The sequence below is a fragment of the Stegostoma tigrinum genome, chromosome 21, assembly GCF_030684315.1.
Source record: "Stegostoma tigrinum isolate sSteTig4 chromosome 21, sSteTig4.hap1, whole genome shotgun sequence".
NCBI classification, from domain to species: Eukaryota; Metazoa; Chordata; class Chondrichthyes; order Orectolobiformes; family Stegostomatidae; genus Stegostoma; species Stegostoma tigrinum.
Window position 1 is genome coordinate 6,846,326 of NC_081374.1, and position 129,709 is coordinate 6,976,034.

The following is a 129,709-nucleotide window of genomic DNA, read 5'->3' on the forward strand; positions in this document are numbered from 1 at the left end:
CGCTCCCTCCGCTCCAACCCCAACCTCACCATCAAACCTGCAGACAAGGGTGGCGCAGTGGTAGTATGGCGCACTGACCTCTACATCGCCGAGGCCAGACGCCAACTCTCCGACACCACCTCCTACCGCCCCCTCGATCATGACCCCACACCCGAGCACCATACCATCATCTCCAACACCATTCACGACCTCATTACCTCAGGGGACCTCCCACCCACAGCCTCCAACCTCATTGTTCCCCAACCCCGCACGGCCCGTTTCTATCTCCTTCCCAAAATCCACAAACCTGCCTGCCCTGGTCGACACATCGTCTCAGCCTGCTCCTGCCCCACCGAACTCATCTCCACCTATCTGGACTCCATTTTCTCCCCTTTGGTCCAGGAACTCCCCACCTACGTCCGTGACACCACCCACGCCCTCCACCTCCTCCAGGACTTCCAATTCCCTGGCCCCCAACACCTCATATTCACCATGGACGTCCAGTCCCTGTACACCTGCATTCCGCATGGAGATGGCCTCAAGGCACTCCGCTTCTTCCTGTCCCGTAGGCCCGACCAGTCCCCCTCCACCGACACTCTCATCCGCCTTGCTGAACTCGTCCTCACACTCAATAACTTCTCTTTTGACTCCTCCCACTTCCTACAGACTAAGGGGGTGGCCATGGGCACCCGCATGGGCCCCAGCTATGCCTGCCTCTTTGTAGGTTACGTGGAACAGTCCCTCTTCCGCACCTACACAGGCCCCAAACCCCACCTCTTCCTCCGGTACATTGATGACTGCATCGGCGCCGCCTCTTGCTCCCCAGAGGAGCTCGAGCAGTTCATCCACTTCACCAACACCTTCCACCCCAAACTTCAGTTCACCTGGGCCATCTCCAGCACATCCCTCACCTTCCTGGACCTCTCAGTCTCCATCTCAGGCAACCAGCTTGTAACTGATGTCCATTTCAAGCCCACCGACTCCCACAGCTACCTAGAATACACCTCCTCCCACCCACCCTCCTGCAAAAATTCCATCCCCTATTCCCAATTCCTCCGCCTCCGCCGCATCTGCTCCCACGATAAGACATTCCACTCCCGCACATCCCAGATGTCCAAGTTCTTTAAGGACCGCAACTTTCCCCCCACAGTGATCGAGAACGCCCTTGACCGAGTCTCCCGTATTTCCCGCAACACATCCCTCACACCCCGCACCCGCCACAACCGCCCTAAGAGGATCCCCCTCGTTCTCACACACCACCCTACCAACCTCCGGATACAACGCATCATCCTCCAACACTTCCGCCATCTACAATCCGACCCCACCACCCAAGACATTTTTCCATCCCCACCCCTGTCTGCTTTCCGGAGAGACCACTCTCTCCGTGACTCCCTTGTTCGCTCCACACTGCCCTCCAACCCCACCACACCCGGCACCTTCCCCTGCAACCGCAGGAAATGCTACACTTGCCCCCACACCTCCTCCCTCACCCCTATCCCAGGCCCCAAGATGACATTCCACATTAAGCAGAGGTTCACCTGCACATCTGCCAATGTGGTATACTGCATCCACTGTACCCGGTGCGGCTTCCGCTACATTGGGGAAACCAAGCGGAGGCTTGGAGACCGCTTTGCAGAACACCTCCGCTCAGTTCGCAACAAACAACTGCACCTCCCAGTCGCAAACCATTTCCACTCCCCCTCCCATTCTCTAGATGACATGTCCATCATGGGCCTCCTGCACTGCCACAAAGATGCCACCCGAAGGTTGCGGGAACAGCAACTCATACTCCGCCTGGGAACCCAATGGTATCAATGTGGACTTCACCAGTTTCAAAATCTCCCCTTCCCCTACTGCATCCCTAAACCAGCCCAGTTCGTCCCCTCCCCCCACTGCACCACACAACCAGCCCAGCTCTTCCCCCCCACCCACTACATCCGAAAACCAGTCCAACCTGTCTCTGCCTCCCTAACCGGTTCTTCCTCTCACCCATCCCTACCTCCCACCCCAAGCCGCACTCCCATCTACCTACTTACCTCATCCCACCTCCTTGACCTGTCCGTCTTCCCTGGGCTGACCTATCCCCTCCCTACCTCCCCACCTACACTCTCTCCACCTATCTTCTTTACTCTCCATCTTTGGTCCGCCTCCCCCTCTCTCCCTATTTATTCCAGTTCCCTCTCCCCATCCCCCTCTCTGATGAAGGGTCTAGGCCCGAAACGTCAGCTTTTGTGCTCCCGAGATGCTGCTTGGCCTGCTGTGTTCATCCAGCCTCACATTTTATTATCTTGGAATTCTCCAGCATCTGCAGTTCCCATTATCTCGAATCTACTACCGTTGCAGGCAAAGCATTCCATTCCCTTACTACTCTCTGAGTAAAGAAACTACCTCTGACATCTGTCCCATATCTTTCACCCCTCAATTTAAAGCTGTGTCCCCTCGTGCTCGCCATCACCATCCTAGGAAAAAGGCTCTCCCTATCCACCCTATCTGACCCTCTGATTATTTTATGTGTTTCAATTAAGTCACCTCTCAACCTTCTTCTCTCTAATGAAAGCAGCCTCAAGTCCCTCAGCCTTCCCTCCATACCAGGCAACATCCTAGTAAATCTCCTCTGCACCCTTTCCAAAGCTTCCACATCCTTCTTATAATGCAGTGACCAGAACTGTACACAATACTCCAAGTGCGACCGCACCAGAGTTTTGTACAGCTTCACCATAACCTCTTGGTTCCGGAACTCGATCCCTCTATTAATAAAAGCTAAAACACTGTATGCCTTCTTAACAGCCCTGTCAACCTGGGTGGCAACTTTCAAGGATCTGTGTACATGGACACAGAGATCTCTCTGCTCATCTACACTGCTAAGAATCTTACCATTAGCCCTGTACTTTGCCTTCCGGTTACTCCTACCAAAGTGCATCACCTCACACTTGTCTGCATTAAACTCCATTTGCCACCTCTCTGCCCAGCTCTGCAGCTTATCTATGTCTCTCTGCAACCTACAGCATCCTTCGTCACTATCCACAACTCTACCAACCTTAGTGTCGTCTGCAAATTTACTAACCCATCCTTTTACGCCCTCATCCAGGTCATTTATAAAAATAACAAACAGCAGTGGACCCAACACCGACCCTTGCGGTACACCACTAGTAATTGGTCTCCAGGATGAACATTTCCTATCAACTACCACCGTCTGTCTTCTTTCAGCAAGCCAATTTCCGATCCAAACTGCTATATCTCCCACAATCCCATTCCACCGCATTTTGTACAATAGCCTATTGTGGGGAACCTTATCTAAAATGTAGAACTAATGCTGTTACACTGTTGAAGATCTTAGCTCAGGACTTACACAATTTAAAATCTTCATATGTAATAAATTACAAAGGTTACAACTAACTGAATTTCCTGTTAGATATTTTGTAATAGAATCTATTTTGCTTTCCCATAGTGCAGGCAACATTCCATTGCCATTTGAAACCACGCGTGCTGTCAGACCTCCATGCTCCACTCTGTGGAGTTGCCCCTCTGTACCATCTTTCTGAGGCATCTACCCTTGTTTGGTAGTAACATGCTGTCTTTTCTGGACCAAAAGGTTGAGAGTTCAGGCTCACTAAGAGCACCTGGTTTAAAGTGACCCTTTACTGCAGTACTCAGGGAGTGCAGCTCTGTTTAAAGTGTTTCAGATGACATGGTAAACCTTATCTCCTTAGGACTAACGAGATCTTGTCACATATTTTGTTGTTCTCTCAAGTTCAGGCCCAGGTGTCACAGATTGTATACATCATCATCATGCTGGGTTCCACTTATTCACTTCAATTATGCTATATCGTGCAGTGATAAATGTTATCTTGATTAACTGGGCCACTGGGCTAAGGTGTGGCAGATGGAGTTTAATTCAGAGAAATGTGAGGTACTGCATTTTGTAAGACAAACCAGGACAGGACTTACATAGATAATGGTAGGCTCCTGGGGAGTGTTGTTGAACAGTCAGACCAAGGGTTGTAGGTACATAGTTCCCTTGAAAGTGGTGTCACAGGTAGACAGGATGGTGAAGGAGTTTGGCACGCTTGCCTTCATTGGTCACAGCACTGAGTACATGTGTTTGGACATCACATTACGGCTGCACAAAACATCGATAAGGCCACATTTGAAGTACTGTGTACAGTCCTGGCTGCCTTGCTATAGGAAAAGAATGTTATTGAACTAGAAAAGATAGAATAAAGATTTACAAGGATCTTACGGAGACTGGAGGGTTTGAGTTATAATGCGAGGTTGAGTAGACTGGGGCTCTTTTCCCCTGTACTGTTGAAGGCTGATGGGTGGCCTCAGAGGTTTATAAGGTCACTAGGGGCATAGATAAGGTAAATAGCCAAAGTCTTCTCACCATGGTAGGAGAGTCCAAAACTAGAGAGAATAGGTTTGAGGAGAGAGAGGAACAATTTAAAAAGGACCTGAGGGGCATTTTTTTTCAGGCAGAAGGTGGTTCTTGAAGGAACAAGCTGCTAGAGGAAGTGGAGGAGGCTGGTACAATTACAATACTTAAGAGACAGTTGCATAGGCACATGGATAGGAAAGGTTTAGAGAGAAATGAGAATCGAATGGGACTAGTTCAGTTTAGGAAACCAGGTCAGCGTGGATGAGTTGAGCTGAACAGTGTCTCTGTGCTGTATGACTCTTTGACCCGTCTAGAGTTTTACCTTGATGTAAGTACAGCAACAAATTAGGAAGGCAAATGGTACATTGGCCTGTATCACAACAGGATTTGACTACAGGTTCAATTTTGTAGCACCTCAGGGAGACCATACCCAAATATTGAGAGGGGTTTAGGACCCCCAGACCAAAGGAGGAAATAGTTCCCATAGAAAGAGAGCATAAGAGCTTTCACCAGACTGATTTCTGGCAAGGCAGGACTGTTCCATGAGGAAAGTTTAAGGAAACTGGGCCTGTATTCTCTTAAGTTCAGAAGGAAAAGAGATGATCGCATTGAAACAAAGATTCTTAAAGAACTTGACAGTTTGGATATTTCCCCTGGCTTTTGTGGAAGGTGGGAGGGGAGTGGGGAGGGAGGGTGCCACATGTAGAACCAGGGAACACAGTCTCTGAAATAAAGAGGCAAGCCATTTAGGGCTGAGGCAAAGAGGAATTTCTTCATTCAGAAGGCGGACAATCCTCAACACGGTCATTGAGTGTGACCTAAACAAAGACCGTTATATTTCTAGATACTAAACCATGTGGGGATAGTACAGGAGTGTGGCATTGACAGAGGTAATCAGCCATGACCTGGAAGGTGGAGCAGGCTTGAGGGGCAGAATGGCCTACTCCTACTCCTGTTTCAAAGTATCACATTTCTAGAAATCTACACGCATCCTGGTTGCTTAGTCAGTAACACACTTGCCTCCACAACGGAACTTCCAGCGATTTGAGCATATAACTCTTAGTGACACACTTAGCACAGCACTGAGGGAGCGTTGCACTGCCACAGGCACTTCTCAGTGTGGTGTCAAGCTTCTCGGGAGAACACAAAAGATTGCCTTGCACTAATTCAGGATCGGCTACGGTCTTCTCCTCCCAATAATTAATTGTTCAACCAGCATCAGCAATTCAGGAGCAGCCCAGTCATTACTTTAGAGTGTGAGCATGCACGTGTGCATGTGCTCAAGGTGCCGGGCATGTTCGATTAGATTAGTGAATACAGTTCAAAACTGGCAGGAGTGTGCTCTGGGAAGTCACTAGGCTGTGATAGGCACTATATTTATATATTATACCATAGATAGGCACTATATTTATATATTTGAAGTACAAAGGGATCTGGGAGTGTTGGTCCAGGATTCTCTAAAGGTTAACTTGCAGGTAGAGTCTGTAATTAAGAAAGCGAATGTAATGTTGTCGTTTATCTCAAGAGGGTTGGAATATAAAAGCAGTGATGTGCTTCTGAGGCTTTCTAAAGCTCTAGTTAGGCCCCATTTAGAATACTGGGTCCAATTTTGGGCCCCACTCCTCAGGAAGGACATACTAGCCCTGGAGCGTGTCCAGCGGAGATTCACACGGATGATCCCTGGAATGGTAGGTATGATGAGCGGCTAAGGATCCTGGGATTGTACTCATTAGAGTTTAGAAGGTTGAGGGGAGATCTAATAGAAACTTACAAGATAATGTATGGTTTAGAAGGGGTATACGCTTGGAAGTTGTTTCCGTTAGGCGGGGAGACTAGGACCCGTGGGCACAGCCTTAAAATTAGAGGGGGTAAATTTAAAACTGAAATGAGATGATATTTCTTCAGCCAGAGAGTGGTGGGCTTGTGGAATTCATTGCCACGGAGTGCAGTGGAGTCCAGGACGTTAGATGCCTTCAAGGCAGAGATCGACAAATTCTTGATCTCAGAAGGAATCAAGGGCTACGGGGAGAGTGTAGGGAAGTGGAGTTGAAATGCCCGTCAGCCGTGATTTAAATGGCAGAGTGGACTCGATAGGCCAAATGGCCTTACTTCCACTCCTATGTCTTATGGTCTTATATTTATATAAATGCTTCCTTCCAGGAGGTCTTGAAAGGCAATATTTTCTTTCTTTGTTCCATGGCAGAATGGAAGTAGGGTTTGAAAAGCGGAGGGCCATTATTTAAGCAACAGCCGACCCAATTTAGTGGTTATACATCTTCTGCCATTTAGCGACCATGCTGAGCTTTGCATACAAGAGCAGAATACTGCCTCAGGCAGACACACACAAACAAACCAAGTTCCTTATTAATGGAGTCACTTTATAACCTCGTTGCCTTGCAGAATAAATAAGCAGCACATTGTGATGAGGTCTGTTTGCCTGCTCTTATGAGCAATGGTGACCCCCATAACTAAAGAGGTCACCCATGGTGAAGAGGGGCATAAACAGTATTATAGGGTTGCTCTCAAAAGGACTTGCTTTTACTACATGCATAAACATGCCTCAAAGTGGGCATAAATCTCTCACGTTCAAAGGGTCATTTGAAATAAAACGGAACTCCTTGCAGGGTTGAAACAACTCACATTTATATAGAACCTTTGGCAAAGTAAGGCATCAGGGCATCTTACGGGAGAATTATCAAATAAATTTGATAGCAAGCCAAAGCAGCTATTAGGACCAGAAACCAAAATGCTGCTCAAAACAGATATATTTTAAATGAGGGCCTGAAAGCAGAAAAATCAGACACAGAGGTGGAGGGAAGGAATTCTGGATGTTAATGCTTTGGCAATCAAAGGCTGGCTGCCAGTGATGGAATGCTTAAAATCAGGGATGAATGAACAAGAGGCCAGAAAGGTTTTTGATACAATGCCACACCAATAGAGTTATGAGGAAAGTAGGTAATGGAATATAAGGGGCAACAGCAGTAGCAGATACAAAATTGGCTGATAGGAAACAGGGTAGTGGATAATGTATATTCTTTGGGCTAGATAAAGGCTGGCAGCATAGCTGCCCAGCTGAAAGTTTTGGGACCCTTGCTTTTCCCCGATTTTACATAAAATCAAGCAAAATGTGCAAGCGACAATTTCAACATTCGGGGACAAAACAAATCTTGGTGAAATTGAAATCCAGAAAAGAACGCCTGAACTTCAAGAGGACATTCGCAAACGGTGGAGTGGGCAGACAGGCAGCAGATGAAGCTCAATGCGGAAAGGTGTGAAGTAATGCAGTCAGTTCAACTAACATGGACAGACAGTACGAAATAAAGGAACACTTCTGAAGTGTGCGCAGGAGCAAATGGACACGTGCCTAGATCACTAAAGAAGTAGGACAGATAGAGAGTGGTAAATAAAGCCCACATTATTCTTGACTTCATACATAGGAGCACAAAGTACAAAAACATGAAGGCTATGATGAATATTTGTAAGACACTGGTTAGGCGTTAGCTGGCATACTATATTGTGTAGTTCTGAACGTTACATGATTGAAAGGATGTGAATGCATTGGAGAAGTGGGGAAGAAATTTAAGAACAAAGACAAAGACAAAGACAAAGTTGCTGGAAAAGCTCAGCAGGTCTGGCAGCATCTGTGAAGGATAAAACAGAGGTATTGTTTCGGGTCCAGTGACCCAAAGTTGAGGAAGGGTCACCAGACCCGACACGTTAACTCTGTTTTCTCCTTCACTGATGCTGCCAGACCTGCTGAGCCTTTCCAGCAACTTTGTTTTTGTCTTGATTTACAAGATCTGCAGTTCTTTTGGTTTTTATTAAGAATGGTTCTCAAGATGAAATACTCAGTCATGAGAAAAGACTGGAAACATGGGAACTCTTTTCATTGGGGAGAATTGGTAAAAGTATTAAAATTCATGAGAGATCTGGAAAGGCAGATTGGGAAATGACACTCCCACTCAAGAACCAGATGGTTCAGTTTTAAAGTGTTTCACAAAAGATAAACATGAGGTGAGGAAAATCCTTTTCACACAGCGAGTAGTTTAGGTCTGGAGTGTACTGTCTGGAAATGTGGTAGAGGCAGATTCAATTGAGACATTCAAGAAGGGCATTAGATGATTATTTAAATAGGAACAATGAGTCGGGTTATGTCGAAAAGGTGAGGCGTTGGCATAAAGTTAAAACGCTTAGATAGCCAGAGTTACAGGATGGGGCAAATGACAACCTTCTGCACAATAACAATTATGTGATTCACAATGAGACAAAGAGTATTGAACAGACATCGAATCAGGATTTAACCTCAAACAAACCAGGACGAGGCCATTTGCCCCTTGAAGCCTGCTCCCCCATTTGACAACATCACAGATGATCTGATTATATCTGTAATTCCACATTTCCACTACTCCCGATGGATCTGCCATCATGGTGTCCGTTTTGCCTGCAGCACGGTATTTTTTTACCTGATGAGTCAATGCTTACATAAAACAAAGAAAAGCAAATCCTGGAGATCTGAAACAGACAGAAGCAGAAGTTTCCTGTAGACACTCATGCTGCCAAACCTGCCATGAAGATAAAGCAGATTAACTACGAACCCAGCAGGCCCAGCAGCATCTCAGGAGCACAAAAGCTGATGTTTCGGGCCTAGACCCTTCATCAGAGAGGGGGATGGGGTGAGGTTTCTGGAATAAATAGGGAGAGAGGGGGAGGTGGACCGAAGATGGAGAGAAAAGAAGATAGGTGGAGAGGAGAGTATAGGTGGGGAGGTAGGGAGGGGATAGGTCAGTCCAGGGAAGACGGACAGGTCAAGGAGGTGGGATGAGGTTACTAAGTAGGGGATGGAAGTGCGGCTTGGGGTGGGAGGAAGGGATGGGTGAGAGGAAGAACAGGTTAGGGGGGCAGAGACAGGTTGGACTGGTTTTCGGATGCAGTGGGTGGAGGGGAAGACCAGTCCCCCTCTACTGACACCCTCATCCACCTAGCCGAACCCTGGGCCACCTCCAGCACATCCCTCACCTTCCTGGACCTCTCAGTCTCCATCTCAGGCAACCAGCTTGTAACTGATGTCCATTTTAAGCCCACCAACTCCCACAGCTATCTAGAATACACCTCCTCCCATCCACCCTCCTGCAAAAATTCCATCCCCTATTCCCAATTCCTCCACCGCATCTGCTCCCACGATGAGGCATTCCACTCCCGCACATCCCAGATGTCCAAGTTCTACAAGGACCGCAACTTTCCCCCCCACAGTGGTCGAGAAAGCCCTTGACCGCGTCTCCAGCATTTCCCGCAACACATCCCACACACCCTGCACCCGCCACAACCACCCTAAGAGGATCCCCCTCGTTCTCACACACCACCACACCAACCTCCGGATACAACGCATCATCCTCTGACACTTCCGCCATCTACAATCCGACCCCACCACCCAAGACATTTTTCCATCCCCACCCTTGTCTGTTTTCCGGAGAGACCACTCTCTCCGTGACTCCCTTGTTCGCTCCACACTGCCCTCCAACCCCACCACACCCGGCACCTTCCCCTGCAACCGCAGGAAATGCTACACTTGCCCCCACACCTCCTCCCTCACCCCTATCCCAGGCCCCAAGATGGCATTCCACATTAAGCAGAGGTTCACCTGCACATCTGCCAATGTGGTATACTGCATCCACTGTACCCGGTGTGGCTTCCTCTACATTGGGGAAACCAAGCATTCGCAATAAACAATATCCCAGTCGCAAACCATTTCCACTCCCCCTCCCATTCTCTAGATGACATGTCCATCATGGGCCTCCTGCAGTGCCATAATGATGCCACCTGAGGGTTGCAGGAACAGCAACTCATATTCCGCTTGGGAACCCTGCAGCCCAATGGTATCAATGTGGACTTCACTAGTTTCAAAATCTCCCCTTCCCTCACCGCATCCCAAAACCAGCCCAGCTCTTCCCCTCCACCCACTGCATCCCAAAACCAGTCCAACCTGTCTCTGCCCCCCCCTAACCTGTTCTTTCTCTCACCCATCCCTTCATCCAGCCACACATTTTATTACCTTGGATTCTCCAGCATCTGCAGTTCCCATTATCACTAATGTTCTGGACACATGGGTTCATGGCAGATGATGAAATTTGAATGCAATGGGGGGGGGGGGGGGGGGGAGGAAAATCTGAATTAATAATGAATCCGTTGTCAATGGTCAGGAAAAAAAACGCGTCCAGTTCACGTGTAGTAGGAGCTGCCGATGCTGGGGAACCTGAGACAACAAGGTGTAGGGCTGGATGAACAGCATCAGAGGAGTAGGAAAGCTGACGTTTCGGGTCTAAACCCTTCTTCAGAAAGATGGGCATTAAATACTGACCTGGCCAGCGACGCCCTGAGCTTGTGGATAAATAGTAGATAAATGTAAACAGTTGTTAATGCACGTTGCAAATAAAGTTCACACTTTCCTATGTCCTTCTCAATCATGCAAAAAACAAAATACTTAAATTTACAACCACATACATACCAAGTATAAGAAAAGCGCTACACTTCGTCTCAATTCAACTTGTTGCAAACTTCAGAAGAGAACACGGCTTCTGTTTGCTGGATGAGGCCCCGCCCCTTCCCTGGCGTTTAACCTGCCAATCCCGTCAGGGGGCGGAGCTCGGGTGAAACAAAGGAAGCCTCCGGTGGAGGCGGAGTCACGACATAATCACATGCACAGACCTCGGCAGAAGGCGGGGCCCGCGGGCGGAACATAATGCGCATGCGTACTCCGGTGGGCGTTCGGCCGTGTCACAGCTGCGCATGTGAGATGTTTGACTGACGTGTGTTGTGGCAGAAAGCCACGCCCCTCCAGTCCGCGGCGGAAAGACGGGTCGCATAGTTACGCATGCGTAACTATTGACTGACTTTTGTGTCGGGCGAATGAGCCACGCTAGTAGAGTGGGAGGGGGTTCGGACACACCGTCACGCATGTGTAGAATCTGATTAACGGCGGTAAACGCGGAATGGGGCGGAGTAAGGGCGAGCACCGCCCATGTATCTGGAGACGGATCTCGCATGTGCGCATGCGTAGAGATTGGGACAAGGGGAAACAGTTAGCAACCAAAAGAACTGCGGATGCTTAAATCAGGAACAAAAACAGAAGTTTTCGGAAAAGCTCAGAAGGTCAGGCAGCATCTGTGAGGAAAAACAATCAGAGTTAACAATTTCGGGTCCGGCAGCCTTTCTTCAGAACCGAACCACTTCTTGGGCGGAGCTCACACTCTGCCCGCCCCCTTCCGGAAAGGGTTGTGGGGAAACCACCGCGCACGCGCAAACCTTCGCAGGCCGACGGTCGGGCGGGAACGTGCGGGGCGTGGCTCGGCCTTAACCCGCCCCCAGACCTCATATGATTGGCTCGCTAGTGCAGCAATCCGAGCCACCTATTGGACAGAACGGCTGTCAGACAACCTCGATGACGTCCCGAGGTCGAAAGAGGCGGGCGGAAAAAAAAGTGAGAGAGAAAAAAAGATCTGAGATTTTCCACCGGCTTCGGAGAGCAAAGGGGCATTAAATGTAAGTGTTTTTTTAAAAAACTGCCTTAGCTCCATAGTTCTCTTCGTGATTATGCTATGTGTTTGATGATTTTTGCTTCTGAGTCTTTTTTTCTCTCACGATTTTATTTTTTCTTTTTATCCCCTCAATTTTATTCTAATTTTTCCCACTGTTTTTGTTTCTCTTTTATTCCTTTTTCTTTTCCCAGTCACTTCAGGGCTTCTTTTCATGCAGAGCAACAAAATGGATGGATTTGCCTCAGACAGTCTTATAATGTTGTGTACCTTCCTTTCCGATTTGCACTTTGTAAATCCACTGCCTCAACAATTAGACAAAGATTAAAATGTTAATTTTATCTGCGCTGGAAAAAGATTAAAAAGCTTGAGGACCAAGTGCTTTTTCTTTAATGAAGCAAAGAAATCATAATTTCTGCTCTAGTATGTTCCTGAACATTATTTAATTTGTGTTTGGTGCAGTTACACCATTAGGGAATCAGCACTGATATTTTTTCCCACTGTTTTAAGAAGCCAAAATGACTAAAACCACAGCTGGAGTTATAAGGCTTCATTCCAGCAGTTATTTAGTAAATCTTGTTCTTGTTCCACTAGAAATAAAGCAAAGCCTGAGGACAGAATCAATCCCTGAAAGGTTTGTTTGAGCTCAGGCAGGGAAGTTCACTCCCCATCTCCCATTGTTGAGGGGAATGAGCTAACTGAGCATTTACCTCATTGCCATTTCCGGGACCTGATGGTGTGTGAATCAATGACTCTTTTTTTCACCAGTACCTAAACAATGAGACAGAGACTTAGCCTATAATTCAAGTTGAAGTTTGCAGCACTTACTTTCAGAGAAGATGTTGAACCAATGTCCCATCATCTTGGGTCAACATTGAAGACCCAATGTGTACTATTTGGGGGAAAAAAAGTGCTGAGGAGTTCTGCACAATAACCTGGATCAATATTTATGACTTAGCCAAACTGCTGAGCAACATCAGTTAGCGATTGTTGCCTGTGGGAGCTTTCTGTGTGCAAAATGGCTGTTCTGTTTTCTGCACTACATCTATACTTCAAAAGTTGACTATAATTTACATTGAGAAGTCTTGAGCCCATGAATAGTATTATGTAAAAGATAAGTTTTAACACTGTTATACTCAAAAGGTACTTAATTCCATGTGAGATAGTTTTGGATCAAGTATGAAAAATGATCTATAAATTTGAGTTCCTTGATTTGAATTTGGAAGAACAAGTTGTATTTTATATTTACCGTAGAATTTTAGAGTTCCCATTGTTTTAATAAAGCAAAACTAATTCCAAATAAATTAAAGAAAACAGCTCTGTTTTGCAGCTATGTCTCTGCTTGGGGCAAACTATTTTAATGGAAGTAACAAGTGAAATGACCAGTTTTTGTACTGCATTACAGGTATTTTAGAGGGTAGTTATCGAAAGAAAATGTATATTCTCTTGTTTTAAGAGCAAATTATTTCCATTTCTTAAATAATTCACTATTCCATTTGTGATTATATTTCAAAATTCGTTCATACTCTGAATCATTGACTCATTTCTTCTATTTTTTTCTAATTGACTAAGGTCTGTTCTCCATACAATTATTCACATGGGCTTATTTGTTGTGTTATTGCAAGTAGTGCTTTGCTGTCATTGTATAAATAGATGGCTATTATCACACTACTATTATAACAAGCCTATGAATTTGCATTTAAAGTACGATCAGTTGTTGAAAGTCTAGCCATATGTAGTAATTTTTGAAGTCAAAGTTATGATTAACAGTCTTTTTGTTCTATTCAATACACTTTAAGCTTTTTGTGGTAATAGTTCTCTCTAATCAGTGGGCACTAATTGTGTAGTTGAATCCTACTCTCCAGAAAGAGGCCACTAAGCCTGACAATGAGAGCGATTTGAATTAATTCATCCTGTCAGTCACCCTCTGTTTATAACTGTCTCACTGTTGGTAACTGCCTCTCTACTGACATTTCAGCTGTCCAGTAGCTAGTTTCGAAACCTGTTCCAGCTATATTTCTCTTCTGCAAACTCTCAAATGACACCGTGGTGACTGTGGCAAAGGTACACACTCCTTAATCTCCATGTAGTCTCTTTCTTTCGGCGTAAATATTCTGTTTTCCCAGCCACTTTAATTTCTGATGAAGGGTGAGTAGACGCAAAATGACAGTGTTTTTCACTCTACAGATCATCATTCATGCTGCCAAGTCCACTGAATTTCTCCAGCACTTTGTTTTTGTTTCAGATCTCCAGCATCTGCAGTTCTTTACTTTATCCCTCATCCTTCTCTGTCTGCGGTTTTTGGAATGGTTGGTCATGTCGCACTCCTCCAATTTGACTCCATTGTTGTACAGGTAGATGCAGCTGCACTAACTTGCCTGATTCCATTTCGATCTGTCTAATTAAATTGCTTGAATTGCTTCTCTTCTAAGCCATACTTTTACCTCTGGCGATCCTCCAAGGACCTGTCCTAGGCTGCTCCTGTTCGCTATTGGCTCCTGATCAAGCAAGATCTTGTTTTTAAAATCCTCATTCTTGTTTTAAAATTCCACCATGGTCTCGTCCCTTCCTGTGTATGCATCCTTCTCCATTTCCACAATTCTCTGGGATACCTGTGCTCATCTAATTTTGGTCCCTTGACTATCCTTAATTGCTCTACTTTTGGTGGCTGTACCTTCAGTTGCCTTGATCCTAAGCGCTAGAATTACCTCCATAAGCCTCTCTTTCAACCTTTAGACCTTTCCCCGAGCTATCTTTTTGACCAAGCTTTTGATCATTTAGCATAACATAATTATATCTGGCTCATTGACATCAATGGACATGGAGATGGTTTAGACAAATAATGTTAATGTCGGCTTTCAGGTATAGTCTAGTTGAGTGGCAGCTCAAGCTCGAGGAATTGAATGGCCTACTCCTGTAAGTACTGCTGTGAAGCCCTTTGGATGGTTTATTGTTCAGAGGGTTCTCATAAATATTGTTGTAGAGTCATAGTTATACATCACAGAGGCAGACGTTCAGTACACACTGACCATATTCTCAAACTAAACTAGTCACACCTGCCTGCATTTAGCCCATATTCCTCCAAACCTTTCCCATTCATGAACTTATCCACATATCGTTTAAACCTCAACTGTACCTGCCTCCAGTATGTTCTCTGGCAGTTCATTCCACACACGAACCATGCTGTTTTTAAAAAAAAAAATTGTCATTCCCCCATGTCCTTTTTAAAATCCTTTCAGCTTAAAAATATTCCACCTAGTTTTGAACTTCCCCACCCTAGGGAAAAGACCCTTGTCATTCATCTTATCTTTGCCTCTCATGATTTTATAAACCTTAATAAGGACACCATTGAACCTTCTAAACCCCAGTGAGAAAAATCTCAGTCTTTCCAGTCTATTTTATATCTCAAACTCTCCATTCCCAGCAACATCCTGGCAAATCTTTACTAATTCTTCTCCAGTGTAATAATATTTTTTCCTATAACAGGGCGACCAGAAATGCTCTCAGTATTCCAGAAGAGGCCTCACCAACATCCTGTATAACCCCGTAATGACATCCCAAATCCTCTGCTCCAAGTTCTTTGGTTAGACACATTAAAACAGCAAATAAATAGAGCAATAGAGTCACACAGCATGAAAACAGACTATTTGGTCCAACTCATCCATGCCGACCAGATATCTTAGATGAATCTAGTCCCATTTGCCGGCGTTTGGCCCATATCCCTCTAAATCCTTCCTATTCATGTATCCATCCGGATGACTTTTAAATGTTGTAATTATACCAGCCTCCTCCACTTCCTCTGACAGCTCATTGCATTCACACACCACCCTCTGCATGTAAAAAGTTGCCCCTGAGGTCCGCTTTAAATCTTTCTCCTTTCACCTTAAACTTTTGTCCTCTGGTTTTGGACTCTGATACCCTGGGGAAAAGACCTCGGCCATTGATCCTATTTATGCCCCTCAGGATTTTATAAACTTCTATAAAGTCACCCATCTGCCTTCGACATTCCAGGGAAAACTAGCCCCAGGCTATTCAGCCTTTCCCTATAGCTCAAACTGTCCAACCCTGGTAACACCCTTGGAAATCCCTTCTGAACCCTTTCAAGTTTTACAACACCCTTCCCATAATAGTGTGACCAGAATTGAATGCAGCATGCTAAAAGTGACCTACCCAATGTCCTATCTCACCTCAACATGACCTTCCAACCTCTACTCATATATTGACCAATAAAGGCATGTATATAGGTTATAGGTTTCTTTGTTCAGCAACACTCCCAGGACCTTACCACTAAGTGTATAAGCCCTGCCCTGATTTGCCTTTTATTGTTTTTTTTTCAAAAAAGAAATTGATTGCAATTCTTTGCAGTTTTCTGCTATGTATCTTAGTGTCATGTGATAGATTTGTTTTTAACACACTTAGAATGTCTAATTTAATCTCCATTGAAAAAGTTGGTACTTCGTTTTCTGTTATTGGCAATTATAATTGCCAATGTTGTTGTTTTCTGATCATGTGACCACACTAGCTTTGTTTACAAAATACTGGAAAATTTGCATTCTAGAATCTCACTTATACAACTTATAAAGAGTTTGGGCACCACTGTTTAAAAATTATTATGTTGTAGGGAGGTGTAGTTAAACTGAACAAAAACAATGTCTTCCACTGCATAGGTCACTCTAGAATAAGGGATTTGATGGGAGTGATGAATACAAGGTTTCGGCTGTATCATGGATTTATTGGACCTGAATTAGCTGGGAAACAATCGCAGGTCCATTTCAGATAATATAAAAATGCAGGATATTTTCGCTGGTTGGACATCTAGAACCAGTGGGCGCAGTCACAGAATGCAAAGTAGATCATTTTGGACAGAGGTGAGGAAAGCCTTCTTCACTGAAAGGGTAGTGACCCTGTGGAATTCTCTGTTGCAAGACTGTAGAGGTCACATGTCTGAATATATTCAATAAAGCGATCAGTCATTTTTTTAGATTCTAAAGGTATCAAGGATTATGGGGAGAAATGAGAATATGGCATTGACTTGGAGGATCAGCCATGATCATTGAATGATAGAACAGACTTGAAGGACCGAATGGCCAGTTTACTGTAAAACTGGTGGCAACTTGTGAAGAGGAGATGTGCCATGAGTTGCAAATTGTTACAAGTTAATGAATGATTTTTGCCATTTTGCTATTAGCCCTGTGAAAATGAAAACTCATGTTCGGCCTCCCTCTGTTAAATAATTGCTAAATTTGTTCTGATTACAGGATTGCTATTTCTTGACTCAATGATCCTATAAATGGGATGATTTTAGGGCAGCACAGTGACTCTGGTTAGCACTGCAGCCTCACAGCACCAGGGACCTGGGTTCAATTCCTGCATCAGGTGACTGTGTGGAGTTTGCACATTCTCCCTGTGTCTGCGTGGCTTTCCTCCAGGTGCTCCGGTTTCCTCCCACAGTCCAAAGATGTGCAGACTAGGTGGATTGGCCATGGTAAATTGCCCGTAGTGTTCAGGGGTGTGTGGGTTAAAGGGGGATGGGTCTGGGTGGGATGCTTCAAGGGGCAGTGTGGACTTGTTGGGCCGAAGGGCCTGTTTCCACACTGTAGGGAATCTAATCTTCAGAGGACGAGAAAGTGAACAGTTGAAACTGTAGAGTTTTACTGCAGCAGATAATAAAATGTTCTGAGAGATTTTTTTTTTAAATTTGGATTTTTTTAACTTTTCCATTCTGTCTGTCTATTGCCTCTGTCATGCTCTCCATCCATTCTTTCTCTGGCTCTGTATTTCTCTTTCTTGAATTACTGCATTCTATTTTTTTTCATTTGTTTTTCTTTTCTCCTCATGAGTTTAATTAGTTAGAGCTAGGCTTTCGCATCAAATCCTAGATGCCCCGTTGACTTTGTTCTGCCATCGTCAAATTTGTAACACACACAACTTCAGCTGAATGGTAGAGAATATCATTAAACTGTACACACAGGCACTGTAGGGTGTTCCATTTCAACAGCTTCTAGGCCACCATATCTGACTGGTTTTTGAAATCATCGACAAAAAAAAAGATTATTGACCTGATATAAATTCTCTTGTGCACCTTCTGGTTTCATTATGACCTCATGAATAACCCATTGGTGTGCAAATCTGGGGTTGGAATATCACATTGATTATTGCATGTCTCTAGCTTTGATTTGCTTATCGAGATATCTGATGCCAATGAAAGTGACTGTTCTGAAGTGTTCATACCAAGCCATTAGTAAATTAACATGCTTTTACCTGATTTGGAACCATGCTCTTTCTTGGCAGTGGCTTTCCAATGGCTCTTTCTAGCCATAATTTTTAACTTAATTTCCTGATGAAAGATTTTTCAAGATGATTGTTAAAATCTGTGGAAAGGAATTTCCACTTGTATCCACAAAAAAATTCTAGGCCCTCCGATTTGATCCAGGCTAATGTATGTTAAAACTATGTTTGAGCTTAATGCTGTCTGGCAGATTGTGAAATTTCGATGAAATCTCTGGAAATCATCTCTTAGGGGTTTTGTGAATTGCATAATCAGTCTTGGTCAAGGCACAAATAGTGTGTTGATAACTTTTTTGGGTGAGCTTTTATGTGATGAACAACACGGTGTCTTTATCCATTATTCCTTGATGCAGAGTCTCATGCATTCTAGCATTTAGAGATGTGTACACATTGTCATGTTTAGATATTTTCCAGTGTTAGATTTTCTCATTTCCTTTCCAGTGGTAAAAAAGACCTTTCATTGTGAACAATGCTGTTTTCTAAAAATCTTTCTTCATTAAATCTTGAAATTAGCTAGTGAGGAAATTTTAAGTCTGTCTGAAATCCATGGCTAATGCTTTCAGTGAATTATTACAATGTGACAACTCAGATTATTTTGTTGATATAAGTTTGATTGAGTTGTTATTTAATAGTTAATATAGAGTTTAGATTTTAATTGTAATTTTAAAATTACAAGTCCAAGATGTGGTATGCTATGTCAAGTACTGATGTGAAAAATCTTGGTATAATTCAAATCTTCTGCTGAAAGATTTTTATTACAACATTTACTTAAAATATTAGGCTATTGAGATTTTGATTGAACATACTTAATTAACTTGTCACTTTCATGAAGATTTACTCTGAACAGAAGAAATTAAATCTGGAAATTGATAAACTCCACATTTACAAAGAGCAGACAAAGAGCTGTCTGTTCAGCAGGGAACAGCTGCATCGGGGTCACAAAAGATCAAATGCGGCAGGAAAGCAGAGGAAGGAACAATGATCTAGAATGAAAGGATTAAGCATGTTGTTCCCAAACTCTGCTTCAGCTCACTAGAGCTGGAGGGTAACTTATGTACTTGCAAGCTAATCAGTTGCACTTTTTACTTTTTTTTAATGTACAGTACTACTAATTCTTAACCAGCCCATGGTCAACATTATTTGGAGTGATTGAGCAATAAGCATCTTAAGGGGAAGTATATATATTCCTTTTTCCAGTAAACATTTTGTATGGGAACAATCACCATCACTACAGTTTGAAACTGTTTTTATAACTAATACATGAAATCTAGTTTCTATTACAAGAACGCAGTCATCATATTCACCTTCCAACTGGACATCTTGATATAAATAGCCTGATGTTAAATGTCAAAGGCCAGAGTCGGTGCTGTTAGGGGACTTTTCTTGTTGCAGAATAAAAAAGGACAGCTTGTCTCTCCTGTATCTGGAGTTTATTCGACTGTTAGATTTCCACATTTGTATAATGGAGCCTGGCAGTACCTTAGTGAAAGATATCTGAAGGACTATTTGGAATAATGAACAATATAACAGATGTTGTTCTCCAGTGATGAGAGCAATTTGAAGTTTGTGAGCAAAGATGCAAAAATGCATTACGTCCATGCAAAAGCAATTGTTCATCTACACTGTACAGTTCATTCATATCATTACAAGTAAAATATTTCACAGCACTTTTCTAATTATTTTAAAGGAATTCTGTAACTCAATTTTTAGTTGTACAGTAACGAACCAACGTTGATCCTGCTTTTAATTATCATCTGCTCTTCTTGCTTCCGGTTGCAACAGAATTGTTTGTCTTTATATTTGTTTGAATCTCTACATTGAAGCCTGCAACAGCAGCTAGATTACAATGGCCAGTGTCCATACCATAGGCCATCAGCCCAACCCTGCTGTGCCATTTGTTTGGATCATGGCAGATCTGATTACCCTCGACTCCACTCGCCTGCCTTTTCTGCAGCACCCTTGATTTCCTTCTCTGCTACAAATCTGTATGTCTCAGCCTTGAATACACCTAATGGCCCTGCCTTGGCAGCCTTCTGTGCTTAAAAAAAATTCCACAGTTTCATTCCCTCTAATAGAAAAAATTCCTCATCATTGTCTTAGTATGTGACTCCTTAGATGCATTATGTCCTCTGGTCCTAGATTCTCCCTTAAGTTGGATCATTCTCTCCATATCTACCATATCAAGTAACCCACGAATCTTGTCTGTTTCAATAAAGTAACCTCTCATTCTTCTAACTTCCAATGCATACAGACCCATACTAATCGACCTCTCCTCCTAAGACAGACCCTCCATATCAATATCAATCTAGTAAACCTTCTCTGGATTGCCTCCAATACCAGTATCTGTTTCTTTAGAAAAGGGGCCCAAAATTATTCACTGTATTCCAGCTGTGGTCTTGCTGTTATCCTGTCCAACTTCAGGAAGACCACCCTAATTTTACACTCCATTCCCTTGAAAATAAAGACCAACATTCCATTTGCCTTCCTTATTATCCGTTGAACTTGGATGCAAGCTTTTTATGATTCATGGATGAGGATTCCCACATTCATCAGTTCTGTAACTTTCTGCTATCTTTCTCCATTTAAATAATATTCAGCTCCTCTTCTTCATTCCAAACTGCATAACTTCATGTTTTCCCACATTATATTCCATCTGCCAAGCTTTTGCGCACTCAATGTGTCTATATCTCACTGCTGACTGTCATCCTCACCACTTGCCTTTCTATTTACTTTTGTCTTGTCTGCAAACTTGGCTTCAGTACATTCACTTCCTTCGTTCAAGTCATGAGTATACATTATAAATAATGTAGCCCTAGCATTGAGCCCTGTGGTACTACCTGCTACTTTCTATCACCACGTTCATGCTGTTTTCAGCTTAACTAATCCATTCTAGACCCTGTTCCTCCATTCTGAATATTTCAACATGTACCACTTTTTGGTATCATAATTATATTTTCTTATACAGTTTCTTACTCTATTGCCAAATAATCCTTTCTGGTGTTCCAAAGCTCCACCCTTAGTCTTGTCTCATTGATCAGCTGCATATTAAGCTTTAACAAGAACTTTCACAAATGGTAGATCCCCGAGAGTGTAACAAATGCCCAACTTCTTTGAGTTATTCCTGCGCTTTAACAAACTGCTTTTCGAATATCAAATCCTATAGACTAAAACTACATGACTTTACCAGTACTCCGGATGTACCTAAACCCCATAGACTGCAGAGTTTCAAAGATAGCGCACCACTACCCTTTTCATGGACCTAATTAAAGATGAGCCTTAAATTCTGCCTTTTCTAGCAACGCCCAGATAATAGAAGTAATTTTAAAAAAAAGACATTCTGCGTCATTCTCATGAACTGTTATGTCCTCTTCATCATAAGTGTGACTATACGTCTCTTTTTCATAATTCTATTGCATAGTCCAAATCATTTGGGGTGGCATGGTGGCTCAGTGGTTAGCACTGCTGCCTCTCAGCATCAGGGACTCAGGTTCAGTTCTAGCTTTGGGCAACTGTCTGTGTGGAGTTTGCATGTTCTCCCTGTGTCAGCATGGATTTCCTCCCACAGTCTGAAGATGTCCAGGTTGGTTGGATTGGCCATGCTAAGTTGCCTGTTGTGTTCATGGATGTTTAAGTTAGGTGGATTAACCATGGGAAATGAAGGTTTTCAGGGATAGGGTAGGGGTGAGCCTGGTGGGATGCTCTTGAGATTTAGTATGGAGTTGTTGGGGCGAATGGCCTGTTTCCGCACCGCAGGGATTCTGATTTATTCCAGACAGGTCATTACCCCAAGTTCCATTGGCTGCGGTGTCCTGGTAATTTAATTACTTATATTGTTTACAAGCCTTTTCATGACTTTGCTGTACATTGAGAATTTTGCACACTTCCAAACTTCAAAACAGGTTAGCCTGACTCTCATCTTTCCGATTTGCCACCAACTTCTTCCCCCCCCACCCCAACCCCTCTATCCGCCATCTCAAATTTTGCACTAATATCTTAATACCCTTATGAGATTCTTTATCAAACTCTACCTTTTCTCCTGGCTTCAAAAGTTTGCCTGTCTCTTTGTAGCGCCTTATCATAATTCTTTCTCCTCTGCAATCCCTTTTTTCTGCTTAATGATCACATTTCTTTTTAAATTGTTCTGATGTGTTCATGTCGATTTAATTTCACATATGTAAATGCAACTGTTGTTTTCCCAGCTCTGAAGACGACTGTTCAGGTAGTTATAACTTATTCAGTTTGAACTAGATCAAAGCAAAATAAGGTTTGTTGAATGAATAAAAGAAAGAGGAATTTTATTATCTAGTAACCCAGAGGGGAACAAAATAAAGTGACCACAGACCCGCATAGACGGACATATGCACGCAGATGCAACCTGAGGCCACAGTTATTAATTGTTGACTGGTATCCACGGTAGTAGTGAATTTTGTAGTTATCTTTGAGCTGTCATGAATGGTTGTATGATATATAAGTTTCCTGATGCTGGTCCTTTTACCCTGGGACCTGACAAACCAAGCCACTGGCACTCCCTGCCATTACAACTGCTATCTCCTGACCATGTCAACCTACCCTAAGCATTCCATCATTTACCTGGCTTCCATCCCACCTTGCACCCCACCTACCAGGTTCCTTAATCTCACACTGGCCTTACGTACTAACTCTTTAGTAGAAGCTGTCAAAGTGGCTGTCTCTCATTTAAGTAGCAGAATATGGCAACTACAGTGACAAAAGGAACTCTGTTTGACTTCCCCGACTAACTTATGCAACATTGGACTTCCATATTGGTGAGGAGCCCTTATCAAAATCTTGTTAGAAATTAGGAGCTTATTCCTAACATAAAGAAATAGGAGAGAAGTGCCAATCTCACTGTAAATGACACTCCTGGGAAAATCCAGCCCAACATCTTTAAATGAAATGGTAATCTTAATGTAGACAGTTTTCTTTATTCCACATTGGTCTTCTGGACGTGTCTCAGTCTGCGGTGATGTGATTACAGCAGCCATTTTTGGTCCGTACTTGTCCTTTGTCTAGCTCATGAGAGATTCAAATCAGATGACAAATGTGGACTATGAAATTTTCAACATTTTACCACTACCATAACAATTTTAGCTTGACTTCTCACCACTGTCTGTCCAATTGCAGTCAAGGAAAGACACTGAAATTTTCATTTCTCTCTATCGAAAGTCATTTTTTCAAAAAAAATCATTATTGAAGTTAATCATATTCTTATATTCATTCAAAATGAAAATACCATGAACATGTACTTTGTGTCTTTAATGGCATTTTATAACAGGATTCCAAGCTACACGCATCATTCTGATCTAACCAATGTTTTGTCTGTGTGTTGTGTGTCATGCTCTAAGAAGCAAAATATATCTTTATTAAGGCTTTATGTCGCAACGTTTGCGCTTTGAAAGTTTTGTTTAAAAACTAGTGGTCACCCAGTGAAGATAAAAGAAGAGACTTTTTCCCTCAGGGTTGTTAGTATACAAAATTATTTTCTACAGAGAGCAGTGGAGCTAGGATCAATGATTTTTTTTAAAGGCTGAGTTAGATTTGACAAGGGTTAAACAGGAAGTAGAATTGAGACCACAGTCATGACCAAGTGGCAGAGCAGGCCTGGAGACCTGAATGGCTTACTCCTAATTCAAATGTTCAATTGTACGCATGTACTGAGATGCCTAAATCTCCGATTATCCACATCTTTGTTTTTATACATGTGTATAAAACTGTTCATAGATATTTTTTCCAAAAATGTCTTGCTTCACGTCTGTTAAATTGTAGCTGACACCTATCTGGGCATTCTGCTTGCCATAAATTGTTTTCAGTTTCTAGCACAACCTGCTGTTAGAGATTTCACCAGACTTTGAGTTTATATTTCGTATATCCAGGACAAAAAAATGTACCGGTATGCGGGGTATTCAATTTAAATCGTCATCTAATTCCAGTAATACTCATTTCCCTAAATCTATTTTGTCAATCACTCTACTTCCTGTTTGTGCTGCAATATTTCCTCTTGCATTCTTAAATTTTTCTGAGGAACGTCTTCAAAAATACTAAATTTCCTTTTGAAAATCCAAAAATCTTTATTGTTGTATTTTCTTTGCCTAATCAAATACTTTATAAATTCCTGTGCTGTTTGTCATACATGACTTGCCCTTAACAAACCATGCTGACTGTTGCTTTTTAAATGTACCAATTTCATTTTGAATTCTAAAAGTTTGCGCACTGACATTAGATTAACTGGTGCACCCACACCGTGTTGGTTCTGTTTCAGCTACCAACAGAAACCCAAATGTATCAGGGTCTAGTTAAAATGAAGGGGGCAATGTAGTAGGTTTATACTGCAGATGATGATGCCAATCCAAAGCTGGCAGGTGTTGTTTAAGTATGCAGATAAGGCCCCAGTGATGTCGTCATGGCTGACTGCTAATTTTTTAAAATTCATTTTTGTGGGATGTGGACATTGCTGGTTGGTCAGCATTTATTGCCCACCCCTAGTTGCCCTTGAGGTGGTGGTGGTGGTGAGCTGCTGCTTTGCACCTGCTGTGGGTTGACTCCCAATGCTATTAGGGAGAGAATTCCAGGATTTTGACCCAGCGACAGTGAAGGAATGGCGATTATATTCCCAAGTCAGGACGGTAAGTGGCTTAGAAGGTGTTGCCATATTTGCTGCCCTTGTCCTTCTAGATGAAAGTGATTGGAAGTGGGTTTGGAAGGTGCTGTCTGAGGTTCTTTGGTGAATTTCTGCAGTGCATCTTAGAGGTAATTCACACCGCTGCTACTGAGCCTAATGGTGGAGAGAGTAAATGTTTGTGGTGCCAGTCAAGGAGGCTGCTTTGTCCTGGATGGTGTCAAGCTTCTTGAGTGTTGTTGGGGTTGCACTCATCCAGGCAAGTGGAGTGTTTTCTATTGCACTCCTGACTTGTTCCTTATTGATGGTGGACAGGCTCTGGAGAGTCAAGAGGTGAGTTACTCACCATAGTATTCCTAGCTTCTGACCTGCTCTTGTAATTACTGTGTGTGTGGTGAGTCCAGTTGAGTTTCTGGTCAATGATAACCCACAAAATGTTGATAGTGAGGCTTTCAATGATGGTAACACTGTTGAATGTCAAGGGGTGGTGACTAGATTGTCTCTTATTCATGATGTCAGAGGTGGGCATTTGTGTGATGCGAATGTTACTTCCCACATGTCAGCCCAAGCCTGGATATTGTCCAGATCTTGCTGCATTTGACTGCGAACTGCTTTAGTATCTGAGGAGTCATGATGCTGAACACCATGCAACTATCGGCGAACATCCCCACTTCTGACCTTACGATGGAGGGAAAGTCACTTGAAGATGTTTGGACCTAGGACACTACCCTGAGGAATTCCTGCAGAGATGTCCCAGAACTGAGATGACTGACCACCAATGACCACAACCGCCTTAGGTGTCCGGTAGAATTCTAACCACCAGAGAGCTTTTCCCCTGATACCCTGTGATTCCAGTTTTGCTAGGGCTCCTTGATGCCACACTCAGTAGAATACAGCCTTGATATCAAGGGCTGTCACCCATCTCATCTCTTCAATCGAGTATTTTTGTCCATTTTTGGGCCAAGGCAGTGATGATCCTTTACTGATGATCGAGCGTAGACTGGTGGGGCCGTAGTTGGCTGGATTGGATGTGTCCTGCTTTTCATGGACGGGACATATTTAGGCAGTTTTCCACATTATTGGGTAAATAGCAGTGTTGTTACTGTACTGGAGCAGCTTGGCACGGGAGCAACAGGCTCTGGAGCACAAGTCTTCAGGCCTGTTGCCAGAACATTATCAGGGCCCATAGCCTTTGCAGTATCCAGTGTCTCCAACCCTTTCTTGTTATCGTGTGGATTGAATTGAGTTGGCTGAAGACTGGTATCTGTAATGCTGGAGACCCCTGGAGATGGCTGAGATGGATCATGCACTTGGTGCTTCTGGATAAAGATTGCTACAAAAGCTTCAGCCTTATCTTTTGCACTGATGTATGGGCTCTTCCGTCATTGAGGATGGGGATATTTGTGGAGCATCCTCCTCCAGTGTTTTGTTTAATTGTCCACCACTATTCACCACTGGATGTGGCAGGACTGCAGAGCTTAGATTTGATCCTTAAATTGTGCTAAGTGATCTCACAACCAATCACTTGCTGCTTGTGCAATTTGGCATGCAAGTAGTCCTGTTTGCTGTAGTACACTCATCCTGCTACCGCAGTCCCATTTTGTTGGCTGTTTCACCACTAAGTTCATTGCCTGCGTTGCTCAATAACTAGTCAAAAAGAGTGGATTTGGCATGGGATAACTTGCCTGGAGCACGTGCAGCTTTGTCCATGTGATTGTGTCCCAACTGCTTTGTAACCCTAAAACTGTACATTAAATTCTAATTAGTTTTGAACATTGGAACAGTAAGGGAATTTGCAGGTAGAAGAAGTGTTAATCAAAAAATGTGGCGGGTTGAGGATCTACAAATTTGAACCTTGGGTAGAGAAGTGTAGAGAGGAATTCTAGAGCTTGGTGACCAGGCAGCTGGAAACATGACCATGTGATGGAGCAAATAAATTTGGGAACACACAAGTGATCAGTGTTAGAGGAATATAAGTAATTTGGACTTTTTTTTTAAAATGTAGCTGTTCAGCTTTTCGTGATTCAGTGCAATCGGGGCCGATCTTTTATTTTATCTTCCTGCACCATCTCGGTATCCATAATCTCCTTTTGTATTTAAACAAAATCCCTCTCTAAAATACACCTAATGATTTGAAAATGCCCAATCTTCAAGGATGCAGAATTCTAAAGATAGCAACTTCTTCAAAGTATTGTTATTCATCTCTGGCCTAAATGAGCGATCTCTTATTCTGAGATTGTAGTCTGTAGTTTTTGATTGGCCAGTCAGGGGAAAAATCCTTCCAGAATCTGCCCCCATCAACCCCCTTTTGAAGGCGATGACCACATTCTTGTAATGTTAGGAAATGGCCTCTTGAGCTTTGCACGCCATCTGATGCTAGTAGTCCAGATGTATCAATTACTTTAAAATGTTTTTTTAAAAACTTGCAAACAGCTGTGTCTTAATGAAATTCTGCCACTGTCATATTATCATCTAATGGTCATGTGGATCTTCGCATGAATCACACTTACTTTCAGGCTGTTTACAAGCCTCTCTTGGAAGCAGTATTGCAGGCAAATCTTGTTTTCATGAATATTATTTCTTCCTAAGCAGGATTTACAGTTAACCAAGGCAGCAATCTAGGTCTCATCTTATTGAGTGCTGGGTATATGCTGCATTAATTCTAGAATGAGAGGTCATAGCTTTAGGATAAGAGGTAGCAGATTTAAAACAAATGACAAATTCTCAAAGGGTCACAAATCTGTGGAATTGGATGCTGGTACATTGAGTAAATTTAAGAAGGAGACAGACAAGTTTTTAATTAGTAATGGGTTGAAGGGTTATGGAGAGTGGACTAGAAAGTGGAGTATAGGCCAAGATGAAATCAGTCATGATAGTATCAAATGGCGGAGCAATCTTGAGGGACTGAATTGCCCACTCCTGCTCCTAGTTCTTATGTTCTAATTCACAATATTCTCATTTCAAAATCTGACTTTTCTTCACCGGACCTTCTGAGATTGGGGAAAAACATCTTTGCACATAGGAGAAGTTTGTAGGGCAGTAAGAGGTTGAGGGGACTCTGATTAATTGGGTGGTACTTTCAACTTGCATGATGTGCTGAAAGGCCTTTCTCTATGTTGTCTGATTCTAGATTCATCCAACTTAATGGCACACATCCCAAAACCAGTGATTCCTATTAAGCAGAGGTTATTTGTTAATGCACCAACCTTCGCTGTTGCTTTGCTACTGTCAGACGCACTGTTCTTGCCCTCCCCACTAACCTGGTTCCTGAACTAAGTAAGGAAATGCATCTCCAAATTAAAATATTTTCAGGTTATTCACTGGAGAATTTTAGCCTAGAATTAAGGTCAGTTTTAAACTTAATTTGTTTCAAATTTATATGCATTTAATTACAACCAGAGGTTTCATAGTTGGGCTTATTAAGTTTACCGGTGGTCTCTACGATGAATTAATCAAGTTCCTCATACCAAACTAAAAGGCTTGTATTTAGTCCTGAAAGAGCAGAGAATTTGTCATAGAGACCTCTTGTAGTGCAGTGGGTCTCCGGGCCATTAGGTCCCGGTTTAAGTCCTACTTTCTCTGGAGCTGTATGATAACATCTGTACCAATTACTTAGTTCAAACGTTTCTAGGTGTTTTAAGCAAGTGTTTCGGCAAGCACCTGGATACTTGCAAGTAAAATTTGGAGTTTTGCCAATATATATTTTTTAAAAGTTGCGGAATTCTTGGAAAAAAAACATTGTATTTATCCACAGAGCCACTGCATACTAGAAATGTTTAAGTAGTTACTGCCATAAAGGCCCAAGTTACAGTTGTGTTCGGTTCAGAGAGGTTTAGACCATCAATTTAGTTGAAGAGTTGACAAAGTCCATGTATAGAAAAGGTACAAATTGTTTTTAATAAAACTGCCAATAATAAATCTGTACTAATTTAAAAAACAAATAATGTTTAAAAAAATACACTGATAAAGTATGAAAGAAATCTATCCAGAACTATAAAAGCAAATAATAAGAGTACGATGTAGATTTACAAGAATGACACTTTACTTTAGGGGTTAAGGTATGAAGAAAGGTTATACAAATTGGGCCTGTATTTTATTGAATTTAAGTTAGGGGGCTGATCTGATTGAAGTTTTCAAGATATTAACTGGAAAAGACAGGGCAGATAAAGAAATAGTTTCCACTGATTGGACACTCTAGAGCTAGGGGACATATCGAGAAATTTGGGCCCAACCGTTCAGAAGAGATGTTAGGAAGCACTTCTACATAAAAAGCAGTATAGAGCTTCAAGTTCTCTTCCACAAATGGTAGTTGATGCTGTATCAGTTAATTTTAAATCTGAGGTAGAGCTTTACTTAACAAAAATTTATGGGATGAAGGCAGGTATATAGAGTTAGGCCACAGGTCAGCCATGATCTAATTGAAAAGCAGAACAGATGAGCTGAAAGACCTATTCTTGGTCATATGATTCATAAGGATTATTTAGAAAGAGTTTTTTTTAAATTAGTCCTACAGAAAGTGATTTCAGAGAATAAAGGAAAATAGAGGTGGCAGTAGAATTCAACAACTATTTTGCATCAGTCTTCACTATTAGAAGACACTAGTGATATCCCATAAGAGCTATATACGCTATGTGTTATATATGGAGGGAGGAACCCAGAACAATTAAAATCACCAGAGAAGTGGTACTGAGCAAATTGTCAGAAAAGATTTAGCATATGAAAACCGGGAATGGCAATTGCCTTGTGAGAGAAGGTAGGACAGGTAGGCTTCTATCTATTGGAATTTAATAGGGTAAGAAGTCACTAAATGATGAACTATTGCTGCTTGTTCATATGTAGTGCAGTTCCATGCAAGCAACAATCTATACAAAATAAGTACTAGATATTAATCTAATGAAAACCACAGAGGAAAGGGAATATAAAATAAATTTTTAAAACAGTTTAAACTGTCATAATGAAATTTCTGAAATTTAATATTAAAAACTTGCACCTTCAGCAGTTCTGATCTGTGGTGTTAGGCCAGAAAGTATTACTCGTATTTCTGGAGTGAGGTATCAGTCCAAGATGTTTGAACTCTGGCAAAAGTGTTGATAAGCCAGGATTGGCACCTGCCCATCCAAAGCCATTGCTTCAGATGCCTCACTTGTATGTAAACATGAAATTTACAGTATATTTATATAATTAATACAAACTAGAAATTGGAACATTCTCTACTGCACTCCTCACTTGTGACTTGAAAATAGAGGACCAACTCTGAGGAGTCGGGGCATGAATTACTTGCTGCACAGTACTTAATTTTTGACTTGCTGTTGGAGCCACGGTATTTATATGGCTTGTACAGTTCGATTTCTGGTCAGTGTTAACTGCTGAGATGATGACAGTCTGGTCTGAATGGTGATGATACTAAAAGTTAATGGACAACAGTTAAATTCTCTCTCATTGAAGGTGGTCATTCCCTGTCACTTGTGTAGCACCAATGCTCCTCCCCACTTTGACTAAATTTTATTGTCGTGTGTACCCGAGTACAGGAGTACAGTGAAAAGTGTACAGAGTCTAGATCACCCTCATCGCCATTGAGTCTTGAGCCAGGCTCACCAATACCATTTGCACTGGACCCATCAAAGTTGAATTTGCCACACTCCAGAGCTATCACTAACTGGGCCCACCTTGATGACGCCATTTTGGAATCCATTGAGGTACAAAGCCTCGATGTTGCCCAGGTCGTTCTTCATTTTGAAGATGGATGGCTTCAGTATCTGGCGAGTTGCAAATGGTGCCGAATATTGTGCGATCATCAGCGAATTCCCCCACTTCTGACCTTATGATGGAGGAGAGGTCATTGAAGCAACTGAAGGTAATTGATCTAGGGATTCTGCCCAAATGAATTCCTGCACTGATGCCGTAGACCAGGGATGACTGACCTCCAAAACCTCTTCTTTCGTATTAGGTATGGCTCTAACCAATGGGCGATTCTTCCCTAATTTTGCTTTGACTCCCTACTGCCACATTCTGGTCAAATGCAAGCTTGATTTTGAGAACAGTCAATCTCAACTACCGTGTGATGTGCGGCTCTTTTATGCAAATTTGAACCCGAGTTATAAAGTGCTCAGGAGCTGAGTGACCTTGGCAAAATCCAAACTGAGAGGTAGTGAGCAGTTCATTGCAAAACACATACTATTTGATAACACATGGTGATCAGTTTACTGAGCATTGAGGTCGGTCTGGGGTGGTAATTGGCCCGGCTGAGTTTGTCATGCTGTTTGCACATATGACATATATTTGGGCAATTTTCTACATTGTTGGGTACATTCCAGTTTTAGCTTGAACAACTTGAGTATTAGGATTCCTGCTCACTATCAAAGCATAACGTTATTTTGCCACAAGCGGAAATCAGCTATGCGAGCATACTTTTGCAGACCTCTGCTACACTGTCAGAGTCAGTCTCCATTACACTTTTATTTTGCCAGCTACCTTAATTCAGCACTCTGCTGTTCTTCTAGTACTCGGCTACTGAGATGGAACAATATTTGAGTGAATGAATGCATGATGTAAAAAGATCTACTGTTTTATTAAGTAGTAAACGGTTCTGTCCTTGCAGAGACAACCTCTGTGCTGGCCCAAGCAGTTGGGACTGTGAGGCTGTGAAAATAGGCCACATAGCTCTGACAAGCCTTAAGATACCATAAATGATAGCTTATATGGCACATGGTGATTGGAAGAGTGTCAGTGCCAGGGAGTACTACAGACTGGGCTGATTTGTGATGTAATTCCATACCAAACATGGATATGGTGCCTTATTTGCCATTTTGGACATTCTTAGATTAATGTCTTCTCTTAAAACGTTCACAGTTAGATGTGCATTTAGCTGTAGGAGCTGTTCCAGAACTTACTTTGTTCCTCACCTCCTTACTAGGAGCTCAAACGATATGTTTTGGCATGCAACTTTCAGTTGAGGTGCTTTTTACTTGATCTGTGGGTAAGAGGCTATTTTAGTGATTTGACGTTCAGCTCATTGCACATGAATCCAAATGACTGCAGATTGTTGATGGTGTGGTGCATTTGAGAATTTTTGTGTGATGAATAGGAGACAGCATTTGACTTCTGACTAATCTTGACCAATGTAACCTGGTCCTTCAGGCCACAATCCTTGCATTGACCCCAAATGTCCTGAGGTTCTTCAGGTTATGTAGCCATAGAATCCTTGTGGAAATAGAATTTTCTTATTTTCAGTCTTCTGAACTAAGGCCTACATTGCTTTTGTGAACCTGGGAGCCACGCTGTCTGCCTAATGCTCTACTGCTACACTACTACTTCCAAGAAACACTTCTAGAGACCATTCCACAGATTTCCTGCAGCCGCTATTAATTTCACTTTTTGAGATCTACATGCTGGCCTTTAGAGCTAGGCTCCCAGCTGAGCATGCAACAATTCAAGAGAGTTCAGTGCTCGATTTGCATACTACAATCAAGGAAATGATGAGGCTGTTCAAATTTGCATGCTACCTGCATAATATTCTGTGGTGTGGAGCAATTGCATGTAACAATCCCTGTTCCTGTATTAACTAAAACCAGAGGAAATGCAAATAGATACACCTCAATCAATTGCTTTAGTTTTAGATGGCTGGAAAGCTTACATGTGTTCTCAACTTTGTGACAGCCTGTTAAGTTTGTTTGTGTTGAGAGTTCAGACAGAATAATTTAAACTGAGTTAACAAAGTACTAAATCAATTTTTTAAAAGAAAGTACCCTTGTTTAATAAGTAACTTGCCCCATGCAGGAAGAATGAATGTATTTCGGATTTTGCATAAGATTAAACTTGTTATTCAATATTTTAATTGTGCTAATACTTGGAGAAGGGATATTGACTGTTTGCTAAGTAAATTGTCCACACGGTGTAGGAGGAGAAGTAGGTATTTTGGTCCATCAAATCTGTTCTACCATTCAATAAAATCATGGCTAATCTGGTAATCCCCAACTCCACTTTGCTGCCTTATCCCCATTACACTTGATTCCTTTATTGATTAAAAATCTCTATTTTGGCCTTGAATGTTGGTAATGGCCATGCCTTGACAGCTTTCTGAGGTAAAGGATTCCACACGTTCACCACTCTTGGGGGAAAAAAGGAAATCCTCCTCGTTTTTATTGCAAATATACATACCTTACTCTGATATTAAGTCCTCTGACCCTAGACTCTCCCACAAGGGGAAATAACTACTCATCGTCTACACTGTCAAATCCCTCAAAAATTTATGTTTCAATAAGATTGCCTCTCATTCTTCTAAACTCCAATAAGTACAAGCTCAAACTATTCAGCCTGTCCTCATACAATGGTCCCACCATTCCAAGAACCAGTCTGGTAAATGATCACTGTACTTCCATAGCAAGAGCACTGTTCACAGATAGAGACCAAAACTGTTGGCCGTTCAGAAAGAGACCTTTTTATTCCTACTTTCTGTTTCCTGACTACCAACTAGTTTTTTTTTAAAATCCATCTTTAATATACTACCCCTAATCCTACGTGCTTTAAGTTTACTTGCTTTTATATGGGATTTATTCAAAAGCCTTCTGAAAATTCACATAAACCATATCCACTGACTGCCTTGATCAGCTTCGAAGGATTCCAGTAGATTGGTCAAGCATGATTCCCCTATTGTAAATCCATGCTGAGTCTGATCCTGCCACATTTTTGAAAGTGTTCTGTGATTAGATTTTTAAAAAATGAAAGATTTATCATGTTTCATTACCATTCCTGCTGAGAAAACTATCACTATTCCTTCAGGGCTGGTGAGTCAAAATCTTGAAGCTCCCTCCCTAATAGTGTTTTGAGGGTACTTGCACCAAATTAGCTGCAGTCATTCAAGTCAGAAGACCACCAGTAACTTCTCAAGGACAACGAGGCATGGGTGAGCAATAATTACTGACTTGGCCAGCAATACCGCACGTCAAATGAATGACTAAAAAGCATGGTGCTGTTTTGCAGATGCTACTAATGTAACTGCTACCACTGGATTAGCCAAACCAGGGTCCAGTTCCAGCCTTGGACAATTGTCAGGCATTCTCCCGGTATCTGCCTGGGTTTCCCCTGGGTACTCAGGCTTCCTCCCCACAGTCCAAAGATGTATGCAGATTAGATGGATTGGCCATCCTGAATTACAGGATAGTGTCCAGAGATGTACAGACTAGGTGGCTTAGTTACAGTAAATGTAGGGTTATAGGGATAGGGTTGTGGGCTAAGTCTTGGTGGGATGCTGTTTGGAGGGTTGGTGCAGACTTGAGAGGCCAAATATCCTCTTTCCATACTGTAAGGATTCTATTATTTAAATCAAAAGTAAAAAAGGATTAATGGCAGGTACCCACTTCAAGTAACTCTTCGGTCCATGTCATAATAATGAGAGAGGTAGCAAATAGCAGAACATCCTAAGAGTATTTATCTGTGAAAATGCTACACATTATCACATATTGGGTTAAAGTCTTTAGACTGCCAATCTTGTGGCAATTCATAGGAACTGCCTCTGTTTAAGACAGAAGTTTGCCAATATCTTTTTAGAACAGTTACAAGTAGGTAATAAATGCTGGTTTTACTAGTAATGCCCACATCCCATGAATGTATTCAAATAAATGTATTGGACTGATATCAATTTTGGCTTTCACCCCAAATGTAAAGTAACCTCCCAGTTCTGACTGCCTAAGCTTGAACACAAGCCGCTTGAGAGCAGTGATACATGTGGAGCCGTACTGCCTGAGTTCACACTTTTGGGAGAACCGTGGAACTTTACAATACAGAAGGAGGCTATTCAGTACACTTGTATCTGCACTGCCTCCCAAAGAACAGCCCAGCTAGCCACATTCTTCCAGTTGATTCCTGAGTTGAGAGGCTTAGATTATGAGGAGAGACTGAGTAGACTGGAATTATACTCATTGGAATTCAGAAGAATGAGGGGAGATCTTATAGAAACATATAAGATAATGAAGGGAATAGATAAGGTGGAGGCAGGGAGGTTGTTTCCGCTAGCAGGTGAAACTAGGACCAGAGGGCATCCCCTCAAAATAAAGGGAAGTAGATTTAGGACTGAGGTCAGGAGGAACTTCTTCACCCAAAGGGTTGGGAATCTGTGGAATTCCCTGCCCAGTGAAGCAGTTGAAGCTACCTTGCTGTATGTGTTTAAGGCAAGGCTAGATAAATTTTTGAACAGTAAAGAAATTAAGGGTTATGGTGAGTGGGCAGGTAAATGGAGCTGAGTCTCAAAAAGATCAGTCATGATCTTATTAAATGGTGGGGCAGGCTCGAGAAGCCAGATGACCTCCTCCTGCTCCTAGTTCTTATGTTCTCCAGCCCTATCTATATTACTCTCTATATGCATCATGTTCAAATATATACCCCACTCTATATTTTCACTTTAAAAAATAATTTTATTTTCCACGTTTCCGTTTTGGATTTCATTAAATAACTTGTAGTAATAAACAAAATTAGCCAACCATTATTAGAACTACAGACTCATTGTTATAAAACTGAAGGTGTCCCATTTGTAATGGTTATTTAATCAGGGACTGGGTTTCAAAACTTTTGGCTCACTTTTTAGAGAACAGGGTACAATGTTAATCTAAGATAATAAAATGTGAGGCTGGATGAACACAGCAGGCCAAGCAGCATCTCAGGAGCACAAAAGCTGACGTTTCGGGCCTAGACCCTTCATCAGGGTCTAGGCCCGAAACGTCAGCTTTTGTGCTCCTGAGATGCTGCTTGGCCTGCTGTGTTCATCCAGCCTCACATTTTATTATCTTGGAATTCTCCAGCATCTGCAGTTCCCATTATCTCTGATACAATGTTAATCTGTTCCTTTTAAGCCACTTTTTTTTTCGATCAATATTGTATCTAAGAAATGCATCTCCAAAATCTCACCATGACTGTTTTTGAAGGTTGTTGGAGAACCAGAATTATCTTTGGTCCATTGCTTAAGAATGACTGCATTCCAGGCTTCTTGAAGCCTAACTGAGTGCCATTCCAAAACCCTCCTGGAGATCTTAAAGCTGCATTGTTAACAATTTTAGACTGAATCAGATCTTGCTCTTCTGGTTAAACAGAAAGATTAATCTTGAAATTGAGCTTCTGTTCTCTATGAATCTGTTCAGCTTTCCACATGCAGTGTCTGCCAATGTAGCAGTGAACAAATGTATTTTCTTTCTGTTCTTTGTGAACTGAAAATTACGATAAGTTTTGCTGTGTTCTTTGGACAACAGAAGTAAATCTCTGCCAGATTGTAACTGAAGTTAAATTTTGTAAGTCAACTTAATTGGTTAATAAACTGAATAGAGTAGATGTTTAATACAGTGGTTTCTCTCAGTTACAACTTGGAGCTATCTTCAGGTCATGCTACTTTCAATTCACTGGAACTCTGTAAATCATGCTTCAGGAAAAACTAAAGGGGAAATAAAACTAGGCTGAGGACCATAAATCACTTAAATGTTTTGTTTTCCAGAGCCAACATGAATTTGGAAAATCTCAGCAAGTCAGAATTGCTGATGTTCTTCAGTGTCCTTGAAGGAGAACTTGAAGCAAGAGATATGGTGATTGAAGCATTACAAGTAGGTGGCACAGATTTTAGTTGTCTTTTCTCACGTATGTAGGGGCCACAAATTTTATTTTACTTCTCAAAAATGTCAATGTTTCAGCCTGTTGAGGGCAAACGTATTTATCTTAGTTACCATGAATTGTAAATGTACGCCTGCAAGCTAAGTATTTCTTTCCTCGAGGTTGTGTGGAGCTGTGCTTTAGTTGATTTTGTGATGTGTTAAAATCAATCACATTTTGTCAAGCGATTTTTAACGAAAGCTATTATTTCCCTATTGCAAAATGCTGATGGCCCAACTGATGGTTGCTGCTCAGGAGTAAAGGTAGTTGATATGCAAATCACTTCTTCTGTGGACTGTGAAGAGACTGCCTCCCATTTCCCTTTTCAGATGACCCTCAACAATGTGTTCCAACAAAAGTATCTGTTCCCAGCAAATTTCTCTCTGATGAAGGGTCTAGGCCCGAAATGTCAGCCTTTGTGCTCCTGAGATGCTGCTTGGCCGGCTGTGTTCATCCAGCTCCACACTTTGTTATCTTGGATTCTCCAGCATCTGCAGTTCCCATTATCATCCAGCAAATTTCTGTTTGATTCACCATTAAAGAAATGACTGAGGCAAATAGGAAATTCCATTTACGTTGTTTATTATGCAACGATCAAGAGAAATTTTGTTCTCCTCTATTGAGGTACATACTTATGTGATCTTACTAGCTCTTCCAGAGTGAATGCGATTGCTCTAAAATATTTCTACTAGTGCAGTAGAGATCTGTTGCTGTCTTTGGGTTGCTATTTATTTTATAGCCATTTAATTATGTAGATTGGGGGTGATTTGTCATTGATCCAAGTAGTCCTCATTAAAAAGAGGCCTTCAGGTTCTTGATTTCTGGCGCAAAAAAACCTGCTGTGCTGCATTTGATGCATTAGCGTATAAAGTTGATAGCTTATTCAGGACTTCACTGCCTTACAAATTGTAAAGTTTTGGCTAATTGATCAAAATTCCTGGGGGCATGCTGTACCATTGCACTGTACTACTTAATTGGATGTCTAGATGGGTCGCGCGATGTCTTCTTTGTGCTTTAATGCAAAGACCAACATTATTGGGAGTGGAATGGTAATTTGTTGATGCTCGGGTCTTTGCGTAGACGAACGTTAAGGCTGAAAGCTTCTGCAAAACGGGATGGGATACCATGGATGATTGCATTTTGGATGAGTCGTTGGTTTGGGATTTTGATTCTTTGCATTTTTTGTCTAATTCTGCTATGCACTTAGGTTGGTGCTTTTGAAGGAGTGCTTTGCCTTTATTTGGTTGAAACCAGGTACAAAAAACCTGTGCAAGTTTCTCCCAGAACTCAGCAGTCCATATTGAAATCCTAAGTGAGACCTTCAGAATGCACTTGTCATTTTGTTTAACTGCCATAAGAACACTCCAGTTCTCCATGGAAAATTTGCATTGGTATGCAAGTGTCAGACCTGGCTACATGACCTCTGGATAATTAGGGACGGGTGATAAATGCTGCCCTTGGTGAATGACCCCTAAAAAAATAACTGCAAGACTCTGACTCATAGATATTTGCAATACAGATGGAGGTCATTTAGCCCAATGTGTCTGCATTGATCAACAAATATTTGATTATGCCAATTCCATTTTCCAGCTTTTGGCACATAACACCTGAGGAAAAGGCAATGCAACTAATTAGTTAAGTACTGCTTAAATGTGACAAGAGTTTCTGGCTCAGTGACAGTTTCAAGCAATAATTTCCAGATTGCCGCCTTCTGAGTGAAATGAACGTCTCGTCCTGAACTTCTCTTTTAGCAATCAATGTCTTGCCTTAAGTTTATGCCCCTTAGTTATTGATCCACTGTTTTAAAAAAACAAGTGCCTTTCCACCCACCCTGTTCTGCCCTTCATAATCCTTATACACCTTTATCATGTCCCCTCCCAACCTTCATTAGTCAAAGGAAAACTGGTCTATCCAATCTTTCTTCATAGCTCAGACTTTCTGGCCCAGGCGACATCCTGATAAGCCTCCCCTGCCTCCTTTCTAATGCTACAATGTGTCAACCAGAACTGCACGCAATTGTGGCCAAATCATAGTTTTATCCAGTTACAGGTTAACCTTGCTGTTACTTTCTGTGCCTCTGTTAATAAAAGCCATAAAAAGATGCTCTGTTAACCATCTTATCTGCCTATCCTACTACCTTCAGGGTCTATGGATATCATCCCACGATTTATGGCTATTTTCCTTACTATTTGCTGCCCTACTAATTTTATTTCATTCATGAACTTCTTGATCATACCCCTACTTTTAAGTCCAATGTGCACCACAAGTGGCAAGGTGCCCAGCATCAATCCCTGTCAAACCCAATTGAAAATCAACTTCTAGCCACAGACACATCCTTCTGCATTGTGCCTCTCTGCTGACTTTGGATCCAGTCTGCTGCTTTGCCCTGGTTCCCTTTTATTGTTTTTCCCCTTTTTTTTGACCTTTTGACAGACCTTAGAAAAACCTTGCTTAAAATCAAATGCTTTACCTTCATCAACACTTTTGGTTTTCTCCTTTTAACATATCAATCAAATGTGACTCTTAACTAATCCATTCTGAGTATCACTGACTCATCCATGTCTCTCACTGTACTTGTAGGTATCTTCAGCTACCTACAGATATCAAAGCCTGCTTTTCCCAGCATTGTCACAAAATCTAAAGACTTCGTAAAAGTGTACAAAATTCTCCAGTTTACCTGTCTTTTTGACCCAAGTTGACAGCATGATTTTCCCTGTACTTAACAATTATTATTTATTACAAATGATAGATTCTAGGTACGTCAAATATTGTGACCTGGCAGTTAAAACTGTAACCCCTTTTGTAAAACTCCTCTGCACACATAGACTGAAGTGGATGTCATTGCATGGATGGAAAGGCATTTCGTTGGTCCATGTTCACTTAGATGATCCTTTTGACTGGTTCATACTTGTAAAGTCACTGGCTTATTGGTTACAAACAACAGCTTATGGCAACTGATAAGGGAAATAAACTAGTTAACCTGAGGTGCATTTTTATGCAATGAAAGACAGCTGCTTCCCTCTCAGAAGTCCAGGGGTTTCTGACACAATCGTGCACACCTACCAGCTATTCACTTATTTGGAGCCGGTCAACGTTGGGGGCAGGCAGTTTGTCTTTGCCATTTAAACTGGTCATGATTCCCCAGATAATCAGTTTCCATTTTCTTTATGCTGTTTGCAAGGCCTAAGATGCCACCTGCTTTGAAGAATAAATTCATTGTGTGTCGTGTGTCTAGCTGTGAACCAGTAACTAATGCATGTTGATCAACAAATAGGAAATCCTGAAGCATGTCTTGGGAACTCAGTCTTGGCCTTCAGAAATTATGTATCAAATTCTCAGGAGATAGGTCCAATTTAAACCTTGGAGTTATGGTTGCAGAACTACCACCATAAGATAAACAGCAATCAATAAGTCATAGGTTTACTGGTAAAAGTTTATCTTAAGATCTTAATAGAAATAGAATGTATGCTAATCATAGAATATTTGACTTATCCAAAACTTTTAATGGTTAAGGATATTTTTACTCATGGGTGGTATTGTGTACGAAGTATGAATGAGAATTTTCTATTTATTCATCTTTTCTCTTCTCTTGATACATTTGTACACTGGTCCATTCTATTGAACTGGTAAACTAATGCTAATTTGAGATCTACTTTTGAGATATTTACATTTCTGTTCCCAGTAGTCATTTTATTAAAGCTTGATCAGTAGCTGTTGCGCTTAAATTTGATGCAAATATAATTGGACATTTTATGGGATAGCATGAGGAATTTATGGTTATGTGCATGGACAAGATGACAAGACGATCAAGTAGGCCATATGTCTCATTTATAAGAGATAACACAGTGTGGACCTGGAGGAACACAGCAGGCCAGACAGCATCAGAAAGTTGACGTTTTGAGTCAGGACCCTACCCAAAACGTCAACTTTCCTGCTCCTTTTGATACTGCCTGCCCTGTTGTGTTCCTCCAGCTTCACACTATGTTAACTCAGACTCCAGTGTCTGCAGTTCTTACTACCCCTTATGGCTCATTAAAACAGTTTTGTTTCTGTTCATACCTATGTACCATGATTTTTTTTTTGAAAGCTGAATATCCATGGACTGCAGTATAAAGTTGAAAACTCTGAAATTCTACTGTTCTGCTAAAGGAGCAGGAACTGACTATATTTTATTTCTGCGAGTGTTACGTTGAGAACAGTATATAAAAATCCAGCGTAAGAAGCATCCTATAGATTTCAACAGAGTGGAACGTTTTTTATTGAAATATGCTTACTTGTTTCAGCCAGTTGTCTTTCTTTAGCTCTTGCTGATCTTGGCATAGTAGAGACTGGGATTAATGTAGTCACAGTGCAAAAGTTACTGATTATTGCTGTTGTGCTCCAGTTGTTGCAGCCACTTGGATTTATAGCCCAAAATATATATACTAATTTACTATTCATTTTACTGCATATGTATTTATAATATTTATTTATTCAAGGTCTAAAGCATGCCCCAGTTCACAGCCAAACTTGCTAGAATATAGAAATTACCAAAATGTTGGTGCAGATACGATGGACCAAATGGCTTCCGACTGTGCCATAAACTTTTCAGTTCTTTTACGTACAGTGTTGTTATACTATGAAAAGTCATTGATGTAAAAAGCTTTGGTTGGGTAGGAGTTTTCAGTCAGGAATTTTCATTGTGTGTGTGTGTGTGTGTCTTGCTCTCGTGCTCTCACTTGTGCTTAGAAAGGTAGACATTCTGACTAGCAACATTTAAAATGCCCAAGAGCAAAAGTGTTGTTGAAGTGGTTATATTGTCATTGTATGCTCTACCCAGCAGTTCCGCAAGTTAATACTGTAATTTTTATCAACAACAACCTGCCTTCATATAACACCTCACGGAATGACTAAACAAATAAGGGAAAGAGGAAACGGAAAAGGTTTGAGGAAGGGTCACTGGACCCAAAACGTCAACACTGATCCTTCAAGGCAAAAGCAGAAGTTGCTGGAAAAGCTTAGCAGGACTGGCAGCATCTGTGAAGAAGATAATCAGTTAACATTTTGGGTCCACTGACCTGAAACATCAACTCTGTTTTCTTCACAGATGCTGCCAAACTTGCTGAGCTTTTCCAGCAACTTCTGCTTTTGTCTCGAAGGATGTGTGTTGGATCCCTTTTTAACATTTTGATAATAAGGATGGATTGTTTACAATTTACATAGATGATCTGGAGTTGGATACTAAGTGTGGTGTGTCAAAATTTGCAGATGACATTAGGGTGAGTGGGAGAGCAAAGTGTGCAAAAAACACAAAGTCTGCAGATGGATATAGTCTAAGTGAATGGGCAAAGGTCTGGCAGATGGAGTACCATGTTGATAAGTGTGAGGTTATCCGTTTTGGTAGGAATAACGGGAAAATAGCCAATGTTTTAAATGGTAAAAAATTGCAGCACGCTGCTGTGCAGAGGGACTTGGGTGTCCTTGTGCATGAATCGCTAAAAGTAGAATTGCAGGTGCAGCAGGTAATTAAAAAGGCAAATGGAATTTTGTCTGCCATTGCTGGAGGGACGGAATAAAAACAGGGAGGCTATGCTGCAGCTGTATAGAGTCCTGGTGAGGCCATACCTGGAGTACTGTGTGCCATTTTGGTCTCTTTACTTGAGAAGAGATACATTAGTACTGGAGGAGGTGCAGAGGAGATTCACTCGGTTGATTCCAGAGTTGAAAGAGTTGGATTATGAGGAAAGACTGAGTAGACTGGAATTATACTCATTCGAATTCAGAAGAATGAGGGGAGATCTTATAGAAACATATAAGATAATGAAGGGAATAGATAAGGTGGAGGCATGGCGGCGGTTTCTGCTAGCAGGTGAAACTAGGACCAGAGGACATCGCCTCAAAATAAAGGGAAGTAGATGTAGGACTGAGGTTAGGAGGAACTTCTTCACCCAAGAGGTTGTGAATCTGTGGAATTCCCTGCCCAGTGAAGCAGTTGAAGATTCCTCGCTGAATGTGTTTAAGGCAAGGCTAGATAAATTTTTGAACAGTAAAGGAATTAAGGGTTATGGTGAGTGGGCAGGTAAGTGGAGCTGAGTCTCAAAAAGATCAGCCATGATCTTATTAAATGGTGGGGCAGGCACAAGGGGCCATATGGCCTACTCCTGCTCCTAGATCTTATGTTCTTATGTAATAGTATCAGATTTTCTGAAGATAACATAAATGGTATGCTAAACAGTGTCGCAGAGTATCGAAGAGATAAAAATGTTAGCATCAATAAATGTGAAATGATGTATTTTACTGACAAAGAACAGGATTGTACACCAAAATAAAATTCTTAGAAGTGAGCAACAAATGAAAAATTTTAATACCTTTCATATTGCCTATGAAAACTTCACAGACTTGTTCACAGAAACATTACAAATAAGGTGGTGATTAATATGCAGTAGGCCTTAATAAGTTTGGTTTCTCATTCGTTGCTCTGTGTATACAGTGGGTTAAATGGCTTCTTTTTGTGCAGTGACAGTTCTGAAGTAGAATTGTGCAACATGTATATTTTTAAAAAAAGGAATTCAAGCTTTGAAAAAGATTGAACAGATCTATCATTGTGACAGCAAAGACGAGAAAGAGAAGTTGCTATATTACAGAAACTTTGAAGTAACAAATATTAAGGGAGGGGTTAATCAGAGTGCTCTATATTTTAAGGGGCAATAATAAGCATGATTGATTCAGTAAGAAAAAGGACATTATTAAAGTAAAATTGAGGCCTGATGGTAGTTTGGTTGTTTTAATGAAAAAATAGTCTCCACTAAATGTAATTAAGCAACGTCAAATTAAGAACAGACAGCAGCACTAGAATTATCGTTTTAAGGCATGTAGAGGTTTTTTTTAGATAAAAGCTTCATAGAGTAAGAAATGCTTCAGAACTGGATATTAAAGTTAAGTCGATCACAGTCTTCAAAATAGCACTAAGTGAGCACCTAAAGGGCAACATATGAAAGCAAAGAACCAAGAAGCTGCAATCTGACTATGAAGTTTCTCTGTGGATCCGGTAAATTAAGACACATTCATACATGGAATTCCTGTGAATTTTACATGATCTGCACCACTGGTTGCCTTTCCCTATGCACATTAGAATATTCATTCATCTTGACAATGTTGTCTCTGTGGTGATGAGTTTTAAACTACAAGTGACAGCAGACCAGTAGCTAGATGACATTAATGAAAACCACTCTTCTTCACATTCATATGTACTGTGTAGTCTTAAGCAGCGTTCCTGTGTTTTAGTTCAAAGTTTTCTGTGTTTTAGTTCAAAGTGCAAAAAATACATATGAATATCAAAATGCATCCTTTATCTATCAGTTGTCAGATCTATGTTTAATACTTTTGTTTTGCTTGGTGTACTAATTTTGATCAAACTAATGAATTATAATGTTGAACACACCATTGGAGCAAAATATTCCTAAGTATGAAAACTTAACTGCAATTTAGCAGAGCTAGTAGGAACTGCCGATGCTGGAGAATCTGAGATAACATGGTGCGAGGCTGGATGAACAAAGCAGGCCAAGCAGTATCAGAGGAGCAGAAAAGCTTGACATTTCAGGTTGGGACCCTTCTTCAGAAATGGGGGAGGGGAAGGGGATTCTGAAATAAATAGGGAGACGGGGCAGGCGGATAGAAGATGGATAAAGGAGAAGATCGGGTGAGAGGAGACAGACAGACCAAAGAAGCGGGGTTAGAGCCAGTGAAGGTGAATGTTGGGGGGAATAGGTCAGTCCAGGGATAACAGACAGGTTGAAGGGGCAGGGGGAAATGATGTTAGTGGGTAGGGGATGGGGGTGGGGCTTGATGTGGGAGGAATGGTTAGGGAGGCAGGGACTAGCTGGGCTGGTTTTGGGATGTGGTCGGGGGAGGGGATATTTTGAAGCTTGTGAAGTCCACATGTGATACCCTTGGGCTGCAGGGTTCCCGAGTGAAATATGAGATGCTGTTCCTGCATCTTTCGGGTGGCATCATTGTGGCAGTGCAGGAGGCCCAGGATGGACATGCCGTCCAAGCAGTGGGAGGGGGTAATTGAAATGGCTCACGACTGGGAGGTGTAGTTGTTTGTTGCGAAATTGTTCCCAGCCGTGAACCATTTCAATTTCCCCACACCCACCCCCACTCCTTGGACGACATGTCCATCCTGGGCCTCCTGCATTGCCCAAGGGTATCAATGTGGACTTCACAAGCTTCAAAATATCCCTTCCCCCGACCACATGCCAAAACCGGCCCAGCTAGTCCCCACCTCTCTAACCATTCCTCCCACGTCAAGCCCCACCACCATTTCCTAGCCACTAACCTCATCCCGCACCCCCCCCCCTCCCCCCCGCCGACTTGTCCATCCTTAGCGAGTTTTGAGAAAATCTACAGGAAAACAACACATACGGACCAAATACTGAACTACAGGAGCAACCATCCCAACACCCACAAACGAAGCTGCATTAGAACATTATTCCAACGAGCCACCACACACTGCAGCACAAAGGAACTACGCAGAGCAGAGGAAAATCACCTATACAGCGTATTCAAAAAGAATGGGTACCCCATGAACATAGTCCGCCGATTCCTCAGCAACAAACCCAAACAAACAGACAAAACAGGCCCAGAAACCATAACCACTCTCCCCTACATCAAAGACATTTCCGAAATGACTGCCAGACTACTCGGACCCCTTGGCATCAGCGTAGCCCACAAACCCACCAACACACTAAAACAGCAGCTAATGAACTTAAAAGACCCTATACAGACAACAAATAAAACAAACGTCATCTACAAAATACCTTGCAAGAACTGTGACAAACACTACATTGGACAATCTGGCAGGAAGCTAGCCACCAGGATACGTGAACATCAACTAGCCACAAAACGACATGACCCACTATCACTCCTATCCTTACATACAGATAAGGAAGGACGCCACTTTGATTGGGACAACACGTCCATCCTAGGACAAGCCAAACAGAGACATGCACGAGAATTCCTAGAAGCATGGCATTCCAACCGGAATTCCATCACAAACACATTGACTTGGAGCCAATCTACCATCCCCTGAGAAAAAGAACAGGAGATGACGTCACCAACCCAAGGAAACCTAACCAGATAAATAGAAAGCGGGACATAACACCAGTGCTTCGTCAGAGGCTCACTGATGATGTTACCTAGAATGGTGACGAAACGTCTGAAAACTAACCTTGCAGCTCAGCGAGCAAACTCACATCCATTGTCCATCCTTCCTGGACTGACCTATTCACCCACCCCAACTTCCCACCTGCAGTCACCTTCACTGGCTCTAACCCCACCTCTTTGACCTGTCTGTCTCCTCTCACCCTATCTTCTCTTTTATCCATCTTCTATTCATCTCCCCTGTCTCCCTACTTATTTCAGAACCCCCTTCCCCTCCCCCACTTCTGAAGAAGGATCCTGACCCGAAACGTCAAGCAGTTTAGCATCTTGTTTAACATGTATGCAAATCATATGTTTAGCCTCCGAGCGGAGGTGTTCTGCAAAGCGGTCCCCAAGCCTCCGTTTGGTTTCCCCAATGTAGACGAAGCCACACCGGGTACAATGGATACAGTATACCACGTTGGCAGATGTGCAGGTGTACCTCTGCTTAATATGGAAAGTCATCTTGGGGCATGGGATGGGGGTGAGGGAGGTGGTGTGGGGGCAAGTGTAGCACTTCCTGCGGTTACAGGGGAAGGTGCTGGGTGTGGTGGGGTTGGAGGGGAGTGTGGAGCAGACAAGGGAGTCACGGACAGAGTGGTCTCACCGGAAAGCAGACAAGGGTGGGGATGGAAAAATATCTTGGGTGGTGGGGTCGGATTGTAGATGGCGGAAGTGTCGGAGGATGATGCGTTGTATCCGGAGGTTGGTGGGGTGGTGTGTGAGAACGAGGGGGATCCTCTTTGGGCGGTTGTGGCGGGGGCGCCTTCCCGCACCGCATCCCACAACCAGCCCAGTTTGTCCCCTCCCCCCACTGCATCCCAAAACCAGTCCAACCTGTCTCTGCCTCCCTAACCTGTTCTTCCTCTCACCCATCCCTTCCTCCCACCTCAAGCCGCACCTCCATTTCCTACCTACTAACCTCATCCCACCTCCTTGACCTGTCCGTCTTCCCTGGACTGACCTATACCCTCCCTACCTCCCCACCTGTCTTTTCTCTCCATCTTCAGTCTGCCTCCCCCTCTCTACCCATCCCCCTCTCTGAAGAAGGGTCTAGGCCCGAAACGTCAGCTTTTGTGCTCCTGAGATGCTGCTCGACCTGCTGTGTTCATCCAGCCCCACACTTTATTATCTTGGATTTTCCAGCATCTGCAGTTCCCATTATCTCTCATTCGAACAGTGTTAGTTGCTCACCTTGGTGTGTAATCATGTGATGTGATACTTTTTTTTCTTTTCCTCATTGTTTCAGGTAAAAGTAAAAATGTTACTCCATGACTACTATACCATTTTTAGTTCGTGACTAGACATGTTTGGCTAAAAGTGATGGTTAACTTACTAATATTCATAGTTGTGTCAAAGTGAAAATACCGTGGCTTATTATTATAATGAACTTTAAATTTGGTTATGGTAAAATTGTGGCAGAACCCTAATAATTTGGCCTCTGAACTGTCAATTTATTTCAAAGGAAAATGAGACCAACTTGTGATGTTTCCTTAAAAATAATTTTAATGTTTTAATTAATTAGTCTAAATATTTTTCAATTGCAGGCTAATTTTCTCTTTGTCAGACGAAGACCTGTCTTAATATAAAATTAACATTTTTAAGAAACATTCTTGCAAATGTAACATTTCAGAGGAATCCATTTCAGAGAAAACCTCTACTAGGACCCTGAACTACCTGTTGCCTGCCACTTCAATACACCACGCTGCTCCCTGGCCAACATCCAGCTTGCTATAATGTTTCAGTGAATCCCAATGCAAATTGGAGGGAACATCGCCTCATTTTTCAGTTGGGGACCCTACAGCCCTCTGGTCTCAATATTGAGCTCAATAATTTTAGGGCCTAAACTCTCCCATGTCCCAGCCCCCCACCCCACACATCGGCCTTGTTACCCATAGCCTGCCACTATACACCCGCTGTTGTTATTCACTAACTGTCGCCATTAACAGCTATTCACCCTCCCAGCCTGATCATTAGCAACTCCTTTGTCTGTCCAGAGATAATGGGAACTGCAGATGCTGGAGAATCCAAGATAACAAAGTGTGGAGCTGGATGAACGCAGCAGGCCAAGCAGCATCTTAGGAGCACAAAAGCTGATGTTTCGGGCCTAGACCCTTCAACAGAAATCCTTTTCTGATGAGACCATGTTCTCTGTAACAATATTTTCTGATGAAAGTTCTAGGCCCGAAACGTCAGCTTTTGTGTTCCTAAGATGCTGCTTGGCCTGCTGTGTTCATCCAGCTCCACACTTTGTTACCTTTATCTGTACAACTGTCTTTCTCTCTCTTTGGGCTCTATCCTATCGTCTATTACCCCACCCACCTCCCTATTTTCTGCACATAAACTGACATTTTCCCAGCCACCATCAGTTCCAAAGAAAGGTCACCAGACCTGAAATACTAACTCTGTTTTCTCCTCCACAGATGCTGCCAGACCTGCTGAGCTTTTCCAGCAACTTTTGTTTTTGTTCCTGTTTTTAGCTCCTTTGTACAGTATTGATGCACAACTCCCTTTTATGTTGGTTTTTACATTGTAGGTTTGGATCATGAGATCTATAGTTTTCCCCATCTGTTTAATGATACTAAAACTATTTTAATAATTTTTTAAAATTCTACTTCCAAAATTTGTCTTGACATAGTTACTTTTTGTAATACTTGCGTTCGTTAAGTGTATTCTGACCACTCCATGCACTTTAAATCTTCCTCAATCCAGATTGAAATATGATTCTAATCCATAAAACATCTTGCTAAATCAACTGAATAGTTTTACACTGACAGTCCACTTATGTAAATATATTGTGTGATGCATCCATTGCTGGTTTTGAATCAGTTTTAATTTTCTAAAATTTAACTGTTTACAAATTAGTTGGTATTTTTGCAGTTTGAAATGTAATTTTCAGCTGTTTTGCCAAGATTTCAACTGTTGTTAAGACGAGTCATGTAGCCCTGGAAATGATTGCAAAGTTGTTTTAAATCAGGAAAAGGTAGGAGTTGGAATGGCTATGTTTAATTATCATTTTTCTCTGTCAGTAAAATTTCTGCTGAACGATTACACTGTCAAAAAGCATGCCTGCTCTCTTTTCATTGCATGCCTTCTACCGACACTTCTGTCAACTGAACATGTCATGATAACATAGGGGAGGAACCTTCATGGTTAAAAAGTGTGGCGAGGTCCAGACATCCATCTGATTGTCTGTGAAGATGTTCTTAGTATGTATTAATGCAGTCTTGCAATGGAGCTGTTGTGTGATCCTGAATTCTATGTGCCTTTGTATTTATCCTTTCTGATCCGGTATTTAAAACAATATAAATCTAAATGAAGGGTTGTTCAGTACAATTTAGAGTTCAAAGCTTGATGACATCGTTGCACTTCCAGCTGAATAAAATGTTGGTATATTACCTGCTATTATATTTATCCTTCAGTAGTATTCCTCCCTGTTATTGTGTGAAACGCCACAGGAAACCATTTATATTTATAAATAGCTAATGAAAACTTAGTGTGGAATTCAAGAATATGTGTGAATTTGGCCAAAGTCTTTTGTGCCAACAATTGTAATGTGTTTTTGGATTATTTGTAACTGAAATATAGTCAAACTTTGTAAAAGGCTAGCAATGTTCTCCACTGAGTCGTATCTTAAATTAGAAACTGCATATGATTGTTCTGACACATTGTGGAATTCTAAATAGTGTTACACTGAGGGGTGTAAGTGATGCTGATCTATAGCTTCGTGGTCAAGTTTACCGCCCCATGCTTCACCATCCACTTGCTGCCATGTCGTGTCATGTAGCTGCTGTTTAGTCAGTGATCCTGATATAATAAAGAGCTGTCCAGGCAAATCTCACAAAAGAGATGACTCAAGCCGTTGTAGCCTAGTGATCACGTGATGAAATTTTTAGACTTTTTTTGAAACAGTGTTATAATAGCTATTGTAATCATGTGTCTGTTAGAATATTTTTCTCATTTCCAGTTTCTTTTCTCTTCCCATTTCTGGTATATCTCTCTCCCCCCCCCCCCCCCCCCCCAAAAAAAAGGTCTGTTGCTGCTTTGTACTTTCATTCATAAGGTATGCCAATGATAAGCCACAGATCCCCATGGGAAAGGACATTGCTGCGATTTTGCAATTTCTTGGTACCTACCTGCTTTGGAGCAATAACACTATCATGAGATACCTGTCAAAGTAGAGCTGAAGGAAGTTTTCTTTAGAAAGCAAGTTTTGCTCACAAGGAAATGAAGATCATAAAAAGCCTCAACTTTGTTAACTAACTTGAAAATATTGTAGCTGAAAATATTTACTCCATCTCAGTAAATAATGTTTTATTTCATTTTTAAAAGAATCCACATTAAATTGAATAACTTGATAGCTTCCTGATGCCACTCCAAATGAATAAAGAAGCTATCGTTTAGTAGAAAGCCATCCTCAAAGTCAATCCTGACCATCAGTACTATTTTAAAACTGAAATCATTTAGAATTTCTCTTTACAGATTTATTTTTCAAAATGATGTATCGGAGATATTTCACTTATGCTACCCTCCTACATATGTACATAGTGATCTTAATAACATTTTCAGGATTGACTGAATTTTGAAAGACAATCTGACTGCTGGTGACAGCCCCAAGACACACACAGAGAAAGCAACTGCTATGTTTGGCTGGTTCATGAAATGTTAAGACAAAATGCAGATCTTAAGAACCAAACACATTCTCCCCATGTCTGCATGGGTTTCCTCTGGGTGCTCTGGTTTCTTCCCATAGTCCAAGGATGTGCAGGTTAGTGATAAATTGCCCATAGTGTCCAGGTATGTGCAGGCTATGTGGGTTAGCCATGGGAGATGCAGGGTTACAGGGATAGGATAGGGAGATGGGTCTGGGTGAGATGTTCTTCAGAGGGTCAGTGTGGACTTGATGGGCCCAATGCCTGTTTCCACACTGTAGGAATTCTATGATTTAGCTGATTTATAGCATCTGTATTTTCAAACTTTAATATATGGCTGGGAAGCATGGATGACTTGCAGCTATCAGGAAAGGAATAACAAGTGCATCTGGCATTGAATCTAACTTTGCTTTCATTTGTATACTTTTGTCCCCATTCCTTCCATTTTTATCCACCTGTAGTAATTTATCCCTCAATTATAATAAAGGATGGGTTTGTTTAAAATTAGTACCAACATTAAAATATGACTTTTTTTTTAATTAAAAGGAACAAAGCCATTCTTGAGGCTATCCCAGTAAGCTAACAATTTTGGAAATTATTTCTTTGATGATCTTTACCTTCAGACTTGTTCCAGGACTTTGACATTTGACTAAGTCCTAAGAGAATCCTCTTCGTCCTCACGTACCACCCCACCAACCCCCGGATATAATGCATCATCCTCCAACACTTCCGCCATCTACAATCCGACCCCACCATCCAAGACATTTTTCCATCCCCACCCTTGTCTGTCTTCCGGAGAGACCACTCTCTCCGTTACTCCCTTGTCCGCTCCACACTCCCCTCCAACCCCACCACACCCGGCACCTTCCCCTGCAACCACAGGAAGTGCTACTCTTGCCCCCACACCACCTCCCTCACCCCCATCCCAGGCCCCAAGATGACTTTCCATATCAAGCAGATGTTCACCTGCACATCTGCCAATGTGGTATACTGTTTCCACCGTACCCGTTGTAATTTCCTCTGCATTGGGGAAACCACGCGGAGGCTTGGGGACCGCTTTGCAGAACACCTCCGCTTGGTTCGCAATAAACAACTGCACCCAGTCACGAACCATTTTAACTCCCTCCCACATTCCTTAGATGACATGTCCATCCTGGCCCTCCTGCAGTGCCACAAAGATGCCACCTGAAGGTTGCAGGAACAGCAACTCGTATTCTGCTTGGGAACCCTGCAGCCCAATGGTATCAATGTGGACTTCACAAGCTTCAAAATCTCCCCTTCCCCCACTGCATCCCAAAACCAGCCTAGCTGGTCACCACCTTCCTAACCTGTTCTTCCTCTCACCTATCCCATCCTCCCACCTCAAGCTGCACCTCCATTTCCCACCTACTAACCTCATCCCGCCTCCTTGACCTGTCCGTCCTCCCCGGACTGACCTATCCCCTCCCCACCTCTACTCTCCTCTCCACCTATCTTCGGTCCGCCTCCCCCTCTCTCCCTATTTATTTCAGAACCCTGCCCCCCTCCCCCTCTCTGATAAAGGGTCTAGACCCGAAACGTCAGCTTTTATGCTCCTGAGATGCTGCGTGGCCTGCTATGTTCATCCAGCTTCACGCTTTTTGTTATTTTGGAAAAAAATTGTGTTGATTAGGAAGAGTCAGCATGGTTTCTAAAGGGGTCAGTCACCGTGTTTCCCTGACTTGGTTGAGTTTTTTTAAAGAGGGAACAGGCTCGATGAGTGTAACATTATTGAGGTAGTGTACATGAATTTCCAGAAAATGTTTGACACACTACCAGGTAACAGACTTGAGGAAAGTTTTGTAGGACATGGCTTAAAAGGGACAACGTTAAGTTTGATACAAAATTGCCTTAGTGATATGAAACAAAGTAATTGTCAATGGATATTTTTCAGGCTGAAAGAAAGTTTGTAGTGGAGTTCCCTAAGAGATTGGCATTGACAGCCTTGCTTTTCCTGATACGTTAATAATGTGGATCTTGGTGCACAAGGTACAATTTCAAATTTAGCAGATGACACAAAACTTGAAAGAATCTGAGGAGGACTGAGGAACTTTGGAAAAATGTTAAAAGACAATATAAAATATCAAGTACAGTTCTAAGGGGATTGCATTAATCAAGGTACCTGGTGTATGGGTGTACAGATTGTTGAAGGTGACAGGACAAGTATAGAGAGTAGTTAATAGAGCATTGCATCCTGGGCTTTATTCATGGGGGCATGAACTACAAGAGCAAGGAGGTGATGTTGAACTTTTCAAAGACACATAACAGAACCCAGATGGAATATTGTGTGCAGTTGTAGGCACCACTTTACAGCCAAGTTGTGAAATTATTGGAGTGAGTGCAGAAGTGATTTGCAAGTGTGAGATATTGTATTTTGATTCATTCACAAGCGCTCTGTTTACTATAGCGCATTTCCATTCACTCATTCATAAAACTGCATTTTTGTAGTATATTGTGCTGTACAAGATAAACTAAATTAAACATCCTGTCTAACCCTAATGCTAACCCACTACTGTTTCTTTTACATCTTGCAATTTTCATTGGCCCCATGCTGCACGCAGAGTTTGGATCTGTATCTGAATCAAAGGCACCCTTGAATAAGTGTTAATACTGTAACCTACTCAGAACCATGCCATCCCCCATCATGTCTCCTTAACTCACTTGAAACTATGGGAAGATTATGATATTAATAGCCCTTAGCAACCGTCTCTTGGGACCTGAATAGGTCACAGGACACCAGTTTCCTCCTCGTATGTCCCTGCAATCTGCTGCTCTTTATCTCTTTGAAATATCCTTATACACTAACTATTTCTAACTTTTATTTAGGATTACCATCTTGTACTAATGTACGGACTTTTATATTTTAGATATATATTAGAGAGGGCCACTACCCCTTTAAGAAATTTACTATCATCACAGCACTTCTGTGAAACTGCATGAGTGAATGTGTAAGAACTGTCAAAACTGGCAATAGTAAATGAAATCTCATGACCCAGCTGCAGGACACCAGTTTAATATCTTCTATTTTTATTTTGGTACGTATCTAATTTCTCACATATTTAGATCATATAGGTCTGTTATTTTAATTAATATTCTTAACTTTAAAAACAAAAGTACTAGCACCAGTTAATTATGCAACCTCCGACTGGACAGACATTGTAATTCTGTCAGGAGTAATAGCCAGCATTTAGAAAGTGCTTCAACCATCTCCTTCCCCAGGACAGATGTCATGCAAACTTGAGTACAATAGATACAACTATGTGACACCATAGTGCTAACTTTTTAATGCCTGTAAAAACTGTATAAAAGATGCTACCGTGAAACTGTACTTTGGATTCCATTGCTGCCTTGAACTGTGCTACTGCGGATGCCCAATGAAAAGGCTATTTTCGCCACTCAGTTTTCTGTCATTACTGATCACAATCCCACACAAGTCTGGTTCCTGGAATGAGAAACTTCAGTTAAGGAGGATAGGTTGAAAAGTTAGGCCTGTTCTCCTGGGGGAAGCAGGGCTCAGAGGAGATTTGAAGGTTTTCAAAATCATGAGCAGACTAGATAGTAGGTAGGAAGAAGCAGTTCCTGCTTATAAAAGGAACAAGAACTAGCGAGCACTTTGAGGTGATGTGCAAAAGTAGTGAGGGTAATGTGCCAGCAAGCAGATAGGGTATGGAATGCATTACCTGAAAATGTGGTGGAGCTATGTTTAATCGAGGCATTGGATGATATTTGGATAGAAATAGTATGGAGGCTAAAGCAGGAAATAGGTACTAGGTAAGATGTTCATTTGGACAGTTGAAGGAGAAACGATGGGCTCTTTCTGTGCCATAAATATTCTGTGAATCACTGACTAGCTTATCCTTGCAAAACATGCAAACAAAAGATGAAAGGTTACATTGAGTTTAAGAAATAGCCCTATTTAAAATATATGAAATTAAGCTGGCCTGGTAACTGCTTTAATTTACTTCAAAAACTCAGCAAAGATTTGTGTTTTCTAAATTGTTTTCGGACATCCAATTTAATTGTTAAACAATAGATCTAATCCAGTTAAATGGCATTGACTAAATTGGAATTGTCATAAATTTGCATTTTAAAAAAAATTCTTGACATACCTGACATTGGTGAAATAAATACCATAGCCAAAAGTCAGTTGGTTTAAAAACTGCCTTTCCGTTACCATTGGTGAGGGGTAAGTATGATTCTGTCCACCACACAATCCAATAAATATTAGTGATATCCTAGAAGAATAGGATCCATTAGACCTCTTGAGCTTTGGTTAGTGAACATATCAACACATTTTACATTTGTGGATGGGTGTGGCTGTGCACTGGATTTTTGAGTGTGTTTATTCTGTTATAGAGGAAGCTCATAGTGATGTATAAAATGGAAGTATTTGCAGTGCATTTTCAAAGTAATCCTCTTGATTCCATTACTGTCTTTTAAGTATAGGTCTAGCAAAAATTATGCATGTCTGTTTAATGCGTCTGTTGCATACCTGTAACAGATCCAGTTGTACGTAAGTACAGCACTGATAGAGATTAAAAAATGTGAAAACAAGGCTGTACAGAAAATCATGACAGAATAGATGTGCCTCATAGTCTGTTGCATGTTGGTTTTTCAATGTTGCTCTGTAAAACAAAAAATTGTTTCACTCCCCCATTTTTGACTCTTCACATGAGCATACTAAGCCAAGAAGGCGTTTTTTCTAAAAAAACTCATCTATATTTTGATTACACTTGCAAAGGTCAGTGACTGTGGAGCCACAAAAATGGGAGCGGTTGCATATCTTGCTGCTGTGTAGACTGTGTGTAATGAATAGGAGGAAGCCCTGGACTGAGCTTTCTTTGTTTTGTTTACTGGCACATGTGAACCTATTTTTTTCAGGAAGTGCCAAGCAGCAATGTTATGCTATCATGGCCAGTTTAAAAAAAATAATAGGAAACACTAACAAATCCTTAATCTGAATAAAGTTACTTTATTTTCCTAAACAGTGGCACAGTTAAGATTGTTCCAAGGTTGCAGAAAAATCACTCATTCATTCTCCCCCCGCCAAAATTTTGATTTTTATCTCATTGTGGAGGAGTGCAGAATTCCAAGCCCCACATTCCCCAGTGAGCTGTGCGGATTGTTTTGCTCTCACCCAAGCCTTTTCATTGTCAAATTACCATGTATTAAGGTCTTCACTCTAATCCTTATTTTAATTTTACAACAGTTACAACATCCAGCCTCACATTTTATTATCTTGGATGCTGCTTGGCCTGCCGTGTTCATCCAGCCTCACATTTTATTATCTTGGACTCCTGAGATGCTGCTTGGCCTGCTGTGTTCATCCAGCCTCACATTTTATTATCTTGGATGCTGCTTGGCCTGCTGTGTTCATCCAGCCTCACATTTTATTATCTTGGACTCCTGAGATGCTGCTTGGCCTGCTGTGTTCATCCAGCCTCACATTTTATTATCTCAGTTTTCTGATACAAGTGTTCAGGTTTTTAATTTTGTGCCTTAAGTTTTACTTGTCGAGTGAGGGTGTTAAGTGGTCATAAAAAGAAAGTTAAAGAAGAAAATAACCACGAGAAACCTAGTAGTAATGAGCCTGAGTGTGCATCTGGATCAAAGGAAAGCTAATTTTAATATTTTTAGTACAGAAATAGAATATGAAGCCAAAACAGTACACTGATCAGTAAAATCAAGTGCATAGAGACAGTAAGTGCAGAAGTTGACCAGAATCTTGACCTTTTTATTTTAAGAACGTTGTTAGATTGAGAAAGTAAGAAAATCATGTTTCATAATATTGAACTTTGGTCAAATTCCTATCAAGCATGCTGCATTCAATTTTCAACACTTTTTTTTAACCTCTCAAGACGTATTGACAGTCTTGTAGGATGTGTCCACATTAAAGTTGTGATATACAAGACCAGTTTGTAAAAGCTTGTTTTGTATTGCCTTGAATTTTGACAGTTGAGGGTAATTTAATTGAGTACTTCAAATGGTAATGGGATTCAATGAATTACCTACAGAAAAGCTATTTCCTCCAGATTCCGTACTAACGTAAGCTGTTTGGAGCTGTGAAATAAGAAAGCATGTCTTTCTCACATAGTGGAAATCTAGAACTCTAGTTCACTTCACAGTCCTTCCCACCCAAAGCTTTAGAATGGTGGATAATGTTATAGCCCCAAAATTGAAATGGATGAATCTTTTGGATACAAATATTCAGAGATCTAATTTAGTGACTGCAAAATGCAGTTGAGCTAATAGTCATTTATGCTGTGATTCATCAGTGCTGTGACATTAGGCTGAATGGTTTGCTCCTGTCCCTTTCTTTCTGAATTCTACCAATAGATTTTGTTTTCATTTGGGTGATGTGCACACCACTGATTTGACCAGCATTTATTGCCCTTGACAAGATAATGATGTGCAGCCTTTTATCCACAAAGCTGTTAGCAATGGCATTATAGGATTTTAACCCAGTGACAGTGGAAGAAATGGTGATTATAATTTCAAGTTTAATTTCATTTTCTTAAAATAGGCTGGTGAAGAGATTCAGTGGTTGGCACTGCTGCCTTAGTGTCTGGAACCCGGATGCGATTCCAGCCTTGGGCGAATTTACAAACTTGACACAGTCACCCGTATCTTTTGTAGGTTTCCTCTACAGCCCCAAGATGTGCAGGTTTGGTAGATTGGCCATGGCAGATGCAAAGTTATGGGGATAGGGTGGGGCCTTGAGTCTGAGTGGGATGCTCTTCAAAGGGTAGTGCAGGCTTGATGGGCTGAATGGCCTGCTCCCATACTAGGGATTCAGAAGTCAGAATGGTGAGTGATTTGGAGGGGAACTTGTAAGTGGTTGTATTTGCCATTTCTGTGCTGTCCTTGTCCTTCTGGGTGGTAGTGGTCATGGGTTTGCAAGGTGCTGTGTAAGGTTCGCTTGGTGAATTTCTGCTGTGTGTCTTGTAAATGAGCCTTGATTTCTGTAAGTTTCAATATGACCCCACCCCCAATCCCCACTCCCGGTCCTCCTCAATCCTTTTATGCTTCAAGTTTAGACCCTGATTCCTCAACTGTTCCTCATTTGATAAATTGAACATACCTGGAATTATTTCTGTAAACCACCTCTGGACCCTTCTAATGCCAGTACGTCCTTCCTTAGATATAGGACCCAAAACTGCTTACACTATTCCAAATGCAGTCTGACCAGAGTGTTGTGCAGCTTCAGCAGTACATCTCTGCATGTGTTCTTGCCCTCTTGAAATGAATGTTAACATGTCATTTGCTTTCCTAACTGTGAAATGAACCTGCATGCTAATCTTAAGAGAATCGTGGACTGGAACTCCCAAGTGGCTTTTTGCTTCAGATTTCTGAATCCTTTCCCCATTTAGAAAATAGTCTCCACTTCTGTTCTTCTTACCAATGTGCATAATCTAACCATTTTGCTATCTGCTGCTTCTTTGCCCACTCTCCTAGCCTGTACAAGTCCTTCTACAGCCCCCCTACCTCAACACTACCTGTCCCTCCACCGATCTTTGATGATCTGGATGAAGGACACAATGCATAACGTAAGATAACAAAGTGTGAAGCTGGATGAACACAGCAGGCCAAGCAGTATCTCAGGACCACAATGTATAACATGATTAGCTGTGATCCCGACACTGATCCCTGTGGAACTCTGCTAGTCATTGGCTGCCATCCTGCCGGCCAATGTCTACTCTTGCCCCTTACCTTTTAGGATATATTTTTTAAAAAAAAATATTTTTACAATCTTATTATTAGCTAGCTTATTGTCACATTTAGCCTCCTTCCCCCACCCCCATTGCTTTTTATAGTTGCCTTCTGCTGTTATTTGTTTTTTTAAACGCTTCCCAATCCTCTAGCTTTTTACCAATCTTCATGCTGTATGCTTTGTATTTTATGCTTTCCCTAACATTTCTTGACAGCTATGTTTGTCTCATACTCCCCTTTGTATGGTTCATCCTCCTTGGGATGAATTTCTGCTGTGCCTCCTGAACTCCCACCAGAAAGCCCTGCCATTATTGCTCCATTGTCCAAATACTAAACTTGCTTTCCGGTCATCTCTGGCCAGTTCATCCCTCATGTTTTTACTCAATTGTAATACCATTACATCTGATTCAAGCTTTTCTTCTTTAGAATTCATACTCCGATATGTCACATTATGGTCACTGCCCCCGAGGAATTCCTCTACCTTTTAAGTTCCCTAATCTAATCCAACTCTCATCACCAAATCCAGCATAACCTGTTCCTTTCCTCTCTGATGAAGGGTCCAGGCCCGAAACGTCAGCTTTTGTGCTCCTGAGATGCTGCTTGGCTTGCTGTGTTCATCCAGCCTCACATTTTATTATCTAGGAATTCTCCAGCATCTGCAGTTCCCATTATCTCTAACATGTTCCTTTGTGGGGTCTATGACAAGCTGCTCCAAAAAACCATCTCATAGGCATTCCACACATTCCTTTTCTTGTGATCTATTACCAACCTGATTTTACCAATCCACCAACATATTCAAGTTTCCCATAACTGTTGTAATACAGAAAAATTTGTATTAATTAGTATCTATGGGATAAGCAGTGCATCGGTTGATCAGATATTCTGGTTAATTAAAAGGTCCACGTAATCAATGTAAAAGCGCACACTAAGTAATGGAAATATAATGCAGGGAGTATACTCATCACTGTTCTACTTTATTACAGCACAAACCACTTAAATAATAATGCAGTGTGGAGCTGGAAGAACACAGCAGGCCAAGCAGCATCTAAGGAGCACAAAAGCTGTCTAGACCCGAAACGTCAGCTTTTGTGCTCCTAAGATGCTGTTTGGCCAGCTTTGTTCATCCAGCTCCACACTTTGTTATCTCAGATTCTCCAGTATCTGCAGTTCCCATTATCTCTAAATAATAATGCAACTGTGTTTTAAATAAAACTTACCAGCAGAGAGCCTTTTCACTCATGCTATCAACTGACCACTCAAATATCATGGGGATTGCAATAATACTGTAAACTTCTAGTTTTTTTAAAATTCATTTGTGGGATGTGAGCATCGCTGGCTGGCCAGCATTTCTTGCCCATCTCTAGCTGCCCTTGAAAAGGTGGTGGTGAGCTGCTTTTTTGAACCACTGCAGCCCTCCTGCTGTGATTTGACCCATAATACTATTAAGGAGAGAATTCCAGGATTTTGACCCAGCCACAGTAAAGCAATGGCAATATATTTCCAGGTCAGGATGGTGAGTGACTTGGAGGGCAACTTGGAGCTGGTGGCGTTCCCATATATCTGCTACCCTTGCCCCTCTAGGTGGAAGTGGTCGTGGGTTTGGAAGGTGCTGTCTTAGGATCTTTGGTGAATTTCTGCAGTGCATCTTGTAGGTAGTACACACTGCTGCTACTGAGTGTCAGTGGTGGAGGGAGTGAATGCTTGTAGATGTAGTGCCAGTCAAGCGGGCTGCTTTGCCCTGGATGGTGTCAAGCTTCTTGAGTGTTTTTGGGGCTGCACTCATCCAGGCAAGTGGGGAGTATTTCATTACATTCCTGACTTGTGCCTTGTAGATGGTGGACAGGCTTTGAGGAGTCAGGAGGTGAGTTACTCGCTACGGGATTCCCAGCTTCTGGCCTGCTCTTGTAGCCACTCTGTTAATCTGGTGAGCCCATTTGAGTTTCTGGTCAAGGGTAACCCCCAGAATGTTGATAGTAGGGGATTCAGTAATGGTAACACCATTGAATGTCAAGGAGTGGTGGTCATAGGCTGACATTCGTATGGCATGAATGTCACTTGCCACTTGTCAGCCCAAGACTGGATATTGTCCAGGTCTTGTTGCATGTGAACATGGACTGCATCAGTATCTGAGGAGTCACAAATGGTGCTGAATATTGTGCAATCATCGGTGATCCATCCCCACTTCTGACTTTATGATGGAGGGAAGGTCATTGATGAAGCAACTGAACATGGGTGGGCCTAGGTCACTACCCTGAGGAACTCCTGCAGAGATGTCTTGGAGCTGAGATCTTTGATCTCCCACAACCATGACCATCTTCCTATGTGTCAGGTACGACTCCAACCACTCGAGCATTTGCCCCGATACCCGTGGATTCCAGTTTTGCTAGGGATCCTTGATGCCACGCTCGGCCAAATGCAACCTTGATATCAAGGACTATCACTCTGTCCTTGCCTCTGGAATTCAGCTCCTTTGTCAATGTTTGAACCAAAGCTGTAATAAGATCAGGAGCTCAGCGGCCCTGGCAGAACCCAAACTGAGCGTCGCTGTGTAGGTTATTTCTGAGCAGGTGTTGCTTGATAGCACTGTTGATGGCATCTTCCATCACATTACTGATGATCAAGAGGAGACTGATGGGGTGGTAATTGGCCGGGTTGTATTTCAGGTATATATTTTTTTAGTTTGTCAAGAGTGCCAGTTCATAACGTGCTGGTTTTTAAAAAAAAGCTTGTGGTAGTATCTTTCTTAGGTGACTTTTTTTAATCTCCTGATTTATTTACTGTCTCACATCCTAACTACTGCAAGGGAGTCTGTACGTAACTCCCATCAGAGTCTTTTCTTCCTTTGCAGTTCCACAACTCAACCCACACAGATTCTACACCTTCCGAACCTATATTGCTTCTTGCTATCAGTTTTAGTTTCATTTCTTACCAGCAAGGCAATCCCACTTCCTCTGCCCATCTGGCTGCCGTTTCAATAGGGCTTGTATCTTTGGATATTTAATTCCCAATCCTGATCCCCTTATAGCACATCTCGTAATGCCAATAACATATCCACCAATTTCAAATCTGCTCTAAAAGCTCATTTACCTTGTTACATGTACTGCACGCATTTAAGTAGAACACTCTCAGTCCTGCACTGACTGCCTCCTCCTTATGGCTGTCCTGTTGTCTGCAGTGGCTGAGGTGAGATTGTATTTTCATATTATGCCCTGCTATTTGTTCTGGAAGCTTTAATAACCTCTCCTGAGCTGCCTCCCTTTGCCATCCCCACCCTTAAACTAGTTTAAAGTACTTGTGACATAGATTGACCTCAGATTGCATCATCTGTTAATCTACCATATTCCAAATGCTTTGTGCATTCAGAAACAAAGCCTTTAAGTTTGTTATATTGTTAAGTACCCCTACACTTGTGATTCCTTTGTATAGTGTGACATTCACATATTCTGTCCCTTGTTTTATTTTCCGGTAACAGTCAACCCCGTCACTAACCAGTAATCCTACCTTCTCCTGTACCTTTTCTGATATTGTAATTTTCCATGCAACCGAACCCCTCCTCCACTATTGTTTAATTTAAAGCCACATCTAAAGCTCTAGATATGCAATTCACCCGAACTCTGGTTCCAGTACAGTTGATTGAAACAGCTCCTTCCTTCCCCAATACTTATGCCAATCCCAGGGTGACACGGTGGCTCAGTGGTTAGCACTGCAGCCTCACAGCACCAGGGACCCGGGTTCAATTCCAGCCTTGGGAAACTGTCTGTGTGGACTTTGCACATTCTCCCCGTGTATGCGTGGGTTTCCACCAGGTGCTCCAGTTTCCTCCCACAGTCCAAAGATGTGTGGGCTAGGTGGATCGGCCATGCTAAATTGCCTGTAATGTTCAGGGGTGTGTGAGTTATAGGGGGACGGTTCTGGGTGGGATACTTCAAGGGGTGGTGTGGACTTGTTGGGCCAAAGGGCCTGTTTCCACACTGTAGGGAATCTAATCTAATCAATGTCTCATGAATTCAAATATGTTTCTCCCACACCAACCTTTGAGCCTTTTGTTTACCTTTTTTAATCGTGTTGACCCTGAGCCAATTAGTTTATGACTCAGGTAGTCATCTGGAGATTACAACGTTTTGGTTCTGCTTTTTAACTTAGCCCCTAGCTGCTCATATTCACTCAGCAGAATCTCTTCTTTCCTCTTTCTACCTATATTTTTGGTTGTGGAATCACTTAGCTCTAACCTATCACTTGCTGCTTCTGCTATTTCAAATCAAAATATTGGAAAGTACATAATCGATCTATTCATGAACTGGCTCAATTTTATTTTTATGATACCTGTTAGATTTCTATCCTTAAATGTAAAGCTGCTCTCCCACACTTCAACAATTGAATAATAAATTGATCAGGATTTAGTCCCTACAATGATGTTTTCCCAATTTGACTCTCACCTGTTAATCATGCTCACTTTGGCAGACTCAATTAAATTTTGCCTATTGTGCTTTTGGTGATGTAATGTTTCTTGGAAAATAATGCCTTCCCTTAAGTTATTGCTAGCAATGCAGATGAAGATTTCAGTTACTTTTTAAACTGCAAGACTATGGCTGTATTTTTTTTTAGTGTACTTCTAACTCCTTGTCTCCCCTATGATAAAGAAAAATACTACAGATGTTGGAAAGCTGAGACATGCTAGGTGTAGCACCATTAGAATCTTCAATAAAAAGAAAATATCGAATCTCTATATAGACAGGATAGATATATGATGAGGATGCTCTTGTTGATGGAACCCCATTGTGAAGGAAGTGACAAATTGGCTTTAGTTCAGTACCACATAAATATTCTCAACAAAGAATTCATACGTGCCTTTTCTTTGCGCTTGTCACTCATAAGTCACCATCAATGTATAACTCATTTGACAAAATCTGGATTTCTGTATTGTGTAGGTCAACAAAGTGCTAATTTGTATCTCACCCTATTGATTAATTTATTCACTAATGTAATTGACCACTAAATATATTAGACATCAAATTTAAAAATGTGAAGTCTGAGAGATGTTTGGCATCATGTAAGCTGAATTCCTTGGTAATATAAATCAGATAATTGAAAAATGTTGTTCTTGGATCAGCAATTTATATTGAAGTGCATCATTTTGATCATGAGCAAATGTTAGAATGAATCAGAATAGGATGAATGCTTTAGAATTCTGCACTGGTTGGAATGAACCTAAAAATCTATTATGGAAAACATATTCCCGGCCTAAGCCAAATATTTTCTGTGCAAAATCAGTTTTTCTCAATTTTCATATTTTCTCTTGTCCATTGTAATAATGTTAATTAATTGTAATAAGAGCTGTAACAAAGGAGTTGATGCCTGTATGAATCATCTTTTGAAAGCTTAAACAAATTCAGAATTTCTTAACAATGCCCATCTTCTGATTTTAGTTTACCATTTCACTATCAAAGTGATTTGATGGTAGATTGTAGAGAATACTCCATTGATCTAATGATTATATTCATAAGCTCTAAATGAAATTGGATATAAACTTGAAAGTGATGAATTTGGAAAACTATGGAGATAGTACTGGAAAATGGCATGGCTGGATAGATCTTTGGGGAGCCATAACAGACACGATGAGCTAAATAGACTCCTGTGCTGTAAAATTCTATGATTCTATACTTCAAACAGTTATTAAAGAGGACTGCTATATTTTACTCTCTTTCTAACTTGCTGTCTCCCTCATAATAAAGAAAAATACTGCAGATGCTGGAAAGCTGAGACATAGCAGATTTGGCAGCATATGTGGAGAGAGAAACAAGAGTTAATGTTTTGAGTTCAGTATGACTTCTTCAGAAGGTCCGAAGAGAAAACTTGAAGTATTAGCTGTAATTCTTTGCCCACAAATGCTGCCATGCTGGTGGCATTTTTTTCAACATTGTTTGTGTTTGCTTGTGCTTTCTGTTTACTGTGTACTTTAAATATAAAAGCTAGCATTCAGAATAGTGGATTTGGAAAAGTTGCCTCAATTGTGATGCATGCAGCAGGAAGACTAAGTTGGCCGGTCAATGGCCACTGTGACTGTAATTGCAATATATTCCCCCACTGGGATCAGTATTCCAGGTGGTTATATTCTAGAGTGAAAGCATTTGTTGCTGACTGAAATTCACTAAAGTGCAAATTTCTGGCTCGTTAGCTGTCTTTAGTAATTTACGGCCCTGTAATTATGCCCATTGGAATTTCTACGGATTTTTTTTGTCCTGGGATATTGCAATGTTTTTAAGTTTGGCTGATGAATACATTTTTTTTAAAAAGCCTTAATCTGATAAATATAGCTCAAGCCCTGAATTATTTTCCATTATTGAATTCCAGTAGCTGTTATTTTATAAAGCATTGCTCAAACTTAGGATTTTTTTTTCCAATTTTGGCTCTTTCTAACAACTCTACATGTGCATAATGCTGAATGTTTGGAACTGTTGGCATATGTGTGTTTCTTATCTTTTCATTGTTAGATGTTAAATTGATGTCTTTACTGCAGAGCTACAACTGTGTGCTGTGAAAATTACTCCTCCACATTTTAGGGCAGTTGCTACAGCACCAAGAACCACCCCCAGATACCCTTTCTGCATTTGCTTTCCCTGTGCAAAGTAAGTTTAAGCACTCCACACTCCTTGACCAAATAAATTGGCAGCAACTGAAATACTAAATGCTCATATTGTCCTCTGAAGTGACTCGCTTGTCATTGGCATGGTCTAAACCAGTTTCAACAAAGATTCAACCCCCAACATCTGTTCTCTTCTTCCCCAGAAACCTGGCAAGTGCTACGAGTGTTCTCTGTATCTAGATTTGCAGCATCTGAAATATTTAGCATTTTTAATAAATCAAAGTCAACAAAGTGTGCTCCATACAGAATTTTGGCTGGTGCTGCAGATCCAGTTATGTAATATAAGCATTAGAATGGATATGGCACTGTCCCAACACAATCGAAACTGCCATTATTAGAAGCCTACTGAGTGGTATTTTCATTGTTTTTTGGATGAATAAGTGAGCAAAGTGGGGATGAAGCAGTGAGGAGACTTAGCTGAGAACTTTAGATGATGACTACATCCATAACTTGAAGCTCTACATGATGTCAGGGACAAATACAGGTCGGGTGTCATTTATCCGTGTTTCTAAAAATCGATGAGACCTAAAAACCGAAGGTCTTTTTGAAACTAGACCCAAACAGCTGTAGAAACAGAGTTCTGGCCTTTTTGGGGGAAAACAACTTCACTTGGCCAAAATGCAGCCTAATGGATCTAAAAAGGTGAAGCTTTTTGTTCAAAGACCCAAACTCTGTTGTCTACAGGTCTGTTCAGGCCCCTTCAGGTCCTTTGGAAAATACACTAACGTAGCTAACAATGAAGTTATATTCAAGCCAAGGTAAGTTTTGATCGAAGGGCTCAAACAGACCCAAGTTGGACCTGTATACATTAAGACCTATGAAAACCAAAAGTATCCTTTATCCAAGAAACAGCGGATCCCAAGGTTTTTGGATATAGGAATCGTGACTTATAATCTGTATGTATCAAATATTTCAGACTGAAACTGAAGCGTGGTGCAAATTTTGGAGCGATTCACTTCTGATTCAACTCCGGTGATAATTATAGGAGTTGAGATAATACTTGCAATTGTGATATATATGTAACAACCAAAAAAGCAAAGGAAGAACAAACAACAAAAACTTCCTGCATTTGCTTCTGTGACTAAACAGGACAACACATTTACGATTATGAATGATGACTTCACCCAACTCTGATCAGTTGAAAGTGAGTGTAAGTTAAGGACTGCCTGACTGTCTGTCACACTGCTAAAATATGGTACTAATGATCACAAATGACTTGACTCAATTGAACCCTTTTCTATTAATCAAGTAAACTGTCTTATTGTGTGTCATTGTCTGTGCAAAGTGTGTGCGGAATTTAACCTGAGAAGCTAGCTGTGTTAGCGAAGTCTACCATCCAAGCTTCAGCACAGACCTTGTCACAGGGAAACAGGATGAAGTGATGTGATTTTGCACAAATTGAATTGTTAACATTCTTGATGCGTCAAGGATGTTGGCTGTTAAGCTAGCTTGTTTTTTCAGATATATTTTATTGAATTCCAATTTTACTATCTGCCATGATGAGGTTTAAATCCATGCCTTAGAACCTTGACCTTGGGTTCTGGCTTGCTAGCCCAGCTGCATTACCACTGCGCCACTGCTTCCATGTGGATGCTTCTTCCAATCCCCATAATTGACTTGCCCATCACAGCACTGACCCCAGTAAAATCCCTCCCCATATCTGTCCTGAAGGTTTGTACACTATAGCCTATTCCCCTGCCAACCAACTTAGAAGGACAGCTCCGACTGATGAGTAACTGGGCCCTTGACAGATCTCTTTGCAGCTCCGCAGTGACATGCTGCTAATACCCAGACTCGCTGTCCTGGACCTGTAGGACGCATCATGGTCCATCTTTTGGACCATAATGATACAGAACCGCACTCCCACTCACCCCGTCCTCCAAAACCCCCGATTGCCGTAAATGGCCCATTGACCATTTTCAAGCTCCAGGACTGATATTGTGCCTTTGACTGACTATGGCCACACCCCTGATAATTGTTCCCCTGAACGAGGGCTATTGCCCTTAGCCTTCTAGATATGGCCATTTTAGTTGAAGCACACTGTTTGATGTGTAAGCTGCTGGCCCATGCTGTAAGTCTAACATTTTAATGTAACATGATTCCACAACAACATGTCCACTCCCTTAATTGTTCGTTGTTGCGAACATGACCGTCTGCCTGGATTTGTTTGCACCAGAAGGCAAGGCAAAGCAAAAATGCTGTGAGCATGTGAGTAAGTATGGTGAGTGAGTGCAAAGAACAAGCTAGGTTCCCTGAGATACATTTGTTCTCAAGTATGAGATGTGCTTTACGTGCAGGAAAAGGAACTCATCAGTGACCTCCAAACTGCCTAATTGAAGAGCTGAACTATTGTGCAAGAGTTTGAGATATGCCATTGTGATGTGTTGAGACTGGCACTTTGAAGTACTGAGATGGGAAGGCAGTTAATTCACATGAGGCATACTATGAGGTATTGGGAATGCTGGCTAAGACTGGAGATTCATGACACCAGCGAGTTGCAACCACCTGGCACTTGTTTTAGGCTTTCTTGTTGGGATTGTCACCATCTAGTTTCCTTCCATTGCCTAGGAAAATGGTAACTTATGAATAAAGTGGAGGCACACGGTGTGAAAATGAATTGAGGCCTGCAAGATATTCTTGGGAATGGGCAATTGGGAAATTGTTTTGTAAAAAACTGGAGAGGCAGGCAGAAGAGACCACTCTGATTCTACATTTTCCTATGTTATTTTTCATATTAATATTCTGGTGCCATATGTTCATTTGAAGTAGGGTTAAAATAAGGATCAAACTAGCATTTTACATTCTAAATGTCCCTGGGTTTTGTTGCAGGCACAGCACAGAGATCGTTTCATCCAAGAACGCTATGGAAAATATGACATCAGTGATCCATTCCTTGCTCTACAAAGGGATTGTGAGTCAATCAAGGATGGAAACTGTGGTGACAAGCAGCCTGTGTGTACCAACCCACTGTCTGTACTCAAAGTGGTAATGACACAGTGCAAGAAGATGCAGGAACGAATGGTATCCCAGCTGGCTGCTGCGGAGAGCAGACACCGAAAGGTATTGCTTTAAGAAAAACGATATTGCATGCTATATTATTTCCTGATTATGCAAGTTTCGAAGAAGGGGTTTGGGACTAAAACTAAGCATAATTGCTCTCTTTCAAAGAGATAGCATAGACAGAGCTGCAGAATAGCTCCTTCTGTGTTGTAGGTTTTTACGATTCTTCACATCCTCGTACTGTCATTATTGGGGGGGTCCGTTAGCACGTTTGGCCGAACAACTGATATGCGACCCAGAGTGACATCTACATTGTGAGTTCACTTCCCACACCGAAGGTCCGATCTTTTCGACCTCCCCTGAGGTTAAACCACTACCAGCCTTGTTCCTTTAATAAGGGAGTAGTCTTGTGGTCCTCTGGGACTGTGATGACTTTACTGTCATCATTATTTGTTCACAAGGTGTTTGTGTTGCTCCCTGGGCCAGATCCCTAATTAACCCCGAAAATGGTGGTGAGTTGTCTTTTTGAACCACTGCAGTCTGTGCGGTGTCGATATAATGGTGCCGTTAGACGTAGCCTTTCAGGAGTTTGACCCAGGAATGGCAATATAGTTCCAATTCAGAATGTATGGTTTGGAGAGGTTCTTTGGATAATATGCATTTTCTGTCATTGCCCTTCTTGGTGGTAGAGTTCGTGGGTTTGGAAGATATTGCTGAAGGATGCTTGATAAGTTGTTGCAGAGGTTTGGCTTATGGTACACATCTCTTCCACAGTGGATCAGTGATGGACGAGGTAAATTTTCGATGTGGGATGCAAATTAAACGGATTCTCTTGGATGCTGTTGAGTTCTGTAGTGTTGAAGCTGCAATTTTAGGTTTGGTGGAGAAATGTCCAGGTCGCTCATTTTTAGAACTGTTGCCAGGACATTTTTTACTTAATTCCAGTCAGGAATTCTGTGAATCAGCCAGTGTTTTTTACAGAAAAACCCAAAGCACTGTAGATGCTAGAAATCAAACAAAAACAAGTTGCTAGAGAAACTCAGCAAGTCCGGCAACATCTGTGGAAAAAAGGCAGAGTTAACATTTCGGGTCTGGTGACCTCTCTTCAGTGTTTATTAAAGCTAGCCCTTTGCCCATGCTGCAGAAAGTAGATCCAAAAGTGTTGGTTTATGATTTTCTGAGAGGAAAACCAATGTTGGATTTAGCAATTTGATCACAGAGCACATAAACATCCCAGTCTTATCACCAGGAGACATGAACATCAACTAGCCACAGAACGACATGACCCACTATCACTCGTATCCTTACATACAGATGAGGAAGGACACCACTTTGATTGGGACAACACATCCATCCTAGGACAAGCCAAACAGAGACACGCACGAGAATTCCTGAAGCATGGCATTCCAACCTGAACTCCATCAACAAACACATTGATTTGGAGCCAACCTACCATCCCCTGAGAAAAAGAACAGGAATGACATCACCAACGCAGGAAATGATATCACCAACCCAAGGAAACCTAAACAGATAAATAGAAAGCAGGACATAACACCAGCGCTTCATCAGAGGCTCACTGATGATGTTACCTAGAATGGTGACGAACCGTCTGAAAATTAACCTTCCAGCTCAGCGAGCAAACTCACATCCAGAACCTCAAGCTGAGCTACAAATCTTCCCAAAACTCGCTAAGATCACAGTCTAACAGTGCAAACTGAATGCCAGTGTGGCAGTCCTAAAGATGAATCTATTGCAATTTCTTTCACTCCATCCTGTGAAAATGCCCAACGTAGTCTCAAGTACCATGGAGAACCATGATACCATGCTGAAGTACTGGACTCAGTATGGAATCATATGTTTGAGTTTCCTATTGTACAGTGGAGATTGGACCACCAACTTTTGCGTAGTGCTTTTCATAGCCTCGGGACATCCCAAAATGATGTACAACAATGAAGAACTTCTGAATTGTTGTCACTTTTGTACAATAGAAAGACGAATAGTGAATCTCCAACACTAAGAGTCTACAATTTAATATTGTTTAAGGAACACTCCAGGAAGTGTGTCCCACATTCAGAACTGCCATGAAGCAGTCTGATAAGAGGGTCTCTCAGTTAGCATCACAGTGAAGCAATCTGTGAGGAGTGTCCTGCAGCTTACATTGCAGTGCAGCAGTCTGTCAAAAAGTGCATTCTGGCTCAAGCAAGAGATGTCTTTCATTTGTTTGGGTAGAGTCAAACTCCAATGTTCATTTGTTTCCTTGATATGCTACTGTACAGAACCGAACTTCATTTATGACTGTGTGAATATATCTATATATTTTTATGAATAAAGTATGCCTTTGAAATTTAAAGTCAGCCAAAAAGTGATGTGGGGAAAGAGGAAGGTGCTGGTTGTTAGTACGTTGGTGAGTATTTCTACTATTTGTATTACTTATTTTGTAAAGTTTTTAATTTGAGTTTATATTTTGTAAGGGCAATAGTGCTAATGCCCAGAGAGTACAGGCCTGAGAGTAGTCAATATTATTTGATTTTAAGGGCAATCAAAGTGTTTAATTTTAAAGAGACTAAGATGGAAGGAGAGCTTGAGTCTGACACTCTTTAGTTGCCGTATGTGGGAATAGTGGCACCATTCCAGAGCTCGTTACTAGAACGTGTTTAGGAAATGTCTCCACTGGAGGCCCTGAAAGCCCGAGTTTTGAAGCTGGAGCAGTGACTGGGGACATTGGAACATCCGGATCACGGAGAGTATCATGGCTTCCACATACAGAGAAGTAATGGATATTCACTAGACAGAATAAAAGGATTATGCTGGCAGTGCAGGATTCTCCTTTGGCAATTCCCCCACAAAATCTGCATGTTCTTGTGGGGGATGATCTCTCCATAGAAAATAGCAACGGCCAAATTCATTGCACTCTTAGGCACTGCTGCATAGGAGAGGAAGAGTCTGGGAATGCTATATTTAAGAGGGGATTCAATCATAAAGGGAATTGATACAATTTTTGTTCCCTCAAATGAAACTGTGAAAGTATGTTGCCTCTCAGTTGCTAGGGTCAAGGTTGTCTCAGAATGTCCTGTAGCTGCTCTGGAGTGGAAGATAAACAGCCAGTGGTCATGAGACACATTGGTACCAATGACAGGACATTTAAAAAAAAAAGATCCCTAGAACATTGGGAGTTAGGAAGCAAGTTTAAAAAGTAGAACCTCAAGGGTAGTGATCTCAGAATTGCTACCAGTGCCACTTTCTAGCCTGAGGGAAGAAATAGGAATACACTGGATGAATACGTGTCTGGGAGATGGTGCAAGGGATAGGATTTCAGATTCCTGGGATGTTGGAACCTGTACTGGGGGATGTGGGACCAGTAGGTTGCTGACAGATTCATCATGACCAAGCTGGAGCTGATGCCGTAATGGGAGTACTTGCTAGTGCGGTTGGGGGACCGAGTGGGGTTTAAACTGAAATGGAAGAGAGATGGTAACCTATACAAGGAGACAGAAGAGAGGGGAAGCGACAGCAAAAACAAAAAGACTGGGAAATGAGGGACAAAGAACTCGAGGGTAGGGCAATCTATCGGGGTATAGTACAAAATAATGTAAATGTGAGTAAGAATGTTAAAAAGATGAGCCTTGAGGACTTGAGTCAAATGGGTGATTTGCAATAAAGTGGATGAATTAGTCATGCAAATAGATGTAACTGGGTATGATATAGTTCAGATTAGAGAGGCATGGCTGCATGTTACCAGGGCTAAGAACTTAAAATGTGGGGTATTTAATTTTTTGAAAGGACGGACCAAAATGGTAAGGGATGTGGGGTAGCATTACTGGTTAAAGAAAAAGTTAATGCAAGCAATAGTGAGGAAGGATATTGGTTCCAGTGAAGTAGAATCTGTGTGGTAGAGCTCAGAAATGCTAAGGGCTAGAAAACAGTAGTGGGGGTTGCATATCGACTCCAAACTGTAGTGGTATGTTGGGGAAGCATTAAAAGGAAATTTAAAATGCAAGCAATAAAGGTACAGCTGTGGTTGTAGGCACCTTTTACTCTGTATATAGAATGGCAAAACAATAACAATATCTTACAGGAAGAATTCATGGAATGTCACAGGATGATTTTCTGGATTGATTATATTGAGGAATGAACCAGAGCACAAACATTCCTAGACAGAGTGTTGAGCAATAAGAAAGGAACAATTGGCTGTCTAGCTCTGTGTGGCCCCATGGGGAAGAGTGACCATAATATGGAAATTTTAATTAAGATGGAGAGTGATATAGTTGATTGAGACTAAAGCCCTGAATCGGGTCACATTTTAAAGATATGGGTGGATAACTTTGTACTGAGATGAGGACAAATTTCTTCACCCAGAGAGAGTGAGCCAGTGGAATTCTCTACCACATAAGTAGTTCAAAATATCAAATGCTTTCAGGAAGGAATTTGATGTATTTCGTAAGGCTAAAGGAATCGAATGGAATAGGCAGAAAGTGGGAATGGGGTACTGAATTGGATAATCGGCCATGATCGTGATGAAAGACAGAGCAGGCTCGAAGGGATGAATGCCCTGCTGTTTGTCCTATTTTCTGTATTTCTAAATATTGGCCAGGGCACAGAGAGAACTGCCCAGTTATCTGGGTATCCCCTCAAGTGTGCCTGTGAATCCTGCTTGATCTTTTTGTGTCTTCATTGTCCCAGTTGTGTAAACTTGATTAAATTAATTTGACTTTTACAATCCCTATCACAGTGTGCAGCATTGATTTTTTTTTAAGTTGGATTCTTTGCAGTTACGGTCGGGTTTTCAGTAATTGTAAGTTCAGGGGAAGAGAGGAAATTACATAGAATGCCAGTTGGAACAGAAAATTCCATTTGAATTACTTTAATAATGTGTTGAATCCTTTTTATGGCAGTTGTCCCATTAATTACATGGATTAGACATACACTGCAAATAGTATAACCCAAAAGATCACATCATTTACTGAAAAATGCTGACTAAGTGCCAATCTCAATTGTGGTATGTGAATTGTTCCCAAAGGTCTGCACTAAATGTGTACTCATACATGTTTAATCAGACATTTTGTTCTATGAATCAAGCTATTGCCAATATTAAAGTGGTGAACTATATCTCCAGACAGACTTCTAACTGAAGTGTAAATACCTGCTGCCATTGTAATTCGGGATGTATCATGGGAGAATGGTAGACAAGTTATATTTTCTTTTTAGCTAACCTGGTAAAAATGTGTACTATATTTATTACTTTCGCAGGCCATCGTGAGGCAGCCACGAGAGCTATCGGGCCTTCAGCTAAATAAAGCAAAGTCTCTGCAGTCTAAACACCTGTTAATAATTAGGGCAATATCTCCAAATTTGCACGTGGTACTGTTTGCTGTGAGGAGCATGCTAAGAGGCTGCAAGGTAACTTGGCCAGACTGGCTGAGTGGGCAAATACTTGGCAAACACATAATAATGTGGATAAATGTAATGCTATCCACTTTGGCTGGAAAAACAGAAAGGAAGATTATTGTCTGTATGGTGGCAGTTTAGGAAAAGATGAGGTGCAGTGAGACCTGTATGTCATGGTGGAACATTCACCTGAAGGTTGGCATTCAGGTGCAGCAGGCAGTGAGGAAAGCTGCTGGCATGCTGTCCTTCACAGTGAAAGGATTTGAGTATCAAAGTAAGGATGACTTACTGCAGTTATTCAGGGTCTTGGTGAGGCCATAGCTTGAGTTTTGTGTGCACTTTGTTTCCTAGTCTGCTCTGGTTACCATGGTGTAATGGTGAGCACGCTGGTTTATGAATGCAGCCTATTTCCTGGTTCAGGCATGGACTATTTTCTAAACGGTGAGAAAATTCATAAAGCCGAAAGTACAAAGGGATCTGGGAGTGCTAGTCCAGGATTCTCTAAAGGTAAACTTGCAGGTTGAACCCATGATTAGGAAAGCGAATCTAATGTTGTCATTTATCCCAAGAGGGTTGGAATATAAAAGCAGCGATGTGCTTCTGAGACTTTATAAAGCTCTAGTTAGACCCCATTTAGAATACTATGTCCAATTTTCGGCCCCACACCTCAGGAAGGACATACTGGCACTGGAGCATGTCCAGTGGAGATTCACACAGATGATCCCCGGAATGATAGGCCTAACGTATGATGAACGGCTGAGGATCCTGGCATTGTATTCATTAGAGTTTAGAAGGTTGAGGGGAGATCTGATAGAAACTTACAAGATAATACATGGCTTAGAAAGATTGGAAGCTGGGAAGTTGTTTCCATTAGGCAGGGAGACTAGGACCTGTGGGCACAGCCTTAGAATTAGAGGGGGTCAATTTAGAACGGAAATGAGGAGACATTTTTTCAGCCAGAGAGTGGTGGGCCTCGGGAATTCATTGCCACGGAGCGCAGTGGAGGCCGGGACGTTGAATGTCTCAAGGCAGAAATTGATAAATTCTTGATCTCGCAAGTCACTAAGGGCTATGGGGATGTGGAGTTGAAATGCCCATCAACTATGATTAAATGACGGACTGGATTTGATGGACGAATGGCCTTACTTCCACTCCTATGTCTTATGGTTTTATAGTCTGAGGAAGGACGTTCTTGCTACTGAAGGAGTCCAGCAAAGGTTCACCAGGGTGATTCCAGGGACTGATCTCTGAGGAAGAACTGGATCAACTGGGCTTGTATTTTCTGGAATTTTGAAGAATGAGGAGGAATCCTATAGGAACATAAAATCCTGATGGGACTGGACAGGCTAGATGCAGGAAGAATGTTCCTAATGTTGGGGAGGTCCAGAACTAGGGGGCACAGTCTATGAATAAGGGGTTGGCCATTCAGGACTGAGATGAAGAAGAATTTCTTCACCCAGAGTTGAGAACCTGAAGAATTCTCTCCCACAGGAACCTGTTGGGGCCAGTTCATTAGATGTATTCAAGAGGGCGCTGAATGTGGCCCTGAGGTCAAAAGGATCAAGGTGAATGCGCAGGGGGCAGTTGATCCCCATTGCGAAATTTACAATTGACCTGGCTTCAACAACTATTTTGCAGTGGTGTTTTGATGGGTGTGAGGTTCTAACTTTCTCCTGTCATTTGTGTGAAGAACTGCTCCCCGACATCAACCCTAAACACACTAGCTGTAATTTGAAAGGTAGCCTCTTCCTTTTGGACTTCCTTATCACAGTAAGTGGTTTCTTTCCATCTGCCTGATCAACTGCTTAATCACCTTAAACATCTCTTGGACTCTGTACTCGAGGGAATACTGAATTAGAAACAAGATGGCCTTATTATTGACAGCCCCTTCCAAACCTGTTATCTCTCTCCCACCTAGAAGAGGAAGGGCAGTAGGCATGTAGACACACCAGCTGCAAGGTCCCCTCCAACCTATGCAGCATTCTAGATTGGAAGTATGTTAGCAATCCTTCATTGTTGTTCGGTCAGAACCCTGGAGCTCCCTATCTAACAGCACTGATTGCTCAAATAAAAATAAGAATTCAGCAACAATAATTCTGAAGAAATCATATTGCATTCAAAGCACTTGCTCTCTTTTTCTCTCTCCACAGATGCTGTCAGACCTGCTGAGTTTCTTCCACATTTACTGTGTTTATTATGGCCATATTTGCTGACACCATGGAGCGTGCACTGTAAACTTTAGCGAGTCATTTGCATATGCGTTCTGTACGTGCATTGGCTTTTATTTCTCACATTTTGCCCACCAGCTTTTTCAACTGCAATCAGGAATGGCTTTGTCAGTGATGTTCACATCCTACGAACATAGGGAATTTTTTTTAAGTCCACAGATCATTCTAATGAATCTGTGCTGGACAACCTTCCATTCTTCCTGAGGCCCAGAATTGAACAAAGTGCTATAAATGGAGTCCAAGCAAGTTTTATATAACTGTGACAAACCTTTCAATTCTTATTATTCTAGCTGCCTTGAGATTTAATTTGCCTGTGGATTCTTTTTTATATCTACTTTTAACAACCTGGACCTCCTAAGTCTTTCCTTTCCCAGCTTCTCATCACAAAAAATTGTCTTGATGTCTTTTTTTGGATTCATAATAGATAACTTCACTGGTCAGTAACTGATTTTGCACAGTTTTCAAGATCATCTTGATTGTATCCTATTCTACAATCAAAAGTAAAAATAGACTGCCTGTTCCCAAACTGATGCCTAGACTATTGAAATAATGTTTTAGGGTGTGAATCTCACTTAGTGTGAATCTCGCTTTCTTGGTTTCACCCTCTCCGTCAAGGCAACGTCTGGCTTGTGTTCAGATCTTCAACAGAAGTACATTAATTTTGATCTGACAGTCACAGCTGTTGATGGATTTTTATAGACACCCCCAAACACCAGGCAAATTTATAATTAAAGTTTAAACAATCCAGTACAGCTCAACTGCTACAGTATTCAGGTTTATTGTGGGAGCATTTTTTTAAAACTTAATTACTAGACTTGTTTTCAGCTTAACCTATTATTGTCTGATAAGTCTTCAACTGATTGGGCGTGTTCTAAGACTAATGAGCACTAATGATATACATCAAGTAGTCTGAACTATAAATTTGTCTTAATTGTTCATTTGATGTCAGAATTTGAAATAGAATAAATGTCGAGTGTAGATTGCTTCAGAATGCTTGTATAGTAGCTCATTTTTTGCATTTCATAATGTTACAATTCTATATGGCAAATAGTGAAATGAACTATCTTGTTTAAATTTTCATTGTAATTTTTAACAGTTTTGATGAATGGAGATGGTGCAATCTCTATCTCGGCCGAGGCAGCAAAAAATTTCAAATCTGTTGTGTTGTTCACTGTCAACAAGTTGTAACTTGTGACCAAAATAGCCCAACCTAGCTCAGTCAGAACACTGAAAAAGCAGCAGTAATAGGCCGGTAGACGTATTAGATGAGTGGAAATTAATCGTCTCTTTTTAAATGTCCATTTTTATCTTGAGCTACAAGCAGCCGCTTGTAGTACTGAAAGATAGATGATGTGTTAGATGCTGACCTTTACCACTGGAACCTGCTTTTAAAAATTGATGAGATGAAAAAAATCTGTAGGCTGTGGGGAAATCTGCACCTGATTAGCACTGAAACATTCAGGAAGATTAAGAGAAACTGGGTCCGGGTTCAAACCTGGAAAAGTAGATTGGTAACGATTGTTTCCGAGAGCATTGGGAGAGCAGGCAGGAAAAAGGATTTCAGATTGTCAGAATGTTAAGTGTTCACTGAATGTAAGCGCATGACTGGTGACTCTGGTCACAATTATGCATGGACACTAACTTGAGTAACATTTTCTGAAGAAAGCAAGGATCCCTGGAAGTCTAATTAAACCCAATCTTTTAGAATCTCATGAGCCAACATTGCAAACACATTATCTCAACATTACTAAGTTGTTGATGGACCTTGTGTGTGGATTGATTGTGTTGGGTGTTTTATATTTTTAAAAAATCAAGGCTACAGAAAAAAGGCAGAGTGAGATCAGTTGATCTTCTAGAGAATCAACACAATTGCCCAGATAGCTTTGTTCCATATCGTAAAAACTGTAAACACAAGCTTTCTGTGAATTTGCTTTAAGATTTAGTGGTTCATGATGTTTCAGAAAATGAAATCAACAAAAATTATGTATGTGGAAAGTTTTCAAGAGCTTTAATTTTTGATTAATGTTGATGCTTTTTTTCTGCAGGTTATTATGGATCTGGAAGAAGAGAGACGAAGACATGCTCAAGACACAGCTGAAGGGGATGATGTGACCTACATGCTGGAGAAAGAGCGTGAGCGACTCACTCAGCAGGTATAATGCATCCATGCCAGTGTCTCTGCTTAGGTTTATTCAAACAGGTTCAATCTATTCTGATCCCCTTTTGTTTTTGAGCAAGAGTAAATTCACACTTTTGCTGAAAGCATGGACATAGCACCCTTGTAAACATGTAAAGTAAAAACACATAAAGTGAAAGTACTCTACAGGTAAGGTAGCATCTGTGATGAAGGGATGCGAGAAACCGTGAACTGCTTGGGTCATCGACCTTTCTTCAGAACAGGGCATTAACTTGGTTCCGATTTCCCCCACAGATGATACCTGACCTACTGAGTGCTTCCAGCATTTTGTAACTATTCGCGGTCAAACTTGGAGTTGAAGTGTATACAAATCATAAAAAATAGGATAAGGCCATTTTGACCCCTCAATCCTGCTTCTTCGTTGAATTAGAACATAGCTGATCTATTTGTGGTTTTTAACTTCACTTTTTCCCACCTGTTTTTGGGTTTGATCCCCTGAAATATGCCCTCTTTTTCTTCGCCCCAGTATGCGGACCTCTGAATTCCATGCATGGCAGCAACTTCTAAAACTGGAAGTTAGTGCATCATTGTGTGGGGAGCCTTGGAGCAGAATTGCAGCTGCGCAGTTTAGAAGGAACACTGCTCCCCGTTACATGAAAATCTCTCTAATTTAGCCTTCCAAACATTCAGTTATTCAGCCTCCACCGGTCTCCAGTAAAGACTATTCTAACGACCATATGAAAGAGAAATTCCTCCACATTTCTGACTTTAATGGAAGACTCTCTATTATTCCCTAATTCTTGATTACTTTCCCCCATGAAATCTTCAGCATATACGCTGTCAAATCCCCCCTCAATCTCCTTTTTCAATAAGATCACCTCTCATTCTTCTAAAGTCCAATGAGTATAGGTCAAATGTCCTCATTACCACTTACAGTGCAATCATTTAATTCTGGGAATCAGCCTGGCAAACGTTTTCTGAACTGTTTCCAGTGCAGCTAAATCCTCCCACATGTAAGGAGACCAAAACTGTGCAGTGTTCTAGGTGTGGTCACTCTAATACCCTATGGAGTTGTAGCAAGACTTCCTTGCAATAAAAGCCAAAATTCAATTTGTTGACCTAATTACTTCCTAGTTGCAGGGGCAAAAACAACATCTGAAATCCAAAAGCACAAAGAAACTGTCTTGGTTGAGCCCTCAAACTGGAAATTTATTGTTCCACAGGATAGCATTTTGTCTATGTGACCGTACTTCTGAAGATAGACCTGGAGCTGAAGGCAGCTCCATTGAATCTATTTTTATAGACTTAGTGACTAAGCCAAGTTATCATCCAAAATATCTGGAAAATTAAAGATAGGTGTTCTGCAACATCTCCTGTCTAAACTATGTTCTGTCTGCAAAAACAAAACCCTGAGCTTGCTACTTCAAAATACTACCCTGTTCCCTGGCCAACGTCCATCTCCAGCTTGCAGCAGTGCTCCAGCGAAGCTCAGCCTGGAAGAACAGCACCTCACTGTCCGCTTAGGACCTTTCAGCCTTCTGGACTCAATATCGAGTACAACTTTAGGGTTTGAGTTCTTCCATGTCCTTATCCCAGCTTCACACCAGGCCTTGTTACAACATAGTTTGCTATTGTTAGCCACAAACAGGCCACATTAACAGCTATTCACCCTCCTAGCTGAATCATTATCCAGTCTTTTGTCTGTCCAACTGTTCTTCTTCTTTCTCTCTGAGCTCTAACCCCAATCACCTATCAAATACTTCTTAATCCCCTTCCCTATCTTCTGTATGTAAACTAACATTTTCCGAGCTACTATCGGTTCTGACGAAGGGTCACTCGACCCAAAACGTTAACTCTGATTTCTTTCCACAGATGCTGCCAGACCTTTTACAGAAATTTGTTTTTATTTCAGACTGAGTTAAACCCTGTTTAAAACTTCAGTTACATCCTCTTTAAGCCTCTGTTTCTCTAAATAACTGTAACTCCTGGAGCCTGACCTCACAACTACAAACTATTTTAACCGGACTAGACATCTGATGTGTTTTTCAGCATCATCTCCAGAGCCACCATAATGCTTTACCAATATGAGGATTGAAGATGGGGCTCAGTTCTTCATGTAGATATACCAAAACCTATGTAGCTTCATACTTGATAGTCTTTTGAAAATCAACCCAAAATTAGCCTAAAAATAAAAACTGTTTGCTTTCCCTGTAGCCAGCTTACACTGTTGTGCACCTTGCGTCATCAGCACTCAGTCTTGTGCCATTGTGATAGTGACCGCTTTGGCATTCCTAATTTTAATTGTGGCACCATCGCTGACTGTGCCTTCAGCTCTTGAAGTCCTAAGCTCTGGAATTCAATCTCAAAACCCATTTACATCTCTGCCTTGCTTTGAAACCATTCCTCATACTTAGCAAGATTTAACTCCTCTTGTCTCAATGCATCCTAATTACGTGATATCCAGTTTTGTTTTATTTTGATCTCATGAAGGGCCTTAGGATGTTTTACTACATCAAATGCACTGAGTTATTGCTGCAATGAAAAGTAGAGAGAATAAATTCCAGAGGAAATTCCCTAGGATCCCACTTTCACATCTTTTTAGGAGATTCCGTGGATGCTTGATGAGAAAAGTAATGGTGGCAAAAATCTTCAAAAAGCTGCACTTTTCAGTGAACAAAGGACCAACTCTGAAGTTGGTGTCATTGTCCATCTTTGGCAATTTGTGTTTTTTTTTAAACGTCAGAAGTTCTTAAGTCTGTCCCTGAAGAAAACCTTTGCTCTGCAAAACCATTCTTTTAAATGTACTGAATGTTATATGTATTTTATTGCCATGCCACGAAGCTATGTGATGTAATTGTTTGGATCCCAAACCAGTTACTACGCCACCAGCAGTTCCAGGGGGCTAGAAATCTGCTGTAGCAAATGATTATTCATTGAATAAGGAGAGAAACGCCTCCTCTCTAAGCCTTTGAATTGGGCTAATGTTGAGCCACCTGCTGGGGAGATGCAGCATAAGATCAGCGCAATGCTTCTTTTCCCTTTTCAGTGGAAGTGATGAAATTCTCCTGGTTCTCATTCGTGTTAAACCAACCCATTTAGAGTATAGGTTAGATTTCATAGCCATTCCAAAGGTTTAATAGTGTTATGCTGTACTTTGTGAATTTTATTTCAAAACTGTTTATCAGAATTTGTGCAGTTTTGGCTAAAGGAGAAATGTTGAAGATATCTAAAGTAATATTATCAGAAACGTAAAGAGCATAGTCCATATTTGTCAGTAATATGATCATCTTGCAACTGAAAGCTATGCTTGCACCTGTCTGCCATGTGTCTTTGCTCCATGTGCAGGTGTCTTTTTCGCTTAATATTCTGTGTTCAACTTCAGATACTTTAAAGCTTGGTTAAGGGTTCTTCACCATTTTTTTGGTTTACTAATAAATATTCAGTGTAAAATCAAGACATCCAGCTCTGGTTTCAAATGTCAATGACATGGCCATGAATGGTGCATCGTCTATGAAACATCTTGGGAGAGAGAAAAGCTTTTTCAAAAAGCTGCATGTTGTTTTAATTTTAAAAAGCCTGTACCACATTTTAATTAATGTTGTCCTAATCCTCTAACACAGCTGTCACTGCCTTCCTCCAGTTTAGTTTGTGGCAGCTGTCGATGCCACAAGCTGCCTGTGAAATGGAGTCATTTGCAGATGAACAGAAAGATACAGCTGTGGATGTATTTTTTAAACAGCAGTGTTGTGATAAGTTACAGAACAGCTAGATTGCTTTAAGTTCCATTCTTGGCAATGATGCAGACCTTATGCAGCCAGTGCCAATTTAAATATGAAAGATGTTTCCTTTTGATTTGGAGGAATACGGATAAATGATTACAGTATAATAACTTTATATTGTGTTGTTCTTCTTTCCTCAAAATTCCCCCTCACAGCTTGAATTTGAGAAATCACAGGTAAAGAAAGTAGAAAAGGAACAGAAGAAGCTGTCTACACAGCTGGAGGACGAACGAACAAGACACAAACAGTTAACCACTGTTCTGATGAAAGAATGCAAAAAAGCAACCAACAAGGCAGCAGAGGAAGTTCAGAAAGCTGCAGAATTGAAACTCAAGCTGGAAAAAGAGATGGCCAAAAGCAGCGAGCAAGAGGAGGAGTTGGCCGCCGAGAAACGGCGAGCTTTGCAAAGGGAGGCCCAAATGGAGAAACAGCTTTCCGAGTTTGATACTGAGAAGGAGCAACTGCGTGCAAGGCTAAACCGGGAAGAAAACCGGGCACGAGCCCTCAATGAGGAAGTGCAAAGTTTAAAGCAAGTTATTGAAGAGTTTAAAAATAAAGCTGAAACTTCCAATAAAGTAGTAGCAAATGAACCAAAATCACAAGTAACCTTTCCATTGGAGGCCGGTGCTAAGAAAAGCAAGACAATATCCCCTTCATGCCAAACTGATTGTAGTCATGTGAAAGTGCCTAATGGAAGTGACGTAAAAGAAAAACACTGCACATCATCAATGCTGACTGTCCCACAACTAAATGGACATTGCACATCACTTATGGTTAATGATGGGGATGAACAGTCATGTGACGGCAATGGTGTAGATATTCTTTTCTGTACTGAGAGCAAAGTACCTTCTCCATCTCCAGGGCACTCGCTTGAAAATGGAAGTGGTAATGTGGCTTCATGTGCTGTCCCACATTTCACAGGTGGAACCTCAGTTTCTCCAAGCAACACTGTGAACTCTTCAGCTGCTTCCTCTGTATCATCTTCCCCATGTTCATCACCAGTGTTGACAAAGCGACTCACTAGTTCAACAAGCCCCAGCATCAGCTTCCAGTCATCCTACCAGGCTGGGCTGAACCAAAGGTTTCATGCAGCTCGATTTAAATTCCAAGCTCAAGCAGAGCAAGATCAACAGACCGGTGCATTACAAAGTCCTCCTCCAAGGGACCTGTCACCCACTACCTCTGATAGTTCAGCAGCCAAACAATTAGCTCGAAATACTGTGACCCAAGTCCTCTCTAGGTTCACAAGCCAGCCAGGACCTCTGAAAACTGCGAATAATTCCCCCTTTGGTACTGACTACCGACAGTTGGGTAGTTCAGCAAAAACACCAACTGGTGATGTTAATCATTCACCGACTTCCAGTAAAGTCTCGAGTCCGCCATGTCCAATGGCTCCTGGGATAAAATCGCCAACAGTATCTAGAGTGGACAGAGGAAATCCTCCACCAATTCCTCCTAAGAAGCCTGGCCTTGCACAATCACCTGCATCACCTCACCCACTGGGTAGAGCAGCTACAGATTGTGGACCTTCCCAGACTGGGCTGTCTGCTAAAAATGAATCAAGTGCTTCCAATTCTGTTCAACCTCAACGATTCTTTAATTGGCGTGAAACAGGGATCCATGAGGAAGCTTCATTGAAATGTTCGCCTGAACAAGAAACAATGATGGGCTCTGAGGAAGGGACTGAGGGTGTAATCCATGTTGCACCAGTGGGGACACCATCTAATGAACTAAATCCTGCAGCTTCCATGAAACTTTCAGCAGTTCCCATGGATGTTTGTGGTGCCACAGTGGACTTAACAAACATCTGTGGCATGAACAACAGTTTGATTACACCAACCAGTAAAGAGATTGATATACTTCTACCAACTAGTAGTTAAGCTGTCTAGAAATGAAATGTGAGTTACGCTTTTCTTATTGCAGATATGAAGTTTCTCAATTGCAGCACAGTTTATTATTTATTTATAGGGCATTCTGTACTTGTACAATATCCAATTTGCTACACATTATTTTGTTAACTTCAGAATTTTCTAATTTTGCATTCTAACCTGTATATCTTTAGTAGTAATGTCAAGGCCGCTGATTTACAGATTATGTGGAAAGAATTAACTGAATGTGCACACTAAAACATGGAGATAAAAATCCTAAAATCTCAACTAGTTATATGCTTATTCAGTCAAAATTAATTTCCCCCTAACAATTAGGAATTCCAAATGTAATTTTTAAAAATTGTGAATTATCCATAAACTAACATAAACCAGTGACCATAACTGGGCAGCATGGTGGCTCAATAGCTAACATTGCTGCCTCACAGCACCAGGGGCCTGAATTTGATTACAGCCTTGGGCAACCGTGTGTGAAGTTTGCACATCTCCCTTTGTATGGGTTTGTTCGTGTTTGTTCCAGTTCCCTCCCACAGTCAATTAGCCATGATGAATTGCCCATAGTGTCCGGGATGTGCAGGCTAGGCGGATTGACATTGGGATGAGTTTGGGGTGGGTCTAGGTGGGATGCTCTCCAGAGAGTCGGTGTGGACTTGGGTGGAATGGCCTGCTTCCGCACTCCAGGGATTCTGATTCTAACAATTCTTTGTTTCACAATTTGTCACATATAATTGTATTTATATACTTGGAAAAAACAACTCAAATTAGGGGGGAAAAAATAAATTAGCAAATGACTTCACATGCAATTCAGGGCTCAATATGAGCTCCACCAGACTCAAAACATTAATACTCTTTCTGCCCACAGAGGCTGTCTAACCTGCTGAGTTCCTGCAGCATTCTGTTTTTCAGTTTCCAGCATCCACAGTATTTTGCTTTTTATTGTACTGAATATTTACTGCGCTGAGCAGTATTTTGATGGTGATGTTTACAAGTGGTTACTGCAACAATCTTTTAAAGCCTACTTTGTTGTGATAGTAAGTTGAGGGGAGGATGGTATGTCAGTATAGAATCCCTTTAGTGCGGTAACAAACCATTTGGCCCATCAAGTCCCCGTCGTGCCTCCGAAAAGCATCTGACCCAGACCCGCCCATCAACCTATCCCTGTAGCACTCTATTTTCCATGGCTAATCCACCTAGCCTGTACACGCGCGCACACACAATGTACAAACGCCACTCAGACGGCCACCATAAAGGACACAGTATGTTTTCTGTCACATGACTGTAAAATGGTTGAACCACTCACATTAAATTATATTATCATCGTGATTTTGTAAATAAAGTGTCCTGGTAGTGGTTTAGGAACTTCTTTTAAACTAATGACTGCATTTTAAGTGCAGTATGATAGTTCCAGGAAGGCCTGAATTAATTTATTTTAAACTGCATTATCTATGCAGTTATCCCCCGATGATAGAACATAGAACATTACTGCACAGTACAGGCCCTTCAACCCTCGATGTTGTGCCGACCTGTCATACCGATCTGAAGCCCATCTAACCTACACTATTCCACGTACATCCATATGCTCATCCAATGATGACTTAAATGTACCTAAAGTTGGCGAATCTACTACTGTTGCAGGCAAAGCGTTCCATTCCCTTACTACTCTCTGAGTAAAGAAACTACCTCTGACATCTGTCCTATATCTTTCACCCCTCAATTTAAAGCTATGCCCCCTCATGCTCGCCATCACCATCCTAGGAAAAAGGCTCTCCCTATCTAACCCTCTGATTATTTTACATGTTTCAATTAAGTCACCTTTCAACCTTCTTCTCTCTAATGAAAACAGCCTCAAGTCCCTCAGCCTTTCCTTGGAAGACCTACCCTCCAGACCAGGCAACATCCTAGTAAATCTCCTCTGCACCCTTTCCAAAGCTTCCACATCCTTCTTATAATGCAGTGACCAGATCTGTACACAATACTCCAAGTGCGGCTGCACCAGAGTTTTGTACAGCTTCACCATAACCTCTTGGTTTCGGAACTCGATCCCTCCCCGATGATGTTTCTAAAGGGTTAATGGTGAAGTGTTTGTTTTACATTTGGGATTCAAACTGAGTAATTTGTACTCTTGTGGTTCACAACTTTTGACACTGCATTCCTTAATTGCCAAATGTCTTCTTTGTGGTATGTGATGATGTAGTTAACTTTTAGCATAAAAGCATATGCAAACAGTTCTTCAGCTTGTAAGCAACAAAGCTTTGTTCTCACCACTAGACAACACATTACATTCAGTTAAATTTCTGACTATATCTTGTGACAAATGTTTGTCATACATATTTTGAGAAGTCATAGTGATAAAAGATATAAAACTGTCAGTAGCTTGTTTAAATTAAATCATCTGCTTTTAACAAAACTAAATAAGGCAAGAACATAATGGTGAGCTAATGAATCAAAAAATGCATATGAGCATATCGTATGCAATATATAAAAAGATGTAATGTCTATTTTTGATTAACTTCATAAAATTGATTTAATAAAATTCATAGGATTCTTTACACAGTTTTCATTCTAAAAAAAACCCTTCTGCCATCCTATCAGCCAAAACATCTGCTGGGAGTTCATTTGTCATGTTTTTCTACTGGCCAAAGGCTGGGAGAGCTTGTTACTAGATATCTACTACTTTCTATATGCCTGAAATAGGATTTCATAAGTGCCCCCGGGTACCTTGGCTTAAGAAAATTGCTTTCTTTGCCCCTTGCTGGAAAGTGTTGATCACAGTTGAGATTGACATAGGTAAGTCAGAATTTTAATAATTTGAGTGCAATACTGCACAATTTTAACGTCAAATGGTGCATTTCATTGTGGATATTAATTTGCATTGGCTACAAGTTTAAACAAATTGCCATAGATTTCATTCATTAATTTTATAGACTCCACAAAGTTAATTTTTGTACCAGATCTTCATTATAACCACCTTTACCCCCAGCTCCTGCCAAACTCTGAGGTCTGGAGGCACATGAATTACATTATGTAATTTGGAGTGAAAAACTTGGTACAACTACTAAAATGGAAAAAAAAATTGTACATTTTCTTGCACCTTATTGTGCCTTGCAGATTTTTGGATGAATTGAATTCCTTTGAAGTGCAGTGATTTTGGTCTTAAGGCAAATATAGCAGCCATTTTAACAAAAGACTTAGATAAATGTTCTTAGTTTATTTTGCTAGGGGAGGAATACACATCATGGGGATCTCTTTGCTCTCCAAATTCATGGTCCTTGGTACATATCTAAAATTGCAACCTTTGATTTACTGCCTCATGCAATGGGATTGCACTTTTAACAGTGAACTACTCCCTCGGTATTATGCAAAAGTTTCAGATTGAACTACAATACTGTAACGTGTTTTGTTAACGTAAAATGGCTGTAATGCGATTGATAAATAGTGGACCCTGTTTGTATAACACAAACTTTCTGCTGTACAGGTGTGTTGATTTTTTTCTATAGCAATTAACCCTATAAAGTGATTTTTCTATAGCACGAGGTCACATAAGAACGCAAGTATTGCAGTATGGGAGAACTACCTGTAGTTACTTCAACTCTTGGTGTGACTCACAAGCCTAAAGCCTAATTGTCACATGAACCAATACAAACATGAACTCTAAAAAAGATTCTTCTTAGAGGTATGATTTTTCTTTTGGTAGATAAGTTGGGGACAGAGCTCAACCAGGCTAAAGAAATATTCTTAATAAATAACTTGATTAGTAGACTTCTAGAAATTGTTCCAGCTTTGCCATCATATGTCTCCCTTCTGTGCCCCTTTAAGTTAATATGCCACATGAACAATGTCCTCTCGTAACATACAATTAGCTGCACCAGGAATGTAGTTCTAGTCATGGTGTATGTAAATAATCAGGTCCAGACAAGTTCACAACTCCCAGTCCAGGTGCATTTTGCAGATTTTATAAGTAAGCAGTTTGGAAACTTATTATTACTCAACTAACAAATGAACACCTCAAGTAACTACATTTACTCTGTGTTTTATTTAAATGTCTTTATTTTAAAATCACAATAGATTTTAAGTTTTTGAGGGATAGTTAAGAATTTAACATAGTATGCACTTTTCCTCCCTCCCAAAGAGCATTTCATGGTTGAGCATTTTATTCAAAGAATTGTAGGGATTTTTATAGTGATGAGAGTGGTCACAGTAAACCTTGATTGTTTAAACATTGCATGCCTAGCATGTGTAGATGAAGGCAACAGTGTTCTCTTTGTAAGTTCTGATCCAGTCAGTAAAATCATGAATTACTTTTCACTCGTTTGCCTATAGTTAACTTGCTTTAGAGGGTGGAAGAGGAGAAGCTGTTGTGTTGTTGAGGGGAGAGTTGATTTCATTTCCTCTTCATGAAGCAGAACTTTTATTTCCTTTCAATACTCCTGGTAAATTCAAAGCAATCACAAAACCTTATGCTATTATTTGCTTGATTGGTTGTAAGTCTTGATCCTAACAGAAATGATACATGATTCCAATATAGAGCCCTTCATTTCCTCTTCTTCGTTCTTTATCCACGCTTTTATTTCACATTTCTTTATATGCTCAATATTGAGGAGCCATAAAAACTAAGAGCCTGACACTCTGAAGAGACACTCTCAGCTGTTTGAAAAACGATGAAAAAGAACTTCTACGTGGCAAATATTGGCCTAATCAAAATCTCACTGGTTGATTCTACGATATGGGTAGCAACCTCCTGCTTTTCTGACACTATTTGACTATACAGCATTGGAATGGGTGACTGGAATGTTGAAGCAACATCTTACTTAGAGAAAGTGCTGTTCTGGAAAATGTTGCTGATTTGTTTTCACCTTTTTGAAAAAGACTATTCTGCATATTAGCACAACTAACACATTACTACTTCCACCATGAAATTGTCACCTTGGCTAATGCGGTGTAATTGAGTCAAAACTAGTAGGATTTCTGCTTTGTCAAATCATTCCGCGGTCCCCCCCACCGACAACCTAATTTCTCAACATTGATAAGAAACATAATCGAAGACCTATATTACACTCCACATTCCACTCACCCCTCAGATCTACTCACATTGTATCACAGGCACACCGTCTCAAGTCTTACAAGTTCCCACTTCTAAAATAATTTATTTACAACAGAGACCGTTGAATCCATGCTGGCTTTCATTGGAGCAATCCAGCCAGCCCCTGTCACCTGATTTGATTCCCATGGTTCTCCGAATTCATTTCATTCAAGTCCACCTTCTTTAGAAATCATTGATGATTTCTGCTTATTACCATTATGAGACCACAAGAAGTAGGAACAGGTGTAGGCCATCTAGCTCTTCAAGCCTGCAAGAAGATCATGGATGATCTGACATTCCTCACCTCTACTGCCATTTTCCCCTAACCCTTGATTCCCCTACTGCTCAAGAATCTTATCCCCGTCCTAAATATTTGCAAGGACGCTGCTCCTGACATCTCTCTGTGGCAAGGTGTTGTAAAGACACTCAATCCTCTGAGAAGAAATTCTGCCTCATCTCAGTCTTAAACAGGTGCCCCTTTATTTTGAGACAGTCCTCTCATCCTACACTATCCCATGAGGAGAAATATCCTCTCAGCTTTTACCCTGTCAAGCCCCTTAAGAATTCTGTATAAGATCGCCTCTCACAAGTAGCAAATTCCAAGCCATTAGCACTTTAACTCTTTTTAGAAAGTTCCTCTGCATCTCCAGTCCAAAACTGTAAATCTGTGTCTTATTGTATTCTTTGATCATATCTCTTCTTTGTTCCAAGCTATTTCAACCTAAATTTGTAGCTAAAATCGCACATCCCTGCAATCGTGGCAAATCTCTTTTCCACCCTCTTAAGGATGCTCACACTTTTCCTAAACTGTGGTGACCAGAGCTCATAAGTTAAGATGCCACTTTCTGTAGCATGCTGACAAATTCAGATACTCCCAATCCACATAGAGAGGGGTAAAAACATAATTGTACTTCCTTACCTGTGGGAACGTTCATTAAGAAACTGTCATTAGTCATTGGAAAACTTGTGATTTCACTTGCTGTGAGTGGTGTATAGCCAGGTCATTCAACTACATGACTGCAAAACTGCCGCTATAAGTTCCACACATATATATTGGAAAATGGTCCCTCGTGTCTGTAACGAGTGATAATTCAGAACGTAGTATAATATTTCATTGCTTAATGTAAATTCTACTTTTAAAAAAAATTATAAATGACTTCTATGAAAATTGTTTTTGTTGAGGTATTTATTCCCCCCCAAAGCTGACACCAGTGGTTATCTGACACCAATGATGGGGGTGGAACCAAAGATACAGTAGTACTGTGAAGTGTCTCTAGGTCCTCAAACATAGACTTACAATGCAGAAGCGACCCTTGGGCCCATCGAGTCTACCACCAAAAATACACTAAATCTACATTAGAACTTGAATGTCGTCATCAGTACCCTATTAACCTATTCTGCACCTTCAGGGATCTGTGGACAAGCACCCCAAGATCCCTCTGAGCTTCCTTCTGTCCTGCTATTCAGTGAGTTGCAGCTACCATGACCATTCTTTTAATGTACTTAGCAAAGCCTTAAAAGTGTTTGAAGCATTAACATAGAAAATAGCAGTAGGCCATCAACCCTTCGAGCCTGCTGCATCATTCAGTAGGATAATGACTGTATTTTCTCCATACTTTTTGTTCCCTTTAGCCCAAAGAACAATATCTGACTCCTTGAAAACACTCACTGTTTTGTTTTCATCTGCTTTCTGTAGTAGAGAATTCCACAGGCTCACCACTTTCTGGGTGCTAAATGGCCCATTCCACATCCTTAAGCTGACCTGGCAAGTAAGTTACAAATTAAGCTGTAGCATTTGTTCAATAAATAATTAATGCAGATGAATGCTGTATCACTCAATGGCCAGAGCACATAGCGAGCATCCCATGTTGCACCTTTGAGGAAGGCCTCCCATATAAGTAAGTGGTCGGTGGCTGACCCCCCCGACCCCAAGTGCACACTGCTTATTGAATGCCTGCAGCTGTGAAATCGGACCTTTTAGTTGATGTTATTTGCCCCCTTAAGGGCCTTAATTGGCAGCAAGGTGGGAAGGCAGTGAGGATCCCCATCTAGTAGCCTGACACCTCACCTCGCCTCCCCCCACCCCACCCCACCTCGCCTCAGGGCAGGGCATTTAATGTCACCTATTGAGTGAGCAGGTTTGGATTGAAGAGCAAACCTAGGATTAATCTCAAAAGTCTCATTCAAAATGATGATCATGTGGAATAAGTTTCAAGCAAGAAATTGAAGGGAAGTCTTCTACATGTTGTAAATAAAAGTCCTCACTGATGAATAGTTTTGATGTAACAATTTCTAGTCAATGGGAACGTCAGTGAGGAGCTGATTTATATAGAGGATGTGTTGTTGTAATACAGTTTAAATAAATGTTAATATTTGTGGTAGAATAAGAGTTGCAGCCAAGCAATTCTGATGATCACTCCTCATATTGAAAACTGCCAGAGTACAAATTTTGTCGCCTTAATTATATGGCCAAATGTTTTACATTTTGTTTAAATGTATTCTTTATATGTGTTAGAAAATGCTTTCAGGGTTGTCACTATTCTGTAAGCGGAAGAATGGTGATGTTGGAGTAGGATCAGAAGAAATACAGCATCATAGAACATAGAACAGTACAGTACAGCACAGAACAGGCCCTTCAGCCCACAATGTTGTACCGACCATTGATCCTCATGTATGCACCCTCAAATTTCTGTGACCAGATACATGTCCAGCAGTCTCTTAAATGACCCCAATGACCTTGCTTCCACAACTGCTGCTGGCAACGCATTCCATGCTCTCTCAACTCTCTGCGTAAAGAACCTGCCTCTGACATCCCCTCTATACTTTCCACCAACCAGCTTAAAACTATGACCCCTCGTGCTAGCCATTTCTGCCCTGGGAAATAGTCTCTGGCTATCAACTCTATCTATGCCTCTCATTATCTTGTATACCTCAATTAGGTCCCCTCTCCTCCTCCTTTTCTCCAATGAAAAGAGACCGAGCTCAGTCAACCTCTCTTCATAAGATAAGCCCTCCAGTCCAGGCAGCATCCTGGTAAACCTCCTCTGAACCCTCTCCGAAGCATCCACATCTTTCCTATAATAGGGCGCCCAGAACTGGACGCAGTATTCCAAGTGCGGTCTAACCAAAGTTTTATAGAGCTGCAACAAGATCTCACGACTCTTAAACTCAATCCCCCTGTTAATGAAAGCCAAAACACCATATGCTTTCTTAACAACCCTGTCCACTTGGGTGGCCATTTTAAGGGATCTATGTATCTGCACACCAAGATCCCTCTGTTCCTCCATGCTGCCAAGAATCCTATCCTTAATCCTGTACTCAGCTTTCAAATTCAACCTTCCAAAATGCATCACCTCGCATTTATCCAGGTTGAACTCCATCTGCCACCTCTCAGCCCATCTCTGCATCCTGTCAATGTCCCGCTGCAGCCTACAACAGCCCTCTACACTGTCAATGACACCTCCGATCTTTGTGTCGTCTGCAAACTTGCTGACCCATCCTTCAATCCCCTCATCCAAGTCATTAATAAAAATTACAAACAGTAGAGGCCCAAGGACAGAGCCCTGTGGAACCCCACTCACCACTGACTTCCAGGCAGAATATTTTCCTTCTACTACCACTCGCTGTCTTCTGTTGGCCAGCCAATTCTGTATCCAAGCAGCTAAGTTCCCCTGTATCCCATTCCTCCTGACCACCTGAATGAGCCTACCATGGGGAACCTTATCAAATGCCTTACTGAAGTCCATATACACCACATCCACAGCTCGACCCTCATCAACTTTTCTAGTCACATCCTCAAAAAACTCGATAAAGTTTGTAAGGCATGACCTACCCCTCACAAAGCCGTGTTGACTGTATTTGATCAAGCCATGCTCTTCCAGATGGTCATAAATCTTATCCCTCAGAATCCTTTCTAACACCTTGCAGACGACAGACGTGAGACTTACTGGTCTATAATTGCCGGGGATTTCCCTATTTCCTTGAAGAGAGGAATTACATTTGCCTCTCTCCAGTCCTCAGGTACGACTCCAGTGGAGAGCGAGGATGCAAAGATCTTCGCAAATGGCGAAGCAATTGCATTTCTCGCTTCCCAAAGCAGCCGAGGACAAATCTGGTCCGGGCCTGGCGACTTGTCAATCTTAATATCATTATAGGAATTTTCTGCAGCAGATTTTAACAAGAAATGTATGCAATTAAATAATCTGATTCTTTTGTAAAGGTTGATAGATGTTTTTCACAACAGTGCAATAGGCCCTACACAGCAATTTAGCAGCGCATACATTGTAAAATCACAATAATTCAATGCAGTGCCTTTTTAAATTTTTTCTTCAATTGAAAGAAATATGTTTTGATACAAAAGTCATCCAAGTCTACTTGAATCTGCAATTCTGAACCTGACCCACTTCAAGTGATCGGTATTGGTGGTCAAACAGATCAAGTTGGTCCAGTAATTTTCTGCTGTTTTTAATTGCATTGAATGTGGATGGCAAATTTGACGCACTTCAGTGTGTTAATTACTTCTAGCAAAGGACTGCAAATATTGCATCAGCGATTCACAAATATAAGATTATCATAACCATAGGTTTACAGATTTATTGTGGACTCCGAGCCACTGAAATTTTGTCAAAGTTAGTTCATAGGAACAACTGATACTAAACATGAATTACACGTCTTGAATTTGTGTTGGAACAATAGCAATGGAGTTTGATAGAGATTACTTACTAAAATTAATTTTAATTCTTATTATAGTAATGTCTAGCGGCAGATTACTAAAAACACATCAAACCTGGCTTAAAATTCACCAGGTTTTGCAGGAAATTCTGTTTGATGTCTTCTACTGGAATAATTGAAAATCAACATAGGTTTTGACAAACTTGAGGCGTATGAAACTTCAACGTTACTTCTTCCACACACCACCTTGGCATTTGGCCATTTCAGGGTTTGAGGTTATTCCTTAGACGATATTATTGAGATTTGCCAAGAAAATGCATCTCTCTAAATACTTTATCAAACCAACTTAAACCCAGTATAAAATGTATTTAAAAATTTCCCTGTTTTACACGTGGGCTGTTCATCCAGACTAAAATGCATATTTGATAAAATTACTGCCTGTAATGTGTGTGCATTTATCATGTATATAATATAAACACACATTATTTAGGTGTTCTGCAGTAAATAGTGAAATACTTAACAAAGATACAAACGGCTGACAGACATGGTGCATGTTTAACATGCATCATCTGAAGGGCAAGTAAATAATTCCAGATGAGTTTTCAGAACATCTCCATTATCTTCCTATAATAGCTTTTCTTCTTTTCTTAGGGCATATTTAGGGATAGAAGTAGGTATGTAAGCAATGTATATACCTCTTTGCAATACAAATGACTATCGGTAACTATATCCTTTTGAGATGTCAAGGCTGTTTTTATATTATGGCTTTTCTTTTTCAATTGACTTCATCCACTATGCCACACGACCAGCAAAAATTATCTTAAAGTGCAACTGCAGCTGACATGTGTATACTTACATACAAGCATTAGTATTAAGGCATACAATAAACTGCAGCATAAAAAGTTTATCTGAAATGTACCAGATGTGTTTGTTTATTGCAAATTGCTTTGTATCTGATGTCTACTGTAGCTACTGAGGCTTTAGGAAAGCTAAATTTTAAAAATCCTATCAATTTAAATCAAACTATTTTTGTAGGGTATGTCTTTAATTTGCTGTTCATTGTTTACTAAATAAATTAAAATATTATAGTCATAGGTTTTAGCAAACTTAAAAAATATTTTTGAGGCAATTGTGATTTTGTCATGTGATTATTCAGATTGCAATTTTTCAAATTGTAAATAATTTTAATACAAAGGACTGTTTTCCATAAAAGTTGAATCTTAACACGAGTAGCTACTGTTTCCTGAAAATAGGAAGCAATATCCTTAAAATTCTGCAACATTGCCAATTCATATTATTTGTGAATCATCATCAAAACAGGATATTTTTGTCCTATTTGTGTGTTGAAAAAAACCTAAACAGTGTACTCCTAGACTGGTTTGTCTACAAATTTTGTGAAGCAATATGTAGCTGTACCATTAGAATCTGCCTGACCTTTAACGTGCACTGACTTAGCTGTTTGATATCAGAGTGCTGCAGTAGCTTCAGTGTCCTCAGTTAGGGCGGATTTACCGATCCACTCCTGTTCGATCTCTCTAGATGTAAGTGTGCATGCTCACCTGAATTATATTGGGTCTGAAACTGAATAATTTTAGTAGTCTATCTGGGTTCATATTGGAAACAATGGTTGTTTCAATGACAGGAGCATCAATCAAACCTAAATACAATGATAAAGTAATACTTTATAACCCTTTCCCTCCTGAAAATCTTGAAGATGGGGTTGATGTGAAACAAGAAACTTGTCTGTCTGCCTAGTAATGTCAAATCAATGTGTAGACTGCATTTGATATGAATCATTGTTGTTATTTTGAAATAACTTATGTTTTAACTTAGTTTCCAGTTTTATTATATTACTAACTCGATGCAACATTCTTGAATTGTGCTTCCATCTTACAGCATAACCTTTTGGACCAATTGATATTCTTGTAAAAAAAAATAGTGACAATATATTTTTAATAATTTATCAACTGTAAAACTTGCATACAGTGGAGTCAGTATTTTTTCAGACATTCTATGCACTCTACAATGAAAAATGCATGTAAATTAGTGATTCCTTTTGTTTTATTTCATTAACAAATTTTCTTAAATCCAAAGCTGCTGTCCATCAGAATTTTGTTCATGCTCATGCGGAAACTACAACTAATTCAAAATGCAACTTTTAAGTGCCTTTTGAATCTGCACGCTGTAAAAGTTAAAAAATTGTAGAAAGTGCATATCTTCTCATTATGGTGGTAATTACCATTAATCAATAAAATCTAAATTCTTACCAAGAAATCTTGTTTTATTTACATCTTGGTGTCACATTAAGAAATAGTGTTCAGAAATGGAGAGGTAAAAACCACTTCCAAGCCTATTTTGTTTCATTGGCAAACCCATGCCATCACCATCAGTTCTTCCTTCGACAGTGAACCCACAATGTGTGTATTGATTCGTCTGCCATGATTCGAGTGCAGGTAATACACCTGTCAAGTTTATTGCCGCAGAGGATGTAGCTGTAATGGCTAGGATTAGCACAGAAATAGGATATGTGCAACATTTTGACAAGAGGTAGCATAAAATTGGAACAAGCCATTGTGTTTCATGGCTTGAATTCTGATGTTTGCTAAAATATTTTTTTTTGTTTCCTGTCTTTAATATTCGTTAATACACTGTTGTCCCTTAAGGTACAAGTGTTTTGTTGGATATAGTCTGCAGCTGGCCACACCTTTTCGAGATCTGGTTTGTCATTTTGGATTGATCATGAGAGCACCTTGATTCTGAGCGTTGAGGAGCTGGTGAACTGAAGGGATAACAGCAGATGCTGGAAATCAGTTATAAAATGCAGTTTAGCTCTCACTTGGTGTCCATGAGTGCACTGCCTGCAACAATCTGGCAATCATCAAAGGTGTGATTTATAAATATACTTACTACTCCTCACTTAAGACCATGCCACTGAGTTAACTCATGGTTGTGTGGTCAGGCGGATGCCTTCATAGTCTGTCCAGTTTTTGGAAGTGACTAGGATGTAGCAAGCTGAAAAATGCATTCAAAGCATTATAACACATAACTGATGCCAATATATCAGAGGGCACAGTTATTAAGAGGTGCAAATGGTGGAATAACTATTTCAAAATCAAGAATTTGAGAGGAATTTAATGTTCTCCCCCTATGGGTTGGTGAGCAGATGAGAGAATTTAAAAGCTTTGAGAGGTATGGAGGATTAGTCAGCCGCTCCACTTTCAGATCCAATCTTTTAAACAATTCAAAAATCTGTGCTGAGAAGTCTTGCTTGGAATCAGTTTAGGTAACTTCAATTTATTTCGCAGCAGTTGTGGGCACAGCCCAAAACTGCTCCTAATTCAGCATTAAATTTACATTCTCCTTCAAGAGTTAGGGGGAATGAATCCAGTTTTGAGCAAAAGGGGCACTTCTATGAAATTAAAAGTTAGGTTCGGAAGAAATTCATTGTGCGTCTGGCTTTTTTTTTTTGATTCCGACTGGGTGCCTAAAATTGTTCCTTTGGCATAGTTATCATCTTCAGGAATACATATTCTTATTTAGTGGTGTACACATTGCAGATTCACAAAAGTAGGTGCACATATGCATGCAAACTGCAGGTACCAGCTGGACAGTTCAAAAGCTATGTAATCGAGAGTAGGCATTAAGGTGTATATATTTGGTGAAAATACTTTAAATACGATTATTAAGATATGAACAAGGAATGACAGGCTGTTTGGCCCCTCAAGCCTGACCTGTCATTCAAAGAGATCATGGCTGATCTGATTTTAACCTCTACTCTACGTTCCTGCACATCCCTGATAAACTTTCATCCTTTTGATAATTAAGAATGCATCTACCTTTGTCATAAAAATATTTAAAAAGAATCTGTATCCATTGCCTTTTGAGGAAGGGCATTCCAAAGGTGCAAACCCATCAGGGAAAATCTTTACCTCCTCTCTGAAGAGGCCAATCTTTTAAGAAGAAATTGAGTACGTTGTGCCTTTATTGTTGGAATATAGATGAATGATGTAACATTGAAACATACAAGATTCTTCAAGGATTTGACAGCATAAATGCTGAGAGGTTGTCTCCCCTAGTAGGAGCGTGTAGGACCAGAGTACAGGGTCACACATTTAAGACAGAAATGAGGAATTTCTTGTGCAAAGGGTTATGAATTCGTGGAACTTTTTGCCACAGGTGATTGAGGCTCTCATTAAGGATATTCAGTGATGAGATGTTTAAACCGTCTGGCAATCAAAGCTTATTGGTTGAAGGCAGGAAGATGGAGTTGAAGATTATCAAATCAGCCATGATTTTGTTGAACAGTGGTGCAGACTCAATGGGGGCTGAATGGCCTACTTCTGCTCCTATGTCCAATATCTGTCTTAAATGGGTGAGCTTTTATTTTTAAACTATGACCTCATTCTTTAAAATAAAACATCCCTTCCATATCCACCTGGCCAAGTCCCTTCAGCATCTATCTTGTTTCAATTAAGTCACATCTGACTCTTCCAAACTCCAGAAGATACAGGCCTGACAAACCTTTGCTTGTAAGGCAATTTGCTCATTCCAGGTATTGGTTTAGTAACCCTTTTCTGAACTACCTTCAATGATTAACTTCCTTCCATAAATATGGTGACCACTACTGTGCATAGTACTCTGAATGAGGTCTCACCAATGTCCTGAATAACTGAAGCGTAGCTCCCTACTCTTGCATTCAATTCTTCTCGTAATAAAACATAACATTCTAGTAGCTTTTGTTTCTTGTCCTGCATACTAACCTGCGATTTGTGCACTAAGACCTAAACCTGTCTGTACCTCAGAGTTCGGCAGCTTCTCACCATTTAAATCATACATGTTTTCTTTGTTATTTATACTAAAATGGATAATTTCACTTTCCTGCGTTATACTCCATTTGCCAGATCTCTGCCCACTCACTTAACCTGTCTATATCCCTTAGTAGGCTACTTATGGTCTCTTCACAACTCATTTCCTTATCTATCTTTATGTCATCAGCAAAATTAGCTACCATGCCTTCAGCCCCTTTGCAACTTATTTACATAAATTGTAGAGAGTTAAGGTCCCATCACTGATTCTCATGGCACATGATCTGTAGTATTCTACAAGTTTGAAAAAGATCCATTCATTTCTATTCTGTCTCTTGTTTACCAACTAATCATCTATCCATGGCAATATATTACCCCCAACGCCATGAGCTTTTATTTTCCATAATAATGTTTGATGTGACAACTTAACAAATGTCTTCAGGAAATCTAAGTACATTACATTGGCTGGTTCCTTTTTTTTTCCATGGTGTAAGTTGTTACTTCCAAAAACTCCAGTAAGTTAGATAAACATAATTTATCTTTGACAAAACCATGTTGGCTCTGCCTGGTTACCTTGAATTTATCCATGTGCTCTGTTATCTTTAATTATGGTTTCTTTTTGGGGCGGCACGTTGGCTTAGTGGTTAGCACTGCAGCCTCACAGCAGCAGGGACCTGGTTTCGATTCCAGCCTCTGGTAACTGTCTGTATGAAGTTTGCACGTTCTCCCCATGTCTGCGTAGGTTCCCTCTAGGTGCTCCGGCTTCCTCCCACAGTTCAAAGATGTGCAGGCTGGGTGGATTGGCTATGCTAAATTGCCCATAGTGTTCAGGGGTGTGTGGGTTACAGAGGGATAGGTCTGGGTGGGATGCTGCAAGGGGCGGTGTGGACTTGTTGGGCCGAAGGGCCTGTTTCCACACTAGGGAATCTAATGTAACATTTTCCCCTATAAAGTTTAATCACTTAGAGAAACTAGAATCACTTCTTAGCCTGTGTAAACTTCAAGGAATATTTTCCTTATTTAAGTCAATTGTGACTATAAGGAATAGAATCAGAGTTTTACAGTACAGAAGGAGGCCATTCTGCCCTCCTGAAAGAGCTACCCAGCTCGTCCCTATCTCTGTCACCTTCTAACTTCATCACTTTCAAATTGATGTCCAGCTCTGTCATGAAACCTCCTTTAGAATCTGCCTCCAGCATTCTTCCGGGCAGCACATTCCAAATCCTAACACTGAGTAAAGAAGTTTCTCCTCTTGCTCTTTGCTGACAAGCTTGAACTTGTGACCCTTAATTACTGACATTCCAACTCATGGAAACAATATCCTTCTTTACCCTGTCAACACTCATCATAATTTTGAATACCTCGCTAAAGTCATGTCTTAGTCTGCTCCAATGAGAGTAAACCCAGCTTCTCTAATCTTGTTTCTAAAACAGAAAACTTCATGAATTTGTCTGCCATAGACACAAAGGAAGTTCATTTGGCCAAAACAGTCTGCCATTCATTGATAACAAAGTGTGAAGCTGGATGAACACAGCAGGCCAAGCAGCATCTCAGGAGCACAAAAGCTGACGTTTCGGGCCTCGACCCCTTCATCGGAGAGGGTTCTGGAATAAATAGAGAGAGAGGGGGAGGCGGACCGAATTTGGAGAGAAAAGAAGATAGGTGGAGAGGAGAGTATAGGTGGGGAGGGCATAGGTCAGCCCACGGAAGACGGACAGGTCAAGGAGGCAGGATGAGGTAGTAGGTAGGAAATGGAGGTGCAGCTTGAGGTGGGAAGAAGGGATGGGTGAGAGGAAGAACAGGTTAGGGAGGCGTAGACAGGTTGGGCTGGTTTTGGGATGCAGTGGGGGGAGGGGATGAGCTGGGCTGGTTTTGGGATGCAGTGGGGGAAGGGGAGATTTTGAAGCTTGTGAAGTCCACATTGATACCATTAGGCTACAGGGTTCCCAAGTGGAATATGAGTTGCTGTTCCTGCAACCTTGGGGTGGCATCGTTGTGGCACTGCAGGAGGCCCATGATGGACATGTCGTCTCAGGAATGGGAGGGGGAGTGGAAATGGTTCACGACTGGGAGGTGCAGTTGTTTATTGCGAACCGAGCGGAGGTGTTCTGCAAAGCAGTCTCCAAGCCTCCGCTTGGTTTCCCCAATGTAGAGGAAGCCACACCGGGTACAATGGATACAGTATACCACATTGGCAGATGTGCAGGTGAACATCTGCTTAATATGGAAAGTCATCTTGGGGCCTGGGATAGGGGTGAGGGAGGAGGTGTGGGGGCAAGTGTAGCATTTCCTGCGGTTGCAGGGGAAGGTGCCGGGTGTGGTGGGGTTGGAGGGCAGTGTGGAGCGAACAAGGGAGTCACGGAGAAAGTGGTCTCTCCAGAAAGCAGACAAGGGTGGGGATGGAAAAATGTCTTGGGTGGTGGGGTCGGATTGTAGATGGCGGAAGTGCCGGAGGATGATGTGTTGTATCCGGAGGTTGGTGGGGTGGTGTGTGAGAACGAGGGGAATCCTCTTGGGGCGGTTGTGGCAGGGGCAGGGTGTGAGGGATCTGCCATTCATTGAGGGTGATCTAGCTAGCTCCATGTGAAGGTTACTTGCCTAATCCTTGGATTCGGCCACGTTTGTTCTGATTTAACTTTTCTCCCTGTATACTATAAACTCTAACTCTGGAAGTCTTTAAACATTTTCTTTGTTCTTGTGACAATCCTGGCAGTGGCATCGGTGGAGGCGAGATGGCACCAAAGAGCAGTGTCTCTTGTTACAGCTGCAATGTGAGGGGACACATGGCTGGCTGCTCCAGGCCTGTGGCTGAGCACTTCACGAGGATGAACACAGCAGGCCAAGCAGCATCTCAGGAGCACAAAAGCTGACGTTTCGGGCCTCGACCCTTCATCAGAGAAGGGGATGGGGAGAGGGTTCTGGAATAAATAGAGAGAGAGGGGGAGGCGGACCGAATTTGGAGAGAAAAGAAGATAATGGTAAAGACCATTATTTTTCTGCCTGTGTTTTGGTTTACTTTTCTGTTTTAAGATGCCGCTAGATACTGATGGCACTATCAACATCTTTCATTGAATTTTGTAACAAAATACAAGTGACAATAAATAAAATTCAACCTGAATGCAGAATCCATTGCAAACTTTTGAATCCATTTTAAATGAATATTCATTCTTACGATGTGGCCTGTGCAAGCATGGCCACGTTTACAGTGCATTTATTGACTCAGTGCTTGCAACAGAGGTTAATCATTTATTTGTGGGAGTGAGTGGTTCCCATGCAAGTCCAAATTTGGCACTGGGGACGAGATTTCCTTCCCTGTAATATACAAGGGAAGTGATTGCTTGTTTTACAATAACCTGACAGCTTTTGTGATTATTTTGTATGATACTAACCCATAAATCACCAAGGTTTAATTAAATCTCACTTCCAATTTGGTTTGTGGCCTCCTTGAGCAGACTATTGCCTGAAAACATTTTCTGTAATTTCTTCCTATTGGCTTTGGACGAAACATTTTTTGGTTCAGAATTTCAGCAATGGCCAAGAACAACATTCAAAATGCTGAATAGAAAACTGTACTTGCGAGGAAACGTTAAAACACTTCCTCTTTAAATATTGATTTGTTTTTCTTAAAACTTGCATCCAACTTTTTAATGTTTGTCGTGTTCCTTCCACAAAATCTCCAAACCAAAAGTACAGACAATATGTTCTATCTTTGACAGATATGAGGTAATTGGTGCACACTGGCTAGAGTCAGAAAGTTGAATTCAAATCTCAGTCCCAAGGGTTTGATCTGAATTTTACCAGAAATCTACAAAGTATCAACTTTGACAAGTTGAAAGTTTCTCTCAGTGAGGGTGAGCAAGTTTTCTCACTCTGTCATCTCAGTTTTGACTTGTTACCTATACACCACACCTCCATTCCTCCACACACTGTTTGTAATCTCCAGGATCTCCTGGGATCCCTGGCACCGGCGCCCAGCTGTGAACCCAGTTAAATGCTGGCTGTCCCCAGAACTGTCTTGCAAAGTGCACCTCGTGCCACAGCAATGTCAAACAAAGGGAATAGGAGGATCCTGCTTTGCAGACAGGGACCTGGAGATTCTGGTAGATGGGGTGATGTGGAGGACAGCTGTCTGTTTATCCCAGGATCAGCAAAGATGACCATGATGCCGGACACTACCAGCCTGGTCCAAGGTTGCCATCAGAGTTGGTGCAGTGCCCATGGTCTACAGAAACATGCAGCTGTATGACAAGAAGGTGACTTTCTCCACTCCGTGCTGCTAAGTGCCACCATCTTCTCTCTGCTGCCTCAGGCTCAATCTACCTCTACTACTGCAAACAGCACCCACCAAGGCTCCTGGCTTACCACTTTCACTCTTGCATGCGGTGTCTTCCTTCATTTGCACTCACCTGACCAACTCTTACATGCTTTCTATGCTGCCTGCCCACTTGAGACACCCCACCAACTTCCACCAACGCTAACAGCTAAGCCACCCACTTCCATCTCTTTCAATCCTTTATCTTATGAAAATAGGCCACAACTGGGCAGAGAGAGCTAAGATAGATGGTGCGGTGCCCACCATTCAGCTTCTTGCCGCCTACAAGGAGAGAGCCCTGGCCCTGACCATTCCCTTGGTGATGCTGAGACCTCTATGTCCTGGTGATCAGTAAGAGTCATTGCCCATTGCTGTGTTGCTCTCTCATTCCTGCTACTGTGAATGTGTCTTTAGCATGCCTGAACTTTTACGCCTCGATGGCAATGTGTCTCCTGTTTCATCACCAACAGGAAACATCTAGTGGCGTCCTGAGGCAGCAAGGTGTGACCAAGGGAGCTCAAGGCTAGTATTTGGACTCCACACAATAGGCCAACGACTCTAGATTTCTGCCCTCGTTGGTGTCTTTCATCTGTATTCTATTGGTGTTAGAGAGATCTGCAGCACAGAAAAAAGGCCCATCACATCCAAGATAATAAAATGTGAGGCTGGATGAACACAGCAGGCCCAGTAGCATCTCAGGAGCACAAAAGCTGACGTTTCGGGCCTAGACCCTTCATCAGAGAGGGGGATGGGGAGACGGAACTGGAATAAATAGGGAGAGAGGGGGAGGTGGAGGTCTCTCCATCTTCGGTCCGCCTCCCCCTCTCTCCCTATTTATTCCAGAGCCCTCACCCCATCCCCCTCTCTGATGAAGGGTCTAGGCCCGAAACGTCAGCTTTTGTGCTCCTGAGATGCTGCTGGGCCTGCTGTGTTCATCCAGCCTCACATTTTATTATCTTGGATTCTCCAGCATCTGCAGTTCCCATTATCACCCATCACATCCATGCTAGTGTCTGGCCAATGTGATTATCCTTTTGTAGAACCTCGTTGATTAAAACTGAAGCCCTCTCCTGAAATCACTTGACAGAGACTGGTTCCCATCACCAAGTCACACATTATTTACACGTGGACAGTCCTTGACACTGATGTAACTTCCTCACGGCCAGCTCTCAGAGGGAACAAAACCTCTGATACTTGTTTATATCTGTCAGCCTGGGCTGTTAATCTGGTCCAATCAGGGAAATCCTATTCTGAGGCCCAAATGGCTGACCTCATTACAATCACTGCACCTCCTTCACAGAATGGAACACACGCCCCACCCCCTCCACGATGTGGCAGTCATTTTTGGGGTGGTAGGGTGGTTCAGTGGTTAGCACTGCTGTCTCATGGCACCAGGGACCCGGGTTCAATTTCACTCTCTGGTGACAGTATGGAGTTTGCACATTCCCCCCGTGTCTGTGTGGGTTGCCTATGAGTGCTCTGGTTTCCTCCCACAGTCCAAAGATTCGCAAGCTAGGTGGATTGGCCATGCTAAATTGCCCATAGTGTTCAGGGATGTGTAGATTATGTGGGTTATAGGGGGATGGGTCTGGGTGGGATACTCTGAGGGTCGGTGTGGACTTATTGGGCCAAAGGGCCTGTTTCCACACTGTAGGGATTCTATGATATTTTCAACTCCATTGCACACTCGCTATGTGCATCACGATGGAAGTGAACAATGGTCACTTCTGACGTAGTGAATCTCGGGAACATCTCCTTGCCCTTGGTGAGCATCCAAACATAGCCCTCCCTATTTACCCCCATCAGCCTTGAGCTTCCCCATCTTCCCAACCAGGCTATACACCCTCCTCTATAACCCCCAGCTTCACCACCCCATCCTCCCCTCCTCCCACATTCAGACCATGATTTGCAGCTATACTGAGGGTCAGCATGCCAGATATAGTCTCTGACTCTTGATGACTTTCTCCCCAGCCCCCGGCATTACCATTTTCCCTCCCACGTGCAATCACTGCTCCCTTCTATATATTCAGTTGTTCCCTTCTATACACCCCAGCATGCTATTTCCAACACCCAAATCGGAGTTCCCTAGTTTCCACATGCAGCAGTAGCCCCTGATAAACCCCCTTCAACTTGACTTATTTTGTAGACAAACCCCAGAACTGGCCATGGCCTGCCCTCTTGAGCAACTTGGATGGCCAATTCTGACTAATGACTGACCAGACTCCTGGCTGATCTCTGTAATTGTTCCTCGGCTGTCTTACTGCTAATCCCCAGACTGTTTACCTTGGACTCTCAGAGCTGATTGCAACGCACTCCTTAGGAAGCTGATCCTGACCACACAAGCAGCTGACTGATGGTGTCTTACTGTGGTTTCCTATACTTAGATTCCCTGACTGAAGGCTGTCTTCCTTACTCGACTGAGGACTTACCCCCCCTTAGACTTTGTGATCTAGCCATTTGGTTGAAGCACATGCAGTGTGTAGCTGCTGGCACTTGGTGTGGGTGTGAGATTGATACCACATGGTGCCGTACAGCAACATGTCCATCCCCTCGACTGATCAGCACTAACAACTCTGACTAACTGCCTAGCTTTATGTCTGTACTAAACAGCAAGGCAAGGCTGAATGACTGTGAACCGTTAGACTCCGGGAGGGGGGACAATGCAAAAAAGGCAAGGTAAGACAAAGAAGCTGTGAGCATCCACACAGGTACAGGGTGACTGAGTGCTGAGAGAAAATGAGGATCCCTGAACTGCAGCCTGGTCCAATCTAACGAGCTGGGTACTTGTGTGTGAAATGCCTTGGCAACAGCTCTGAAGCATAAAATGCCAGTCTGCGTTCCAAAGTGCAGTTTTGAAGTGCAGACTGTAAGTGAATCAAAGGTACCTCAACATGAGGATGTGATGAGATTGGTTATCATCAGATGCCAACATCTGAAAACAGGGCCAGGCTGGTGCTTACAGCTACTCCCCATTAAGCATACTGCAAGATGTTGGTGCTTGGTGCCCAGGAAGGGCAGGCTGGAGTCATGAGCAAACTGACTCCAACTTCCATGTTGGGAAGTGTTACCATCTAGTTTCTGAGCAGGAGAATGGGAAACCTCACATCAGTTGGGCAAGGTGAACTAACAATGAGATGTTACAGCATGCAAAAAGGCCTCTTGCTGCTCATTAGCAAGAATCTTGTTTCTGTTCATTGCTTGGTTGGGAAATGGGGTGTTTTGCTCTCAACATTGAGAAGTTCCTTGCCACCAGTCGCTCACAATTTTCCCAACTTTCTTGCCACTGCTCACAACGTTCGATGCCTAGGAAGATTTCTTACTTGGGCACAGGTTTCGGGTTAAACTCTCAGCCCTGCTGACAAAAATCCTGCCTTTCAAATGTGATATTAGACTTTGTCTTCTCAACATAAATGATCACGATTAACCAGAGAAGTGGCAGCTCTTTCTGATTTTCAGGACATGATGATTTACTAGAAAAATGCGTTTTCCCACACTAAATAAATAAATAATCTTGTCATTAACACATCTCTGTACATACGTTAACTGCTACATTTATCCACATTACTATAGTATCCTTTAAATTCAGTTAATAGGTTATGTCAAAGTGCTAAAAGTAATGACAGCTGTTATAAATGTGAACGGTTTCCTTTCTCCATCCTGTCCAGGTTAGTGGATGAACCGCCAACAAGAGGTCTGCTAGTGTATGCACGAGTTGATTGGTCCCCAGATATTATCTCCAGTGCTTTGGAAAACAATTCCACATTTGTTACCCAGTCACTATGAATTCTCCACTGCAAACTTGTATTCACTTCGCAGTCTGTTCTGACTTGAGAACCATTGCGGATGAAGGAAATCATTTACTCCCTCTGCTTCACTGTTCCATAGAAATCTTACACTGTCAAAGCAGTCAATTGTTTTTTCTTGCATGAATCTCAAACCAATTCCATTATCAGTGCAAGACCCTTCTAATTATTAACAACACTTTGCATGAGGAATTTATTCCTGGCTGCACGTACGTTTTTTAAAGAAATGTCATTAATTTGCTCTGAGGAAGGATCACTCAACCTGAAACATTAACTCTGATTTGTTTCCACTAATGCTGCCAGACCTGCTGAGCTTTTCCAGCAATTTTTGTTTTTGTTTCTGATTTACAGCATCCACAGTTCTTTCAGTTTCATTAATTCGTTTATTTTTTTAACATGGTGAGCAGGTACCATGGTAGGACTAGTGTCTATTGCACATCCCTAATTGTCTTTGAGAAGGTGGTGATGGTGGGCAGCTCCCCCATTACTGGAGAGAGAGAGAGACAGCTGGTAGAGTTTTAAACTGAAAACCACTATCCCTCAGCTGAGGGGCAATGTGAAAGGAAAGTCTTTCATGGGGATCCCAGCTGGATTTAGGAATTGAACCAATGCTGTCCACATCACAAATCAGCCTTCCAGCTAACTAACCCTCAATTATAGACAAGCAAAGGAGCTAGAAAGAGACATAGGTGTGACTGAAACTTTCTGCTATTTGGTGAGAAATGTGTTTGGTATTCTGTGAGGCAAGCCACATGGTGCATTCTAACTATTGGGCCCAGAAGCTCAAAGTGGTCAACGTGGCCTGAACTGACATCTCACAGCATTAACATTCAAGGCAAAAATAATCTTAGTCAGTCACTTCTGAGAACAAGCTTTCCTTCAGTGAAGTGGAGGCCAAGTTTTATCATCAGGACTCTGCAGCCATGAAATAAGTCCTAAAGAATTGTGATTCAGTAGGGCATTGGATTCTCTTTAGGTGGATCAATTTTTTGAAGAATTTTGTTCAACCAGTGGGCACAGTGTTGGTGTTGGCTGCCTGGGAGGAATTTGCTCAGGTCCTTCAGTGGGCAGAGGTGGTGAAAACAAGGAAATGAGAAAAGCCAAGCTCTTGTCTTTCTTCCAAGTTTAGAATTTGAAGGGTTTTATTTTCAAATTTCCAATTATATACTTTCTGGTTACTGAGTTGAAACGATATTTAATGCTTTAGAGATATTGAGAGCCACAAGTGCCAAATGAGAAAGAAAATGTCTACTCTTTAAAGGGAAGTGTTTTTAATAATGCAATATATTGCATTTATGTAGCAACCTTCATGACCTCTCTGTCTGCTCCTAAACATTGTGGCAATCTCAGGACTTCTGAAGCTAAGCCACTATTGTAATTGGAAAATCACAGCAGCCCATTTGGGCACCCAAAGATTCCGCTAACATGATGCAATAATAACTAAATAATCTACTTTTCAGGAACAGTTGAAGAGTAAATAAGGTGGACTGACCTGCATTCTTTGAAAAGCCAAGGAAGTTTTTACATCCACTTGAATAGGTAGATTTAACATCTCATCTTAAAGCTGGTCTCCGTGACAGTGTAGCATTCTTGCAGTACTGCACTGAGAGTCTCCATCTAATTTCAAATCTGTGGAGTGGGGACTTGAACTCATTACTTTCTGATACAAGAGAACAAGCACTATCCACGGAACAAGGCTGGCAGCTGATGTTTGATATATCCGCCAATTTAACACACAGGCTAATTGGGCTAAGGACATTGACCGTTAGTTTCCCTGGGCTCCCGTGTTGAAAATGCAATTTTTCCTCTCTGGCTCTCTGTCTTAAGTGTGTGTGAGGAGGGTTGTTTGTTAAAAAAAAACAAAAAAATTAGTGGCCCAAGCCTTGCTAACATTCTTTCTTCAAGAAATATTTTTATTAGCGAGTCAAAAACATTATGTCCACCCTGGTAGTGATTAGTGAGGTAGTGTACAAACCAGCTGCCTTCCCACGCACAGTACGTTCCTCGGCCACTCTAAGTTGTGTTTTATAGGTTACTCCTAACAGTCTGGTTAGATGTTAAGGCAGTGAATCATGTTGTTGGGTGTGGGGAAAGAGGAGGAGTCATATTGCCTTTAAATTCAACATAAGTGTGAGAAGACATCTCTAGATTTCCTTTATTCCCTGGTAGTTATTTTACAGGTAATGTACCGTTAACTGAATCAGTCTAAATTGGATTGAGGTGTCAAATGTTACATATGTAAGAAATTGCTTTAATGTTGTTCATTTGAGAGGGTATGAGGTGCCGTGAACCTTCTCCAAGGTTTACATGCAGGATTGGTAAGTTGTGGAATTGGGCTTACTTGGTGTTTTAATGTTCCACTGCTCTTATCTGTGCATCTTGGACAAGTTGGATTGAAAGGCCTGTTTCCATGCTATACAGCTCTGAGAGTCTATGACTCATTCGTGTCAACCAGATATCCTAAATTAATCTAGTCCAATTTTCCAGCATTTGGCCCATTTCCCTCTAAAGCCTTCCCATTCATGTTCCCATCTAGGAGCCTTTTAAATGTTGTAATTGTACCAGCCCCCACCACCTCCTCTGGCAGCTCATTCCATATACGCACCAACCTCTGCATGAAAAAGTTGCCCCTTAGGTCCTTTTTAAATCTTACCCCCTCACCTTAAACCTTATGCCCTCTAGTTTTGGATTCCCCTACTCTAGGAAAAAGACTGTGGCTATTGACCTATCCAAGCCCCTCGTGATTTTGTAAACCTCTAAGAGGCCACACCACTCCCACCACCCACCAGTCTGTCACATTCCAGGGAAAATAGCTCCAGCCTATACAGCCTCTTCCTGTAGCTCGAATCCTCCAGTCCGTATAATGTTTTTCAAGTTTAACAACAACTTTCCTAAAGCATTCTCACCCAGTAGTCCAGAAGAAATCCGATAGCATCTTGGGGTTACCACTAAGCAGAAATGGAACTGGACTAGCCATATAAACAGTGTGGCAGAAAAAGCAGGTCAGAGGCTGGGAATCTTGCTGCAAGTAACTCCTGTCCTGCTTCCCTAAAGGCTGTCCCACCATTGACAAGGTAAAGTTTAGGAGTGTGACGGAATACTCCCCATACTCTACAGCACACATCAATAACAAGTACAATCAAAAGAGGTCCTACTTCTGAATGAATGAATGATTTTATTGCCAGTGGTATATTACGATGAATGAAGCAGTAAAATACAGTGAAAAGCTTTTCCACTATCACCGTGATCCGGTGCCATTTTAAACAGTTTTAAGAATAAGAAAAGAAATAGGTTAATGACAGTGCCTCAGTCCCAAGCCAGCTCATCGTCAACGATGCCTGTGCTGCCAGCCCTCCTCCACCACTTCACCACTTTCTGCGCCAGATACAACCAATGTCAAAGTCACCACTGTTCAGGTGCCGTCTTTCACCGCTGGGCCGATTCTCCTTCACCACCACCACCACGTGTGCCAGACCCACCAACATCAGAGTCACGTCTCTTGCTGCTGGACCCCGCTCATCAATATCGCTGTGGTGCCCTTATGCCACCACTTCAGCACCGCCAGCGCCGGGCCCAACCAATGACAAAGCTACCATTCGTCCAGAGCCGTCTTTCGCCGCTGGGCTTACCTCATTGACATCACTTCCACCAATGTAGCTGCCGCCGATTCCCCGCACTTGACCCAGAAAAGTAGGCAAGGGCTCATTCCCTGCCGCCATGAGGTCCATGTTGGGCTCGCTCGAGTCCACGCTGGGGTTCCTCACCAACGCCATCTGAGCTCAGGACAGTGAGTGAGTAAAACATAACTCCAACAGTTTCTGAAGTCAAGGAGTGTGATCAGTCAGAGCAGGACCAACCACGGAGAACGTCCATGATAGAACAGCTCTCAAAGGATTTTCAAGGGGAGATCAACAAAACTGAACAGTTACAATCTCTTGTGAGGTTTATTGAGATTGGGTAACCCAGCATGTTGTACAAGTCTGGGTGGGGTTGCTGAGAAATCAGTGGGGCCTGGCTTGATTGCATTTTCTATTTGATGTTCACTTTGGGGTGTTCAATCACAGTCTGTTCCCAATATTTAACATAGGTTAATTCTGGCTATTAATAAGTTCTGCCTGTATTGTAGATTATATTACTCCTCTAATGTATACAAAGTATTGTGCAAAACTGTGGAATGTCATGGCTTCAATCTCTTACTTTGACCCCTAGGTTTCACCTTTCATTTCCTTGAAAAGGTTACAGGTTGTTCACCATATTAGAATGTAAAGTTAGTTCTCAGGTCTGGGATCATAACATGATTTAGATTCTCACTGGGATCTGAACCATAGAACTGTCACAACTCACTGACCTTTAGCCTCTACCCATAATCTTTTGAAATGCCCTGAGTGGCCCACCTAAAACTTTGCAATAACCCTGTCCCATATTGCTGTAGAGTTGAGTGTAGCCACTGAGCTGTTCCATTGATCCTGTTCCATGAATGTTGCTAGCCATAGATTGCTGGCTTGCTCTGTACAAATGGACACCACAAGAAGATTTCATCACAATGTAAAGCCAAGATCCAATTGCATGACTTGAGGGATGAATGGCTTTCCCTTGATCCCAATATCCCTATGTTCCTAAGGAATTGAGCAAATAGAGCTCATTGGAACACTGCACCGTGTTGGGATACGGTTTGGTCGTCACAAGGTCTCACAGAAGTGTGTTGGATTCTTAAGCATAGCTCAAATTTCTATTGCTTCTCAGAAGTGGCCAGATGAGAGTTACTTTTAAACCAGCTGCAGACTGTTTCAAGCCATTGGCTTTGTATAAGCATTAGTGCCAGCCAGTCTACAGCCCACACTCTGAGCAAGGAGTGATGACACTTTCATTTTTTAAAGCTAATGTCAAATTTGCTTCTGCTGCTTTCCATCTGCTTCCAGTGCACTTTAGATCCTCATAAGTTACTGTACAAAAAAATTTCCCCTCATTTTGCTTCTGGTACTTTCAGCTGAACATTATCTTAACCACAAAGGTAGACCCTACTTGTAAAGTGTGATTTTTGAACATTTGACTTTGAAGGAACGACTGTTATAGAACATAGAACATAGAACAGTACAGCACAGAACAGGCCCTTCAGCCCACAATGTTGTGCCGACCATTGATCCTCATGTATGCACCCTCAAATTTCTGTGACCATATGCATGTCCAGCAGTCTCTTAAATGACCCCAATGACCTTGCTTCCACAACTGCTGCTGGCAACGCATTCCATGCTCTCACAACTCTCTGTGTAAAGAACTCTGACATCCCCTCTATACTTTCCTCCAACCAGCTTAAAACTATGACCCCTCGTGCTAGCCATTTCTGCCCTGGGAAATAGTCTCTGGCTATCAACTCTATCTATGCCTCTCATTATCTTGTATACCTCAATTAGGTCCCCTCTCCTCCTCCTTTTCTCCAATGAAAAGAGACCGAGCTCAGTCAACCTCTCTTCATAAGATAAGCCCTCAAGTCCAGGCAGCATCCTGGTAAACCTCCTCTGAACCCTCTCCAAAGCATCCACATCTTTCCTATAATAGGGTGACCAGAACTGGACGCAGTATTCCAAGTGCGGTCTAACCAAAGTTTTATAGAGCTGCAACAAGATCTCACGATTCTTAAACTCAATCCCCCTGTTAATGAAAGCCAAAACACCATATGCTTTCTTAACAACCCTGTCCACTTGGGTGGCCATTTTAAGGGATCTATGTATCTGCACACCAAGATCCCTCTGTTCCTCCACACTGCCAAGAATCCTATCCTTAATCCTGTACTCAGCTTTCAAATTCGACCTTCCAAAATGCATCACCTCGCATTTATCCAGGTTGAACTCCATCTGCCATCTCTCAGCCCATCTCTGCATCCTGTCAATGTCCCGCTGCAGCCTACAACAGCCCTCTATACTGTCAACGACACCTCCGACCTTTGCGTCGTCTGCAAACTTGCTGACCCATCCTTCAATCCCCTCATCCAAGTCATTAATAAAAATTACAAACAGTAGAGGCCCAAGGACGGAGCCCTGTGGAATCCCACTCACCACTGACTTCCAGGCAGAATATTTTCCTTCTACTACCACTCGCTGTCTTCTGTTGGCCAGCCAATTCTGTATCCAGACAGCTAAGTTCCCCTGTATCCCATTCCTCCTGACCTTCTGAATGAGCCTACCATTGGGGACCTTATCAAATGCCTTACTGAAGTCCATATACACCACATCCACAGCTCGACCAAAATGTCCAACTTAAACATACAATGTACTTTCATATCACTTGTGTGAATGAAAGGGAGCAGTCAATGATCTCACTCTGAGATAAAAATAATTTTAACCTGGTGATTTTTGACATCCATAAACATAATGGTGATATAACCTGGGTTGCTTTACAATACTTATTCAAGTTGTAATTTTCTTCTCTCCCAGTTTTGGAACAGTACTGAAATATCTGTGTGGTACCAGTTCTATGCAATACAGAGTGGAGGAGAGCAAGTCAACATTGTTCTAAAATGGGCAACATCTTTGACAGATTTGGTAGGAGATATTTTAACAAAATTTCTTTCACCAAACATTAACTGCAGCATGATTCCACCTACCCCCACTTTCTGTCCCTCCCTCAACCTCACCCTTCTCAGTCTCCCATTTTATAATGGTCCTTCCCAACATCTGACAGACGCTACATTTGCCAGGTGAATTTTTTTCATCCAGCGAATGGCTGAGGCAAAAACATTGAATGTTTTCAGGAAATGTTAGATTTAGTTATGAAGGATAAAGTGATCAAAGGGTCTGGGTCTTTGATGATCAGACATGATGTTATTGAACAAAAACAGAGTTGCTGGAAAAGCTCAGCAGGTCTGGCAGCATCTGTGAAGGAGAAAACAGAGTTGGAGTTTCGGGTCCGGTGACCCTTCCTCAGAACTGATGCTGGCTGGGAAATCATCAATTTACATGAAGAAAATAGGGAGGTGGGTGGGGTAGGGAGTAAACGATAGGATAGAGCCCAAAGAGAGGGACAGACAGTTGGACAGACAAAGGAGTTGCTAACGATCAGACCGGGAGGGTGAATAGTTGTTAATGGGACTGTTAGTGACTAAAAACATGGGGTGTGTAATGGCAGGCTATGTGGTAACAAGGCCTGGTGTGTGGGATGGGGGGCTGGGACATGGGAGTCTGGAAGGCTGTAGGGTCCCCATGTGGAAAATGGTTTATTGTTCCTCCAGCTTGCGTTGGGCTCCATTGGAACACTACAGCAAGCCAGAGACAGAGATGTTGGCCAGGGAGCAGGATGGTGCATTGAAGTGGCAGGCAACAGGCACAGGGTCTTTTTTGCGAGCGGAACATAGATATTCTGAGAAGTGGTTGCCAAGTCTACGTTTCGTTTCCCCAATGTAGAGGTGACCACATTGTGAGCAGTGAATGCAGAAGACCCGTGTTGCTTCACCTGGAAGGTATATTTGGGCCCTTCGATATTGAGAAGGGAGGAGGTAAATGGGCAGATGTTGCACCTTCGCTGGTTACAGGGGAAGGTGCCATAGGGCTGTGGGGAGGTGTTGAGAGGGAAGGAAGTGTGGACCAGGATGTCCCGGAGAGAACAGTCCCTGTGGAAAGTGTACAAGGGAGCGGAGAAGAATATGTGCCTGGTGGTGGCATCTCGCTGGAGGTGGCAGAAATGGCATCTGATGACTTTCTGGATGTGGACGCTGGTGGGATGGCAGGTGAGGATAAGGGGAACCCTGTCGCTGTTGCAGGAGGGAAGGGAGGGTGGGAGGGCAGAAGTGAAGTAGATGGACCGGACCTGAGTGATGGCCCTGTCGACAACGAAGTAGTCGAATCCTCAGTTGAAGAAGAAGGTGCACATTTCGGAGGCTCCCTTGTTGAAGTTGACCTCATCTGAAGATATACAACGGAGACGGAGGAACTGAGAGAATAGTATGGTGTCTTTACAGGAAGTGGGGTGTGAGGATGTCTAGTCCATGTAGCTGTGGGAGTCAGTGAGTTTTTAATGGATATTAGTGGCCAGTCTATCCCCAGAAATGGAACATGAGACTCATAACCTAAACATCCCAACAGCCTCTCAGCCACAGTGTACTGCCTAAAGGGGCATGGATCTCCATGAGAGAGAGCAGCAAACTGAAGAAGGTGGGAAATGCTAGACATACAATGACAGCGTACCACTTTCCACTGGAATATGGCTAAAGTGTGTTCGATCAAATGTGGTGTAATTTTACTATATGTTGTCAAGGACGCTTTTCTTGATAATATAATGGCCAGGGTGTGGAATACTCTGCCTGATATGACTGGGGAAGCTGACTCTCAAATAATTTTCAAAAGAGAATTGGAGAAGTAATGGAAGAATTGAAATTTGCAGTGATATGAGGAAAGAGCAGGGGATTGGAGCACACAGAATTGCTTTTTGAAAGAGTCATGGCTGAATGGCCTCCTCCAGTACTGTACTATTCTACAATTCTGTGATTCCACAAGTTCACACCTCATCATCATTAATAGAATCTATGGATTTCAGAAGGAGGCCTTTCATCTCAACTGGTCAATGACAAAATTTACCTTCACCTAACCTCTTACCCAATCACCATATTTTTCTCTCCCTTTCCCATGTATTTACGTAGCTTCCCCTAATATCAGTCAATATTATTTAGTTCACTTACCTCTTGTAACATCGAGATGTCACGAGTCTCTGAGCAAAGCAGTTTCTCCTGTATTTCCTTTGGGATTTATCAGGGACCACCTGATATTGATGGTTCCCAGTTTCAGGCTCAACCACACGAATGGGCATGTTCTCTACATCCATCCCATCCTAACATATCCTGATCTCTTATCTGGGTCTGACCTCTTTCCTTGAGTAAAGACCCCCAATTAGTTTAGCCTTACCTGTTGAGTGAATCTTTTCAATTCTTGTATCATCCTGTAGGTTTTATGTTTACCTTCTACAGTATCTCAAGATATATGGCTTTTATAATACGGAGACCAGAATGTGCACTGTTTACCGAGTATAGTCTGACTGAGGTGCATTTGTAGTTTTTCATTGAGAAATGGCTTTCTGATGAAGACTCTTGGTTGTCTAACAAACTTTCCTGTTGCCTGTCTTCCAGTTGACATGGATACTACATCCTGCCTGAGTGAAATTATTGGGATTGATTTGGACTCAAAAGATCTAGAAAACTTCTGTATCAGCCCTCCAGGAACAGGGCACAACCGAAGGTGCCCCACCCCTTTAATTGCTGATGCAAAGAGACTGCTGCGTCCAGATAAAAAATATTTTACGGCTTTGGGAAGTATTGCCAAGAGTCCCAGGACAGCATCCAGTAGTGATCCTAGGGTGGTAATGCCTATAAATCGAGGGCTAGTTACCACTGGAAGGCATACCACTAATGCCAGTAAATATCCTTTTGTCACCAGATCCAGAAACAACACCTTACATTTAGGCAGCAACTTTGACAACGTAAAGCGTCACAAGGTACTCGGCAGGGGTATTTTCAACCAAAACATGGCCACTGCTGCTAGAATGTTTTGGAAAAATGTGACTAAAAGCCTTGGGTCAAACATCAATGAAAGTCCTTCAGCCATCACAGTACACAACCCTAGGGCACCAACTACTGGATATGCTATTGCAATGCAAAGGATGACTCCTGTTAAGAACCTTTCGGTGCCTGCCTCTCGAACCACACGGTTAATTGCCACCAAGAGACCTGGTGGAGTTGCTGCTGGAAATCCTTGTGTGAGTGTCATGAAAAATCCTAGGTCAAACATTGCTGTAAGGATTTCAACAGCTGTCAGGAAGAATCCCGGGACGGTGCTCATTAGGAGAACATCAGTGAAGCCCACTCCAGTGTCAAGGAGCACCACAATTCATAATTCTTTGAAGGCAACCTCAAGAGGTCCAGAAAGGATCTCTTTGGCAGTCACGAGTAAAAATCCAATCATAGTTACCAACAGCAACCCCTCAGCAACTACAATGAGAAGCCAAAAGAGATCAGGCATTAGAGATCGAAATAATGTTGCTATTAAAATCCCTTGCAGTGTCACTGTTCAAAGTTCCAGCAAGGCTACCACTGAAAAGTCCAACAGTTGGGCTTTTCAAAATCCCAACAGGATCTTCCAACAACCCAACAGGATCCTCATTCAAACTCCCAACAGAGTCACCACCCAAAAACCCATCAGGATAACCAATCGATATGCCAACCGAACTGCCGCTCGTAAGCTAAAGAGGATTGCTGTTGAAGAAGCCAAAAATGCTGCCATTGAACAGGCCAACAAAAGCTTCATTCAAAAGACCAAAGAGCCCATCATTAGAAAACATAACCGTAATGTCATTCCAAACCCCAACGTAATCACTATTAAAAATGCTCATGTTATCAACATTGGCTAAGCCCTGTTAGACTGGTGATATAAGAAGGTATTCAATTAAAAGATTTAACACCGTAATCAAAAATTCAATGGAACACGTTCTTTAAGCAATATATCTATTTTTCTTTTAAATGTTTGCCTTCCATGTGATTTACCTATTAAATAGAATAAAACTCAATACATGTGTTATGGTTTGAAATGTTGTCCCTCCCTTAAGACCTTTCAGCATGCTTCCTAGCATCCAGTGTGTTGAACTGAAATTGGAAGCATCTGCAGAGATCATGAGCAATAGGTCACTTGCAGCCCTCGCTGCGCTCCACCACCGCCCGCCAGATTTCTCAAAGGAACTAACTGGGGGATAAGACGAAAGAGATAAAAGACAAGGTAGATTCTATATGAACATAAAAATCAGTTTGTAGAAGAGATAGAATTTGAAACTAGGTCTGATTATGCTTCGTAGATAATGGGAACTGCAGATGCTGGAGAATCTAAGATAATAAAGTGTGAAGCTGGATGAACACAGCAGGCCAAGCAGCATCTCAGGAGCTCTTGAGATGCTGCTTGGTCTGCTGTGTTCATCCAGCTTCACACTTTGTTATCTTGCAAAATAACTGCTTTGTTTTCATACGTAACATCAGTAATTACAAATTAAAAAGAAATGTTATTGATTACAAAGTACTCTGTGAGGTTTTGAAAGAAAAAGAAGTAAAAATACATTCTTCTTTTCTGGGAATCAGTGGAAAGTTGTAAGATATGGTAAACGGAATATGAAGCATAATCAGGGATAACAAAGTGTGGAGCTGGATGAACACAGCAGGCCAAGCAGCATCTCAGGAGCACAAAAGCTGACGTTTCGGGCCTAGACCCTTCATCAGAGAGAGGGATGGGGTGGGGGTTCTGGTATAAATAGGGAGAGAGGGGTAGGCGGACCGAAGATGGAGAGAAAAGAAGATAGGTAGAGAGGAGAGTATAGGTGGGGAGGTAGGGAGGGGATAGGTCAGTCCAGGGAAGACGGACAGGTCAAGGAGGCGGGATGAGGTGGTGGGTAGGAAATGGAGGTGCGGCTTGAGGTGGGAGGAAGGGATGGGTGAGAGGAAGAACAGGTTAGGGAAGCAGACACAGGCTGGGCTGGTTTCGGGATGCAGTGGGAGGAGGGGGCGAGCTGGGCTGGTTTTGTGATGCAGTGGGGGAAGGGGAGATTTTGAAGCTTGTGAAGTCCTCATTGATGCCATTAGGCTGCAGGGTTCCCAAGTGGAATATGAGTTGCTGTTCCTGCAACCTTCGGGTGGCATCATTGTGGCATTGCAGGAGGCCCATGATGGACATGTCGTCTGAGGAATGGGAGGGGGAGTTGAAATGGTTTGCGACTGGGAGGTGCAGTTGTTTGTTGCGAACCGAGCGGAGGTGTTCTGCAAAGTGGTCCCCAAGCCTCCGCTTGGTTTCCCCAATGTAGAGGAGGCCACACCGGGTGCAATGGATACAATATACCACGTTGGCAGATGTGCTGGTGAACATCTGCTTGATATGGAAGGTCATCTTGGGGCCTGGGATGGGGGTGAGGGAGGAGGTGTGGGGGCAAGTGTAGCACTTCCTGTGGTTGCAGGGGAAGGTGCCGGGTGTGATGGGGTTGGAGGGGAGTGTGGAGCGGACAAGGGAGTCACGGAGTGAGTGGTCTCTCCGGAAAGCAGACAAGGGTGGGGATGGAAAAATGTCTTGGGTGGTGGGGTCGGATTGTAGATGGCGGAAGTGCCGGAGGATGATACGTTGTATTTGGAGGTTGGTGGGGTGGTATGTGAGAACGAGGGGGATCCTCTGGGGGCGGTTGTGGTGGGGGCAGGGTGTGAGGGATGTGTTGCGGGAAATGCGGGAGACGCGGTCAAGGGCGTTCTCGACCACTGCGGTGGGAAAGTTGCGATCCTTGAAGAACGTGGTCATCTGGGATGTGCGAGAGTGGAATGCGTCATCCTGGGAGCAGATGTGGCGGAGGAATTAGGAATAGGGGATGGAATTTTTGCAGGAGGGTGGGTTGGAGAAGATGTGTTCTAGTTAGCTGTGGGAGTCGGTGGGCTTGAAATGGACATCAGTTACAAGCTGGTTGCCTGAGATGGAGACTGAGAGGCCCAGGAAGGTGAAGGATGTGTTGGAAATGGCCCACGTGAATTTGAGGTTGGGGTGGAAGGTGTTGGTAAAGTGGATGAACTGTTTGAGCTCCTCTGGGGAGCAAGAGGCGGCGCCGATACAGTCATACACAGCTGGCTTGTAACAGCTGTTAATGATCAGGCCATCCAGTGGGTAGCTGTGAAACTGTGTGCTTATCACAGATCTGTGAAGCCAAGGAGATTTTGATACTCTAGATTCAACTCCATGAGATGGTCAGCCTTCCATCCAAACCCAATTGGGAAATCTGCTACATGAGGGAAGGAGTGGAATGCCAGACAGCTGGAGGTTTCTGATATTCAGGTTTAGTGGTTGAAAGGTGGGCTCTGTAAGGTCTTGAGGTTGGGGTGGGGAACGTGTGCAGATACTGGACCAGTGGGCACTCAGTTACAGCCCTTTCTCCCGGTCACTCACAGAATGTTGTGAGAGGTTTGATCTTTCATGGTCTCTTCTTGGCTTGGCTCAGATTCTCACCACCTTGTCCTCTGGCTAAAGTAACTTGTGGGCTTCAAGAACATGGTTGGAACCCTAGGTTCATCTTTAAAGGAGCACCTTGAGATTGTATGTCCAAAATGGTCAGAAAAGCAGGTTACCATTAGAACCTGCAGGAAGGCAGCAGAAATTCAATGGGTTAATCCCAGTGATCATTTCAATGCCCACCCAACTAACATTGTCTCAAGTGACTACCATGAAGTTAATTTGTTTGTCACTATGTTGCATGAGGGGTACACCGATGAATCCCGTAGAGACTCTCTTTACTCTTGTGGCTGATCACAACAGATTCTATGAGAAAGGGATGGTGGCCTTAAGCTCCAGTTCTGGCTTTTGTTTGTCCTGCTCCCATCTGAAAAATGACGTCCAGTTACGCACACAGCAGTTTCAAAATACTACATTGGCCTGCGAAGGAGAAGAGCGTGGATTCACTGGAAAGTTAACCTGGGTTGCGAGTCAATGGGGAATTAATTAATGTACTATTGGTTTGATTTCTGTCTAATATAGGAGGAAGGCTGAAGTTTTTAGGATTCTGAAAGGAGTTGCAAGGATGGAGATGCAAAGCTTTATTCACTGGTGAGAGAGAGTAGAACAATAGGAGAAAACAATAAAAATTAGACCAAGGCAAATTAGGCAAAGAAATTGAAAATACTCCAAAGGATGGGAGCAGTGTCGAACCTCCTCCAATAAAGAACAGTAGACTCTAGCCCAATTAGTAATTTGTGGATTCAATAGGTGATTTGAGAGATGTGGAGTCAGGGCAGGTGTGCTGAGGTCCCATGCAGATTAGGCATGATCACATAGAATGATAGAACAGGCTCTTAAATTCTTACAATTCAGTCACTCATTTTATTGTTTGTGAGAGTTGCAGTGAGAATATATTAAGTTGTATCTCCAACATTACCGCAGTGGTAATGCTTTGATGTGGATGCTTTGGAGAGGGTTCAGAGGAGGTTTACCAGGATGCTGCCTGGACTGGAGGGCTTATCTTATGAAGAGAGGTTGACTGAGCTCGGTCTCTTTTCATTGGAGAAAAGGAGGAGGAGAGGGGACCTAATTGAGGTATACAAGATAATGAGAGGCATAGATAGAGTTGATAGCCAGAGACTATTTCCCAGGGCAGAAATGGCTAGCACGAGGGGTCATAGTTTTAAGCTGGTTGGTGGAAAGTATAGAGGGGATGTCAGAGGCAGGTTCTTTACGCAGAGAGTTGTGAGAGCATGGAATGCGTTGCCAGCAGCAGTTGTGGAAGCAAGGTCATTGGGGTCATTTAAGAGACTGCTGGACATGCATATGGTCACAGAAATTTGAGGGTGCATACATGAGGATCAATGGTCGGCACAACATTGTGGGCTGAAGGGCCTGTTCTGTGCTGTACTGTACTATGTTCTATGAAAATAACCTCTTTGTCTGAGATAGATAGATTCTTGATCAGTCAGAGAATCAAAGGCTGTGGAGAAAGGGCAGGACAGTGGACATGAGGCATGTCAGATCAGCTGTGATCCTATTGAATGGTAGAGCAGGTTAAAGGAGCTGAACAGCCTACTCCTGCTCCTATTTCTTACAGCCTTATGATCTTACACTCTTTGGAATATCCTGAGATGGTGAAAGGCACTATGTAAATGCTCACATAAAAGCAAAAAACCATGGATGTTGGAAATCTGATGCAAACACGGGGATTGCTGGAGAAGCTCTGGCAGCAACTATAGAGAGAAACAGAGTTAACGCTTTGAATCCAGTATGACTTCTTCAGAACAAGCTATAGAAATGCTAGGTTTTTCTTCTCCACATGATAGCCAGTGCTTGTAGATTTGTAGCACAAAGATTCTGGTGCCTTTAAGGAAAGTCAGGCAAAGCACTGTTCCCACTTCCCAGCAAAATGCGGTTACATGTCCAATCAATCAGTTACAAAGAAAACAGCTTGTTCATGAGTCCACTAGCGCCCTCTGTTGCATGGTGCAAATTTAACAGCCAAAGAAATAAACATTGAGTGTTCGAAAAGAAACGATTGTGGGATATTTAATTTCACTGCAGTTACCCAAACATGGGCCCATCAGTGATGGTTCAGTTTAGGCTGATGGCATGCACAATATCTCCTTTGTAGCAGTTATTTTAATGAAGATATTGTCTAGTTAGCAAAGACTGGTACAATTTGCCAGTAAACAACAGATAAAGGTTAGAGATAATGGGAACTGCAGATGCTGGAGAATTCCAAGATAATAAAATGTGAGGCTGGATGAACACAGCAGGCCAAGCAGCATCTCAGGAGCACAAAAGCTGACGTTTCGGGCCTAGACCCTTCATCAGAGAGGGGGATGGGGGGAGGGAACTGGAATAAATAGGGAGAGAGGGGGAGGCGGACCGAAGATGGAGAGTAAAGAAGATAGGTGGAGAGAGTGTAGGTGGGGAGGTAGGGAGGGGATAGGTCAGTCCAGGGAAGACGGACAGGTCAAGGAGGTGGGATGAGGTTAGTAGGTGGCTGGGGGTGCGGCTTGGGGTGGGAGGAAGGGATGGGTGAGAGGAAGAACCGGTTAGGGAGGCAGAGACAGGTTGGACTGGTTTTGGGATGCAGTGGGTGGGGGGGAAGAGCTGGGCTGGTTGTGTGGTGCAGTGGGGGGAGGGGACGAACTGGGCTGGTTTAGGAATGCAGTAGGAGAAGGGGAGATTTTGAAACTGGTGAAGTCCACATTGATACCATATGGCTGCAGGGTTCCCAGGCGGAATATGAGTTGCTGTTCCTGCAACCTTCGGGTGGCATCATTGTGGCACTGCAGGAGGCCCATGATTGACATGTCATCTAGAGAATGGGAGGGGGAGTGGAAATGGTTTGCGACTGGGAGGTGCAGTTGTTTGTTGCGGACTGAGCGGAGGTGTTCTGCAAAGCGGTCCCCAAGCCTCCGCTTGGTTTCCCCAATGTAGAGGAAGCCGCACCGGGTACAGTGGATGCAGTATACCACATTGGCAGATGTGCAGGTGAACCTCTGCTTAATGTGGAATGTCATCTTGGGGCCTGGGATGGGGGTGAGGGAGGAGGTGTGGGGACAAGTGTAGCATTTCCTGCGGTTGCAGGGGAAGGTGCCGGGTGTGGTGGGGTTGGAGGGCAGTGTGGAGCGAACAAGGGAGTCACGGAGAGAGTGGTCTCTCCGGAAAGCTGACAGGGGAGGGGATGGAAAAATGTCTTGGGTGGTGGGGTCGGATTGTAAATGGCGGAAGTGTCGGAGGATAATGCGTTGTATCCGGAGGTTGGTGTGGTGGTGTGTGAGAACGAGGGGGATCCTCTTGGGGCGGTTGTGGCGGGGGCGGGGTGTGAGGGATGTGTTGCGGGAAATACGGGAGACGCGGTCAAGGGCGTTCTCGATCACTGTGGGGGGAAAGTTGCGGTCCTTGAAGAACTGGGACATCTGGGATGTGCGGGAGTGGAATGTCTTATCGTGGGAGCAGATGCGGCGGAGGCGGAGGAATTGGGAATAGGGGATGGAATTTTTGCAGGAGGGTGGGTGGGAGGAGGTGTATTCCAGGTAGATGTGGGAGTCGGTGGGCTTGAAATGGACATCAGTTACAAGTTGGTTGCCTGAGATGGAGACTGAGAGGTCCAGGAAGGTGAGGGATGTGCTGGAGATGGCCCAGGTGAACTGAAGGTTGGGGTGGAAGGTGTTGGTGAAGTGGATGAACTGTTCGAGCTCCTCTGGGGAGCAAGAGGCGGCGCCGATACAGTCATCAATGTACCGGAGGAAGAGGTGGGGTTTGGGGCCTGTGTAGGTGCGGAAGAGGGACTGTTCCACGTAACCTACAAAGAGGCAGGCATAGCTGGGGCCCATGCGGGTGCCCATGGCCACCCCCTTAGTCTGTAGGAAGTGGGAATCTTCTTTACTCTCCATCTTCGGTCCGCCTCCCCCCTCTCCCTATTTATTCCAGTTCCCTCCCCCCATCCCCCTCTCTGCTGAAGGGTCTAGGCCCGAAACGTCAGCTTTTGTGCTCCTGAGATGCTGCTTGGCCTGCTGTGTTCATCCAGCCTCACATTTTATTAACAGATAAAGGTTAAATGGTCTTGGAGGTGGGGGTCTGGGGGTGGGAAACAGGTTTGATACGGTGCATCCTTTTGAGGATTTTCCACACCTACACCTGGCTTAGGGCTTTCCACCCGCCTGGCACCCAAGTTACACATTGGGTGAACTCAGCAACTCAGCAACCCGCTAAATCAACAAGACGGTTAACAAAGCAGCAAGAAGTCTCTGGTAAGGATCTGATCGTCACATTGAAAAGAGACTCATGTTTATACAGAAGCCTTTATGACCTCAAAACTGCCCCCAAATTGCTTTACAGCCAATTAGTCACTTAACTTAACTATCCTACTCTTTGCAGGCGAGTGCAATGAAGAGTTTTATACTCACCTGGGGTCCAGGCGGGACCTGTGCTTATCACCGCTTCCAAAAATTGGATCTCTGTGAGTGCAGCACTCTTTCAATGTCAGTCTGGATTTTGGTCTCACATCTCAGTGGTAGGATAGATAAGGTTCTGGCGCAAATTCTCTCAGTGAATTGTTTTTAATTCAATCATCAAATTCCCTTTATTGTTGAACGTTTTACAGTAACTTGTTTCCAAGTCTAAGATGTTTTCTGCCATTCTTTGATTAACCAGTAGAGTGTGGCAATGACTGAAAATATCCCCAACTACAGCATCTGGGATTAAGACACTAATCATGTGACTTCAACCAGAAGTGCAGTGTTGTTACATGTTCTTCTATACTTTTGTTCTTGGCCTGTAGCCCGTGAATGAAATATAAATGTTTGGTTCTGCAGCTAACATCGAAGAGCTTCTCTTTCAGATCATAAGGTGTTCAGATGATATGGATGTATTGCATCGGAACAAGTCGACAAGCCAGGCTCCCGTCAGTGTTAGTGCTTCAGCATTCTTTCCCATCTAACCCTATCAACATAACCTATTCTTTTCTCCCTCATCTGTCCAGCTTCATGTTAAATACATCTATGCTGTTTGTCTCAAGCACTCCATGTGGTAGTGAATTCCTTATTCCCACCAGTCTCCAGCTAAAGAAGTTTTGCCCCTAATGGATTTATTTTTGGTTCAAAAGGCATACTGCATTCATAAAATTTGTGCACATTTATATTTGACATGACACAGTTCACTTTTATTTTCAATTCAGTATGAGGTAGTTTTGAGATGACTCATGACATTTATCACACAAATTATCTTTACAATATGCAAATACGTTTCATGTCAAGCATTGCCTGATGCAAATGATCCCAGAGTTAGAGCTGAGTTCCTGTCCCTTGATGTATGTTAGTAGGAGGGCCTAAGCTTGAGGCTTTTCTATATTAAATCACAACTCAGCTGCCCGAAGCTGGGAATGTGTCCCTCAGCACATACTCCCAGAGCTCAGACTGTGACATTATCCAATACTCAGTCCTTGACAGCTTTTTGGAAGACCATCAGGTTTCAGGCAGACCAAAGAACTTTCACTGAGTTGCTGGTTCTTTGGCACCATTTGATGGTTATCATAGTGTTCATACCCAGGAACAGCCCATGGAGCAGAGAGTCGTGCGTTGCAGAACTGCTCAGTATAAATCTTGATGAAAATTAATATGCTGAATCTTATGAATCATTTTGGCTACGTGCGTGTTGCATTGGGTTTTATGGATAGGTTTCTGCTGTGAGGTCTAGTGAGGTTTTGTGTCATACCTAATTGTGGCCAATCCCCTGTGAAATAACTCCACAGAGGCCAGTATCCCAAGACCAAATCACCCCTTATTTTAAATGTGGGGAGTCCTTTGTCACTGGTCCAGCTCCCTCAAAGTGAGCTCTCAGAGTGAACAGAATCTCTCCTGTTTATATCTGTTAGCCAGGGCTCCCTGATCGGACCAGATTAACAACCCTAATCAGGGAATTCATATTTTGTGAGATCCAACTGGCTGACCCCGGTACAGTCTCTGCACCCTGGAATGGTAATGAAGGCTGATCTTGGAGTTTCTATGCTGGGACCCCTGACTGACGGACCCCTTCTTCGGTCTAGGCCTGAAACATCAGCCTCCCTGCTCCTCTGATGCTGCTTGGCCTGCTATGTTCATCCAGCTCTACTCGAAGATATCCACCCTCTTGACTGAGCTCTGCTGATTAAGAAAGCAAGCCACCTGGTTGTATGACTCCCCTAACAGGCGTCACACAACAATTCATGAAGATGCTGCTTACATCCAGGAAGGCACTTCAAAATAAATAAATAAATACAATGAGACCAGAAGAGCGTCTCTGAGGTGCAACCTGATCCAATTTGTGAATTCTGACTGTGTTGTCCCTACTACAGCCTTTCAATGCTAGTTCCTGATAGGCTTGCATTGGAGGGTATATGTTTTCTGAACATCCTGCTAGTGTATTGGAGAGGTCCAAAGGGGATTATGAGGGGCTGGCACACGTCAGATGTCAATGTTAGTGGATGAGTGGTGCATGGAGTTGGTGCCCATGGATGGTGCCCTGAGATGTTGAGCAACATGGAGGCTGCTCACTGCCAGTGGTGATCTGATGTTGCCAGTCACCCGCTCAGGCTGCCATGTTAAGAATTTGCAATGTCTAGCGTTTGGTAAGATAGGAAGCCGGGTATTAGTGAGATGAGTTGTGGCATTAATAAGGCTTTTAACAACTGATAATCTCCCTGACTTGGAAACTCACTGCTTCCTATCGAGAAAATAACCTCACATGCCTGAGGAGGAGTGAGATTCTCCTAACATCGAGATTGACCTGGCTGGATTTCTCTTCTGGCTTTGCCACAATCTCATCTCTTTCAGATCCGTATGAGATTCCGCCCAATGTCTCTCTTTGCAGATCTCAGGGAATTTTTGTAAAGGTACATTGCAGTCTCCAACCTGGCGTTGTTAATGACTGTGATCTGCTGTAGTTTATGCCTCCATTCCCCCTCTCCTCCCTCGCCAGAAGTAGAAACATTTTCACGCCTATGTTCAGAACAGAATCTTGAAGGTGTCCATTTGGTTCCTCCTCGGCTTTCTCTTTTCCAGAGAAAACATCAACAAGTCTCTCCTGATAAGTGCAGTCAAACTCTCAATTCTGATGCCAAAAATAATTCTGAGTTGCTTCTTGTGCGTTGACTGTCCCAGTCTTGTCTGCCACAACCTGTGTATTTAGTAAATCCTCATCAAGGAGTTAATTTTATTAGAAAGGATGTAAATTTGTTGAGTGCAGTTCATAGGAGGTTTACTATACTGATACCCAGAATGAACAGGTTGTCTTATGAGGAATGGGTAGACAGATCAAGCTTGTTCCCACTGGACTTTAGAAGCATGAGGGCGACTTGATTGAAGTACTTAAGATCCCAAATGGGTTTTACAAAGTGAATGGGAGAAAAGATTTTTCCATTTGTGGGTCTGTTTAAGACTTACAAGTCATTGCTTTTAGAAAGGAGATTTCTCTCTCGCTCTCTCTCTCTCTCTCTCTCTCTCTCTCTCTCTCTCTCTCTCTCTCTCTTCCTCTCTCTCTCTCTCTCTCTCTCTCTCTCTCTCTCTCTCTCTCTCTCTCTCTCTCTCTCCCTCACTCACTGAGTTGCTTTGGAACTCTCTGCTTCAGAAAGTGATGGATTTGAGGTCTTTGCACATTTGTTAGGGAATGGTAGGAACGTTGTTGTCAGGTGAAGGGTAACAAAGATTATCAGGGTGTTTGGAAATGTTAAATTCAAAACGAAATCAGCCATGAATTTACGGAATGCGGAGAAGGCTTGAGAGGTTAATGGCCTACTTGACCCAATATGTATCATTGCACCTTTTAACTTTGCAAATAAAACCATTTTACTTCTGTAAGGCAATAAGATGCAGGAGCAGAATCAGGCCTTTCGACCTATTGAGTTTGCTGTGCTATTTAATCATACCTGATATTTTTCTCAACACAATTCTCATGCCTTCTTTCTTGACCCCTTCCAAATCAAGAGCCTTACCTATTTTTGTCTTAAATACTCTCAATGACTTGGTCTCCGCAGCCTTCTGTGGCAATGAGTTCCGCAGATTCAGCACCCTCTGGCTGAAGTAAACCCTCCTCATCTCAGCTTTAAAGGGTCATCCCTTCATTCTGAGGCTGTGCCCTCAGGTCCTAGGTTCAACTGGAATAATCTTCTCTATATTCACTCTGCCCAGTCCTGTCAGTATTCTGTAAGTTTCAATGACATCCCTCCAATCCTTCTAGATTCCATCAAGTGTAGATCCAGAGTCCTCAAAGCTCCTCATATGGCAAGCCCTTCGTCCCCAGCATCATCCTTGTCAATGTCCTCTGGACCCCTCCAATGCCAGTCCATCATTCCTTCAATATGGAGTCCAAAACAGCTCACAATATTACAAATGTATTTAGGATGTGGTTTCCAACCATTCAGAAATGCCCTGATGACTCCAGAAATGATGCTTTCATAGGGACATTGGACTTAGGAGCAGCAGTAGGCCATTCGGCCCTTCATTTGTGTGCAAAATGATCAGAGGTATAGATAGAGTGGATAGCAAGAGACCTTTTCCTAGGGTGGAGGTAGCTATTATGTGGGGGCATAGTTTTAAAGTGAGTGGAGGTAGATACAGGGGAGACGTCAGAGGTAGGTTCTTCACTCAGAGAGTGGTAGGGGCATGGAATGCATTGCTGGAGAGGGTAGTGGAGTTGGCCTCATTAGGGGTATGTAGGGGCATATGGATGATAGCATAAGGTAGGAGTGGAGGTTAGATAGACCTTAGGATTAGGGCAAAAGGTCAGCACAACATCATGGGACGAAGGACCTGTACTGTGCTGTACTGATCTATGTTCTATATTCTAAGCCAACTGTGCCACTCTGTGAAGATCATTACTGATCTACACTGCCTGAAAAACATGTTAAGACCTAACATCCACTGTTTCATCCCTCAATGTGATGAAATTTTGGGGATGTGGAAATAATGGAAGCCTTAAAACAATATTTCTTCCATTTTCAACACTTTCTGCTCATGGGTTTTAAAGTTGGTACATGTGAGCTTATTTGACTGGTCAAGAATTGGTTAACGAGGGGTCTTTCCCAAAGGCGTGAGCAGGTAAAATTTCATGCATTCAACAATGCAAGAGAGAGATCACGTGATAAACTCCAACACTATGTCCACCCAATGTTGGCAATCCCAATTTGTTCTGTTGTTTAAGACAGTTGGTCTGTGAGGGTTAACTTGGAAGCTTTGGAATGACCCAACTTTTGACATGAATAATGTATCTGGGCAGAGCTGTTGGTTCTAAGTCATAGTTCTAAGTTAGTCAGCTTTAACAGATACGTAGCATAGACCTAATCACTATCTCTCAGGAGACAACAATATCTCTTACTTAGTCTAAACTGAAAGAACTGTCGATGCTGTATATCAGGAACAAAAACACAGTTACTGGAAAAATTCAGCAGGTCTGGCAGCATCTGTGATGGAAAGAAACAAAGTTAATGCTTCAGGTCCGGTGAACCTTCCTCAGAACTCCTCAGAACAGTTCTGAGGAAGGGTCACCGGTCCTGAAACATTAACTCTGTTTTTTCCTTCACAGATGCTGCCAGACCTGCTGAGATATTCCAACAACTTTGTTTTTTGTTCTCTTACTTAGAGTTTGTGTAGTTAACTAGTCTTAATCTAATATAACTAGTTATCCTACTATTATGTAATCAACTGCTACTTATTACTCATGTACGTAACCCTTATTCCAAAGAGTTATTAGTGGCTAATCATTTGCCCTTTAATATCAGCACCCACTGGACTAGGGTAAGGAATTGGATTGATGGCAGCAAATCTACCCAAACAAGATCCAAACAGAACCAGCTGCAGGTGTCTCTTACAACACGTGCCTGCTATTGTCCACGTGGACTCATCCAGAACAGGGGGCACTGTCTAAAAATTACGAGTCAGACTTTTAGGAAGGAGATGTGGAGATTTTTTCCTCCTTCCGGGTTGCTGTATCGAGGCTCTCTCTGATGCAAGTCAAGCATTGAAAATATGATTCCCAAGATGATATCTTGTTTTTTTCCCCACTTGGGCCTTTGTCTCATATCTTTGAGTTGTTCAATATTGAGCCTTTTATTTGCATCACCAACAACAGCTTGTATTTATATAGCACCTTTGGTATAGTTAGAACATGCAAGGCTCTTCACAGGAACGTAACCAATGTGAATTTAGCACATAGCAAGATGAAGCAATTTTAGGACAGGGGACCAAAAGCTCAGTCAAGAAGATAGATTTTTAAGGAAAGTCTTAAAGGAGGAGAAAGTGACAGAGATGCAAATGTGCTTAGGGTAGGAATTCTAACGCTTAGCGTCTCATCAGCGAGGTCGCAATAGTGGTGCAATTAAAATCAGGATGCATAGGAGGTCAGAATTGGAGCACAGTGATTTCAAGCCTTTAGACTAAGAGAGTTTATAAACATAAGGAGAGGGAAAGCCATCAACAGAGTAAATCTCAGAATGGCAGCTTTGATCCGATCCTGTCTACCTGCCAACGTCACTTCTAGTTTTGGCCATAATGCTTTCTCACTTACTCATTCAGGGCAGGTAGGCTTTGCTTCCAAAATCAAAACTTACTGCCCATCCTTAATTGCCTTTGAGAAGCTTGTGGTAGTGAGGCACATTTTTTTACAGCTGCAGCCCAGGTTGTTTAGGTAGACCCATATGCTGTTGGAGAGAGAGTTTTACCATTCTCGCTCTAAGACAATGAAGGAATGGTGCTATAGTTCCAAATCAGAATGGAGTGTAATGTGGAGCAGAGCTTATATTTAGCAGTCCTGTTGCCCTGTTATAGAGTCATGGGGTCATACAGCACAGAGACAGGCCCTTCAGCCCAAATCGTTCATGCTGTCCAGGTTTCCTAAACCGAAATAGTCTTGTTTGCCAGCATTTGGCCCATATCCTCTAAACCCCTCCCATTCATGTACCCGTCCTGTTGCCTTTTAAATGTTCTATTTGTACCAGCCTCCACACTTCTGGCAGCT

The 129,709-nt window shown here is 42.1% G+C and overlaps 1 protein-coding gene across 3 annotated transcripts; it reads left to right on the forward strand.

Annotated features, from left to right (window-relative positions):
- The first annotated feature begins 11,281 nt into the window (after positions 1 to 11,281).
- On the forward strand, positions 11,282 to 114,901 carry cttnbp2nlb (CTTNBP2 N-terminal like b). Of its 3 annotated transcripts, XM_059653325.1 has the most exons (7): positions 11,282 to 11,890; positions 14,129 to 14,237; positions 36,282 to 36,387; positions 67,466 to 67,696; positions 77,295 to 77,402; positions 81,321 to 83,063; positions 114,835 to 114,901. In XM_059653325.1, the coding sequence occupies exons 2-6, from the start codon at positions 14,200 to 14,202 to the stop codon at positions 83,043 to 83,045; spliced, it is 2,208 nt and encodes a 735-aa protein (XP_059509308.1). In that variant the 5' UTR covers positions 11,282 to 11,890; positions 14,129 to 14,199; the 3' UTR covers positions 83,046 to 83,063; positions 114,835 to 114,901. The 3 variants fall into 3 exon arrangements, with proteins under 3 accessions (XP_059509308.1, XP_048409222.1, XP_048409223.1); XM_048553265.2 differs by lacking the exon at positions 114,835 to 114,901 and having other exon boundaries at positions 11,283 to 11,890; positions 81,321 to 91,002; XM_048553266.2 differs by lacking the exons at positions 14,129 to 14,237; positions 114,835 to 114,901 and having other exon boundaries at positions 11,285 to 11,890; positions 81,321 to 91,002.
- The last annotated feature ends 14,808 nt before the right edge of the window (positions 114,902 to 129,709 follow it).

Coding starts and splice junctions, on each gene's coding strand:
- cttnbp2nlb (XM_059653325.1), top strand. CDS start 14,200: ATGTCGCACTCCTCCAATTTGACTCCATTGTTGTACAG. Junction 36,388..67,465: donor TGGTGATTGAAGCATTACAA/GTAGGTGGCACA, acceptor GTTTTGTTGCAG/GCACAGCACAGAGATCGTTT. Junction 67,697..77,294: donor CGGAGAGCAGACACCGAAAG/GTATTGCTTTAA, acceptor TTTTTTCTGCAG/GTTATTATGGATCTGGAAGA.